The 132,500-nt window shown below is 52.4% G+C and overlaps 1 protein-coding gene across 1 annotated transcript; it reads right to left on the bottom strand.

The window, feature by feature from the left end:
• Positions 1-51,845: 51,845 nt before the first annotated feature.
• On the bottom strand, positions 51,846-129,385 carry ARHGEF39 (Rho guanine nucleotide exchange factor 39). The gene is made up of 12 exons (XM_082261469.1): positions 129,359-129,385; positions 122,921-123,080; positions 111,502-111,596; positions 109,033-109,153; positions 99,224-99,342; positions 98,989-99,059; positions 92,205-92,333; positions 75,609-75,838; positions 74,117-74,205; positions 73,355-73,448; positions 57,563-57,633; positions 51,846-51,947 (listed from the first exon to the last, which is right to left on the bottom strand). The coding sequence occupies exons 1-12, from the start codon at positions 129,376-129,378 to the stop codon at positions 51,878-51,880; spliced, it is 1,269 nt and encodes a 422-aa protein (XP_082117595.1). The 5' UTR covers positions 129,379-129,385; the 3' UTR covers positions 51,846-51,877.
• Positions 129,386-132,500: the final 3,115 nt, after the last annotated feature.

Here is a 132,500-nt window from a genome sequence, read left to right as displayed (position 1 = left end):
TTAATATTATACGCTACCAGGATTATTGTATGCTCTGCCTGACTACCAGTGGAGATATCGTGGATCGTACGGCTACTCCGCTACAGCAGCAATCTGCGATTTTTATTGTGGGAATGCGACATTGAGGTATGAAGAGGTATGACTCAACGCGTTTCGTCAGCAAGTCTGATGTTATCAAGAGTCACATGATCCCCCCGTCTATTCCTTATTTATGGATTCACCACTCCTCCAATCTGGTTCAGTAACTTGAAGAATGTTGGTATATTGGGTGCTATTGGCTACCATAAACTTTCATTACAGCGCCATTTAGAGGCCAAATAGAAAATCGAATACACAGGAGATCGGGAGATTGTATATAGAACATGGAGAGAAGTTTTATACAATTCCACTTCCCACATCCTAAATTTCATACCATACACCGCCAGCAAGCCTCCCCTCCCCCCATGATGAACCCCACTGTGTATACTCTCCCCTCCTCCCATTATAAATCCCACTGTGTATACTCTCCCCTCCCCCCAAGATGAACCCCACTGTGTATACTCTCCCCTCCCCCCCGATGAACCCCACTGTGTATACTCTCCCCTCCCCCCCGATGAACCCCACTGTGTATATTCTCCCCTCCCCCCATGATGAATCCCACTGTATATACTCTCCCCTCCCCCCATGATGAATCCCACTGTGTATATTCTCCCCTCCCCCATGATGAATCCCACTGTGTATACTCTCCCCTCCCCCATGATGAACCCCGCTGTATATACTCTCCCCTCCCCCCCCGATGAACCCCACTGTGTATATTCTCCCCTCCCCCCATGATGAACCCCACTGTGTATACTCTCCCCTCCCCCCCGATGAACCCCACTGTGTATACTCTCCCCTCCTCCCATTATAAATCCCACTGTGTATACTCTCCCCTCCCCCATGAAGAACCCCGCTGTGTATACTCTCCCCTCCCCCCATGATGAACCCCGCTGTGTATACTCTCCCCTCCCCCCATGATGAACCCCACTGTGTATAATCTCCCCTCCCCCCCCCGATGAACCTTACCTCCCCCCCCCCCATCCCAACCCCTCCCTCAGTAGTAGAATAGATGCATGAATTAATAATACAAATTGAAATGCAGCGCACTGGTCTGACCCCTGAGGGGAAATGTGGAGCGCGGGGTTAAAGGTCACAAACCTGAGAATTCTGAGTCCGACCGCCTTCTGTGCTCCCAGGAGGAGAGCGGAGATCTTCCATGGTTCCTCCTGCAGAGAACACAGACAGTCCATAATATTCTCTACACCAATCACCATACACCCCTACCCCACCATACACCCCTCCCCCACCCTGCACCCCTCCTCCACCCCTCCTCCACCCTGCACCCCTCCCCCACCATCCACCCCTCCCCCACCATCCACCCCTCCTCCACCATCCACCCCTCCCCCACCATACACCCCTCCTCCACCATACACCCCTCCTCCACCCATCACCATACACCCCTCCTCCACCCATCACCATACACCCCTCCTCCACCCATCACCATACACCCCTCCTCCACCATACACCCCTCCCCCACCATCCACCCCTCCTCCACCATACACCCCTCCCCCACCATACACCCCTCCTCCACCATACACCCCTCCTCCACCCATCACCATACACCCCTCCTCCACCCTACACCCCTCCTCCACCATACACCCCTCCTCCACCATACACCCCTCCTCCACCATACACCCCTCCTCCACCATACACCCCTCTCCTAATTTATCACCATGCACCCCTCCTCCACCCTGGACCCCAAATTGACTCCCACAGGGTCTGGGGCCCTCAGCTTTCCCAGGAGGCCATGGTGTGGTCCAGGGACCTTTCCATTGTCCAGGTGAAGCGGCCAGAAGTCCGGTATTTTATTAATCTGTACTTTATTATTAGGTGTCATGGGGCGGGGCATGGGGTGGTCCTGCATGGGGCGGGGCATGGGGCGGGGCATGGGGCGTTCCTGCATGGGGCGGGGCATGGGGCGTTCCTGCATGGGGCGGGGCATGGAAATAGCAGAACCCCCAATCATCGCCATCTACAATCAACTTTCCACCGACAACCCCTTTATTGTACAGAGAGATCCCCGACCGACCAATCACCATTACAGGACCCGCCCCCCTCTGACCTCCCCAGCCTGTCACCATTACAGGACCCGCCCCCCTCTGACCTCCCCAGCCTGTCACCATTACAGGACCCGCCCCCCTCTGACCTCCCCAGCCTGTCACCATTACAGGACCCGCCCCCCTCTGACCTCCCCAGCCTGTCACCATTACAGGACCCGCCCCCCTCTGACCTCCCCAGCCTGTCACCATTACAGGACCCGCCCCCCTCTGACCTCCCCAGCCTGTCACCATTACAGGACCCGCCCCCCTCTGACCTCCCCAGCCTGTCACCATTACAGGACCCGCCCCCCTCTGACCTCCCCAGCCTGTCACCATTACAGGACCCGCCCCCCTCTGACCTCCCCAGCCTGTCACCATTACAGGACCCGCCCCCCTCTGACCTCCCCAGCCTGTCACCATTACAGGACCCGCCCCCCTCTGACCTCCCCAGCCTGTCACCATTACAGGACCCGCCCCCCTCTGACCTCCCCAGCCTGTCACCATTACAGGACCCGCCCCCCTCTGACCTCCCCAGCCTGTCACCATTACAGGACCCGCCCCCCTCTGACCTCCCCAGCCTGTCACCATTACAGGACCCGCCCCCCTCTGACCTCCCCAGCCTGTCACCATTACAGGACCCGCCCCCCTCTGACCTCCCCAGCCTGTCACCATTACAGGACCCGCCCCCCTCTGACCTCCCCAGCCTGTCACCATTACAGGACCCGCCCCCCTCTGACCCCCCCAGCCTGTCACCATTACAGAACCCGCCCCCCTCTGACCCCCCCAGCCTGTCACCATTACAGGACCCGCCCCCCTCTGACCTCCCCAGCCTGTCACCATTACAGGACCCGCCCCCCTCTGACCCCCCCAGCCTGTCACCATTACAGAACCCGCCCCCCTCTGACCCCCCCAGCCTGTCACCATTACAGGACCCGCCCCCCTCTGACCCCCCAGCCTGTCAATATTACAGGACCCGCCCCCCTCTGACCTCCCCAGCCTGTCAATATTACAGGACCCCGCCCCCCCCTGACCACCCCAGCCTGTCACTATTACAGGACCCGCCCCCCTCTGACCCCCCCAGCCTGTCACCATTACAGGACCCGCCCCCCTCTGACCCCCCCAGCCTGTCACTATTACAGGACCCGCCCCCCTCTGACCCCCCAGCCTGTCACTATTACAGGACCCGCCCCCCTCTGACCCCCCCCCAGCCTGTCACTTTTACAGGACCCGCCCCCCTCTGACCCCCCCAGCCTGTCACTTTTACAGGACCCGCCCCCCTCTGACCCCCCCAGCCTGTCACTATTACAGGACCCGCCCCCCTCTGACCCCCCCAGCCTGTCACTATTACAGGACCCGCCCCCCTCTGACCCCCCCAGCCTGTCACTATTACAGGACCCGCCCCCCTCTGACCCCCCCAGCCTGTCACTATTACAGGACCCGCCCCCCTCTGACCCCCCCAGCCTGTCACTATTACAGGACCCGCCCCCCTCTGACCCCCCCAGCCTGTCACTATTACAGGACCCGCCCCCCTCTGACCTCCCCAGCCTGTCAATATTACAGGACCCGCCCCCTCTGACCCCCCCAGCCTGTCATTATTACAGGACCCGCCTCCCTCTGACCCCCCCAGCCTGTCACTATTACAGGACCCGCCCCCCTCTGACCCCCCCAGCCTGTCACTATTACAGGACCCGCCCCCCTCTGACCTCCCCAGCCTGTCACTATTACAGGACCCGCCCCCCTCTGACCTCCCCAGCCTGTCACTATTACAGGACCCGCCCCCCTCTGACCCCCCCCCCAGCCTGTCACTATTACAGGACCCGCCCCCCTCTGACCCCCCCCCCAGCCTGTCAATATTACAGGACCCGCCCCCTCTGACCCCCCCAGCCTGTCACTATTACAGGACCCGCCCCCTCTGACCCCCCCAGCCTGTCATTATTACAGGACCCGCCCCCCTCTGACCCCCCCCAGCCTGTCATTATTACAGGACCCGCCTCCCTCTGACCCCCCCAGCCTGTCACTATTACAGGACCCGCCCCCCTCTGACCTCCCCAGCCTGTCAATATTACAGGACCCGCCCCCTCTGACCCCCCCAGCCTGTCACTATTACAGGACCCGCCCCCTCTGACCCCCCCAGCCTGTCACTATTACAGGACCCGCCCCCCTCTGACCCCCCCAGCCTGTTACTATTACAGGACCCGCCCCCTCTGACCCCCCCAGCCTGTCACTATTACAGGACCCGCCCCCCTCTGACCCCCCCAGCCTGTCACTATTACAGGACCCGCCCCCTCTGAACCCCCCAGCCTGTCACTATTACAGGACCCGCCCCCCTCTGACCCCCCCCAGCCTGTCACTATTACAGGACCCGCCCCCCTCTGACCCCCCCCCCAGCCTGTCACTATTACAGGACCCGCCCCCCTCTGACCCCCCCAGCCTGTCACTATTACAGGACCCGCCCCCTCTGACCCCCCCAGCCTGTCACTATTACAGGACCCGCCCCCCTCTGACCCCCCCCCCAGCCTGTCACTATTACAGGACCCGCCCCCCTCTGACCCCCCCCAGCCTGTCACTATTACAGGACCCGCCCCCCTCTGACCCCCCCCCCAGCCTGTCACTATTACAGGACCCGCCCCCCTCTGACCCCCCCAGCCTGTCACTATTACAGGACCCGCCCCCCTCTGACCCCCCCAGCCTGTCACTATTACAGGACCCGCCCCCCTCTGACCCCCCCCCCAGCCTGTCACTATTACAGGACCCGCCCCCCTCTGACCCCCCCAGCCTGTCACTATTACAGGACCCGCCCCCCTCTGACCCCCCCAGCCTGTCACTATTACAGGACCCGCCCCCCTCTGACCCCCCCCAGCCTGTCACTATTACAGGACCCGCCCCCCTCTGACCCCCCCCCCAGCCTGTCACTATTACAGGACCCGCCCCCCTCTGACCCCCCCAGCCTGTCACTATTACAGGACCCGCCCCCCTCTGACCCCCCCAGCCTGTCACTATTACAGGACCCGCCCCCCTCTGACCCCCCCAGCCTGTCACTATTACAGGACCCGCCCCCCTCTGACCCCCCCCCAGCCTGTCACTATTACAGGACCCGCCCCCCTCTGACCCCCCCCCCAGCCTGTCACTATTACAGGACCCGCCCCCCTCTGACCCCCCCCAGCCTGTCACTATTACAGGACCCGCCCCCCTCTGACCCCCCCAGCCTGTCACTATTACAGGACCCGCCCCCCTCTGACCCCCCCCCAGCCTGTCACTATTACAGGACCCGCCCCCCTCTGACCCCCCCAGCCTGTCACTATTACAGGACCCCGCCCCCCTCTGACCCCCCCCCAGCCTGTCACTATTACAGGACCCGCCCCCCTCTGACCCCCCCCAGCCTGTCACTATTACAGGACCCGCCCCCCTCTGACCCCCCCAGCCTGTCACTATTACAGGACCCGCCCCCCTCTGACCCCCCCCCCAGCCTGTCACTATTACAGGACCCGCCCCCCTCTGACCCCCCCCCCAGCCTGTCACTATTACAGGACCCGCCCCCCTCTGACCCCCCCAGCCTGTCACTATTACAGGACCCGCCCCCCTCTGACCCCCCCAGCCTGTCACTATTACAGGACCCGCCCCCCCTCTGACCCCCCCAGCCTGTCACTATTACAGGACCAGCCCCCCTCTGACCCCCCCCCCAGCCTGTCACTATTACAGGACCCGCCCCCCTCTGACCCCCCCAGCCTGTCACTATTACAGGACCCGCCCCCCTCTGACCCCCCCAGCCTGTCACTATTACAGGACCCGCCCCCCTCTGACCCCCCCAGCCTGTCACTATTACAGGATCAGCTGGATTTGTGAATGGAGGAAAAGAATTGCTTTATAATCATCTCATTATGTGTGATCTTCCCTACACAACATACATCACCCCTCCCCCCACAGGTCCTATATTCCCCTCCCCCCTCCTCCCTCCCCCCACAGGTCATATATTCTCCTCCCCCCTCCTCCCTCCCCCCACAGGTCATATATTCCCCTCCCCCCACAGGACCTATATCCCCCTCCCCCCACAGGTCATATATCCCCCCTCCTCCCTCCCCCCACAGGACCTATATCCCCCCTCCTCCCTCCCCCCACAGGTCCTATATCCCCCCTCCTCCCTCCCCCCACAGGTCCTATATCCCCCCTCCTCCCTCCCCCCACAGGTCCTATATCCCCCCTCCTCCCTCCCCCCACAGGTCCTATATCCCCCCTCCTCCCTCCCCCCACAGGTCCTATATCCCCCCTCCTCCCTCCCCCCACAGGTCCTATATCCCCCCTCCTCCCTCCCCCCACAGGTCATATATTCCCCTCCCCCCACAGGTCATATATCCTATCACAGATCCATGATGGCGATTCTCATTACTCACCTGTGCTGATTTCTTCTTCCTCCTCTTTAATCCTCACTCGGATTTCTTCCTCCTCTTCCTCAAATTTCACATTTCTGGGAGTCAAGGAGGTTCCTGCAGAATAAAATTTGGGGTGAGAGAGCAAAAAAAAGAGGCAAAGAGAGGGAGGGAGGGAGGGAGGAGGCAAAAGGGAGGGAGGGAGGAGGCAAAAGGGAGGGAGGGAGGAGGCAGGCAAAAGGGAGGGAGGGAGGAGGCAGGCAAAAGGGAGGGAGGGAGGAGGCAGGCAAAAGGGAGGGAGGGAGGAGGCAGGCAAAAGGGAGGGAGGGAGGAGGCAGGCAAAAGGGAGGGAGGGAGGAGGCAGGCAAAAGGGAGGGAGGGAGGAGGCAGGCAAAAGGGAGGGAGGGAGGAGGCAGGCAAAAGGGAGGGAGGAGGAGGAGGCAGGCAAAAGGGAGGGAGGAGGAGGAGGCAGGCAAAAGGGAGGGAGGAGGCAAAAGGGAGGGAGGAGGCAAAAGGGAGGGAGGGAGGAGGCAAAAGGGAGGGAGGGAGGAGGCAAAAGGGAGGGAGGGAGGAGGCAAAAGGGAGGGAGGGAGGAGACAAAAGGGAGGGAGGGAGGAGGAGGCAGGCAAAAGGGAGGGAGGAGGAGGCAGGCAATAGGGAGGGAGGAGGAGGCAGGCAATAGGGAGGGAGGAGGAGGCAGGCAATAGGGAGGGAGGGAGGAGGCAAAAGGGAGGGAGGGAGGAGGAGGCAAAAGGGAGGGAGGGAGGAGGAGGCAAAAGGGAGGGAGGGAGGAGGCAAAAGGGAGGGAGGGAGGAGGCAAAAGGGAGGGAGGGAGGGAGGAGGAGGCAGGCAAAAGGGAGGGAGGAGGAGGCAAAAGGGAGGGAGGGAGGAGGAGGCAGGCAATAGGGAGGGAGGAGGAGGCAAAAGGGAGGGAGGGAGGAGGCAAAAGGGAGGGAGGGAGGAGGAGGCAGGCAATAGGGAGGGAGGAGGAGGCAAAAGGGAGGGAGGGAGGAGGCAAAAGGGAGGGAGGAGGAGGCAAAAGGGAGGGAGGGAGGAGGCAAAAGGGAGGGAGGGAGGAGGAGGCAGGCAAAAGGGAGGGAGGAGGAGGCAGGCAAAAGGGAGGGAGGAGGAGGCAAAAGGGAGGGAGGGAGGAGGAGGCAAAAGGGAGGGAGGAGGAGGCAGGCAAAAGGGAGGGAGGAGGAGGCAGGCAAAAGGGAGGGAGGGAGGAGGCAGGCAAAAGGGAGGGAGGGAGGAGGCAGGCAAAAGGGAGGGAGGAGGAGGCAGGCAAAAGGGAGGGAGGAGGAGGCAGGCAAAAGGGAGGGAGGGAGGAGGCAAAAGGGAGGGAGGGAGGAGGCAAAAGGGAGGGAGGGAGGAGGAGGCAAAAGGGAGGGAGGAGGAGGCAGGCAAAAGGGAGGGAGGAGGAGGCAGGCAAAAGGGAGGAGGAGGAGGCAGGCAAAAGGGAGGGAGGAGGAGGCAGGCAAAAGGGAGGGAGGGAGGAGGCAAAAGGGAGGGAGGAGGAGGCAAAAGGGAGGGAGGGAGGAGGAGGCAGGCAAAAGGGAGGGAGGAGGAGGCAAAAGGGAGGGAGGGAGGAGGAGGCAGGCAATAGGGAGGGAGGGAGGAGGCAAAAGGGAGGGAGGGAGGAGGCAAAAGGGAGGGAGGGAGGAGGAGGCAGGCAATAGGGAGGGAGGAGGAGGCAAAAGGGAGGGAGGGAGGAGGCAAAAGGGAGGGAGGGAGGAGGAGGCAAAGGAGGGAGGGAGGAGGAGGCAAAAGGGAGGGAGGGAGGAGGAGGCAAAAGGGAGGGAGGGAGGAGGAGGCAAAAGGGAGGGAGGGAGGAGGAGGCAAAAGGGAGGGAGGGAGGAGGAGGCAAAAGGGAGGGAGGGGGAGGAGGAGGCAAAAGGGAGGGAGGAGGAGGCAAGCAAAAGGGAGGGAGGAGGAGGCAGGCAATAGGGAGGGAGGAGGAGGCAGGCAAAAGGGAGGGAGGGAGGAGGAGGCAAAAGGAGGGAGGGAGGAGGAGGCAAAAGGGAGGGAGGGAGGAGGAGGCAAAAGGGAGGGAGGGAGGAGGCAAAAGGGAGGGAGGGAGGAGGCAAAAGGGAGGGAGGGAGGAGGCAAAAGGGAGGGAGGGAGGGAGGAGGAGGCAGGCAAAAGGGAGGGAGGAGGAGGCAAAAGGGAGGGAGGGAGGAGGAGGCAGGCAATAGGGAGGGAGGAGGAGGCAAAAGGGAGGGAGGGAGGAGGCAAAAGGGAGGGAGGGAGGAGGAGGCAGGCAATAGGGAGGGAGGAGGAGGCAAAAGGGAGGGAGGGAGGAGGCAAAAGGGAGGGAGGAGGAGGCAAAAGGGAGGGAGGGAGGAGGCAAAAGGGAGGGAGGGAGGAGGAGGCAGGCAAAAGGGAGGGAGGAGGAGGCAAAAGGGAGGGAGGGAGGAGGAGGCAGGCAATAGGGAGGGAGGAGGAGGCAAAAGGGAGGGAGGGAGGCAGGCAAAAGGGAGGGAGGGAGGAGGCAAAAGGGAGGGAGGGAGGAGGAGGCAAAAGGGAGGGAGGGAGGAGGAGGCAAAAGGGAGGGAGGGAGGAGGAGGCAAAAGGGAGGGAGGGAGGAGGGAGGGCAAAAGGGAGGGAGGGAGGAGGAGGCAAAAGGGGAGGGAGGGAGGAGGCAAAAGGGAGGGAGGGAGGAGGAGGCAGGCAATAGGGAGGGAGGAGGAGGCAAAAGGGAGGGAGGGAGGAGGCAAAAGGGAGGGAGGGAGGAGGAGGCAGGCAAAAGGGAGGGAGGGAGGAGGAGGCAAAAGGGAGGGAGGGAGGAGGAGGCAGGCAAAAGGGAGGGAGGAGGAGGCAAAAGGGAGGGAGGGAGGAGGAGGCAGGCAATAGGGAGGGAGGAGGAGGCAAAAGGGAGGGAGGGAGGAGGCAAAAGGGAGGGAGGGAGGAGGAGGCAGGCAAAAGGGAGGGAGGGAGGGAGGAGGCAAAAGGGAGGGAGGAGGAGGCAAAAGGGAGGGAGGGAGGAGGCAAAAGGGAGGGAGGGAGAGGGCAAAAGGGAGGGAGGAGGAGGCAGGCAAAAGGGAGGGAGGGAGGAGGAGGCAAAAGGGAGGGAGGGAGGAGGAGGCAAAAGGGAGGGAGGGAGGGAGGAGGCAAAAGGGAGGGAGGGAGGAGGAGGCAAAAGGGAGGGAGGGAGGAGGAGGCAAAAGGGAGGGAGGGAGGAGGAGGCAAAAGGGAGGGAGGGAGGAGGCAAAAGGGAGGGAGGGAGGAGGAGGCAGGCAATAGGGAGGGAGGAGGAGGCAAAAGGGAGGGAGGGAGGAGGCAAAAGGGAGGGAGGGAGGAGGAGGCAGGCAAAAGGGAGGGAGGGAGGAGGAGGCAAAAGGGAGGGAGGGAGGAGGAGGCAGGCAAAAGGGAGGGAGGAGGAGGCAGGCAAAAGGGAGGGAGGAGGCAAAAGGGAGGGAGGGAGGAGGCAAAAGGGAGGGAGGGAGGGAGGGAGGGAGGGAGGAGGCAAAAGGGAGGGAGGGAGGAGGCAAAAGGGAGGGAGGGAGGAGGAGGCAAAAGGGAGGGAGGGAGGAGGAGGCAAAAGGGAGGGAGGGAGGAGGCAAAAGGGAGGGAGGGAGGAGGAGGCAAAAGGGAGGGAGGGAGGAGGAGGCAAAAGGGAGGGAGGGAGGAGGCAAAAGGGAGGGAGGGAGGAGGCAAAAGGGAGGGAGGGAGGGAGGAGGAGGCAGGCAAAAGGGAGGGAGGAGGAGGCAAAAGGGAGGGAGGGAGGGAGGAGGAGGCAGGCAATAGGGAGGGAGGAGGAGGCAAAAGGGAGGGAGGGAGGAGGCAAAAGGGAGGGAGGGAGGAGGAGGCAGGCAATAGGGAGGGAGGAGGCAGGCAAAAGGGAGGGAGGGAGGAGGCAAAAGGGAGGGAGGAGGAGGCAAAAGGGAGGGAGGGAGGAGGCAAAAGGGAGGGAGGGAGGAGGAGGCAGGCAAAAGGGAGGGAGGAGGAGGCAAAAGGGAGGGAGGGAGGAGGAGGCAGGCAATAGGGAGGGAGGAGGAGGCAAAAGGGAGGGAGGGAGGCAGGCAAAAGGGAGGGAGGGAGGAGGCAAAAGGGAGGGGAGGGAGGAGGAGGCAAAAGGGAGGGAGGGAGGAGGAGGCAAAAGGGAGGGAGGGAGGAGGAGGCAAAAGGGAGGGAGGGAGGAGGAGGCAAAAGGGAGGGAGGGAGGAGGCAAAAGGGAGGGAGGGAGGAGGAGGCAGGCAATAGGGAGGGAGGGAGGAGGCAAAAGGGAGGGAGGGAGGAGGCAAAAGGGAGGGAGGGAGGAGGAGGCAAAAGGGAGGGAGGGGAGGAGGAGGCAGGCAAAAGGGAGGGAGGAGGAGGCAGGCAAAAGGGAGGGAGGAGGAGGCAAAAGGGAGGGAGGGAGGAGGAGGCAGGCAATAGGGAGGGAGGAGGAGGCAAAAGGGAGGGAGGGAGGAGGCAAAAGGGAGGGAGGGAGGAGGAGGCAGGCAAAAGGGAGGGAGGGAGGAGGCAAAAGGGAGGGAGGAGGAGGCAAAAGGGAGGGAGGAGGAGGCAAAAGGGAGGGAGGAGGAGGCAAAAGGGAGGGAGGGAGGCAGGCAAAAGGGAGGGAGGGAGGCAGGCAAAAGGGAGGGAGGGAGGAGGCAAAAGGGAGGGAGGGAGGAGGAGGCAAAAGGGAGGGAGGGAGGAGGAGGCAAAAGGGAGGGAGGGAGGAGGAGGCAAAAGGGAGGGAGGGAGGAGGAGGCAGGCAATAGGGAGGGAGGAGGAGGCAAAAGGGAGGGAGGGAGGAGGCAAAAGGGAGGGAGGGAGGAGGAGGCAGGCAAAAGGGAGGGAGGAGGAGGCAGGCAAAAGGGAGGGAGGAGGCAAAAGGGAGGGAGGGAGGGAGGAGGCAGGCAAAAGGGAGGGAGGGAGGAGGCAGGCAAAAGGGAGGGAGGGAGGAGGCAGGCAAAAGGGAGGGAGGGAGGAGGCAGGCAAAAGGGAGGGAGGGAGGAGGCAGGCAAAAGGGAGGGAGGGAGGAGGCAGGCAAAAGGGAGGGAGGGAGGAGGCAGGCAAAAGGGAGGGAGGGAGGAGGCAGGCAAAAGGGAGGGAGGGAGGAGGCAGGCAAAAGGGAGGGAGGGAGGAGGCAGGCAAAAGGGAGGGAGGGAGGAGGCAGGCAAAAGGGAGAGGGAGGGAGGAGGCAGGCAAAAGGGAGGGAGGGAGGAGGCAGGCAAAAGGGAGGGAGGGAGGAGGCAGGCAAAAGGGAGGGAGGGAGGAGGCAGGCAAAAGGGAGGGAGGGAGGAGGCAGGCAAAAGGGAGGGAGGGAGGAGGCAGGCAAAAGGGAGGGAGGGAGGAGGCAGGCAAAAGGGAGGGAGGGAGGAGGCAGGCAAAAGGGAGGGAGGGAGGAGGCAGGCAAAAGGGAGGGAGGGAGGCAGAAAGGGAGGGAGGGAGGAGGAGGCAGGCAAAAGGGAGGGAGGAGGCAAAAGGGAGGGAGGGAGGAGGAGGCAAAAGGGAGGGAGGGAGGAGGAGGCAAAAGGGAGGGAGGGAGGGAGGAGGAGGCAAAAGGGAGGGAGGGAGGGAGGAGGAGGCAAAAGGGAGGGAGGGAGGAGGCAAAAGGGAGGGAGGGAGGAGGCAAAAGGGAGGGAGGGAGGAGGAGGCAGGCAAAAGGGAGGGAGGGAGGAGGAGGCAAAAGGGAGGGAGGGAGGAGGAGGCAGGCAAAAGGGAGGGAGGAGGAGGCAGGCAAAAGGGAGGGAGGGAGGAGGAGGCAGGCAAAAGGGAGGGAGGGAGGGAAGAGGAGGCAAAAGGGAGGGAGGGAGGGAAGAGGAGGCAAAAGGGAGGGAGGGAGGGAGGGAGGGAAGAGGAGGCAAAAGGGAGGGAGGGAGAGAAGAGGAGGCAAAAGGGAGGGAGGGAGGGAGGGAAGAGGAGGCAAAAGGGAGGAAGAGGCAGGAGGCAAAAGGGAGAGGGGGAGAGGGAATGGGAGAGAGAGAGAGAGCAAAGGGAGGGAGGGAGGCGGCAAAGGGAGGGAGGCGGCAAAGGGAGGAGGAAGAGGCAGAGACAAAGGGAGGAGGAAGAGGCAGAGACAAAGGGAGGAGGAAGAGGCAAAGGGAGGAAGAGGCAGAGGGAGGGAGGGAGAGAGGAGGCAAAGGGAGGGAGAGAGGGAGGGAGGAGGATGCAAAGGGAGGTAGGGAGGGAGGGAGGAGGCAAAGAGAGGGAGGGAGGGAGGAGGCAAAGGGAGGGAAGGAGGGAGGGAGGAGGCAAAGGGAGGGAGGGAGGGAGGGAGGGAGGAGGCAAAGAGAGGGAGGGAGGGAGGAGGCAAAGGGAGGGAGGGAGGGAGGAGGCAAAGGGAGGCAGGGAGGGAGGAGGAGGCAAAGGGAGGGAGGGAGGGAGGAAGGGAGAGAGGCGGCAAAGGGAGGGAGGGAGGGAGGAGGCAAAGGGAGGTAGGGAGAGAGGAGGCAAAGGGAGGGAGAGAGGAGGAGGCAAAGGGAGGGAGGGAGGGAGGAGGCAAAGTGAGGGAGGGAGGGAGGGAGAGAGGCGGCAAAGGGAGGGAGGGAGGGAGGAGGAGGCAAAGGGAGGGAGGGAGGGAGGGAGGGAGGAGGCAAAGAGAGGGAGGGAGGGAGGAGGCAAAGAGAGGGAGGGAGGGAGGAGGCAAAGAGAGGGAGGGAGGGAGGAGGCAAAGAGAGGGAGGGAGGGAGGAGGCAAAGAGAGGGAGGGAAGGAGGAGGCAAAGAGAGGGAGGGAAGGAGGAGGCAAAGAGAGGGAGGGAAGGAGGAGGCAAAGAGAGGGAGGGAAGGAGGAGGCAAAGAGAGGGAGGGAGGGAGGAGGCAAAGGGAGGCAGGGAGGGAGGAGGCAAAGGGAGGGAGGGAGGCGGCAAAGAGAGGGAGGGAGGGAGGCGGCAAAGAGAGGGAGGGAGGGAGGTGGCAAAGGGAGGGAGGGAGGGAGGTGGCAAAGGGAGGGAGGGAGGGAGGGAGGTGGCAAAGAGAGGGAGGGAGGGAGGGAGGGAGGTGGCAAAGAGAGGGAGGGAGGAGGAGGCAAAGAGAGAGAGGGAGGGAGGAGGAGGAGGCAAAGGGAGGGAGAGAGGGAGGAAAGGGAGGGAGGCAAAGGGAGGGAGGAGGAGGCAAAGGGAGGGAGGAAGGGAGGGAGGGAGGCGGCAAAGGGAGGGAGGGAGGAGGAGGCAAAGGGAGGGAGGGAGGAGGAGGCAAAGGGAGGGAGGGAGGAGGAGGCAAAGGGAGGGAGGGAGGAGGAGGCAAAGGGAGGGAGGGAGGAGGAGGCAAAGGGATGGAGGAAGGGAGGGAGGGAGGCGGCAAAGGGAGGGAGGGAGGAGGAGGCAAAGGGAGGGAGGGAGAGAGAAGAAGAGAAGAAGAGAAGACAGAGAGAGAGAGAGAGGGGGCAAAGGAAGGGGGAGAGGGAGGGAGGAGGCAAAGGGGGGGAGGGGAGTCTTCCTGTGCTCCCCCATTACACAGAGGTCAGAGGTCACTCACCTGTGTTGATCTCTATGGGGATTTCCTCCTCTTTAATGTTCACCTGGAATTCTTCCCCTTCCCCCGATCTCTCATTTCTCTGAGCCATGATTATCTCTTCAGCATCTGAGGACAGAGATACGGGGGGTGAGGAGGAAGGAAGGACATTGGGGGTCTCTGGGGGGGGAGGGGTGTATATAGAGAATAGAGGGGTCCTAGGACAGGACATTGGGGGTCTCTGGGGGGGAGGGGTGTATATAGAGAATAGAGGGGTCCTAGGACAGGACATTGAGGGTCTCTGGGGGGGGAGGGGTGTATATAGAGAATAGAGGGGTCCTAGGACAGGACATTGAGGGTCTCTGGGGGGGGAGGGGTGTATATAGAGAATAGAGGGGTCCTAGGACAGGACATTGGGGGTCTCTGGGGGGGGGGGGAGGGGAGTATATAGAGAATAGAGGGGTCCTAGGACAGGACATTGGGGGTCTCTGGGGGGGGAGGGGTGTATATAGAGAATAGAGGGGTCCTAGGACAGGACATTGGGGGTCTCTGGGGGGGGAGGGGTGTATATAGAGAATAGAGGGGTCCTAGGACAGGACATTGGGGGTCTCTGGGGGGGGGGGGGGAGGGGAGTATATAGAGAATAGAGGGGTCCTAGGACAGGACATTGGGGGTCTCTGGGGGGGGGGGGGAGGGGAGTATATAGAGAATAGAGGGGTCCTAGGACAGGACATTGGGGGTCTCTGGGGGGGAGGGGTGTATATAGAGAATAGAGGGGTCCTAGGACAGGACATTGGGGGTCTCTGGGGGGGGAGGGGTGTATATAGAGAATAGAGGGGTCCTAGGACAGGACATTGGGGGTCTCTGGGGGGGGAGGGGTGTATATAGAGAATAGAGGGGTCCTAGGACAGGACATTGGGGGTCTCTGGGGGGGGAGGGGTGTATATAGAGAATAGAGGGGTCCTAGGACAGGACATTGGGGGTCTCTGGGGGGGGGAGGGGAGTATATAGAGAATAGAGGGGTCCTAGGACAGGACATTGGGGGTCTCTGGGGGGGGAGGGGAGTATATAGAGAATAGAGGGGTCCTAGGACAGGACATTGGGGGTCTCTGGGGGGGGAGGGGTGTATATAGAGAATAGAGGGGTCCTAGGACAGGACATTGGGGGTCTCTGGGGGGGGGGAGGGGTGTATATAGAGAATAGAGGGGTCCTAGGACAGGACATTGGGGGTCTCTGGGGGGGGGAGGGGAGTATATAGAGAATAGAGGGGTCCTAGGACAGGACATTGGGGGTCTCTGGGGGGGGGAGGGGTGTATATAGAGAATAGAGGGGTCCTAGGACAGGACATTGGGGGTCTCTGGGGGGGGGGGGAGGGGAGTATATAGAGAATAGAGGGGTCCTAGGACAGGACATTGGGGGTCTCTGGGGGGGGGGGGAGGGGAGTATATAGAGAATAGAGGGGTCCTAGGACAGGACATTGGGGGTCTCTGGGGGGGAGGGGTGTATATAGAGAATAGAGGGGTCCTAGGACAGGACATTGGGGGTCTCTGGGGGGGGGAGGGGTGTATATAGAGAATAGAGGGGTCCTAGGACAGGACATTGGGGGTCTCTGGGGGGGGGGAGGGGGGAGTATATAGAGAATAGAGGGGTCCTAGGACAGGACATTGGGGGTCTCTGGGGGGGGGGGGAGGGGTGTATATAGAGAATAGAGGGGTCCTAGGACAGGACATTGGGGGTCTCTGGGGGGGGGGGAGGGGTGTATATAGAGAATAAAGGGGTCCTAGGACAGGACATTGGGGGTCTCTGGGGGGGGAGGGGTGTATATAGAGAATAGAGGGGTCCTAGGACAGGACATTGGGGGTCTCTGGGGGGGGGAGGGGTGTATATAGAGAATAGAGGGGTCCTAGGACAGGACATTGGGGGTCTCTGGGGGGGGAGGGGTGTATATAGAGAATAGAGGGGTCCTAGGACAGGACATTGGGGGTCTCTGGGGGGGGAGGGGTGTATATAGAGAATAAAGGGGTCCTAGGACAGGACATTGGGGGTCTCTGGGGGGGGGGAGGGGTGTATATAGAGAATAGAGGGGTCCTAGGACAGGACATTGGGGGTCTCTGGGGGGGGAGGGGAGTATATAGAGAATAGAGGGGTCCTAGGACAGGACATTGGGGGTCTCTGGGGGGGGGAGGGGAGTATATAGAGAATAGAGGGGTCCTAGGACAGGACATTGGGGGTCTCTGGGGGGGGAGGGGTGTATATAGAGAATAGAGGGGTCCTAGGACAGGACATTGGGGGTCTCTGGGGGGGGGGGGAGGGGAGTATATAGAGAATAGAGGGGTCCTAGGACAGGACATTGGGGGTCTCTGGGGGGGGAGGGGTGTATATAGAGAATAGAGGGGTCCTAGGACAGGACATTGGGGGTCTCTGGGGGGGGAGGGGTGTATATAGAGAATAGAGGGGTCCTAGGACAGGACATTGGGGGTCTCTGGGGGGGGAGGGGTGTATATAGAGAATAGAGGGGTCCTAGGACAGGACATTGGGGGTCTCTGGGGGGGGGGGAGGGGAGTATATAGAGAATAGAGGGGTCCTAGGACAGGACATTGGGGGTCTCTGGGGGGGAGGGGTGTATATAGAGAATAGAGGGGTCCTAGGACAGGACATTGGGGGTCTCTGGGGGGGGGAGGGGGGAGTATATAGAGAATAGAGGGGTCCTAGGACAGGACATTGGGGGTCTCTGGGGGGGGAGGGGAGTATATAGAGAATAGAGGGGTCCTAGGACAGGACATTGGGGGTCTCTGGGGGGGGGGGGGGTGTATATAGAGAATAGAGGGGTCCTAGGACAGGACATTGGGGGTCTCTGGGGGGGGGAGGGGTGTATATAGAGAATAGAGGGGTCCTAGGACAGGACATTGGGGGTCTCTGGGGAGGGGGGAGGGGAGTATATAGAGAATAGAGGGGTCCTAGGACAGGACATTGGGGGTCTCTGGGGGGGGGAGGGGGGAGTATATAGAGAATAGAGGGGTCCTAGGACAGGACATTGGGGGTCTCTGGGGGGGGAGGGGAGTATATAGAGAATAGAGGGGTCCTAGGACAGGACATTGGGGGTCTCTGGGGGGGGGGGGGGTGTATATAGAGAATAGAGGGGTCCTAGGACAGGACATTGGGGGTCTCTGGGGGGGAGGGGTGTATATAGAGAATAGAGGGGTCCTAGGACAGGACATTGGGGGTCTCTGGGGGGGGGGAGGGGAGTATATAGAGAATAGAGGGGTCCTAGGACAGGACATTGGGGGTCTCTGGGGGGGGAGGGGTGTATATAGAGAATAGAGGGGTCCTAGGACAGGACATGGGGGGTCTCTGGGGGGGGGGGAGGGGGGAGTATATAGAGAATAGAGGGGTCCTAGGACAGGACATTGGGGGTCTCTGGGGGGGGGGAGGGGTGTATATAGAGAATAGAGGGGTCCTAGGACAGGACATTGGGGGTCTCTGGGGGGGGGGGAGGGGTGTATATAGAGAATAAAGGGGTCCTAGGACAGGACATTGGGGGTCTCTGGGGGGGGGGGGAGGGGAGTATATAGAGAATAGAGGGGTCCTAGGACAGGACATTGGGGGTCTCTGGGGGGGGGGGAGGGGTGTATATAGAGAATAGAGGGGTCCTAGGACAGGACATTGGGGGTCTCTGGGGGGGGAGGGGAGTATATAGAGAATAGAGGGGTCCTAGGACAGGACATTGGGGGTCTCTGGGGGGGGAGGGGAGTATATAGAGAATAGAGGGGTCCTAGGACAGGACATTGGGGGTCTCTGGGGGGGGGGGGAGGGGTGTATATAGAGAATAGAGGGGTCCTAGGACAGGACATTGGGGGTCTCTGGGGGGGGGGGGGTGTATATAGAGAATAGAGGGGTCCTAGGACAGGACATTGGGGGTCTCTGGGGGGGGAGGGGTGTATATAGAGAATAGAGGGGTCCTAGGACAGGACATTGGGGGTCTCTGGGGGGGGGGGGAGGGGAGTATATAGAGAATAGAGGGGTCCTAGGACAGGACATTGGGGGTCTCTGGGGGGGGGGGAGGGGAGTATATAGAGAATAGAGGGGTCCTAGGACAGGACATTGGGGGTCTCTGGGGGGGGAGGGGTGTATATAGAGAATAGAGGGGTCCTAGGACAGGACATTGGGGGTCTCTGGGGGGGGGAGGGGAGTATATAGAGAATAGAGGGGTCCTAGGACAGGACATTGGGGGTCTCTAGGGGGGGAGGGGTGTATATAGAGAATAGAGGGGTCCTAGGACAGGACATTGGGGGTCTCTGGGGGGGGGGAGGGGTGTATATAGAGAATAGAGGGGTCCTAGGACAGGACATTGGGGGTCTCTGGGGGGGGGAGGGGAGTATATAGAGAATAGAGGGGTCCTAGGACAGGACATTGGGGGTCTCTGGGGGGGGGGGAGGGGAGTATATAGAGAATAGAGGGGTCCTAGGACAGGACATTGGGGGTCTCTGGGGGGGGAGGGGTGTATATAGAGAATAAAGGGGTCCTAGGACAGGACATTGGGGGTCTCTGGGGGGGGGGAGGGGAGTATATAGAGAATAGAGGGGTCCTAGGACAGGACATTGGGGGTCTCTGGGGGGGGAGGGGTGTATATAGAGAATAGAGGGGTCCTAGGACAGGACATTGGGGGTCTCTGGGGGGGGGAGGGGAGTATATAGAGAATAGAGGGGTCCTAGGACAGGACATTGGGGGTCTCTGGGGGGGGGAGGGGAGTATATAGAGAATAGAGGGGTCCTAGGACAGGACATTGGGGGTCTCTGGGGAGGGAGGGGTGTATATAGAGAATAGAGGGGTCCTAGGACAGGACATTGGGGGTCTCTGGGGGGGGGAGGGGTGTATATAGAGAATAGAGGGGTCCTAGGACAGGACATTGGGGGTCTCTGGGGGGGGGGGAGGGGAGTATATAGAGAATAGAGGGGTCCTAGGACAGGACATTGGGGGTCTCTGGGGGGGGGGGGGGTGTATATAGAGAATAGAGGGGTCCTAGGACAGGACATTGGGGGTCTCTGGGGGGGAGGGGAGTATATAGAGAATAGAGGGGTCCTAGGACAGGACATTGGGGGTCTCTGGGGGGGAGGGGTGTATATAGAGAATAGAGGGGTCCTAGGACAGGACATTGGGGGTCTCTGGGGGGGGGGGGAGGGGAGTATATAGAGAATAGAGGGGTCCTAGGACAGGACATTGGGGGTCTCTGGGGGGGGAGGGGAGTATATAGAGAATAGAGGGGTCCTAGGACAGGACATTGGGGGTCTCTGGGGGGGAGGGGAGTATATAGAGAATAGAGGGGTCCTAGGACAGGACATTGGGGGTCTCTGGGGGGGGGGAGGGGTGTATATAGAGAATAGAGGGGTCCTAGGACAGAACATTGGGGGTCTCTGGGGGGGGGAGGGGTGTATATAGAGAATAGAGGGGTCCTAGGACAGAACATTGGGGGTCTCTGGGGGGGGAGGGGTGTATATAGAGAATAGAGGGGTCCTAGGACAGGACATTGGGGGTCTCTGGGGGGGGAGGGGAGTATATAGAGAATAGAGGGGTCCTAGGACAGAACATTGGGGGTCTCTGGGGGGGGGGGGGGTGTATATAGAGAATAGAGGGGTCCTAGGACAGAACATTGGGGGTCTCTGGGGGGGGGGAGGGGTGTATATAGAGAATAGAGGGGTCCTAGGACAGGACATTGGGGGTCTCTGGGGGGGGAGGGGAGTATATAGAGAATAGAGGGGTCCTAGGACAGAACATTGGGGGTCTCTGGGGGGGGAGGGGAGTATATAGAGAATAGAGGGGTCCTAGGACAGAACATTGGGGGTCTCTGGGGGGGGAGGGGTGTATATAGAGAATAGAGGGGTCCTAGGACAGGACATTGGGGGTCTCTGGGGGGGGGGAGGGGAGTATATAGAGAATAGAGGGGTCCTAGGACAGGACATTGGGGGTCTCTGGGGGGGGGAGGGGAGTATATAGAGAATAGAGGGGTCCTAGGACAGGACATTGGGGGTCTCTGGGGGGGGGAGGGGTGTATATAGAGAATAGAGGGGTCCTAGGACAGGACATTGGGGGTCTCTGGGGGGGAGGGGTGTATATAGAGAATAGAGGGGTCCTAGGACAGAACATTGGGGGTCTCTGGGGGGGGGGAGGGGTGTATATAGAGAATAGAGGGGTCCTAGGACAGGACATTGGGGGTCTCTGGGGGGGGGAGGGGAGTATATAGAGAATAGAGGGGTCCTAGGACAGGACATTGGGGGTCTCTGGGGGGGGGAGGGGAGTATATAGAGAATAGAGGGGTCCTAGGACAGGACATTGGGGGTCTCTGGGGGGGGGAGGGGTGTATATAGAGAATAGAGGGGTCCTAGGACAGGACATTGGGGGTCTCTGGGGGGGGGAGGGGAGTATATAGAGAATAGAGGGGTCCTAGGACAGGACATTGGGGGTCTCTGGGGGGGGGAGGGGTGTATATAGAGAATAGAGGGGTCCCAGGACAGGACATTGGGGGTCTCTGGGGGGGGAGGGGTCCCCGCACATGAATCTCCTTACCTGAGAATTCTCCACACTCCGAGCCGTTATCTCCTCAGACTACAATAAAATGGCGGCATTCCTCTCCCAGTCTCCTCCCCTCGGTCTACAATAAAATGTCCGTCCAGTGTTATCAGAGACTCCGCCCCCTGACTACAGAAACATGGCTGCCTCTCCTGTTATAAGAAGCGGGCGGGTAGGAAATCTACTTCCGGGGCGTGGCAGCCAAGTTCGTGCAGTCGGACATTTGGAGCTGTCATGTGACTGAACTCCTTGTATATGATTGGCTGAGCGTGTGAGGTGAGGCTTACCTACCCGTGAGGCGTTGTCATGGTTCCCGGTGACCCCGTGGAGAAACCATACCGTCGTCACTTCCGGTCTGAAACAGCTGAGCAGCGCAGCAGTGCGCATGCTCAGACACTCAGTGATCTATAAATAGTACATAGATTCCCCTCCCCCCCAGGGGTGTCTCCTCTCCTCTATATATCAGGATCTGGGGGTGATAATGGGGTAATTCCTCCCCTCCCCCCATGTGATAGATTCCCCTCCCCCCATGTGATAGATTGTGATAAGCCTGTCTGTTTAATTATTAATGACCTCACATATTGCTCTGTCCAGATGGCTAGATAATTAGTTCAGGTTAATTCTATTTCTCTATACAATTTTATCTGCATATGATAATGTAATCAGGAAACCCCTGACCTGTGTGTGATAATGTGATCAGGAGGGGGAGGTCCATGCTGTATATAAATTCTGTGAGTTGTCCAATAAAGGAGAAGATTCCACTACAAGCTAAGTTGTCGGCTATCTTTGTTTGGGGAGGTTGGAAAATCTAATATCTATGTTCATGACTGGGAGGAAGCCGTATACTGAGGGGAGGAGGAAGCCGTATACTGAGGGGAGGAGGAAGCCGTATACTGAGGGGAGGAAGCCGTATACTGAGGGGAGGAAGCCGTATACTGAGAGGAGGAGGAAGCCGTATACTGAGGGGAGGAGGAAGCCGTATACTGAGGGGAGGAGGAAGCCGTATACTGAGGGGAGGAAGCCGTATACTGAGGGGAGGAAGCCGTATACTGAGAGGAGGAGGAAGCCGTATACTGAGGGGAGGAAGCCGTATACTGAGGGGAGGAAGCCGTATACTGAGGGGAGGAAGCCGTATACTGAGAGGAGGAAGCCGTATACTGAGGGGAGGAAGCCGTATACTGAGAGGAGGAAGCCGTATACTGAGAGGAGGAAGCCGTATACTGAGAGGAGGAAGCCGTATACTGAGAGGAGGAAGCCGTATACTGAGGGGAGGAGGAAGCCGTATACTGAGAGGAGGAAGCAGTATACTGAGAGGAGGAAGCCGTATACTGAGAGGAGGAAGCCGTATACTGAGGGGAGGAGGAAGCCGTATACTGAGGGGAGGAAGCCGTATACTGAGAGGAGGAGGAAGCCGTATACTGAGAGGAGGAAGCCGTATACTGAGAGGAGGAGGAAGCCGTATACTGAGAGGAGGAGGAAGCCGTATACTGAGAGGAGGAAGCCGTATACTGAGAGGAGGAAGCCGTATACTGAGAGGAGGAAGCCGTATACTGAGGGGAGGAGGAAGCCGTATACTGAGGGGAGGAGGAAGCCGTATACTGAGAGGAGGAAGCAGTATACTGAGAGGAGGAAGCCGTATACTGAGAGGAGGAAGCCGTATACTGAGAGGAGGAGGAAGCCGTATACTGAGAGGAGGAGGAAGCCGTATACTGAGAGGAGGAAGCCGTATACTGAGGGGAGGAAGCCGTATACTGAGAGGAGGAAGCCGTATACTGAGGGGAGGAGGAAGCCGTATACTGAGGGGAGGAGGAAGCCGTATACTGAGAGGAGGAAGCAGTATACTGAGAGGAGGAAGCCGTATACTGAGAGGAGGAAGCCGTATACTGAGGGGAGGAGGAAGCCGTATACTGAGGGGAGGAAGCCGTATACTGAGGGGAGGAAGCCGTATACCGAGGGGAGGAGGAAGCCGTATACTGAGGGGAGGAAGCCGTATACTGAGGGGAGGAGGAAGCCGTATACTGAGAGGAGGAAGCCGTATACTGAGAGGAGGAGGAAGCCGTATACTGAGAGGAGGAAGCCGTATACTGAGGGGAGGAGGAAGCCGTATACTGAGGGGAGGAGGAAGCCGTATACTGAGGGGAGGAAGCCGTATACTGAGAGGAGGAAGCCGTATACTGAGGGGAGGAGGAAGCCGTATACTGAGGGGAGGAAGCCGTATACTGAGGGGAGGAAGCCGTATACTGAGGGGAGGAGGAAGCCGTATACTGAGAGGAGGAGGAAGCCGTATACTGAGGGGAGGAGGAAGCCGTATACTGAGGGGAGGAGGAAGCCGTATACTGAGGGGAGGAGGAAGCCGTATACTGAGGGGAGGAGGAAGCCGTATACTGAGGGGAGGAGGAAGCCGTATACTGAGGGGAGGAAGCCGTATACTGAGAGGAGGAGGAAGCCGTATACTGAGGGGAGGAGGAAGCCGTATACTGAGGGGAGGAAGCCGTATACTGAGAGGAGGAGGAAGCCGTATACTGAGGGGAGGAAGCCGTATACTGAGGGGAGGAAGCCGTATACTGAGGGGAGGAGGAAGCCGTATACTGAGGGGAGGAAGCCGTATACTGAGGGGAGGAGGAAGCCGTACACTGAGGGAAGGAGGAAGCCGTATACTGAGAGGAGGAGGAAGCCGTATACTGAGAGGAGGAGGAAGCCGTATACTGAGGGGAGGAAGCCGTATACTGAGGGGAGGAGGAAGCCGTATACTGAGAGGAGGAGGAAGCCGTATACTGAGGGGAGGAAGCCGTATACTGAGAGGAGGAAGCCGTATACTGAGAGGAGGAAGCCGTATACTGAGGGGAGGAGGAAGCCGTATACTGAGGGGAGGAGGAAGCCGTATACTGAGAGGAGGAGGAAGCCGTATACTGAGGGGAGGAAGCCGTATACTGAGGGGAGGAGGAAGCCGTATACTGAGAGGAGGAGGAAGCCGTATACTGAGGGGAGGAAGCCGTATACTGAGGGGAGGAAGCCGTATACTGAGGGGAGGAGGAAGCCGTATACTGAGGGGAGGAAGCCGTATACTGAGAGGAGGAAGCCGTATACTGAGAGGAGGAAGCCGTATACTGAGGGGAGGAGGAAGCCGTATACTGAGGGGAGGAGGAAGCCGTATACTGAGGGGAGGAGGAAGCCGTATACTGAGGGGAGGAAGCCGTATACTGAGAGGAGGAAGCCGTATACTGAGGGGAGGAGGAAGCCGTATACTGAGGGGAGGAAGCCGTATACTGAGGTGAGGAAGCCGTATACTGAGGGGAGGAGGAAGCCGTATACTGAGAGGAGGAGGAAGCCGTATACTGAGGGGAGGAGGAAGCCGTATACTGAGGGGAGGAGGAAGCCGTATACTGAGGGGAGGAGGAAGCCGTATACTGAGGGGAGGAGGAAGCCGTATACTGAGGGGAGGAGGAAGCCGTATACTGAGGGGAGGAAGCCGTATACTGAGAGGAGGAGGAAGCCGTATACTGAGGGGAGGAGGAAGCCGTATACTGAGGGGAGGAAGCCGTATACTGAGAGGAGGAGGAAGCCGTATACTGAGGGGAGGAAGCCGTATACTGAGGGGAGGAAGCCGTATACTGAGGGGAGGAGGAAGCCGTATACTGAGGGGAGGAAGCCGTATACTGAGGGGAGGAGGAAGCCGTACACTGAGGGAAGGAGGAAGCCGTATACTGAGAGGAGGAGGAAGCCGTATACTGAGAGGAGGAGGAAGCCGTATACTGAGGGGAGGAAGCCGTATACTGAGGGGAGGAGGAAGCCGTATACTGAGAGGAGGAGGAAGCCGTATACTGAGGGGAGGAAGCCGTATACTGAGAGGAGGAAGCCGTATACTGAGAGGAGGAGGAAGCCGTATACTGAGGGGAGGAGGAAGCCGTATACTGAGAGGAGGAGGAAGCCGTATACTGAGGGGAGGAAGCCGTATACTGAGGGGAGGAGGAAGCCGTATACTGAGGGGAGGAGGAAGCCGTATACTGAGAGGAGGAGGAAGCCGTATACTGAGGGGAGGAAGCCGTATACTGAGGGGAGGAAGCCGTATACTGAGGGGAGGAGGAAGCCGTATACTGAGGGGAGGAAGCCGTATACTGAGAGGAGGAAGCCGTATACTGAGAGGAGGAAGCCGTATACTGAGGGGAGGAGGAAGCCGTATACTGAGAGGAGGAGGAAGCCGTATACTGAGGGGAGGAAGCCGTATACTGAGGGGAGGAGGAAGCCGTATACTGAGGGGAGGAAGCCGTATACTGAGGGGAGGAGGAAGCCGTATACTGAGGGGAGGAGGAAGCCGTATACTGAGGGGAGGAGGAAGCCGTATACTGAGAGGAGGAAGCCGTATACTGAGAGGAGGAAGCCGTATACTGAGGGGAGGAAGCCGTATACTGAGGGGAGGAGGAAGCCGTATACTGAGGGGAGGAGGAAGCCGTATACTGAGGGGAGGAGGAAGCCGTATACTGAGGGGAGGAAGCCGTATACTGAGGGGAGGAGGAAGCCGTATACTGAGGGGAGGAGGAAGCCGTATACTGAGAGGAGGAAGCCGTATACTGAGGGGAGGAGGAAGCCGTACACTGAGAGGAGGAAGCCGTATACTGAGAGGAGGAAGCCGTATACTGAGAGGAGGAAGCCGTACACTGAGGGAGAGGAAGCCGTATACTGAGGGGAGGAAGCCGTATACTGAGGGGAGGAGGAAGCCGTATACTGAGGGGAGGAGGAAGCCGTATACTGAGAGGAGGAAGCCGTATACTGAGGGGAGGAGGAAGCCGTACACTGAGGGGAGGAAGCCGTATACTGAGGGGAGGAGGAAGCCGTATACTGAGGGGAGGAAGCCGTATACTGAGGGGAGGAGGAAGCCGTATACTGAGAGGAGGAAGCCGTATACTGAGGGGAGGAGGAAGCCGTATACTGAGGGGAGGAAGCCGTATACTGAGAGGAGGAAGCCGTATACTGAGAGGAGGAAGCCGTATACTGAGGGGAGGAGGAAGCCGTATACTGAGAGGAGGAGGAAGCCGTATACTGAGAGGAGGAAGCCGTATACTGAGGGGAGGAGGAAGCCGTACACTGAGAGGAGGAAGCCGTATACTGAGGGGAGGAGGAAGCCGTATACTGAGGGGAGGAGGAAGCCGTATACTGAGGGGAGGAGGAAGCCGTATACTGAGAGGAGGAAGCCGTATACTGAGGGGAGGAGGAAGCCGTATACTGAGAGGAGGAAGCCGTATACTGAGAGGAGGAAGCCGTATACTGAGGGGAGGAAGCCGTATACTGAGGGGAGGAAGCCGTATACTGAGGGGAGGAGGAAGCCGTATACTGAGAGGAGGAAGCCGTATACTGAGGGGAGGAGGAAGCCGTATACTGAGGGGAGGAAGCCGTATACTGAGAGGAGGAAGCCGTATACTGAGAGGAGGAAGCCGTATACTGAGGGGAGGAGGAAGCCGTATACTGAGGGGAGGAGGAAGCTGTATACTGAGAGGAGGAAGCCGTATACTGAGAGGAGGAAGCCGTACACTGAGAGGAGGAAGCCGTACACTGAGGGGAGGAAGCCGTATACTGAGGGGAGGAGGAAGCCGTATACTGAGGGGAGGAAGCCGTATACTGAGAGGAGGAAGCCGTATACTGAGGGGAGGAGGAAGCCGTATACTGAGGGGAGGAGGAAGCCGTATACTGAGAGGAGGAAGCCGTATACTGAGAGGAGGAAGCCGTACACTGAGAGGAGGAAGCCGTACACTGAGGGGAGGAAGCCGTATACTGAGGGGAGGAGGAAGCCGTATACTGAGAGGAGGAAGCCGTATACTGAGAGGAGGAAGCCGTACACTGAGAGGAGGAAGCCGTACACTGAGGGGAGGAAGCCGTATACTGAGGGGAGGAGGAAGCCGTATACTGAGAGGAGGAAGCCGTATACTGAGAGGAGGAGGAAGCCGTATACTGAGGGGAGGAGGAAGCCGTATACTGAGGGGAGGAGGAAGCCGTATACTGAGAGGAGGAAGCCGTATACTGAGGGGAGGAAGCCGTATACTGAGGGGAGGAAGCCGTATACTGAGGGGAGGAGGAAGCCGTATACTGAGGGGAGGAGGAAGCCGTATACTGAGGGGAGGAAGCCGTATACTGAGAGGAGGAAGCCGTATACTGAGAGGAGGAAGCCGTATACTGAGGGGAGGAGGAAGCCGTATACTGAGGGGAGGAGGAAGCTGTATACTGAGAGGAGGAAGCCGTATACTGAGAGGAGGAAGCCGTACACTGAGAGGAGGAAGCCGTACACTGAGGGGAGGAAGCCGTATACTGAGGGGAGGAGGAAGCCGTATACTGAGGGGAGGAAGCCGTATACTGAGAGGAGGAAGCCGTATACTGAGGGGAGGAGGAAGCCGTATACTGAGGGGAGGAGGAAGCCGTATACTGAGAGGAGGAAGCCGTATACTGAGAGGAGGAAGCCGTACACTGAGAGGAGGAAGCCGTACACTGAGGGGAGGAAGCCGTATACTGAGGGGAGGAGGAAGCCGTATACTGAGAGGAGGAAGCCGTATACTGAGAGGAGGAAGCCGTACACTGAGAGGAGGAAGCCGTACACTGAGGGGAGGAAGCCGTATACTGAGGGGAGGAGGAAGCCGTATACTGAGAGGAGGAAGCCGTATACTGAGAGGAGGAGGAAGCCGTATACTGAGGGGAGGAGGAAGCCGTATACTGAGGGGAGGAGGAAGCCGTATACTGAGAGGAGGAAGCCGTATACTGAGAGGAGGAAGCCGTACACTGAGAGGAGGAAGCCGTATACTGAGAGGAGGAAGCCGTACACTGAGGGGAGGAAGCCGTATACTGAGGGGAGGAGGAAGCCGTATACTGAGGGGAGGAAGCCGTATACTGAGAGGAGGAAGCCGTATACTGAGGGGAGGAGGAAGCCGTATACTGAGGGGAGGAGGAAGCCGTATACTGAGAGGAGGAAGCCGTATACTGAGAGGAGGAAGCCGTACACTGAGAGGAGGAAGCCGTACACTGAGGGGAGGAAGCCGTATACTGAGGGGAGGAGGAAGCCGTATACTGAGGGAGGAGGAAGCCGTATACTGAGAGGAGGAGGAAGCCGTATACTGAGGGGAGGAGGAAGCCGTATACTGAGGGGAGGAGGAAGCCGTATACTGAGAGGAGGAAGCCGTATACTGAGGGGAGGAGGAAGCCGTATACTGAGAGGAGGAAGCCGTATACTGAGAGGAGGAAGCCGTATACTGAGGGGAGGAAGCCGTATACTGAGGGGAGGAAGCCGTATACTGAGAGGAGGAAGCCGTATACTGAGGGGAGGAGGAAGCCGTACACTGAGAGGAGGAAGCCGTACACTGAGGGGAGGAAGCCGTATACTGAGGGGAGGAGGAAGCCGTATACTGAGGGGAGGAGGAAGCCGTATACTGAGAGGAGGAAGCCGTATACTGAGAGGAGGAAGCCGTATACTGAGGGGAGGAAGCCGTATACTGAGGGGAGGAAGCCGTATACTGAGGGGAGGAGGAAGCCGTATACTGAGAGGAGGAAGCCGTATACTGAGAGGAGGAAGCCGTATACTGAGAGGAGGAAGCCGTATACTGAGGGGAGGAGGAAGCCGTATACTGAGGGGAGGAGGAAGCCGTATACTGAGAGGAGGAAGCCGTATACTGAGGGAAGGAGGAAGCCGTATACTGAGGGGAGGAAGCCGTATACTGAGAGGAGGAAGCCGTATACTGAGGGGAGGAGGAAGCCGTATACTGAGGGGAGGAGGAAGCCGAATACTGAGAGGAGGAAGCCGTATACTGAGAGGAGGAAGCCGTACACTGAGAGGAGGAAGCCGTACACTGAGGGGAGGAAGCCGTATACTGAGGGGAGGAGGAAGCCGTATACTGAGGGGAGGAGGAAGCCGTATACTGAGAGGAGGAGGAAGCCGTATACTGAGGGGAGGAGGAAGCTGTATACTGAGAGGAGGAAGCCGTATACTGAGGGGAGGAGGAAGCCGTATACTGAGAGGAGGAAGCCGTATACTAAGGGGAGGAAGCCGTATACTGAGGGGAGGAAGCCGTATACTGAGAGGAGGAAGCCGTATACTGAGGGGAGGAGGAAGCCGTACACTGAGAGGAGGAAGCCGTACACTGAGGGGAGGAAGCCGTATACTGAGGGGAGGAGGAAGCCGTATACTGAGGGGAGGAGGAAGCCGTATACTGAGAGGAGGAGGAAGCCGTATACTGAGGGGAGGAGGAAGCCGTATACTGAGGGGAGGAGGAAGCCGTATACTGAGAGGAGGAAGCCGTATACTGAGGGGAGGAGGAAGCCGTATACTGAGGGGAGGAGGAAGCCGTATACTGAGAGGAGGAAGCCGTATACTGATAGGAGGAAGCCGTATACTGAGAGGAGGAAGCCGTATACTGAGAGGAGGAAGCCGTATACTGAGGGGAGGAGGAAGCCGTATACTGAGGGGAGGAAGCCGTATACTGAGGGGAGGAGGAAGCCGTATACTGAGAGGAGGAAGCCGTATACTGAGGGGAGGAGGAAGCCGTATACTGAGGGGAGGAAGCCGTATACTGAGAGGAGGAAGCCGTATACTGAGAGGAGGAAGCCGTATACTGAGGGGAGGAGGAAGCCGTATACTGAGGGGAGGAGGAAGCCGTATACTGAGAGTAGGAGGAAGCCGTATACTGAGAGGAGGAAGCCGTATACTGAGGGGAGGAGGAAGCCGTACACTGAGAGGAGGAAGCCGTACACTGAGGGGAGGAAGCCGTATACTGAGAGGAGGAGGAAGCCGTACACTGAGGGGAGGAGGAAGCCGTATACTGAGAGGAGGAAGCCGTATACTGAGAGGAGGAAGCCGTATACTGAGGGGAGGAAGCCGTATACTGAGGGGAGGAAGCCGTATACTGAGGGGAGGAAGCCGTATACTGAGGGGAGGAGGAAGCCGTATACTGAGAGGAGGAAGCCGTATACTGAGAGGAGGAAGCCGTATACTGAGGGGAGGAGGAAGCCGTATACTGAGGGGAGGAGGAAGCCGTATACTGAGAGGAGGAGGAAGCCGTATACTGAGGGGAGGAGGAAGCCGTATACTGAGGGGAGGAGGAAGCCGTATACTGAGGGGAGGAGGAAGCCGTATACTGAGAGGAGGAAGCCGTATACTGAGGGGAGGAGGAAGCCGTATACTGAGGGGAGGAGGAAGCCGTATACTGAGGGGAGGAGGAAGCCGTATACTGAGAGGAGGAAGCCGTATACTGAGGGGAGGAAGCCGTATACTGAGAGGAGAAAGCCGTATACTGAGTGGAGGAGGAAGCCGTATACTGAGGAGGAGGAAGCCGTATACTGAGGGAGAAGGAAGCCGTATACTGAGGGGAGGAAGCCGTATACTGAGAGGAGGAAGCCGTATACTGAGAGGAGGAAGCCGTATACTGAGGGGAGGAGGAAGCCGTATACTGAGAGGAGGAGGAAGCCGTATACTGAGAGGAGGAAGCCGTATACTGAGGGGAGGAGGAAGCCGTACACTGAGGGGAGGAAGCCGTATACTGAGAGGAGGAGGAAGCCGTACACTGAGGGGAGGAGGAAGCCGTATACTGAGAGGAGGAAGCCGTATACTGAGAGGAGGAAGCCGTATACTGAGGGGAGGAAGCCGTATACTGAGAGGAGGAGGAAGCCGTATACTGAGGGGAGGAGGAAGCCGTATACTGAGGGGAGGAAGCCGTATACTGAGGGGAGGAGGAAGCCGTATACTGAGAGGAGGAAGCCGTATACTGAGGGGAGGAGGAAGCCGTATACTGAGGGGAGGAAGCCGTATACTGAGGGGAGGAGGAAGCCGTACACTGAGGGGAGGAAGCCGTACACTGAGAGGAGGAAGCCGTATACTGAGAGGAGGAAGCCGTATACTGAGGGGAGGAGGAAGCCGTATACTGAGGGGAGGAGGAAGCCGTATACTGAGAGGAGGAAGCCGTATACTGAGGGAAGGAGGAAGCCGTATACTGAGGGGAGGAAGCCGTATACTGAGAGGAGGAAGCCGTATACTGAGGGGAGGAGGAAGCCGTATACTGAGGGGAGGAGGAAGCCGAATACTGAGAGGAGGAAGCCGTATACTGAGAGGAGGAAGCCGTACACTGAGAGGAGGAAGCCGTACACTGAGGGGAGGAAGCCGTATACTGAGGGGAGGAGGAAGCCGTATACTGAGGGGAGGAGGAAGCCGTATACTGAGAGGAGGAGGAAGCCGTATACTGAGGGGAGGAGGAAGCCGTATACTGAGAGGAGGAAGCCGTATACTGAGGGGAGGAGGAAGCCGTATACTGAGAGGAGGAAGCCGTATACTAAGGGGAGGAAGCCGTATACTGAGGGGAGGAAGCCGTATACTGAGAGGAGGAAGCCGTATACTGAGGGGAGGAGGAAGCCGTACACTGAGAGGAGGAAGCCGTACACTGAGGGGAGGAAGCCGTATACTGAGGGGAGGAGGAAGCCGTATACTGAGGGGAGGAGGAAGCCGTATACTGAGAGGAGGAGGAAGCCGTATACTGAGGGGAGGAGGAAGCCGTATACTGAGGGGAGGAGGAAGCCGTATACTGAGAGGAGGAAGCCGTATACTGAGGGGAGGAGGAAGCCGTATACTGAGGGGAGGAGGAAGCCGTATACTGAGAGGAGGAAGCCGTATACTGATAGGAGGAAGCCGTATACTGAGAGGAGGAAGCCGTATACTGAGAGGAGGAAGCCGTATACTGAGGGGAGGAGGAAGCCGTATACTGAGGGGAGGAAGCCGTATACTGAGGGGAGGAGGAAGCCGTATACTGAGAGGAGGAAGCCGTATACTGAGGGGAGGAGGAAGCCGTATACTGAGGGGAGGAAGCCGTATACTGAGAGGAGGAAGCCGTATACTGAGAGGAGGAAGCCGTATACTGAGGGGAGGAGGAAGCCGTATACTGAGGGGAGGAGGAAGCCGTATACTGAGAGTAGGAGGAAGCCGTATACTGAGAGGAGGAAGCCGTATACTGAGGGGAGGAGGAAGCCGTACACTGAGAGGAGGAAGCCGTACACTGAGGGGAGGAAGCCGTATACTGAGAGGAGGAGGAAGCCGTACACTGAGGGGAGGAGGAAGCCGTATACTGAGAGGAGGAAGCCGTATACTGAGAGGAGGAAGCCGTATACTGAGGGGAGGAAGCCGTATACTGAGGGGAGGAAGCCGTATACTGAGGGGAGGAAGCCGTATACTGAGGGGAGGAGGAAGCCGTATACTGAGAGGAGGAAGCCGTATACTGAGAGGAGGAAGCCGTATACTGAGGGGAGGAGGAAGCCGTATACTGAGGGGAGGAGGAAGCCGTATACTGAGAGGAGGAGGAAGCCGTATACTGAGGGGAGGAGGAAGCCGTATACTGAGGGGAGGAGGAAGCCGTATACTGAGGGTAGGAGGAAGCCGTATACTGAGAGGAGGAAGCCGTATACTGAGGGGAGGAGGAAGCCGTATACTGAGGGGAGGAGGAAGCCGTATACTGAGGGGAGGAGGAAGCCGTATACTGAGAGGAGGAAGCCGTATACTGAGGGGAGGAAGCCGTATACTGAGAGGAGAAAGCCGTATACTGAGTGGAGGAGGAAGCCGTATACTGAGAGGAGGAAGCCGTATACTGAGGGGAGGAGGAAGCCGTATACTGAGGGGAGGAAGCCGTATACTGAGAGGAGGAAGCCGTATACTGAGAGGAGGAAGCCGTATACTGAGGGGAGGAGGAAGCCGTATACTGAGAGGAGGAGGAAGCCGTATACTGAGAGGAGGAAGCCGTATACTGAGGGGAGGAGGAAGCCGTACACTGAGGGGAGGAAGCCGTATACTGAGAGGAGGAGGAAGCCGTACACTGAGGGGAGGAGGAAGCCGTATACTGAGAGGAGGAAGCCGTATACTGAGAGGAGGAAGCCGTATACTGAGGGGAGGAAGCCGTATACTGAGAGGAGGAGGAAGCCGTATACTGAGGGGAGGAGGAAGCCGTATACTGAGGGGAGGAAGCCGTATACTGAGGGGAGGAGGAAGCCGTATACTGAGAGGAGGAAGCCGTATACTGAGGGGAGGAGGAAGCCGTATACTGAGGGGAGGAAGCCGTATACTGAGGGGAGGAGGAAGCCGTATACTGAGGGGAGGAGGAAGCCGTACACTGAGGGGAGGAAGCCGTACACTGAGAGGAGGAAGCCGTATACTGAGAGGAGGAAGCCGTATACTGAGGGGAGGAGGAAGCCGTATACTGAGGGGAGGAAGCCGTATACTGAGGGGAGGAGGAAGCCGTATACTGAGGGGAGGAAGCCGTATACTGAGGGGAGGAGGAAGCCGTATACTAAGGGGAGGAGGAAGCCGTATACTGAGAGGAGGAAGCCGTATACTGAGAGGAGTAAGCCGTATACTGAGAGGAGGAAGCCAATACTGAGGGGAGGAGGAAGCCGTATACTGAGGGGAGGAGGAAGACGTATACTGAGGGGAGGAGGAAGCCGTATACTGAGAGGAGGAAGCCGTATACTGAGGGGAGGAAGCCGTATACTGAGAGGAGGAAGCCGTATACTGAGTGGAGGAGGAAGCCGTATACTGAGAGGAGGAAGCCGTATACTGAGAGGAGGAAGCCGTATACTGAGGGGAGGAAGCCGTATACTGAGGGGAGGAAGCCGTATACTGAGGGGAGGAGGAAGCCGTATACTGAGAGGAGGAAGCCGTATACTGAGGGGAGGAGGAAGCCGTATACTGAGAGGAGGAAGCCGTATACTGAGGGGAGGAGGAAGCCGTATACTGAGGGGAGGAGGAAGCCGTATACTGAGGGGAGGAGGAAGCCGTATACTGAGGGGAGGAGGAAGCCGTATACTGAGAGGAGGAAGCCGTATACTGAGGGGAGGAGGAAGCCGTATACTGAGGGGAGGAGGAAGCCGTATACTGAGAGGAGGAAGCCGTATACTGAGGGGAGGAAGCCGTATACTGAGGGGAGGAAGCCGTATACTGAGGGGAGGAAGCCGTATACTGAGGGGAGGAGGAAGCCGTATACTGAGGGGAGGAAGCCGTATACTGAGGGGAGGAAGCCGTATACTGAGGGGAGGAGGAAGCCGTATACTGAGAGGAGGAAGCCGTATACTGAGAGGAGGAAGCCGTATACTGAGAGGAGGAGGAAGCCGTATACTGAGAGGAGGAAGCCGTATACTGAGGGGAGGAGGAAGCCGTATACTGAGGGGAGGAGGAAGCCGTATACTAAGGGGAGGAGGAAGCCGTATACTGAGGGGAGGAAGCCGTATACTGAGGGGAGGAGGAAGCCGTATACTGAGGGGAGGAGGAAGCCGTATACTGAGAGGAGGAAGCCGTATACTGAGAGGAGTAAGCCGTATACTGAGAGGAGGAAGCCGTATACTGAGGGGAGGAGGAAGCCGTATACTGAGGGGAGGAGGAAGCCGTATACTGAGGGGAGGAGGAAGCCGTATACTGAGAGGAGGAAGCCGTATACTGAGGGGAGGAAGCCGTATACTGAGGGGAGGAGGAAGCCGTACACTGAGAGGAGGAAGCCGTATACTGAGAGGAGGAAGCCGTATACTGAGGGGAGGAGGAAGCCGTATACTAAGGGGAGGAGGAAGCCGTATACTGAGGGGAGGAAGCCGTATACTGAGGGGAGGAAGCCGTATACTGAGGGGAGGAAGCCGTATACTGAGAGGAGGAAGCCGTATACTGAGAGGAGGAAGCCGTATACTGAGGGGAGGAGGAAGCCGTACACTGAGAGGAGGAAGCCGTATACTGAGGGGAGGAAGCCGTATACTGGGGGGAGGAAGCCGTATACTGGGGGGAGGAAGCCGTATACTGAGGGGAGGAAGCCGTATACTGAGGGGAGGAGGAAGCCGTACACTGAGGGGAGGAAGCCGTATACTGAGGGGAGGAAGCCGTATACTGAGGGGAGGAGGAAGCCGTATACTGAGAGGAGGAAGCCGTATACTGAGGGGAGGAGGAAGCCGTATACTGAGAGGAGGAAGCCATATACTGAGAGGAGGAAGCCGTATACTGAGGGAAGGAAGCCGTATACTGAGGGGAGGAAGCCATATACTGAGGGGAGGAGGAAGCCGTACACTGAGGGGAGGAAGCCGTATACTGAGGGGAGGAGGAAGCCGTATACTGAGGGGAGGAAGCCATATACTGTGGGGAGGAGGAAGCCGTATACTGAGGGGAGGAGGAAGCCGTACACTGAGGGGAGGAAGCCGTATACTGAGGGGAGGAGGAAGCCGTACACTGAGAGGAGGAAGCCGTATACTGAGGGGAGGAAGCCGTATACTGAGGGGAGGAAGCCGTACACTGAGGGGAGGAAGCCGTATACTGAGGGGAGGAGGAAGCCGTATACTGAGAGGAGGAAGCCGTACACTGAGGGGAGGAAGCCGTATACTGAGGGGAGGAAGCCGTATACTGAGGGGAGGAGGACGCCGTATACTGAGAGGAGGAAGCCGTATACTGAGGGGAGGAGGAAGCCGTATACTGAGAGGAGGAAGCCGTATACTGAGAGGAGGAAGCCGTATACTGAGGGAAGGAAGCCGTATACTGAGGGGAGGAGGAAGCCGTATACTGAGGGGAGGAGGCCGTATACTGAGGGGAGGAGGAAGCCGTATACTGAGAGGAGGAAGCCGTATACTGAGGGAAGGAAGCCGTATACTGAGGGGAGGAGGAAGCCGTATACTGAGAGAAGGAAGCCGTATACTGAGGGGAGGAGGAAGCCGTATACTAAGGGGAGGAGGAAGCCGTATACTGAGGGGAGGAGGAAGCCATATACTGAGGGGAGGAAGCCGTATACTGAGGGGAGGAAGCCGTATACTGAGGGGAGGAGGAAGCCGTATACTGAGAGGAGGAAGCCGTATACTGAGGGGAGGAAGCCGTATACTGAGGGGAGGAGGAAGCAGTATGCTGAGGGGAGGAAGCCGTATACTGAGGGGAGGAAGCCGTATGCTGAGGGGAGGAAGCCGTATACTGAGGGGAGGAGGAAGCCGTATACTGAGGGGAGGAAGCCGTATACTGAGGGGAGGAAGCCGTATACTGAGGGGAGGAGGAAGCAGTATGCTGAGGGGAGGAGGAAGCCGTATACTGAGGGGAGGAAGCCGTATGCTGAGGGGAGGAAGCCGTATACTGAGGGGAGGAGGAAGCCGTATACTGAGGGGAGGAGGAAGCCGTATACTGAGGGGAGGAAGCCGTATACTGAGGGGAGGAAGCCGTATACTGAGGGGAGGAAGCCGTATACTGAGGGGAGGAGGAAGCCGTATAATACTGAGGGGAGGAGGAAGCCGTATACTAAGGGGAGGAGGAAGCCGTATACTGAGGGGAGGAAGCCGTATACTGAGGGGAGGAGGAAGCCGTATACTGAGGGGAGGAAGCCGTATACTGAGGGGAGGAGGAAGCCGTATACTGAGGGGAGGAGGAAGCCGTATACTGAGAGGAGGAAGCCGTATACTGAGAGGAGTAAGCCGTATACTGAGGGGAGGAAGCCGTATACTGGGGGGAGGAAGCCGTATACTGAGGGGAGGAAGCCGTATACTGAGGGGAGGAGGAAGCCGTATACTGAGGGGAGGAAGCCATATACTGAGGGGAAGAAGCCGTATACTGAGAGGAGGAAGCCGTATACTGAGGGGAGGAAGCCGTATACTGGGGGGAGGAAGCCGACTGAGGGGAGGAGGAAGCCGTATACTGAGGGGAGGAAGCCGTATACTGAGGGGAGGAAGCCGTATACTGAGGGGAGGAGGAAGCCGTATACTGAGGGGAGGAAGCCGTACACTGAGGGGAGGAAGCCGTATACTGAGAGGAGGAAGCCGTATACTGAGGGGAGGAAGCCGTATACTGAGGGGAGGAAGCCGTATACTGAGGGGAGGAGGAAGCCGTATACTGAGAGGAGGAAGCCGTATACTGAGAGGAGGAAGCCGTATACTGAGGGAAGGAAGCCGTATACTGAGGGGAGGAGGAAGCCGTACACTGAGGGGAGGAAGCCGTATACTGAGGGGAGGAAGCCGTATATTGAGGGGAGGAGGACGCCGTATACTGAGAGGAGGAAGCCGTATACTGAGGGGAGGAGGAAGCCGTATACTGAGAGGAGGAAGCCGTATACTGAGAGGAGGAAGCCGTATACTGAGGGAAGGAAGCCGTACACTGAGGGGAGGAAGCCGTATACTGAGAGGAGGAAGCCGTATACTGAGGGGAGGAAGCCGTATACTGAGAGGAGGAAGCCGTACACTGAGGGGAGGAGGAAGCCGTACACTGAGGGGAGGAAGCCGTATACTGACAGGAGGAAGCCGTATACTGAGGGGAGGAAGCCGTATACTGAGGGGAGGAGGAAGCCGTATACTGAGGGGAGGAAGCCGTATACTGAGGGGAGGAGGAAGCCATATACTGAGAGGAGGAAGCCGTACACTGAGGGGAGGAAGCCGTATACTGAGAGGAGGAAGCCGTATACTGAGGGGAGGAAGCCGTATACTGAGAGGAGGAAGCCGTACACTGAGAGGAGGAAGCCGTATACTGAGAGGAGGAAGCCGTATACTGAGGGGAGGAGGAAGCCGTATACTGAGGGGAGGAAGCCGTATACTGAGGGGAGGAAGCCGTATACTGAGGGGAGGAAGCCGTATACTGAGAGGAGGAAGCCGTATACTGAGGGGAGGAAGCCGTATACTGAGGGGAGGAAGCCGTACACTGAGAGGAGGAAGCCGTATACTGAGAGGAGGAAGCCGTATACTGAGGGGAGGAGGAAGCCGTATACTGAGAGGAGGAAGCCGTATACTGAGGGGAGGAAGCCGTATACTGAGGGGAGGAGGAAGCCGTATACTGAGGGGAGGAAGCCGTATACTGAGGGGAGGAGGAAGCCGTATACTGAGAGGAGGAAGCCGTATACTGAGAGGAGGAAGCCGTATACTGAGAGGAGGAAGCCGTATACTGAGGGGAGGAGGAAGCCGTATACTGAGGGGAGGAAGCCATATACTGAGGGGAGGAAGCCGTATACTGAGGGGAGGAGGAAGCCGTACACTGAGGGGAGGAAGCCGTATACTGACAGGAGGAAGCCGTATACTGAGGGGAGGAAGCCGTATACTGAGGGGAGGAGGAAGCCGTATACTGAGGGGAGGAAGCCGTATACTGAGGGGAGGAGGAAGCCGTATACTGAGAGGAGGAAGCCGTATACTGAGAGGAGGAAGCCGTATACTGAGGGAAGGAAGCCGTATACTGAGGGGAGGAGGAAGCCGTATACTGAGGGGAGGAAGCCGTATACTGAGGGGAGGAAGCCGTATACTGAGGGGAGGAAGCCGTATACTGAGAGGAGGAAGCCATATACTGAGGGGAGGAAGCCGTATACTGAGAGGAGGAAGCCATATACTGAGAGGAGGAAGCCGTATACTGAGGGGAGGAAACCGTATACTGAGGGGAGGAGGAAGCCGTATACTGAGGGGAGGAGGAAGCCGTATACTGAGGGGAGGAGGAAGCCGTATACTGAGAGGAGGAAGCTGTATACTGAGGGGAGGAGGAAGCCGTATACTGAGGGGAGGAGGAAGCCGTATACTGAGGGGAGGAGGAAGCCGTATACTGAGGGGAGGAGGAAGCCGTATTTTGAGGGGAGGAAGCCGTATACTGAGAGGAGGAAGCCGTATACTGAGGGGAGGAAACCGTATACTGAGGGGAGGAGGAAGCCGTATACTGAGGGGAGGAGGAAGCCGTATACTGAGGGGAGGAGGAAGCCGTATACTGAGGGGAGGAAGCCGTATACTGAGGGGAGGAGGAAGCCGTATACTGAGAGGAGGAAGCCGTATACTGAGAGGAGGAAGCCATATACTGAGAGGAGGAAGCCGTATACTGAGGGAAGGAAGCCGTATACTGAGGGGAGGAGGAAGCCGTATACTGAGGGGAGGAAGCCGTATACTGAGGGGAGGAGAAAGCCGTATACTGAGAGGAGGAAACCGTATACTGAGGGGAGGAGGAAGCCGTATACTGAGGGGAGGAGGAAGCCGTATACTGAGGGGAGGAGGCAGTACACTGAGGGGAGGAAGCCGTATACTGAGAGGAGGAGGAAGCCGTATACTGAGAGGAGGAGGAAGCCGTATACTGAGAGGAGGAGGAAGCCGTATACTGAGGGGAGGAGGAAGCCGTATACTGAGGGGAGGAAGCCGTACACTGAGGGGAGGAAGCCGTATACTGAGAGGAGGAAGCCGTATACTGAGGGGAGGAGGAAGCCGTATACTGAGGGGAGGAGGAAGCCGTATACTGAGGGGAGGAGGAAGCCGTATACTGAGGGGAGGAGGAAGCCGTACACTGAGGGGAGGAAGCCGTATACTGAGAGGAGGAAGCCGTATACTGAGGGGAGGAGGAAGCCGTACACTGAGGGGAGGAAGCCGTATACTGAGAGGAGGAAGCCGTATACTGAGGGGAGGAGGAAGCCGTACACTGAGAGGAGGAAGCCGTATACTGAGAGGAGGAAGCCGTATACTGAGGGGAGGAGGAAGCCGTACACTGAGGGGAGGAAGCCGTATACTGAAAGGAGGAAGCCGTATACTGAGAGGAGGAAGCCGTATACTGAGGGGAGGAGGAAGCCGTATACTGAGAGGAGGAAGCCGTATACTGAGAGGAGGAAGCCGTATACTGAGAGGAGGAAGCCATATACTGAGGGGAGAAGGAAGCCGTATACTGAGAGGAGGAGGAAGCCGTATACTGAGGGGAGGAGGAAGCCGTATACTGAGGGGAGGAGGAAGCCGTATACTGAGGGGAGGAACCCGTATACTGAGGGGAGGAGGAAGCCGTATACTGAGAGGAGGAAGCCGTATACTGAGGGGAGGAAGCTGTACACTGAGAGGAGGAAGCCGTACACTGAGAGGAGGAAGCCGTACACTGAGAGGAGGAAGCCGTATACTGAGGGGAGGAGGAAGCCGTATACTGAGGGGAGGAAGCCGTATACTGAGGGGAGGTGGAAGCCGTATACTGAGGGGAGGAGGAAGCTGTATACTGAGGGGAGGAGGAAGCCGTATACTGAGGGGAGGAGGAAGCCGTACACTGAGGGGAGGAGGAAGCCGTATACTGAGGGGAGGAGGAAGCCGTATACTGAGGGGAGGAGGAAGCCGTATACTGAGGGGAGGAGAAAGCCGTATACTGAGGGGAGGAAGCCGTATACTGAGAGGAGGAGGAAGCCGTATACTGAGGGGAGGAAGCCGTATACTGAGAGGAGGAGGAAGCCGTATACTGAGGGGAGGAGGAAGACGTATACTGAGGGGAGGAGGAAGACGTATACTGAGGGGAGGAGGAAGCTGTATACTGAGGGGAGGAGGAAGCCGTATACTGAGGGGAGGAGGAAGCCGTTTACTGAGGGGAGGAGGAAGCCGTATACTGAGGGGAGGAGGAAGCCGTATACTGAGAGGAGGAAGCCGTATACTGAGGGGAGGAGGAAGCCGTATACTGAGGGGAGGAGGAAGCCGTATACTGAGAGGAGGAAGCCGTATACTGAGGGGAGGAGGAAGCCGTATACTGAGGGGAGGAGGAAGCTGTATACTGAGGGGAGGAGGAAGCCGTATACTGAGGGGAGGAGGAAGCCGTATACTGAGGGGAGGAGGAAGCCGTACACTGAGGGGAGGAGGAAGCCGTATACTGAGGGGAGGAGGAAGCCGTATACTGAGGGGAGGAGAAAGCCGTATACTGAGGGGAGGAGAAAGCCGTATACTGAGGGGAGGAAGCCGTATACTGAGAGGAGGAGGAAGCCGTATACTGAGAGGAGGAGGAAGCCGTATACTGAGGGGAGGAAGCCGTATACTGAGAGGAGGAGGAAGCCGTATACTGAGGGGAGGAGGAAGCCGTATACTGAGGGGAGGAGGAAGACGTATACTGAGGGGAGGAGGAAGCTGTATACTGAGGGGAGGAGGAAGCCGTATACTGAGGGGAGGAGGAAGCCGTATACTGAGGGGAGGAGGAAGCCGTATACTGAGGGGAGGAAGTCGTATACTGAGGGGAGGAGGAAGCCGTATACTGAGGGGAGGAGGAAGCCGTATACTGAGAGGAGGAAGCCGTATACTGAGGGGAGGAGGAAGCCGTATACTGAGGGGAGGAGGAAGCCGTATACTGAGGGGAGGAGGAAGTCGTATACTGAGGGGAGGAAGCCGTATACTGAGGGGAGGAGGAATCCGTATACTGAGGGGAGGAGGAAGTTGTATACTGAGGGGAGGAAGCCGTATACTGAGGGGAGGAGGAAGCCGTATACTGAGGGGAGGAAGCCGTATACTGAGGGGAGGAGGAAGCTGTATACTGAGGGGAGGAGGAAGCCGTATACTGAGGGGAGGAGGAAGCCGTATACTGAGGGGAGGAGGAAGCCGTATACTGAGGGGAGGAGGAAGCCGTATACTGAGAGGAGGAAGCCGTATACTGAGGGGAGGAAGCCGTATACTGAGGGGAGGAGGAAGCCGTATACTGAGGGGAGGAGGAAGCTGTATACTGAGGGGAGGAGGAAGCCGTATACTGAGGGGAGGAGGAAGCCGTATACTGAGGGGAGGAGGAAGCCGTACACTGAGGGGAGGAGGAAGCCGTATACTGAGGGGAGGAGGAAGCCGTATACTGAGGGGAGGAGGAAGCCGTATACTGAGGGGAGGAGAAAGCCGTATACTGAGGGGAGGAAGCCGTATACTGAGAGGAGGAGGAAGCCGTATACTGAGGGGAGGAAGCCGTATACTGAGAGGAGGAGGAAGCCGTATACTGAGGGGAGGAGGAAGCCGTATACTGAGGGGAGGAGGACGACGTATACTGAGGGGAGGAGGAAGCCGTATACTGAGAGGAGGAGGAAGCCGTATACTGAGGGGAGGAGGAAGCCGTATACTGAGGGGAGGAGGAAGCCGTATACTGAGGGGAGGAACCCGTATACTGAGGGGAGGAGGAAGCCGTATACTGAGAGGAGGAAGCCGTATACTGAGGGGAGGAAGCTGTACACTGAGAGGAGGAAGCCGTACACTGAGAGGAGGAAGCCGTACACTGAGAGGAGGAAGCCGTATACTGAGGGGAGGAGGAAGCCGAATACTGAGGGGAGGAAGCCGTATACTGAGGGGAGGAGGAAGCCGTATACTGAGGGGAGGAGGAAGCTGTATACTGAGGGGAGGAGGAAGCCGTATACTGAGGGGAGGAGGAAGCCGTACACTGAGGGGAGGAGGAAGCCGTATACTGAGGGGAGGAGGAAGCCGTATACTGAGGGGAGGAGGAAGCCGTATACTGAGGGGAGGAGAAAGCCGTATACTGAGGGGAGGAAGCCGTATACTGAGAGGAGGAGGAAGCCGTATACTGAGGGGAGGAAGCCGTATACTGAGAGGAGGAGGAAGCCGTATACTGAGGGGAGGAGGAAGACGTATACTGAGGGGAGGAGGAAGACGTATACTGAGGGGAGGAGGAAGCTGTATACTGAGGGGAGGAGGAAGCCGTATACTGAGGGGAGGAGGAAGCCGTTTACTGAGGGGAGGAGGAAGCCGTATACTGAGGGGAGGAGGAAGCCGTATACTGAGAGGAGGAAGCCGTATACTGAGGGGAGGAGGAAGCCGTATACTGAGGGGAGGAGGAAGCCGTATACTGAGAGGAGGAAGCCGTATACTGAGAGGAGGAAGCCGTATACTGAGGGGAGGAGGAAGCCGTATACTGAGGGGAGGAGGAAGCTGTATACTGAGGGGAGGAGGAAGCCGTATACTGAGAGGAGGAGGAAGCCGTATACTGAGGGGAGGAAGCCGTATACTGAGAGGAGGAGGAAGCCGTATACTGAGGGGAGGAGGAAGCCGTATACTGAGGGGAGGAGGAAGACGTATACTGAGGGGAGGAGGAAGCTGTATACTGAGGGGAGGAGGAAGCCGTATACTGAGAGGAGGAGGAAGCCGTATACTGAGGGGAGGAAGCCGTATACTGAGAGGAGGAGGAAGCCGTATACTGAGGGGAGGAGGAAGACGTATACTGAGGGGAGGAGGAAGACGTATACTGAGGGGAGGAGGAAGCTGTATACTGAGGGGAGGAGGAAGCCGTATACTGAGGGGAGGAGGAAGCCGTTTACTGAGGGGAGGAGGAAGCCGTATACTGAGGGGAGGAGGAAGCCGTATACTGAGAGGAGGAAGCCGTATACTGAGGGGAGGAGGAAGCCGTATACTGAGGGGAGGAGGAAGCCGTATACTGAGAGGAGGAAGCCGTATACTGAGAGGAGGAAGCCGTATACTGAGGGGAGGAGGAAGCCGTATACTGAGGGGAGGAGGAAGCTGTATACTGAGGGGAGGAGGAAGCCGTATACTGAGAGGAGGAGGAAGCCGTATACTGAGGGGAGGAAGCCGTATACTGAGAGGAGGAGGAAGCCGTATACTGAGGGGAGGAGGAAGCCGTATACTGAGGGGAGGAGGAAGACGTATACTGAGGGGAGGAGGAAGCTGTATACTGAGGGGAGGAGGAAGCCGTATACTGAGGGGAGGAGGAAGCCGTATACTGAGGGGAGGAGGAAGCCGTATACTGAGGGGAGGAGGAAGCCGTATACTGAGGGGAGGAGGAAGCCGTATACTGAGGGGAGGAAGTCGTATACTGAGAGGAGGAAGCCGTATACTGAGAGGAGGAAGCCGTATACTGAGGGGAGGAGGAAGCCGTATACTGAGCGGAGGAGGAAGTCGTATACTGAGGGGAGGAAGCCGTATACTGAGGGGAGGAGGAATCCGTATACTGAGGGGAGGAGGAAGTTGTATACTGAGGGGAGGAAGCCGTATACTGAGGGGAGGAGGAAGCCGTATACTGAGGGGAGGAAGTCGTATACTGAGGGGAGGAGGAAGCCGTATACTGAGGGGAGGAGGAAGCCGTATACTGAGAGGAGGAAGCCGTATACTGAGGGGAGGAGGAAGCCGTATACTGAGGGGAGGAGGAAGCCGTATACTGAGGGGAGGAGGAAGTCGTATACTGAGGGGAGGAAGCCGTATACTGAGGGGAGGAGGAATCCGTATACTGAGGGGAGGAGGAAGTTGTATACTGAGGGGAGGAAGCCGTATACTGAGGGGAGGAGGAAGCCGTATACTGAGGGGAGGAAGCCGTATACTGAGGGGAGGAGGAAGCTGTATACTGAGGGGAGGAGGAAGCCGTATACTGAGGGGAGGAGGAAGCCGTATACTGAGGGGAGGAGGAAGCCGTATACTGAGAGGAGGAAGCCGTATACTGAGGGGAGGAGGAAGCCGTATACTGAGGGGAGGAGGAAGCCGTATACTGAGGGGAGGAGGAAGCCGTATACTGAGAGGAGGAAGCCGTATACTGAGGGGAGGAAGCCGTATACTGAGGGGAGGAGGAAGCCGTATACTGAGGGGAGGAGGAAGCTGTATACTGAGGGGAGGAGGAAGCCGTATACTGAGGGGAGGAGGAAGCCGTATACTGAGGGGAGGAGGAAGCCGTACACTGAGGGGAGGAGGAAGCCGTATACTGAGGGGAGGAGGAAGCCGTATACTGTGGGGAGGAGGAAGCCGTATACTGAGGGGAGGAGAAAGCCGTATACTGAGGGGAGGAAGCCGTATACTGAGAGGAGGAGGAAGCCGTATACTGAGGGGAGGAAGCCGTATACTGAGAGGAGGAGGAAGCCGTATACTGAGGGGAGGAGGAAGCCGTATACTGAGGGGAGGAGGACGACGTATACTGAGGGGAGGAGGAAGCTGTATACTGAGGGGAGGAGGAAGCCGTATACTGAGGGGAGGAGGAAGCCGTATACTGAGGGGAGGAGGAAGCCGTATACTGAGGGGAGGAGGAAGCCGTATACTGAGGGGAGGAGGAAGCCGTATACTGAGGGGAGGAGGAAGCCGTATACTGAGGGGAGGAGGAAGCCGTATACTGAGAGGAGGAAGCCGTATACTGAGAGGAGGAAGCCGTATACTGAGGGGAGGAGGAAGCCGTATACTGAGAGGAGGAAGCCGTATACTGAGGGGAGGAGGAAGCCGTATACTGAGAGGAGGAAGCCGTATACTGAGGGGAGGAGGAAGCCGTATACTGAGGGGAGGAGGAAGTCGTATACTGAGGGGAGGAAGCCGTATACTGAGGGGAGGAGGAATCCGTATACTGAGGGGAGGAGGAAGTTGTATACTGAGGGGAGGAAGCCGTATACTGAGGGGAGGAGGAAGCCGTATACTGAGGGGAGGAAGTCGTATACTGAGGGGAGGAGGAAGCCGTATACTGAGGGGAGGAGGAAGCCGTATACTGAGAGGAGGAAGCCGTATACTGAGGGGAGGAGGAATCCGTATACTGAGGGGAGGAGGAAGTTGTATACTGAGGGGAGGAAGCCGTATACTGAGGGGAGGAGGAAGCTGTATACTGAGGGGAGGAGGAAGCCGTATACTGAGAGGAGGAAGCCGTACACTGAGGGGAGGAAGCCGTAAACTGAGGGGAGGAGGAAGCCGTATACTGAGGAGAGGAGGAAGCCGTATACTGAGGAGAGGAGGAAGCCGTATACTGAGGGGAGGAGGAAGCTGTATACTGAGGGGAGGAGGAAGCCATATACTGAGGGGAGGAAGCCGTATACTGAGGGGAGGAGGAAGCCGTACACTGAGGGGAGGAAGCCGTATACTGAGGGGAGGAAGCCGTACACTGAGGGGAGGAGGAAGCCGTATACTGAGGGGGGGAGGAAACCGTATACTGGGGGGAGGAGGAAGCCGTATACTGAGGGGAGGAGGAAGCCGTATACTGGGGGGAGGAGGAAGCCGTATACTGAGGGGAGGAAGCCGTATACTGAGGGGAGGAAGCCGTATACTGAGGGGAGGAAGCCGTATACTGAGGGGAGGAGGAAGCCGTATACTGAGGGGAGGAGGAAGCCGTATACTGAGGGGAGGAAGCCGTATACTGAGGGAAGGAGTAGGCAGTACACTGAGGGGAGGAAGCCGTATACTGAGGGGAGGAGGAAGCCGTATACTGAGGGGAGGAGGAAGCCGTATACTGAGGGAAGGAAGCTGTATACTGAGGGGAGGAAGCCGTATACCGAGGGGAGGAGGAAGCCGTATATTGAGGGGAGGAAGCCGTATGCTGAGGGGAGGAAGCCGTATACTGAGGGGAGGAAGCCGTACACTGAGGGGAGGAAGCCGTATACTGAGGGCAGGAAGCCGTACACTGAGGGGAGGAGCCCGTATACTGAGGGGAGGAGGAAGCCGTATACTGAGGGGAGGAAGAAGCCGTATACTGAGGGGAGGAAGCCGTATACTGAGGGGAAGAAGCCGTATACTGAGGGGAGGAAGCCGTATACTGAGGGAAGGAGGAAGCCGTACACTGAGGGGAGGAAGCCGTATACTGAGGGGAAGAAGCCGTATACTGAGGGGAGGAAGCCGTACACTGAGGGGAGGAAGCCGTATACTGAGGGCAGGAAGCCGTACACTGAGGGGAGGAGCCCGTATACTGAGGGGAGGAGGAAGCCGTATACTGAGGGGAGGAAGAAGCCGTATACTGAGGGGAGGAAGCCGTATACTGAGGGAAGGAGGAAGCCGTACACTGAGGGGAGGAAGCCGTATACTGAGGGGAGGAGGAAGCCGTATACTGAGGGGAGGAGGAAGCCGTATACTGAGGGGAGGAAGCCGTATACTGAGGGGAGGAGGAAGCCGTACACTGAGGGGAGGAAGCCGTATACTGAGGGGAGGAAGCCGTATACTGAGGGGAGGAAGACGTATACTGAGGGGAGGAGGAAGACGTACACTAAGGGGAGGAAGCCGTACACTGAGGGGAGGAAGCCGTATACTGAAGGGAGGAAGCCGTACACTGAGGGGAGGAGGAAGACGTATACTGAGGGGAGGAGGAAGACGTATACTGAGGGGAGGAAGCCGTACACTGAGGGGAGGAAGCCGTATACTGAAGGGAGGAAGCCGTACACTGAGGGGAGGAAGCCGTACACTGAGGGGAGGAAGCCGTACACTGAGGGGAGGAAGCCGTATACTGAGGGGAGGAAGCCGTATACTGAGGGGAGGAAGCTGTACACTGAGGGGAGGAAGCCGTATACTGAGGGGAGGAAGCCGTATACTGAGGGGAGGAAGCCGTATACTGAGGGGAGGAAGCCGTATACTGATGGAAGCCCACAAGCACAGAGTGGGTTGCGGTTCCGTTACACTCCGTGTCCTTTAAGTATCTGCATAAAAACAAGAAAAGAAGGCCGTGGGACTGTAAAGAGAAGTACACCAGTTGTAAGATTACATTTCTTTATTCTTATAAAAACATTAGTAGAAAAAAATACATAATATCTCAAAAGACAAAGATGATCATCGACAATAAAGTATTCCCATTACATACATGCATATACTTGTTTGTCTGTTCGAACAACAACTCTATCAATAGACACTGAGGGGAGGAAGCCGTATACTGAGGGGAGGAAGCCGTACACTGAGGGGAGGAGCCCGTATACTGAGGGGAGGAGGAAGCCGTACACTGAGGGGAAGAAGCCGTATACTGAGGGGAGGAGGAAGCCGTATACTGAGGGGAGGAGGAAGCCGTATACTGAGGGGAGGAGGAAGCCGTATACTGAGGGGAGGAAGCCGTATACTGAGGGGAGGAGGAAGCCGTATACTGAGGGGAGGAGGAAGCCGTATACTGAGGGGAGGAGGAAGCCGTATACTGAGGGGAGGAAGCCGTATACTGAGGGGAGGAAGCCGTATACTGAGGGGAGGAAACAGCAATCTGAGGGGAGGAGGAAGCCGTATACTGAGGGGAAGAAGCCGTTTATTGAGGGGAGGAGGAAGCCGTATACTGAGAGGAGGAAGCCGTATACTGAGGGGAGGAAGCCGTATACTGAGGGGAGGAAGCCGTACACTGAGGGGAGGAAGCCGTATACTGAGGGGAGGAAGCTGTATACTGAGGGGAGGAAGCCGTACAGTGAGGGGAGGAAGCCGTATACTGAGGGGAGGAAGCCGTATACTGAGGGGAGGAAGCTATATACTGAGGGAAGGAAGCCGTACAGTGAGGGGAGGAGGAAGCCATATACTGAGGGGAGGAAGCCTTACACTGAGGGGAGGAAGCCGTATACTGAGGGGAGGAAGCCGTATACTGAGAGGAGGAGGAAGCCGTATACTGAGGGGAGGAAGCCGTACACTGAGGGGAGGAAGCCGTATACTGAGGGGAGGAAGCCGTATACTGATGGAAGCCCACAAGCACAGAGTGGGTTGCGGTTCCGTTACACTCCGTGTCCTTTAAGTATCTGCATAAAAACAAGAAAAGAAGGCCGTGGGACTGTAAAGAGAAGTACACCAGTTGTAAGATTACATTTCTTTATTCTTATAAAAACATGAGACTTGTCAGCAGTTACAAGGAGTGCCTGTGTCTGATTGGTGATGGGACCAGAGGATAAAGGTGTACCGTTAATAAAACTAACAGAGACAGGTTTGGGTTTTGGAACAGTAGGTATTTTATTTAAGGAGACAAAACAAGTATCAATGTAGTTTCCACAAGATCCTGTGTCGATCATAGCCTTGGTGGTGATCCTAGTTTGGTCCCACTGCAATGTCAATTGAACAAAAAGATAAGGATTAGAAAAGGAAGTTGTTAGTCCCCCTAGCAAGACATTTGAACACTCACCCTCTTTTTTGCGGACAAGGGGACAGCCGCTTATCAAATGATCCGAGGATCTCAGCCTTTCTTTTCTTTCTCGCAGTCGTCTGTCAATATTGATACTGTTCTGTATCAGGGCAGCCAAGGTGTCAGGTAAATCCGCTCGGGCGAGCTCGTCTTTAACGGCCTCTGATAGGCCGAGTCTGAACTGCGTTCGCAAAGATGTGTCGTTCCACCCTGAATCAGGGGACCATCTTTTGAAATTTGCCACGAAATCTTCAACAGGTCTCCTTCCTTGTTTTAAAGCCCTCAATTGGGTATCAGCAGTACTCTGCCTATTGAGGTCTTCATATAAACTAGCGAGTTGCGCTAGGAATAAAGGATAGGAGTTAAGGAGTGGGTCATCTTTTTCAAAGAGAGAGTCTGCCCAGGCCCGGGGGTCACCCGTCAGATAGGAGATAATGGTACAGACTTTAATTTGGTCAGTGGTGTAGGTCAGAGGTTTTAACAAGAAAAGCAATCGACATGCGTTTCTAAATTCACGAAATTTACTCCGATCACCAGTAAACACTAGAGGAGGGTTTATCTTAGGCTCACGGGGCTGAGCAACAGAAAGACGGCCAACCTGCTGTCTTAAAGCCTGATTTTAGTTTTTTACCTCTGTAAGAGCAAGGATCAATGCATCTACTTGCTGTTTTAATTGTAGTACCTGAGTGGGTAATTCTGCTGAATCCATAATTTTTTTTTAAGGCTCGTTCAATCTGTAACGCTCATGCGTTTTTGTTAGTGGATGGATTTGCAGCTGCAGAATTGTCACACTCAGTAGTCGTGTAGAGATTCTGTTGAACAAACATATCCAACTCTCAGGACTTCATCACTGTGCACAGCCTGTTTATGCAATATACATACACTCAATCTGATGTTAATGGAGAGATAGTATATATGAGAGTATATAGGTGAGAGACAGGCTATAGTATGGTGAGCACCTAGGAGTAGTATTAGGAGAGTGTTTAGGTGATGGTAGTAAGCAGATAGGTTCTAATGTCAAGTATAGTGCAGATGGTAGGGGACAGCAGATGGAGTATACAAGACAGAGTAACCTAGTGCAAGGATAGTTGATGGTAGTCCCAAGAGCTAACAGTCTATGCAGATGATAGGAAATAGCTTAGATAGAGATAGTCCTGGTATATGCAGTAGATGACAGTAGAAGTGCAGGTTAGTAAGGAATCCCCTGTGGGGTACTTATCACTAGATAGGTAGTAGTAACAAAGTTGAGTAGTGAGAGGTGATCCAGTAGCGAGATACGGATCGGCAGCGAGGTTCCGGTTCAGTTCAGGCAAAGGGAATAGCCAGCAGCTCCAGCTTCACAAGAGAAGGTGCGGTGAACATGCGGTTTGAACGAGCAATGAGTGAGAGAAAGCCGGCGATTGAAATAGCCGCTCATAGCGGCGCTCGGCGATGATGTCATTGCCCTTAAAGGTGTATGCGTCCCATTTGGATAGCAAGATGGGACGCAATATTAAGAGAGAAATGTGGAAATAAGGGTACCAGAGGTACCAGAACATTACACCATGCTGGGGGGGAGGCCTGTGCTCTGTCCTTGTCTTCATCCCACACTCAGTAGGTCATTGGTGGGGACTTTTTACTTCTCTTCACCAGGAATCCTTTAGGCATGTCTGTGGCAGAAGCTGTACAGCCTTTTTACGGAGCATCAGAGTGGCCCAGGGGCCAATTGCCCCCTTGCTCCCTGGTCCAGTCCTCCCCTGCCTCCTACAGATCCTGCACCTCTCTGTACAGCCGCAACACCACCCTGTATCTGCCCCCCCTCGTCTCAGCATTCAGCAGAGTCTGGAAGCTGACTCCAACCCTCCTCTGTTCCTCCTCCAGACCTTGTACTTTAATTCTTCCCAGATCCACCTGCATCTTCTTCCCGGTAGCAGCACAAGGTAAGGGGGTGTAAAGAAGGGTGGTTGACTTCTGATGGTGGGGGGGAGGGGCTCTTGATATCTCATGTAAGGGGGCGTGGGGTGCTTTGGACATCTAATCTTACAGATAAAACTGGCCCTTTGAGGGCAACCGTAATACTGATGTGGCCCGCGATGAAATTGAGTTCAACACCCCAGGCTTAAAGTCATAAGGGATGAGAAGATGCAAATCTATGAGATATGCAAATAAAGGTGATGACAAAAAAATCACAAACAAAAAACAAAATTAGTGAACAGGGTAACGAGTATATATGAAAGGAACCTCACAAAAATAATAATAAAGGGGCTGATGCATGGCTTAATAATGTGATGTCAAACCCCCCGTCAGAACTATTGGGACGGGATCATATAAGGCCATACATATTATTTTATACATATTGTTATATTGGGGATCCTGGCAGCCATTTTGTCATGAGGTGAATGGAAGTTCATTGTCATTGGGTGAAGAGTCTTACAGAAAATTATAGCAAAGACTTTCTCAGGCCAATAAATTAAAGGGGCCCAGACAACACGCCAAGATAAGGACCAGCCAGGGTGCCAGGCTGGGATATAAAGAGAGAAGTATAATTCTTGTCTGGATTTCAACAATGAACAAGAGATCAGAATGTTTAATTTTTTTTAACCACTTAAGCCCCGGAAGGCTGAGAGAGGTCACATGTCAAATCTGTCAAATTTTGTTTCCATATTTTGTGAGCTCATGAGAAGCTATGAATCCCATTCCAGAAGTTATTGGTTTTGGTTACTTTGATATTCTATAATAATATCCTCACATTACCTGTGTGATTCATATTATTATTCAATTATGTTTCACATTTTGTGTTTATTAACAGTTATATTTTTGACATTATTCTGCACTCATTTTATTTAATAAATATATATATTTTTGCACAAAATTGTATTCCTCTTATCTTCAGGTTAGCGCCAATAAACAATCTCGAGTTTTTGTTGATTTATGGAAATAAGTTGAGAATCTCCTTAATTATTGATCTTGGCTTATTTGCATAGACACTGCTTATCAGAGCAGTATAAGACAAAGTGACAGAGAAGACAAAGAAGACAAGGTGACAGAGAAGACAAGGTGACAGAGAAGACAACGTGACAGAGAAGACAACGTGACAGAGAAGACAAAGTGACAGAGAAGACAAAGTGACAGAGAAGACAACGTGACAGAGAAGACAACGTGACAGAGAAGACAAAGTGACAGAGAAGACAAAGTGACAGAGAAGACAAAGTGACAGAGAAGACAACGTGACAGAGAAGACAAAGTGACAGAGAAGACAACGTGACAGAGAAGACAACGTGACACACTGAAATGTCTGGCAGAATTTTATTACAATATTTTGTATACAATGTTTTACAGATAAATGGCATTTCCACCGATCTGTCCAGTCACCACATCTGAGAAGATCATACGGAGTCCACCACAAGGTGACTATAGACATGCAGGGCCCCAATCACAGGAAGAGTACTATATACACCCTGCATCCAAGTCATATACACCCGTCTCCTGAGTGCTATATACACCCTGCATCCAAGTCATATACACCCGTCTACTGAGTGCTATATACACCCTGCATCCAAGTCATATACACCCATCTCCTGAGTGCTATATACACCCTGCATCCAAGTCATATACACCCATCTCCTGAGTGCTATATACACCCTGCATCCAAGTCATATACACCCATCTCCTGAGAGGGCATCCCGAGTGTTCTCTACACTGAGGGAAAGTGCTATATATACTCTCCGCCCAGTGCCCAATCAGAGAAGAGTATTATATACACCCGCCACCCACCCACTGCCGGAGTGCTATATACACCCTGCTCCCAAGTCATTTATATACACCCAGCGTCCAGTCCAGAGAAGAGTATTATATACAAAGTAACAGACCCCTGGGGGAAGGGCAGACAGGGTAACACAGCTCCAGATTTGAGCAGATATCTTCCTCCTGACCAGAGAAGAATACGGCATACCACCCCCTCCCCACCCAACGTTGATACGAAGACAGGTTATAGAATGACACATCTCCACCCGGCTCCGTTATCGGTCTGCGATGGTGCCTCCGACTTTTCTTCAACGCTAAAAAATAAAATAAAAGTCAATGAGAACTCACGAAAGAGACGATACCGGGAGCCCCAACCAAGGTGAACTATGGAGAAATCAAATAAAGGTCAGATCTCCGCCTGTGAGCCACCCCAACCATCAGCCAATATAAACCCTGACCACCCCCCAATAATCCCTGACCATCATCCAATATCAACCCTGACCATTGTCCAATATCAACCCTGACCACCCCCCAATAATCCCTGACCATTGTCCAATATCAACCCTGACCACCCCCCAATAATCCCTGACCATCATCCAATATCAACCCTGACCATTGTCCAATATCAACCCTGACCACCCCCCAATAATCCCTGACCATTGTCCAATATCAACCCTGACCACCCCCCAATAATCCCTGACCATCATCCAATATCAACCCTGACCATTGTCCAATATCAACCCTGACCACCCCCCAATAATCCCTGACCATTGTCCAATATCAACCCTGACCACCCCCCAATAATCCCTGACCATTGTCCAATATCAACCCTGACCACCCCCCAATAATCCCTGACCATCATCCAATATCAACCCTGACCATCATCCAATATCAACCCTGACCATTGTCCAATATCAACCCTGACCACCCCCCAATAATCCCTGACCATTGTCCAATATCAACCCTGACCACCCCCCAATAATCCCTGACCATCATCCAATATCAACCCTGACCATTGTCCAATATCAACCCTGACCACCCCCCAATAATCCCTGACCATTGTCCAATATCAACCCTGACCACCCCCCAATAATCCCTGACCATTGTCCAATATCAACCCTGACCACCCCCCAATAATCCCTGACCATCATCCAATATCAACCCTGACCATTGTCCAATATCAACCCTGCCCACCCCCCATAATCCCTGACCATCGCCCAATATCAACCCTGACCATTGTCCAATATCAACCCTGACCATCCCCCAATAATCCCTGACCATTGTCCAATATCAACCCTGACCATCCCCCAATAATCCCTGACCATCATCCAATATCAACCCTGACCATTGTCCAATATCAACCCTGACCATCCCCCAATAATCCCTGACCATCGTCCAATATCAACCCTGCCCACCCCCCATAATCCCTGAATATCCCCCAATAATACATACATAATCTAGATTTCAGGGATGTGGGCACAATTTACCAGAATTTAGCAGCTATTTCATATCACTTCTAGGTGTGACTTCCCATTGTGTGCCTCCTAGGTGTGACTTCCCATTGTGTGCCTCCTAGGTGTGACTTCCCATTGTGTGCCTCCTAGGTGTGACTTCCCATTGTGTGCCTCCTAGGTGTGACTTCTCATTGTGTGCCTCCTAGGTGTGAATTCCCATTGTGTGCCTCCTAGGTGTGACTTCCCATTGTGTGCCTCCTAGGTGTGACTTCCCCTTGTGTGCCTCCTAGGTGTGACTTCCCATTGTGTGCCTCCTAGGTGTGACTTCCCATTGTGTGCCTCCTAGGTGTGACTTCCCATTGTGTGCCTCCTAGGTGTGACTTCCCATTGTGTGCCTCCTAGGTGTGAATTCCCATTGTGTGCCTCCTAGGTGTGAATTCCCATTGTGTGCCTCCTAGGTGTGACTTCCCATTGTGTGCGTCCTAGGTGTGACTTCCCATTGTGTGCCTCCTAGGTGTGATTTCTCATTGTGTGCCTCCTAGGTGTGACTTCCCATTGTGTGCCTCCTAGGTGTGAATTCCCATTGTGTGCCTCCTAGGTGTGAATTCCCATTGTGTGCCTCCTAGGTGTGACTTCCCATTGTGTGCCTCCTAGGTGTGACTTCCCATTGTGTGCCTCCTAGGTGTGATTTCTCATTGTGTGCCTCCTAGGTGTGACTTCCCATTGTGTGCCTCCTAGGTGTGACTTCCCATTGTGTGCGTCCTAGGTGTGACTTCCCATTGTGTGCCTCCTAGGTGTGACTTCCCATTGTGTGCCTCCTAGGTGTGAATTCCCATTGTGTGCCTCCTAGGTGTGACTTCCCATTGTGTGCCTCCTAGGTGTGAATTCCCATTGTGTGCCTCCTAGTTGTGACTTCCCATTGTGTGCGTCCTAGGTGTGACTTCCCATTGTGTGCCTCCTAGGTGTGACTTCCCATTGTGTGCCTCCTAGGTGTGACTTCCCATTGTGTGCGTCCTAGGTGTGACTTCCCATTGTGTGCCTCCTAGGTGTGACTTCCCATTGTGTGCCTCCTAGGTGTGAATTCCCATTGTGTGCCTCCTAGGTGTGACTTCCCATTGTGTGCCTCCTAGGTGTGACTTCCCATTGTGTGCCTCCTAGGTGTGACTTCCCATTGTGTGCCTCCTAGGTGTGACTTCCCATCGTGTGCCTCCTAGGTGTGACTTCCCATTGTGTGCCTCCTAGGTGTGACTTCCCATTGTGTGCCTCCTAGGTGTGACTTCCCATTGTGTGCCTCCTAGGTGTGACTTCCCATTGTGTGCCTCCTAGGTGTGACTTCCCATTGTGTGCCTCCTAGGTGTGAATTCCCATTGTGTGCCTCCTAGGTGTGAATTCCCATTGTGTGCCTCCTAGGTGTGACTTCCCATTGTGTGCCTCCTAGGTGTGAATTCCCATTGTGTGCCTCCTAGGTGTGAATTCCCATTGTGTGCCTCCTAGGTGTGAATTCCCATTGTGTGCGTCCTAGGTGTGACTTCCCATTGTGTGCCTCCTAGTTGTGACTTCCCATTGTGTGCCTCCTAGGTGTGACTTCCCATTGTGTGCCTCCTAGGTGTGACTTCCCATTGTGTGCGTCCTAGGTGTGACTTCCCATTGTGTGCCTCCTAGGTGTGACTTCCCATTGTGTGCCTCCTAGGTGTGAATTCCCATTGTGTGCCTCCTAGGTGTGACTTCCCATTGTGTGCCTCCTAGGTGTGAATTCCCATTGTGTGCCTCCTAGTTGTGACTTCCCATTGTGTGCGTCCTAGGTGTGACTTCCCATTGTGTGCCTCCTAGGTGTGACTTCCCATTGTGTGCGTCCTAGGTGTGACTTCCCCTTGTGTGCCTCCTAGGTGTGACTTCCCATTGTGTGCCTCCTAGGTGTGACTTCCCATTGTGTGCGTCCTAGGTGTGACTTCCCATTGTGTGCCTCCTAGGTGTGAATTCCCATTGTGTGCCTCCTAGGTGTGACTTCCCATTGTGTGCCTCCTAGGTGTGACTTCCCATTGTGTGCGTCCTAGGTGTGACTTCCCATTGTGTGCCTCCTAGGTGTGACTTCCCATTGTGTGCGTCCTAGGTGTGACTTCCCATTGTGTGCCTCCTAGGTGTGACTTCCCATTGTGTGCCTCCTAGGTGTGAATTCCCATTGTGTGCCTCCTAGGTGTGAATTCCCATTGTGTGCCTCCTAGGTGTGACTTCCCATTGTGTGCGTCTTAGGTGTGACTTCCCCTTGTGTGCCTCCTAGGTGTGAATTCCCATTGTGTGCCTCCTAGGTGTGACTTCCCATTGTGTGCCTCCTAGGTGTGACTTCCCATTGTGTGCCTCCTAGGTGTGACTTCCCATTGTGTGCCTCCTAGGTGTGACTTCCCATTGTGTGCCTCCTAGGTGTGACTTCCCATTGTGTGCCTCCTAGGTGTGACTTCCCCATTGTGTGCCTCCTAGGTGTGACTCCCCATTGTGTGCCTCCTAGGTGTGACTTCCCATCGTGTGCCTCCTAGGTGTGACTTCCCATTGTGTGCCTCCTAGGTGTGACTTCCCATTGTGTGCCTCCTAGGTGTGAATTCCCATTGTGTGCCTCCTAGGTGTGACTTCCCATTGTGTGCCTCCTAGGTGTGACTTCCTATTGTGTGCGTCCTAGGTGTGACTTCCCCTTGTGTGCCTCCTAGGTGTGAATTCCCATTGTGTGCCTCCTAGGTGTGAATTCCCATTGTGTGCCTCCTAGGTGTGACTTCCCATTGTGTGCCTCCTAGGTGTGACTTCCCCATTGTGTGCCTCCTAGGTGTGACTTCCCCATTGTGTGCCTCCTAGGTGTGATTTCTCATTGTGTGCCTCCTAGGTGTGACTTCCCCATTGTGTGCCTCCTAGGTGTGATTTCTCATTGTGTGCCTCCTAGGTGTGACTTCCCCATTGTGTGCCTCCTGAGTGTGTCTTTCCATGGTTAATTGAGTCACCTATTGTTTCTGTCTGTCTGTCAATCCTGATAGGATTATTCTTGTGATGTTTACCCCAATGTGTAAGATTTGGTTTTATTGTTCATGTGGTGACTGACCTATTTTTGAAGTGTATAGAAACTTATATTTGGAATAAAGTCAATGTGGAGTGGTGTTTGGAGGAAATCATGAATTACAGAGAACCGATGCTGAATGTCTCAGAAGTGCTCTGGGCGCTGGAAGATTTGGAGTTTCTAGGCGTTCAGGAATGGGAGCTGGAGATCGCCTACAGTCGGTTGCTAGATTGGGCTCAGCAGCAGGTCTGGGCTTCCTTTGCCTGGGACTATTAGGAAGTACCAGCTGACAGCTCTGAAATCCTGGCTGAAGTGTCAGCAATGGGGGAGAGTGCGTGCTTTTGCCTCCACCAGGTATGGAAGCGGAGCTCTTATGGCGGATGCAGCAAGTGCGGATTCATCTTGACGAGCTTGGATGGGGGAATGTCTGTACAGCAGATGGGCGAGGGTACAGGAGATGGAGTAGTCGGCTCATCTCCCCAGTGGCAGTATGATGACCCAAGAGCAGAGGAAAGGGTTCCCCACCCCAGACTTGCACCTGGGAGACAGTACCAGAGGAATGTCATCCCAGCAACTGGATAAAGGTACGGGGGATGGAGCAGCCGGCTCATCTCCCCAGTGGCAGTTCTACAGTCCAGGAGAGAAGGCGGTCGTCCTCCCTTCCCAACAGTTAGCCAGGGCGGAGGATGTGGGGTCTCCCCCCCAATCTAGGTGACCTTGTGGGGGAGGGGGCAATGATACATTTATCTGACGTGGATGAGGGGTCCTGATAAATCTAGCTGACCTTGTGAGGAAGGAAGCAATGATAAATCTAGCTGACCTTGTGGAGGAGGCGGGGCTATGATAAATCTAGCTGACCTTGTGGAGGAGGCGGGGCTATGATAAATCTAGCTGACCTTGTGAGGAAGGGAGCAATGATAAATTTAGCTGACCTTGTGGAGGAGGCGGGGCTATGATAAATCTAGCTGACCTTGTGGAGGAGGCGGGGCTATGATAAATCTAGCTGACCTTGTGGAGGAGGCGGGGCTATGATAAATCTAGCTGACCTTGTGGAGGAGGCGGGGCTATGATAAATCTAGCTGACCTTGTGGAGGAGGCGGGGCTATGATAAATCTAGCTGACCTTGTGGAGGAGGCGGGGCTATGATAAATTTAGCTGACCTTGTGGAGGAGGTGGGGCTATGATAAATTTAGCTGACCTTGTGGAGGAGGCGGGGCTATGATAAATTTAGCTGATTTTGTGGGGGAGGGTCCTGATAAGTTTAGCTGACCTTTTGGAGGAGGGGCATTGATAATTATAGCTGACCTTTTGGAGGAGGGGCGTTGATAAATATAGTTGACCTTGTGGGGAGGGCCCTGATAAATGTAGCTGACCTTTGCGTGTTTTTAGACATTTTAGGAATTTGATGTCCCGGATTTGAAGGACTCGATGTACATACGGCTCAGTGACTCGCATTCGCTTCCATGATGCTTCTTCTGAATTTCCAGAATCTTCTCTCAGCACGTTAACCTGTAGAGGGAACACACAAATCATTACACCAATAAAGTATTTAAATATACAAAACTTTATCAGTCTAAACTATTTTTTTAGTAAATTTCCAGCAAAATCTTGAGTGATAATGTAAGTCTATGGCCATGTTCAATGACCCGCGTGCCAAGATAAGCCTAACGGTGCTGGAAGCTCGCACCTGATAACATACCATGCCTGGGCAGCTATATAAAGGCTCCAGCAAATTGGGGATACCATTACATCTCCATCCCATGTTCCATGGGTATGAAGCAGACCCTAACCCTAACCCATTCCTCAATGATCCCAATAAACATAATGGGGTGGGCTGTGCATTGTGTAGGACATGGCGCCATCTTCTGTGTAAGACATGACGCCATCCTCTGTGTAGGACATGACGCCATCCTCTGTGTAGGACATGACGCCATCCTCTGTGTAGGACATGGCGCCATCTTCTGTGTAGGACATGGCGCCATCTTCTGTGTAGGACACGGCAAAATCCTCTGTGTGGGACATGTCACTGTCTTCCGTGAATGACATGACGCCATCCTCTGTGTAGGACATGACGCCATCCTCTGTGTAGGACATGGAGCCATCTTCTGTGTAGAACATGGCGCCATCTTCTGTGAATGACATGACGCCATCCTCTATGTAGGACATGGCGCCATCTTCTGTGTAGGACATGGCGCCATCTTCTGTGTAGGACATGGCGCCATATTTTGTGTAGGACATGGTGCCTTCTTCTGTGTATGACATGGCGCCATCTTCTGTGTAGGACATGGCGCCATATTTTGTTTAGGACATGGCTCCATCTTCTGTGTAGGACATGGCGCCATATTTTGTGTAGGACATGGTGCCTTCTTCTGTGTAGGACATGGTGCCTTATTCTGTGTAGAACATGGTGCCTTCTTCTGTGTAGAACATGGTGCCTCCTTCTGTGTAAGACATGGCGCCATCTTCTGTGTAGGACATGGCGCCATCTTCTGTGTAGGACATGGCGCCTTTTTCTGTGTAGGACGTGGTGCCTCCTTCTGTATAGGACATGGCGCCATCTTCTCTGTAGGACATGGCGCCATCTTCTCTGTAGGACATGGCGCCATCTTCTCTGTAGGACATGGCACCATATTTTGTGTAGGACATGGTGCCTTCTTCTGTGTAGAACATGGTGCTGTCTTCTGTGTAAGACATGGTGCCATCTTCTGTGTAGGACATGGCACAATCTTCTGTGCGGACATGGCGCCATCATCTGTGTGGGACATGGTGCCATCTTCTGTGTAAGACATGGCGCAATCTTTTGTATAAGACATGGTGCAATCTTCTGTGCAGGACATGGCGCCATCCTCTGTGTGGGACATGGTGCCATCTTCTGTGTAAGACATGGTGCCATCCTCTGTGTGGGACATGGTGCCATCTTCTGTGTAAGACATGGTGCAATCTTCTGTGTAAGACATGGTGCAATCTTCTGTGTAGGACATGGTGCAATCTTCTGTGCAGGACATGGTGCAATCTTCTGTGCAGGACATGGTGCAATCTTCTGTGCAGGACATGGTGCAATCTTCTGTGTAAGACATGGTGCAATCTTCTGTGTGGGACATGGTGCAATCTTCTGTGTAAGACACGATGCAATCTTCTGTGTAGGACATGGCACCATCTTCTGTGTGGGACACGGTGCCATCTTCTGTGTAAGACATGGCGCCATCCTCTGTGTGGGACACGGTGCCATCTTCTGTGTAGGACACGGTGCCATCTTCTGTGTAGGACATGGTGCCATCTTCTGTGTAGGACATGGTGCCATCTTCTGTGTAGGAGATGGCGCAATCTTCTGTATAAGACATGGTGCAATCTTCTGTGCAGGACATGGCACCATCTTCTGTGTAAGACATGGTGCCATCCTCTGTGTGGGACATGGTGCCATCTTCTGTGTAAGACATGGTGCAATCTTCTGTGTAAGACATGGTGCAATCTTCTGTGTGGGACATGGTGCAATCTTCTGTGTAAGACACGACGCAATCTTCTGTGTAGGACATGGCACCATCTTCTGTGTGGGACACGGTGCCATCTTCTGTGTAAGACATGGCGCCATCCTCTGTGTGGGACACGGTGCCATCTTCTGTGTAGGACACGGTGCCATCTTCTGTGTAGGACATGGTGCCATCTTCTGTGTAGGACATGGTGCCATCTTCTGTGTAGGACATGGTGCCATCTTCTGTGTAGGACATGGCGCCATCTTCTGTGTAGGACATGGCACCATCTTCTGTGTGGGACATGGTGCCATCTTCTGTGTAGGACATGGTGCCTTCTTCTGTGTAGGACATGGTGCCTCCTTCTCTGTAGGACATGGTGCCTTCTTCTGTGTAAGACATGGCACCATCCTCTGTGTGGGACACGGTGCCATCTTCTGTGTAGGACATGGTGCCATCTTCTGTGTAAGACATGGCACAATCTTCTGTGTAGGACATGGTGCCTCTTCTGTGTAGGACATGGTGCCATCTTCTGTGTAAGACACGGTGCCATCTTCTGTGTAAGACATGGTGCCATCTTCTGTGTAAGACATGGCGTCATCCTCTGTGTGGGACATGGTGCCATCTTCTGTGTAAGACATGGCGCCATCCTCTGTGTGGGACATGGTGCCATCTTCTGTGTAGGACATGGTGCCTTCTTCTGTGTAGGACATGGTGCCTCCTTCTCTGTAGGACATGGTGCCATCTTCTGTGTAAGACATGGCACCATCCTCTGTGTGGGACATGGTGCCATCTTCTGTGTAGGACATGGTGCCATCTTCTGTGTAAGACATGGTGCCATCTTCTGTGCAGGACATGGCACCATCTTCTGTGTAAGACATGGCGTCGTCCTCTGTGTGGGACATGGTGCCATCTTCTGTGCAGGACATGGTGCCTTCTTCTGTGCAGGACATGGTGCCATCTTCTGTGTAGGACATGGTGCCATCTTCTGTGTAGGACATGGTGCCTTCTTCTGTGCAGGACATGGTGCCATCTTCTGTGTAGGACATGGTGCCATCTTCTGTGTAAGACATGGTGCCATCTTCTGTGTAAGACATGGTGCCATCTTCTGTGCAGGACATGGTGCCTTCTTCTGTGCAGGACATGGTGCCATCTTCTGTGTAGGACATGGTGCCATCTTCTGTGTAAGACATGGTGCCATCTTCTGTGTAAGACATGGTGCCATCTTCTGTGCAGGACATGGTGCCTTCTTCTGTGCAGGACATGGTGCCATCCTCTGTGTAGGACATGGTGCCATCTTCTGTGTAAGACATGGTGCCATCTTCTGTGTAAGACATGGCGTCGTCCTCTGTGTGGGACATGGTGCCATCTTCTGTGTAAGACATGGCGCCATCCTCTGTAAGGGACATGGTGCCATTTTCTGTGTAGAGAAACACTTTGAATAAAAGGTTTTAATGAGTATGAAGCCAGAGGCATTTGGAATAGGATGGATAAGGTCAGAACCGGCCCTTTTTAGGTGCTGAGAGGCAGATTCTGGTCAGGATCTGTTTGAAAGAAGGCCAGAATGCAGAATACACGGTAATTGTGACGGTACTCACCGTTACTGGAAATAAAAGACAGACACTATCTGTGGGGCCCTTGGAGTAATGTTACTTTGTATTCAAGTCCATGTCACCCCAGAGACAGTCAGACTCATAGCGGAGGCTCAACCACCTGTCTTCCACACATTGTGGATTATGTTGATTCCATGTACTCCACCTAGGCTGGTTTAGGTGATAAGTTAATTAGCATGTTAATGATATCCTTGTCAGCTAAAGTAGTTGCTAGAGGGGGATTAGCCATGAGTCAGCTGTACCTCGTTATCTAACCATTGTGTGATGTTTTGGGTAAATATTCGGGTCATTCTTCATGTAGTGACTGTCATACTTTTCAAGTGTATAAAAAGTTTGTATTCTTGTTCAATAAAGGAGTTTTTCCAGATTTTGCAGCTGAAACGAGTGCTGCCTCATTCTTGGTTGCAATAGGCTGCTATAATATCTGATATCTAGGAAGCGATATAGTGACGGAAGCCCACAAATACAGTGTGGGTCGCGGTTTCGTTACAGAAATGACTGGCATGGAAATGACTGCACTCACACCAGCTGAAGTAAGCTTTTCAGGTACGATAATAAATCTACCTGGACGTTGCTTTTCTTGTCTTCAGCAAGGTAGGAATCACAGACTCAGAAGACCTCTCTATCCTTCAAGACCTCGGGTTCAACAGCCATGCCATTAAAGCCAGAGACTGTGAGGCAGAGTTGAATAGAGGGCCCTGAAAGAGCAGATCCGATCGTTGGGAAGATGCCAGGGGTCTTCTGTGAAAAGTCTATGTCTGTGGGCCAGTTTGGCACCAAAAGAATCACAGACTTCCTCTCTATCGCTCTCCTCGCTCTATCTTGTGAAACAGGCAAGGTAGAATGCTGGGTGGAGGAAAGATATAGATCAGCTTGAACTGAGACCAGGCTAGAGGATCCCTAGCTTTAGATACAGAGGTAGCTTGTTGTGTCTGGAGGGCAGGGTCGGCACTTCTGGAGTCCCCTATTTTTTGAATATCAGACTGAACACATCAGGATGAAGAAACCATTCCATACAGACATTTCCCAGCACACTTAGCAGCTGCAAAAGTCCAAACTGACCATCTAACAATTCAACGCTAACACCAGAGGGTTTCCTCACGCGTTTGCCAATCTACGATGGAACCGCAGTGCTTACACCAAGGCTCCTCTGTGTACTGCGCTCCTAGCTCTAGATTTTTGTGTCTCAGCATATATAGCAGTGGATAAATTGAGGGCAGGATTGTCTGGAGGGAGCCCATTCTTCCTTAAAAGGAGGCAAATCAGACTGAACAGATTGGATGAAGAAACCATTCACCTTAATCCAGGCAGCGGTGGCTGGGATAATCCATCTGCCAATTATACACTCCTGAGATGTGGATTGCAGAAGATGCTGGACAGTTAGTTTCTGTCTAGGAGAGAATCTGGTATGCTTCCTTCTAGGCAGCCAAGCTCCTTGTGCCTCCCTAAAGGTTTATATATGTCACTGTGGTGGTGCTGTCTGACTGCACCCAGATTGAGTGTCTTTTTTTCCTGAGCTCCAAGATGTTGAGGAGGAGTTAGGCCGTCTCCCTGGACCATTTTCCTTGAACCATCAAGGATTGAAAGACTCATCCCTAGCCTCACAAACTAACGTCTGTTGTAAGAACCTTCCAATTGTAGGGGAGGAAGGAGTCTCCCATTCTCCATGTTGGTGGTGATCCATTGTTTACGGGGATAGAAGCAATGGGTAGACGCAGGGAAAGAGCCGGCCTTTTCCATGCTGATAGAATGTTTACTAGCAAAGTTCTTGAATGGAACTGGGAGAAGGGTGCAACCATTAGGCCTATAACTCTCATGGCGAATCTCCCTGTGGGATTTCATTTGAATCTCAGCTGTGGAGCAAAAGAACTTAGAGAAAATTTCTGTTCTCCTAGAAAGACCTTTGTGTGAGAAGTATCCGGATTTAGGTGAAGATATTCTAGGCCAGGGGTCTCCAAACGTTCTCAAACAAAGGACCAGTAAACTGCCCTTCATACTGAGGCCAGTAAGAGTAGAAAAAGACCCGGTGTCAGTGGGAGTAAACTATGGCCCATCGTCGGTGTCAGTGGGAGTAAACTATGGCCCATCGTCGGTGTCAGTGGGAGTAAACTATGACCCATCGTCGGTGTCAGTGGGAGTAAACTATGACCCATCGTCGGTGTCAGTGAGAGTAAACTATGACCCATCGTCAGTGTCAGTGAGAGTAAACTATGACCCATCGTCGGTGTCAGTGGGAGTAAACTATGGCCCATCGTCGCTGTCAGTGAGAGTAAACTATGACCCATCGTCAGTGTCAGTGAGAGTAAACTATGACCCATCGTCAGTGTCAGTGAGAGTAAACTATGACCCATCGTCGGTGTCAGTGGGAGTAAACTATGGCCCATCGTCGGTGTCAGTGGGAGTAAACTATGGCCCATCGTCGGTGTCAGTGGGAGTAAACTATGGCCCATCGTCGGTGTCAGTGGGAGTAAACTATGGCCCATCGTCGGTGTCAGTGGGAGTAAACTATGGCCCATCGTTAGTGTCAGTGGGAGTAAACTATGACCCATCGTCAGTGTCAGTGAGAGTAAACTATGGCCCATCGTCGGTGTCAGTGGGAGTAAACTATGGCCCATCGTCGGTGTCAGTGGGAGTAAACTATGACCCATCGTCGGTGTCAGTGGGAGTAAACTATGACCCATCGTCGGTGTCAGTGGGAGTAAACTATGACCCATCGTCAGTGTCAGTGGGAGTAAACTATGGCCCATCGTCGGTGTCAGTGGGAGTAAACTATGGCCCATCGTTAGTGTCAGTGAGAGTAAACTATGACCCATCGTCGGTGTCAGTGGGAGTAAACTATGACCCATCGTCGGTGTCAGTGGGAGTAAACTATGGCCCATCGTCGCTGTCAGTGAGAGTAAACTATGACCCATCGTCAGTGTCAGTGGGAGTAAACTATGGCCCATCGTCGGTGTCAGTGGGAGTAAACTATGGCCCATCGTTAGTGTCAGTGGGAGTAAACTATGGCCCATCGTCGGTGTCAGTGGGAGTAAACTATGACCCATCGTCGGTGTCAGTGGGAGTAAACTATGGCCCATCGTCGGTGTCAGTGGGAGTAAACTATGACCCATCGTCGGTGTCAGTGGGAGTAAACTATGACCCATCGTCGGTGTCAGTGGGAGTAAACTATGGCCCATCGTCGGTGTCAGTGAGAGTAAACTATGACCCATCGTCGGTGTCAGTGGGAGTAAACTATGGCCCATTGTCGGTGTCAGTGAGAGTAAACTATGACCCATCGTCTGTGTCAGTGGGAGTAAACTATGACCCATCGTCGGTGTCAGTGAGAGTAAACTATGGCCCATCGTCGGTGTCAGTGGGAGTAAACTATGGCCCATCGTCGGTGTCAGTGGGAGTAAACTATGGCCCATCGTCGGTGTCAGTGAGAGTAAACTATGACCCATCGTCTGTGTCAGTGGGAGTAAACTATGACCCATCGTCGGTGTCAGTGGGAGTAAACTATGGCCCATCGTCTGTGTCAGTGGGAGTAAACTATGACCCATCGTCTGTGTCAGTGGGAGTAAACTATGGCCCATCGTCGGTGTCAGTGGGAGTAAACTATGGCCCATCGTCAGTGTCAGTGGGAGTAAACTATGGCCCATCGTCGGTGTCAGTGGGAGTAAACTATGGCCCATCGTCGGTGTCAGTGGGAGTAAACTATGGCCCATCGTCGGTGTCAGTGGGAGTAAACTATGGCCCATCGTCGGTGTCAGTGGGAGTAAACTATGGCCCATCGTCGGTGTCAGTGAGAGTAAACTATGGCCCATCGTTAGTGTCAGTGGGAGTAAACTATGACCCATCGTCGGTGTCAGTGGGAGTAAACTATGGCCCATCGTCGGTGTCAGTAGGAGTAAACTATGGCCCATCGTTAGTGTCAGTAGGAGTAAACTATGGCCCATCGTCGGTGTCAGTGGGAGTAAACTATGACCCATCGTCGGTGTCAGTGGGAGTAAACTATGACCCATCGTCGGTGTCAGTGGGAGTAAACTATGGCCCATCGTCTGTGTCAGTGGGAGTAAACTATGGCCCATCGTCGGTGTCAGTGGGAGTAAACTATGGCCCATCGTCAGTGTCAGTGGGAGTAAACTATGGCCCATCGTCGGTGTCAGTGGGAGTAAACTATGGCCCATCGTCGGTGTCAGTGGGAGTAAACTATGGCCCATCGTCGGTGTCAGTGGGAGTAAACTATGGCCCATCGTCGGTGTCAGTGGGAGTAAACTATGGCCCATCGTCGGTGTCAGTGAGAGTAAACTATGGCCCATCGTTAGTGTCAGTGGGAGTAAACTATGGCCCATCGTCGGTGTCAGTGGGAGTAAACTATGGCCCATCGTTAGTGTCAGTGGGAGTAAACTATGGCCCATCGTCGGTGTCAGTGGGAGTAAACTATGACCCATCGTCGGTGTCAGTGGGAGTAAACTATGACCCATCGTCGGTGTCAGTGGGAGTAAACTATGACCCATCGTCGGTGTCAGTGGGAGTAAACTATGGCCCATCGTCGGTGTCAGTGAGAGTAAACTATGACCCATCGTCGGTGTCAGTGAGAGTAAACTATGGCCCATCGTCGGTGTCAGTGGGAGTAAACTATGGCCCATCGTCGGTGTCAGTGGGAGTAAACTATGGCCCATCGTCGGTGTCAGTGAGAGTAAACTATGACCCATCGTCGGTGTCAGTGAGAGTAAACTATGGCCCATCGTCGGTGTCAGTGAGAGTAAACTATGGCCCATCGTCGGTGTCAGTGGGAGTAAACTATGGCCCATCGTCGGTGTCAGTGGGAGTAAACTATGGCCCATCGTCGGTGTCAGTGAGAGTAAACTATGACCCATCGTCGGTGTCAGTGAGAGTAAACTATGGCCCATCGTCGGTGTCAGTGGGAGTAAACTATGGCCCATCGTCTGTGTCAGTGGGAGTAAACTATGGCCCATCGTCGGTGTCAGTGGGAGTAAACTATGGCCCATCGTCGGTGTCAGTGGGAGTAAACTATGGCCCATCGTCGGTGTCAGTGGGAGTAAACTATGGCCCATCGTCGGTGTCAGTGGGAGTAAACTATGGCCCATCGTCGGTGTCAGTGGGAGTAAACTATGGCCCATTGTCGGTGTCAGTGGGAGTAAACTATGGCCCATCGTCGGTGTCAGTGAGAGTAAACTATGACCCATCGTCGGTGTCAGTGGGAGTAAACTATGGCCCATCGTCGGTGTCAGTGGGAGTAAACTATGGCCCATCGTCGGTGTCAGTGGGAGTAAACTATGGCCCATCGTCGGTGTCAGTGGGAGTAAACTATGACCCATCGTCGGTGTCAGTGGGAGTAAACTATGGCCCATCGTCGGTGTCAGTGGGAGTAAACTATGGCCCATCGTCGGTGTCAGTGGGAGTAAACTATGGCCCATCGTCGGTGTCAGTGGGAGTAAACTATGGCCCATCGTCGGTGTCAGTGGGAGTAAACTATGACCCATCGTCGGTGTCAGTGGGAGTAAACTATGGCCCATCGTCGGTGTCAGTGGGAGTAAACTATGGCCCATCGTCGGTGTCAGTGAGAGTAAACTATGACCCATCGTCGGTGTCAGTGAGAGTAAACTATGGCCCATCGTCGGTGTCAGTGAGAGTAAACTATGACCCATCGTCGGTGTCAGTGGGAGTAAACTATGGCCCATCGTCGGTGTCAGTGAGAGTAAACTATGACCCATCGTCGGTGTCAGTGGGAGTAAACTATGACCCATCGTCGGTGTCAGTGGGAGTAAACTATGGCCCATCGTCGGTGTCAGTGGGAGTAAACTATGGCCCATCGTCGGTGTCAGTGAGAGTAAACTATGACCCATCGTCGGTGTCAGTGGGAGTAAACTATGGCCCATTGTCGGTGTCAGTGAGAGTAAACTATGACCCATCGTCTGTGTCAGTGGGAGTAAACTATGACCCATCGTCGGTGTCAGTGAGAGTAAACTATGGCCCATCGTCGGTGTCAGTGGGAGTAAACTATGGCCCATCGTCGGTGTCAGTGGGAGTAAACTATGGCCCATCGTCGGTGTCAGTGAGAGTAAACTATGACCCATCGTCTGTGTCAGTGGGAGTAAACTATGACCCATCGTCGGTGTCAGTGGGAGTAAACTATGGCCCATCGTCGGTGTCAGTGGGAGTAAACTATGGCCCATCGTCGGTGTCAGTGGGAGTAAACTATGGCCCATCGTCGGTGTCAGTGGGAGTAAACTATGGCCCATCGTCGGTGTCAGTGGGAGTAAACTATGGCCCATCGTCGGTGTCAGTGGGAGTAAACTATGGCCCATCGTTAGTGTCAGTAGGAGTAAACTATGGCCCATCGTCGGTGTCAGTGGGAGTAAACTATGACCCATCGTCGGTGTCAGTGGGAGTAAACTATGACCCATCGTCGGTGTCAGTGGGAGTAAACTATGGCCCATCGTCTGTGTCAGTGGGAGTAAACTATGGCCCATCGTCGGTGTCAGTGGGAGTAAACTATGGCCCATCGTCAGTGTCAGTGGGAGTAAACTATGGCCCATCGTCGGTGTCAGTGGGAGTAAACTATGGCCCATCGTCGGTGTCAGTGGGAGTAAACTATGGCCCATCGTCGGTGTCAGTGGGAGTAAACTATGGCCCATCGTCGGTGTCAGTGGGAGTAAACTATGGCCCATCGTCGGTGTCAGTGAGAGTAAACTATGGCCCATCGTTAGTGTCAGTGGGAGTAAACTATGGCCCATCGTCGGTGTCAGTGGGAGTAAACTATGGCCCATCGTTAGTGTCAGTGGGAGTAAACTATGGCCCATCGTCGGTGTCAGTGGGAGTAAACTATGACCCATCGTCGGTGTCAGTGGGAGTAAACTATGACCCATCGTCGGTGTCAGTGGGAGTAAACTATGACCCATCGTCGGTGTCAGTGGGAGTAAACTATGGCCCATCGTCGGTGTCAGTGAGAGTAAACTATGACCCATCGTCGGTGTCAGTGAGAGTAAACTATGGCCCATCGTCGGTGTCAGTGGGAGTAAACTATGGCCCATCGTCGGTGTCAGTGGGAGTAAACTATGGCCCATCGTCGGTGTCAGTGAGAGTAAACTATGACCCATCGTCGGTGTCAGTGAGAGTAAACTATGGCCCATCGTCGGTGTCAGTGAGAGTAAACTATGGCCCATCGTCGGTGTCAGTGGGAGTAAACTATGGCCCATCGTCGGTGTCAGTGGGAGTAAACTATGGCCCATCGTCGGTGTCAGTGAGAGTAAACTATGACCCATCGTCGGTGTCAGTGAGAGTAAACTATGGCCCATCGTCGGTGTCAGTGGGAGTAAACTATGGCCCATCGTCGGTGTCAGTGGGAGTAAACTATGGCCCATCGTCGGTGTCAGTGGGAGTAAACTATGACCCATCGTCGGTGTCAGTGGGAGTAAACTATGGCCCATCGTCGGTGTCAGTGGGAGTAAACTATGGCCCATCGTCTGTGTCAGTGAGAGTAAACTATGACCCATCGTCGGTGTCAGTGGGAGTAAACTATGGCCCATCGTCGGTGTCAGTGGGAGTAAACTATGGCCCATCGTCGGTGTCAGTGGGAGTAAACTATGACCCATCGTCGGTGTCAGTGGGAGTAAACTATGGCCCATCGTCGGTGTCAGTGGGAGTAAACTATGGCCCATCGTCGGTGTCAGTGGGAGTAAACTATGGCCCATCGTCGGTGTCAGTGGGAGTAAACTATGGCCCATCGTCGGTGTCAGTGGGAGTAAACTATGACCCATCGTCGGTGTCAGTGGGAGTAAACTATGGCCCATCGTCGGTGTCAGTGGGAGTAAACTATGGCCCATCGTCGGTGTCAGTGAGAGTAAACTATGACCCATCGTCGGTGTCAGTGGGAGTAAACTATGGCCCATCGTCGGTGTCAGTGGGAGTAAACTATGGCCCATCGTCGGTGTCAGTGAGAGTAAACTATGACCCATCGTCGGTGTCAGTGGGAGTAAACTATGGCCCATCGTCGGTGTCAGTGAGAGTAAACTATGACCCATCGTCTGTGTCAGTGGGAGTAAACTATGGCCCATCGTCGGTGTCAGTGAGAGTAAACTATGGCCCATCGTTAGTGTCAGTGGGAGTAAACTATGGCCCATCGTCGGTGTCAGTGGGAGTAAACTATGGCCCATCGTTAGTGTCAGTAGGAGTAAACTATGGCCCATCGTCGGTGTCAGTGGGAGTAAACTATGACCCATCGTCGGTGTCAGTGGGAGTAAACTATGACCCATCGTCGGTGTCAGTGGGAGTAAACTATGGCCCATCGTCGGTGTCAGTGGGAGTAAACTATGGCCCATCGTCGGTGTCAGTGGGAGTAAACTATGGCCCATCGTCAGTGTCAGTGGGAGTAAACTATGGCCCATCGTCGGTGTCAGTGGGAGTAAACTATGGCCCATCGTCGGTGTCAGTGGGAGTAAACTATGGCCCATCGTCGGTGTCAGTGGGAGTAAACTATGGCCCATCGTCGGTGTCAGTGGGAGTAAACTATGGCCCATCGTCGGTGTCAGTGAGAGTAAACTATGGCCCATCGTTAGTGTCAGTGGGAGTAAACTATGGCCCATCGTCGGTGTCAGTGGGAGTAAACTATGGCCCATCGTTAGTGTCAGTGGGAGTAAACTATGGCCCATCGTCGGTGTCAGTGGGAGTAAACTATGACCCATCGTCGGTGTCAGTGGGAGTAAACTATGACCCATCGTCGGTGTCAGTGGGAGTAAACTATGACCCATCGTCGGTGTCAGTGGGAGTAAACTATGGCCCATCGTCGGTGTCAGTGAGAGTAAACTATGACCCATCGTCGGTGTCAGTGAGAGTAAACTATGGCCCATCGTCGGTGTCAGTGGGAGTAAACTATGGCCCATCGTCGGTGTCAGTGGGAGTAAACTATGGCCCATCGTCGGTGTCAGTGAGAGTAAACTATGACCCATCGTCGGTGTCAGTGAGAGTAAACTATGGCCCATCGTCGGTGTCAGTGAGAGTAAACTATGGCCCATCGTCGGTGTCAGTGGGAGTAAACTATGGCCCATCGTCGGTGTCAGTGGGAGTAAACTATGGCCCATCGTCGGTGTCAGTGGGAGTAAACTATGGCCCATCGTCTGTGTCAGTGGGAGTAAACTATGGCCCATCGTCGGTGTCAGTGGGAGTAAACTATGGCCCATCGTCGGTGTCAGTGGGAGTAAACTATGGCCCATCGTCGGTGTCAGTGGGAGTAAACTATGGCCCATCGTCGGTGTCAGTGGGAGTAAACTATGGCCCATCGTCGGTGTCAGTGGGAGTAAACTATGGCCCATTGTCGGTGTCAGTGGGAGTAAACTATGGCCCATCGTCGGTGTCAGTGAGAGTAAACTATGACCCATCGTCGGTGTCAGTGGGAGTAAACTATGGCCCATCGTCGGTGTCAGTGGGAGTAAACTATGGCCCATCGTCGGTGTCAGTGGGAGTAAACTATGGCCCATCGTCGGTGTCAGTGGGAGTAAACTATGACCCATCGTCGGTGTCAGTGGGAGTAAACTATGGCCCATCGTCGGTGTCAGTGGGAGTAAACTATGGCCCATCGTCTGTGTCAGTGAGAGTAAACTATGACCCATCGTCGGTGTCAGTGGGAGTAAACTATGGCCCATCGTCGGTGTCAGTGGGAGTAAACTATGGCCCATCGTCGGTGTCAGTGGGAGTAAACTATGGCCCATCGTCGGTGTCAGTGGGAGTAAACTATGGCCCATCGTCGGTGTCAGTGGGAGTAAACTATGGCCCATCGTCAGTGTCAGTGGGAGTAAACTATGGCCCATCGTCGGTGTCAGTGGGAGTAAACTATGGCCCATCGTCGGTGTCAGTGGGAGTAAACTATGGCCCATCGTCGGTGTCAGTGGGAGTAAACTATGGCCCATCGTCGGTGTCAGTGGGAGTAAACTATGGCCCATCGTCGGTGTCAGTGAGAGTAAACTATGGCCCATCGTTAGTGTCAGTGGGAGTAAACTATGGCCCATCGTCGGTGTCAGTGGGAGTAAACTATGGCCCATCGTTAGTGTCAGTGGGAGTAAACTATGGCCCATCGTCGGTGTCAGTGGGAGTAAACTATGACCCATCGTCGGTGTCAGTGGGAGTAAACTATGACCCATCGTCGGTGTCAGTGGGAGTAAACTATGACCCATCGTCGGTGTCAGTGGGAGTAAACTATGGCCCATCGTCGGTGTCAGTGAGAGTAAACTATGACCCATCGTCGGTGTCAGTGAGAGTAAACTATGGCCCATCGTCGGTGTCAGTGGGAGTAAACTATGGCCCATCGTCGGTGTCAGTGGGAGTAAACTATGGCCCATCGTCGGTGTCAGTGAGAGTAAACTATGACCCATCGTCGGTGTCAGTGAGAGTAAACTATGGCCCATCGTCGGTGTCAGTGAGAGTAAACTATGGCCCATCGTCGGTGTCAGTGGGAGTAAACTATGGCCCATCGTCGGTGTCAGTGGGAGTAAACTATGGCCCATCGTCGGTGTCAGTGGGAGTAAACTATGGCCCATCGTCTGTGTCAGTGGGAGTAAACTATGGCCCATCGTCGGTGTCAGTGGGAGTAAACTATGGCCCATCGTCGGTGTCAGTGGGAGTAAACTATGGCCCATCGTCGGTGTCAGTGGGAGTAAACTATGGCCCATCGTCGGTGTCAGTGGGAGTAAACTATGGCCCATCGTCGGTGTCAGTGGGAGTAAACTATGGCCCATTGTCGGTGTCAGTGGGAGTAAACTATGGCCCATCGTCGGTGTCAGTGAGAGTAAACTATGACCCATCGTCGGTGTCAGTGGGAGTAAACTATGGCCCATCGTCGGTGTCAGTGGGAGTAAACTATGGCCCATCGTCGGTGTCAGTGGGAGTAAACTATGGCCCATCGTCGGTGTCAGTGGGAGTAAACTATGACCCATCGTCGGTGTCAGTGGGAGTAAACTATGGCCCATCGTCGGTGTCAGTGGGAGTAAACTATGGCCCATCGTCTGTGTCAGTGAGAGTAAACTATGACCCATCGTCGGTGTCAGTGGGAGTAAACTATGGCCCATCGTCGGTGTCAGTGGGAGTAAACTATGGCCCATCGTCAGTGTCAGTGGGAGTAAACTATGACCCATCGTCGGTGTCAGTGGGAGTAAACTATGGCCCATCGTCGGTGTCAGTGGGAGTAAACTATGGCCCATCGTCGGTGTCAGTGGGAGTAAACTATGGCCCATCGTCGGTGTCAGTGGGAGTAAACTATGGCCCATCGTCGGTGTCAGTGGGAGTAAACTATGACCCATCGTCGGTGTCAGTGGGAGTAAACTATGGCCCATCGTCGGTGTCAGTGGGAGTAAACTATGGCCCATCGTCGGTGTCAGTGAGAGTAAACTATGACCCATCGTCGGTGTCAGTGAGAGTAAACTATGGCCCATCGTCGGTGTCAGTGAGAGTAAACTATGACCCATCGTCGGTGTCAGTGGGAGTAAACTATGGCCCATCGTCGGTGTCAGTGGGAGTAAACTATGACCCATCGTCGGTGTCAGTGGGAGTAAACTATGACCCATCGTCGGTGTCAGTGGGAGTAAACTATGGCCCATCGTCGGTGTCAGTGGTAGGAATTAGGAATAGACCGACATGGTTTTTTCAGGGCCGATACCGATATTATGGTCACAAAGTATCGGTATGGGCCGATATGTTGTACATTTAAAGTTTTTGCCACAAATCTTTAGAGCCAGTTCACCTGGTCGCCTGACAAGTCGCCGTGGGTCGCCTGCCATAGATTAGCACAGGACACGTTCTAAGTGGGATGCACTCTCAAGGAAAGGTGCAGATATCCACGGCCAACTCTTAGCTGTACCACGAGTCTTCCAATTCCATGGCCACCCAACGCTAATGATGATAATGATGAATGGATGGATGGAATAATTATGATACATTAATAGGTGGAATGAGGAGGATGATGGTGATGGATGGAATGATGATGATTGGATGGATGGAATGAGGAGGATGATGAAGATGGAATGATGATGGTGATCTAGTATGTGTATGGTCTGTAGTATTCTATGGGGCCGGGTTTGGCATTATCAGTATGGAGGACTCCAGACTCTGATGGGGGTTGGGGGACAGATGAGTAGAAGAATCGATCGATTTTCTTACATGACGTCTCTTGGGAACTCTTCGTGGCTCCTCAGGAATCCCTGGATGACTCTGTGATCCTCCGGCACCGGCGCTTCCCTCTGAGTGGAGTTTTCTAGGAGACAAAATTTTCCATTAACCATCGTCCTCCTCCAATCTGACACTAATGCCTCTATATGCCCCTCCTCCAATCTGACACTAATGCCTCTATATGCCCCTCCTCCAATCTGACACTAATGCCTCTATATGCCCCTCCTCCAATCTGACACTAATGCCTCTATATGCCCCTCCTCCAATCTGACACTAATGCCTCTATCTACCCCTCCTCCAATCTGACACTAATGCCTCTATCTACCCCTCCTCCAATCTGACACTAATGCCTCTATCTACCCCTCCTCCAATCTGACACTAATGCCTCTATATGCCCCCTTCAATGGAACTCCCACCATCTGTGAGGGACCTATGAGTATCACCCTCCATGTGTCCATCCCTCCCGACTGTCCGACTATCGGAACTCCTCCTTCCAGGTAAATCACACAGAAAGATCGTAGATTTCTGTACATCTCATAGTGTCCGATGACATCATTCTACATCCCCTATGACATCACCGGGGTTATAATTCTCCTCTGCATATAATAATACAATATACTAAGACATATAAGTTCAGGCTGAGGCTCTAACCCCCCACCCCCCGCTGTCAGCAGACATCACCATGGTAACGATACTCCTCTATAATGTACAGATTATTATTCATATAAAGTCCAGGCCGAGGCTCTAACCCACCTGACGGCGGTCAGCAGACATTCGTACCACTTGTTCATGTCCTGTTGGTCCGATGACATCAGAAGAAGTTTCTCCCTCTTGAAGGACAGCTGTGAACAGAAAGATTGTGAGGAGACGGAGCGTTCTCAGGAGACCAGAGAATGGGGGGCAAGATATAAGGAATGAGGGGTAGCAATAAGAGGGGGAGGGGTAAAAAAACAGAGATAGACAGGCAGAGATAAGACGGAGGGGTAAGAAAGCTGAGAAAAAGGGGGAGGGGGTAAAGAGATAAGGTGGTGGTAACAAGGCAGAGATTAGGGGGAGGGGTAAAGAGATTAGGGGGAGGGGTAAAGAGATTAGGGGGAGGGGTAAAGAGATTAGGTGGTGGTAACAAGGCAGAGATTTAGGGGAGGGGTAAAGAGATTAGGGGGAGGGGTAAAGAGATTAGGTGGTGGTAACAAGGCAGAGATTTAGGGGAGGGGTAAAGAGATTAGGGGGAGGGGTAAAGAGATTAGGTGGTGGTAACAAGGCAGAGATTAGGGGGAGGGGTAAAGAGATTAGGGGGAGGGGTAAAGAGATTAGGTGGTGGTAACAAGGCAGAGATTTAGGGGAGGGGTAAAGAGATTAGGGGGAGGGGTAAAGAGATTAGGGGGGGGGGTAAAGAGATTAGGTGGTGGTAACAAGGCAGAGATTAGGGGGAGGGGTAAAGAGATTAGGGGGAGGGGTAAAGAGATTAGGTGGTGGTAACAAGGCAGAGATTAGGGGGAGGGGTAAAGAGATTAGGGGGAGGGGTAAAGAGATTAGGGGGAGGGGTAAAGAGATTAGGTGGTGGTAACAAGGCAGAGATTAGGGGGAGGGGTAAAGAGATTAGGGGGAGGGGTAAAGAGATTAGGTGGTGGTAACAAGGCAGAGATTTAGGGGAGGGGTAAAGAGATTAGGGGGAGGGGTAAAGAGATAAGGTGGTGGTAACAAGGCAGAGATTTAGGGGGGGGGGTAAAGAGATTAGGGGGAGGGGTAAAGAGATAAGGTGGTGGTAACAAGGCAGAGATTAGGGGGAGGGGTAAAGAGATTAGGGGGAGGGGTAAAGAGATTAGGGGGAGGGGTAAAGAGATTAGGTGGTGGTAACAAGGCAGAGATTTAGGGGAGGGGTAAAGAGATTAGGGGGAGGGGAAAAGAGATAAGGTGGTGGTAACAAGGCAGAGATTAGGGGGAGGGGTAAAGAGATTAGGGGGAGGGGTAAAGAGATTAGGGGGAGGGGTAAAGAGATTAGGTGGTGGTAACAAGGCAGAGATTAGGGGGAGGGGTAAAGAGATTAGGGGGAGGGGTAAAGAGATAATTTGGTGGTAAGAAGGCAGAGATTAGGGGGAGGGGTAAAGAGATAATTTGGTGGTAAGAAGGCAGAGATTAGGGGGAGGGGTAAAGAGATTAGGGGGAGGGGTAAAGAGATAAGGTGGTGGTAAGAAGGAAGAGTTGGGTGTTGTAGGAAGGTCTATGGAGAGGAGAGAACACTCACACTGATCAGCCCTCCTTGGCTCTGGGTGTGGCCCAGGACTCTCTCCACCCGGCATTCTCTCAGTGGGTAGATCGCCCGGCAGCAGAATTTATGGGCGTTGACGGGATGTAAAGGGTGACAAGGTGAGGTGACAGCCAGGACATCAGAGAAGAGGAAGAGCATGCGATGTTTGACCTCCTCTCCGCTGGGCGGTACCAGAGACAGCCATCCCTCTCTGATATATCGTCTTCCTGGAAGAGAGATCACCAAATCACCGGACACAGAAGCCTCCGATGGAAGCATCACTTTGTATTACTGCCATCCTACTGGAAAGAACTGAAATCCCTATCTCAGCCTGACTGACCACAGGGATCCCTGTCAGATCTTCCAGGACTCCGGAGACCTCCAGGACTCATAGTACTTAAAGGATCCAAGTCTGGTCCTCCAGGATTTCCAGAATTCCTAGGATTTCCAGTTACAGGATCTCCGCCGGGCCTTTCACTACTTCCAGGACTCCTGTGACTTCCATTACTCATAGGATCCCTGCTACGTCTTCCTGGATTTCCAGAATTCCTAGGATCCCCAGCACCCACAGGATCCCTGCTACGTCTTCCTGGATTTCCAGAATTCCTAGGATCCCCAGTACTCACAGGATCTATGCCAGATCTTTCAGCATCTCCATTGCCTCAACCCGCCTGGATTGGACTACTCCTCTCCTATGTCAGTAGCCCTGCAAAGAGTCTCTGCACCACAATTTCTCCAAATCAGCCACCTCCTTGGTGGTGGGACAATCCTGAAGGGACCACTCAGGTCATCTACCCAGACAGAATAATACATACAACATGTCATCTACCCAGACAGTATTGTACATGCATGTCATTTACCCAGACAGTACCAGACATACATGTCATCTACCCAGACAGTACCGGACATACATGTCATCTACCCAGACAGTACCAGACATACATGTCATCTACCCAGACAGTACCGGACATACAACATGTCATCTACCCAGACAGTACCGGACATACATGTCATCTACCCAGACAGTACCGGACATACAACATGTCATCTACCCAGACAGTATCATACATACAACATGTCATCTACCCAGACAGTACCGGACATACATGTCATCTACCCAGACAGTACCGGACATACAACATGTCATCTACCCAGACAGTACCAGACATACAACATGTCATCTACCCAGACAGTACCGGACATACAACATGTCATCTACCCAGACAGTACCAGACATACAACATGTCATCTACCCAGACAGTACCGGACATACATGTCATCTACCCAGACAGTACCGGACATACAACATGTCATCTACCCAGACAGTACCGGACATACATGTCATCTACCCAGACAGTACCGGACATACAACATGTCATCTACCCAGACAGTACCAGACATACAACATGTCATCTACCCAGACAGTACCGGACATACATGTCATCTACCCAGACAGTACCGGACATACAACATGTCATCTACCCAGACAGTACCGGACATACATGTCATCTACCCAGACAGTACCGGACATACAACATGTCATCTACCCAGACAGTATCATACATACAACATGTCATCTACCCAGACAGTACCGGACATACATGTCATCTACCCAGACAGTACCGGACATACAACATGTCATCTACCCAGACAGTACCAGACATACAACATGTCATCTACCCAGACAGTACCGGACATACAACATGTCATCTACCCAGACAGTACCAGACATACAACATGTCATCTACCCAGACAGTACCGGACATACATGTCATCTACCCAGACAGTACCGGACATACAACATGTCATCTACCCAGACAGTACCGGACATACATGTCATCTACCCAGACAGTACCGGACATACAACATGTCATCTACCCAGACAGTATCATACATACAACATGTCATCTACCCAGACAGTACCGGACATACAACATGTCATCTACCCAGACAGTACCGGACATACAACATGTCATCTACCCAGACAGTACCAGACATACAACATGTCATCTACCCAGACAGTACCGGACATACATGTCATCTACCCAGACAGTACCGGACATACAACATGTCATCTACCCAGACAGTACCGGACATACAACATGTCATCTACCCAGACAGTACCGGACATACAACATGTCATCTACCCAGACAGTATCATACATACAACATGTCATCTACCCAGACAGTACCGGACATACATGTCATCTACCCAGACAGTACCGGACATACATGTCATCTACCCAGACAGTACCAGACATACATGTCATCTACCCAGACAGTACCGGACATACATGTCATCTACCCAGACAGTACCGGACATACATGTCATCTACCCAGACAGTACCGGACATACATGTCATCTACCCAGACAGTTCCAGACATACAACATGTCATCTACCCAGACAGTACCGGACATACATGTCATCTACCCAGACAGTACCGGACATACAACATGTCATCTACCCAGACAGAATAATACATACAACATGTCATCTACCCAGACAGTACCGGACATACATGTCATCTACCCAGACAGTACCGGACATACAACATGTCATCTACCCAGACAGTATTGTACATGCATGTCATCTACCCAGACAGTACCGGACATACAACATGTTATGTACCCAGACAGTACCGGACATACATGTCATCTACCCAGACAGTACCGGACATACAACATGTCATCTACCCAGACAGAATAATACATACAACATGTCATCTACCCAGACAGTATTGTACATGCATGTCATTTACCCAGACAGTACCAGACATACATGTCATCTACCCAGACAGTACCGGACATACAACATGTCATCTACCCAGACAGTACCGGACATACATGTCATCTACCCAGACAGTACCGGACATACAACATGTCATCTACCCAGACAGTATCATACATACAACATGTCATCTACCCAGACAGTACCGGACATACATGTCATCTACCCAGACAGTACCGGACATACAACATGTCATCTACCCAGACAGTACCAGACATACAACATGTCATCTACCCAGACAGTACCGGACATACAACATGTCATCTACCCAGACAGTACCAGACATACAACATGTCATCTACCCAGACAGTACCGGACATACATGTCATCTACCCAGACAGTACCGGACATACAACATGTCATCTACCCAGACAGTACCGGACATACATGTCATCTACCCAGACAGTACCGGACATACAACATGTCATCTACCCAGACAGTACCAGACATACAACATGTCATCTACCCAGACAGTACCGGACATACATGTCATCTACCCAGACAGTACCGGACATACAACATGTCATCTACCCAGACAGTACCGGACATACATGTCATCTACCCAGACAGTACCGGACATACAACATGTCATCTACCCAGACAGTATCATACATACAACATGTCATCTACCCAGACAGTACCGGACATACATGTCATCTACCCAGACAGTACCGGACATACAACATGTCATCTACCCAGACAGTACCAGACATACAACATGTCATCTACCCAGACAGTACCGGACATACAACATGTCATCTACCCAGACAGTACCAGACATACAACATGTCATCTACCCAGACAGTACCGGACATACATGTCATCTACCCAGACAGTACCGGACATACAACATGTCATCTACCCAGACAGTACCGGACATACATGTCATCTACCCAGACAGTACCGGACATACAACATGTCATCTACCCAGACAGTATCATACATACAACATGTCATCTACCCAGACAGTACCGGACATACAACATGTCATCTACCCAGACAGTACCGGACATACAACATGTCATCTACCCAGACAGTACCAGACATACAACATGTCATCTACCCAGACAGTACCGGACATACATGTCATCTACCCAGACAGTACCGGACATACAACATGTCATCTACCCAGACAGTACCGGACATACAACATGTCATCTACCCAGACAGTACCGGACATACAACATGTCATCTACCCAGACAGTATCATACATACAACATGTCATCTACCCAGACAGTACCGGACATACATGTCATCTACCCAGACAGTACCGGACATACATGTCATCTACCCAGACAGTACCAGACATACATGTCATCTACCCAGACAGTACCGGACATACATGTCATCTACCCAGACAGTACCGGACATACATGTCATCTACCCAGACAGTACCGGACATACATGTCATCTACCCAGACAGTTCCAGACATACAACATGTCATCTACCCAGACAGTACCGGACATACATGTCATCTACCCAGACAGTACCGGACATACAACATGTCATCTACCCAGACAGAATAATACATACAACATGTCATCTACCCAGACAGTACCGGACATACATGTCATCTACCCAGACAGTACCGGACATACAACATGTCATCTACCCAGACAGTATTGTACATGCATGTCATCTACCCAGACAGTACCGGACATACAACATGTTATGTACCCAGACAGTACCGGACATACATGTCATCTACCCAGACAGTACCGGACATACAACATGTCATCTACCCAGACAGAATAATACATACAACATGTCATCTACCCAGACAGAATAATACATACAACATGTCATCTACCCAGACAGTATTGTACATGCATGTCATTTACCCAGACAGTACCGGACATACAACATGTTATGTATCCAGACAGTACCGGACATACATGTCATCTACCCAGACAGTACCGGACATACAACATGTTATGTACCCAGACAGTACCGGACATACATGTCATCTACCCAGACAGTACCGGACATACAACATGTCATCTACCCAGACAGTACCGGACATACATGTCATCTACCCAGACAGTACCGGACATACATGTCATCTACCCAGACAGTACCAGACATACAACATGTCATCTACCCAGACAGTACCGGACATACAACATGTCATCTACCCAGACAGTACCGGACATACAACATGTCATCTACCCAGACAGTACCGGACATACAACATGTCATCTACCCAGACAGTACCGGACATACAACATGTTATGTACCCAGACAGTACCGGACATACATGTCATCTACCCAGACAGTACCAGACATACAACTTGTCATCTACCCAGACAGTACCAGACATACAACATGTCATCTACCCAGACAGTACCGGACATACAACATGTTATGTACCCAGACAGTACCGGACATACATGTCATCTACTCAGACAGTACCGGACATACATGTCATCTACCCAGACAGTTCCAGACATACAACATGTCATCTACCCAGACAGTACCGGACATACATGTCATCTACCCAGACAGTACCGGACATACAACATGTCATCTACCCAGACAGTATCATACATACAACATGTCATTACTCAGACAGTATCATACATACAACATGTCATTACCCAGACAGAATAATACATACAACATGTCATCTACCCAGACAGAATAATACATACAACATGTTATGTACCCAGACAGTACCGGACATACAACATGTCATCTACCCAGACAGTACCGGACATACAACATGTTATGTACCCAGACAGTACCGGACATACAACATGTTATGTACCCAGACAGTACCGGACATACATGTCATCTACCCAGACAGTACCGGACATACAACATGTTATGTACCCAGACAGTACCGGACATACATGTCATCTACCCAGACAGTACCAGACATACAACTTGTCATCTACCCAGACAGTACCAGACATACAACATGTCATCTACCCAGACAGTACCGGACATACAACATGTTATGTACCCAGACAGTACCGGACATACATGTCATCTACTCAGACAGTACCGGACATACATGTCATCTACCCAGACAGTTCCAGACATACAACATGTCATCTACCCAGACAGTACCGGACATACATGTCATCTACCCAGACAGTACCGGACATACAACATGTCATCTACCCAGACAGTATCATACATACAACATGTCATTACTCAGACAGTATCATACATACAACATGTCATTACCCAGACAGAATAATACATACAACATGTCATCTACCCAGACAGTACCGGACATACAACATGTCATCTACCCAGACAGTACCGGACATACATGTCATCTACCCAGACAGTACCGGACATACATGTCATCTACCCAGACAGTACCAGACATACAACATGTCATCTACCCAGACAGTACCGGACATACAACATGTCATCTACCCAGACAGTACCGGACATACAACATGTCATCTACCCAGACAGTACCGGACATACAACATGTCATCTACCCAGACAGTATCATACATACAACATGTCATCTACCCAGACAGCACCGGACATACATGTCATCTACCCAGACAGTACCGGACATACAACATGTCATCTACCCAGACAGTACCGGACATACATGTCATCTACCCAGACAGTACCGGACATACATGTCATCTACCCAGACAGTACCGGACATACATGTCATCTACCCAGACAGTACCGGACATACATGTCATCTACCCAGACAGTACCGGACATACAACATGTTATGTACCCAGACAGTACCGGACATACATGTCATCTACCCAGACAGTACCAGACATACAACTTGTCATCTACCCAGACAGTACCGGACATACATGTCATCTACCCAGACAGTACCGGACATACATGTCATCTACCCAGACAGTACCGGACATACATGTCATCTACCCAGACAGTACCGGACATACATGTCATCTACCCAGACAGTACCGGACATACATGTCATCTACCCAGACAGTACCGGACATACAACATGTTATGTACCCAGACAGTACCGGACATACATGTCATCTACCCAGACAGTACCAGACATACAACTTGTCATCTACCCAGACAGTACCAGACATACAACATGTCATCTACCCAGACAGTACCGGACATACAACATGTTATGTACCCAGACAGTTCCAGACATACAACATGTCATCTACCCAGACAGTACCGGACATACATGTCATCTACCCAGACAGTACCGGACATACAACATGTCATCTACCCAGACAGTATCATACATACAACATGTCATTACTCAGACAGTATCATACATACAACATGTCATTACCCAGACAGAATAATACATACAACATGTCATCTACCCAGACAGTACCGGACATACAACATGTTATGTACCCAGACAGTACCGGACATACATGTCATCTACCCAGACAGTACCAGACATACATGTCATCTACCCAGACAGTACCGGACATACATGTCATCTACCCAGACAGTACCAGACATACATGTCATCTACCCAGACAGTACCGGACATACATGTCATCTACCCAGACAGTACCGGACATACATGTCATCTACCCAGACAGTACCGGACATACAACATGTTATGTACCCAGACAGTACCGGACATACATGTCATCTACCCAGACAGTACCAGACATACAACTTGTCATCTACCCAGACAGTACCGGACATACATGTCATCTACCCAGACAGTACCGGACATACATGTCATCTACCCAGACAGTACCGGACATACATGTCATCTACCCAGACAGTACCGGACATACATGTCATCTACCCAGACAGTACCGGACATACATGTCATCTACCCAGACAGTACCGGACATACAACATGTTATGTACCCAGACAGTACCGGACATACATGTCATCTACCCAGACAGTACCAGACATACAACTTGTCATCTACCCAGACAGTACCAGACATACAACATGTCATCTACCCAGACAGTACCGGACATACAACATGTTATGTACCCAGACAGTTCCAGACATACAACATGTCATCTACCCAGACAGTACCGGACATACATGTCATCTACCCAGACAGTACCGGACATACAACATGTCATCTACCCAGACAGTATCATACATACAACATGTCATTACTCAGACAGTATCATACATACAACATGTCATTACCCAGACAGAATAATACATACAACATGTCATCTACCCAGACAGTACCGGACATACAACATGTTATGTACCCAGACAGTACCGGACATACATGTCATCTACCCAGACAGTACCAGACATACATGTCATCTACCCAGACAGTACCGGACATACATGTCATCTACCCAGACAGTACCAGACATACATGTCATCTACCCAGACAGTACCGGACATACATGTCATCTACCCAGACAGTACCGGACATACATGTCATCTACCCAGACAGTACCGGACATACAACATGTTATGTACCCAGACAGTACCGGACATACATGTCATCTACCCAGACAGTACCAGACATACAACTTGTCATCTACCCAGACAGTACCGGACATACATGTCATCTACCCAGACAGTACCGGACATACATGTCATCTACCCAGACAGTACCGGACATACATGTCATCTACCCAGACAGTACCGGACATACATGTCATCTACCCAGACAGTACCGGACATACATGTCATCTACCCAGACAGTACCGGACATACAACATGTTATGTACCCAGACAGTACCGGACATACATGTCATCTACCCAGACAGTACCAGACATACAACTTGTCATCTACCCAGACAGTACCAGACATACAACATGTCATCTACCCAGACAGTACCGGACATACAACATGTTATGTACCCAGACAGTTCCAGACATACAACATGTCATCTACCCAGACAGTACCGGACATACATGTCATCTACCCAGACAGTACCGGACATACAACATGTCATCTACCCAGACAGTATCATACATACAACATGTCATTACTCAGACAGTATCATACATACAACATGTCATTACCCAGACAGAATAATACATACAACATGTCATCTACCCAGACAGTACCGGACATACAACATGTTATGTACCCAGACAGTACCGGACATACAACATGTTATGTACCCAGACAGTACCTGACATACAACTTGTAATGGGAAACCTGCATAAGCGTGACCCACCATCTACAGAATTTGCCTAGAAATAATGGATGCCAAAGCTGTATGACCATCTATGACGATGAAGAAAGAATCGGTCTTCCAAACAGAAGCGGTAGAATTTATCTAATGGGCCGAACCACATCTAAATAATGAAGAGCTATTTCCTTAGGAATAGAAGAAGGACTGGGACACAGAGAAGACAAGAGGAATGAAAGGCCAACGCCACCTTTGGCAGAAAGGACAACCAAGGCCAAACTACCACCTTATGCTTATGATGCACCAAAAAGAGTTGCTGCCAATTCAGAGACCCTACGAGTGTCAGGACAGGTATTTCTCAGATATTGTTGAAGGCAGGCTTTTGCAAGGTAGATAAAATCAGATTCAGGCCCCACGGCGGCAGAGGAGGTCTTGTTGATGGAAAAAAACATGCATGGCCCCCTGGATGAAGGTACAACCCAGGGAAGGAGGCCAAAGAACATTAAAAGAATATGGTCAAGGTGAAAACCTGGCCCTTCACAGTACCCAGGGTCATCTGACGGTCCATGCCATTTATGGAGTACACCTTTCAGATAAGATAATAGATTAGGCGGTAGGTGGACTTCTGGGCTCGAAGCCTCATGGAGAGACAGACCCTTATCCTTCTTCACCTGGCTTTCCACAGCCACATCGTTAAAGCAAGCGGCTGTGAAGCAGGGTGATAGATCAAACCTACAGAGAGAAGGTTTGGACCGAACAGAAGACGCCAGGGTACATCGGTGACTAGTTGAACAAGATCTGCGAACCAGGACTGGCACAGCCAATCTGAAGCTACTAGAACTATTGATATGCCCTCCCTCTGGATCCTCCGCAGCAACCGGGGGAAAAGTTTCAACAGAGGAAAGGCATACATCAGGAAGTCCTTGTCCCACGGAGTCACCAGTGCATTTGATGCATTGGCCCAGGGATCCTTCATCCTGGCCAATCACCTGTTAAATTTCCATTCGAGTTAGGTTGCAAAGAGATCCATGTCTGGCGTGCGCTAGCATTGCTGAATCTGGTCAAAAACCTCCATGTGTAGAGACCATTCCCCTTGAACAAAGACTCTGAAGACTGAGATAGTTCGCCTGTCAATTGTCCATTACCAGAATGTGGACGTGGAGGTCAGCCCAATCGAGGATCCTAGACGCTTCCAGAGCATTTACCGAGCTCTCGGTGCTGCCTCCTTGATTATGTAATCCACAGCTGTCGCATTGTCAGATTGGACCCTGATGGAGCAGCACTCGAGAAGAGCTTTGCTAACAGAGAGGAAGAGATGGGTCGCCCTAAGCTCCAGAATGTTGATTGGAAGCCTGGTTTCCTCTGGAGTCCATTAACCTTGAACCAACAAGTGAACAATCTGTAGACTGTAGAGGCTGGCATCCATAGTAACAATCTACAGCAGTGGAGAACAAATTCACCAAGAAAGGGATGCCCTTTCCAGATGAGACAAACAAATGGCCTGGTTCAGCAACCTCGGGACCTTGATCCACTTGGCCAGAATCTTTCACTGTAAGGGCTTGGTGTGGGGTTGCGCATAAGAAACCGCTTTAAAGGAAAGGACCGTGAGCCTCAGGACCTTCATGCAAAAGCAGAGGGAGACCGCAGAGTGGCTAGATGAAGGACATGAAGGCAAAACTTCTAAAGTTTCTCCAGTGGGAGAAAAACCCTGACCACCCCCATATCCAGAACAAGACCCATGTACTCCAAGCTAGGAGAAGGAAGAAGGACTGACTTGGGAAGATTCCGTGTCCACCCAAAGTCCTCCGATGACCTGATTGTGATTGAAAGATCGCGTTCCAGATCTGACACAGACTCTACCCACAGGAGCAAGTTGTCCAGATAGCCCACAATCGAGATCCCACGGAGCCTCAGGAAAGAACTGGAGCCCATACCTTGGTGAAGATCCGTGACGCCAACGCCAAAATAAAGGGAAGGGCTACTAACTGAAAATGAAGGCCCCCCCATCGCGCACCAGAGGAGTTGATGGTTTTGGTAGATAGGAACGTGGAGGTAGGATTCCTTGATATCAGTTGAGGACAGGAGATCTTGATGTAGGAAAGCTACGGACATTTGAAACTTTCACAAAGCTGTTCAGGGCCTTTAGATCCAGAACTAGATGAGCACTGTTCTTCATCAGAACTGTGAATAGATTTGATAGAGCCCCTGAATCTTTTGGAGGATGATTCCAGGGCTATCACCCCCTGACCTAGAAGCCCTTGAACCACCGAGTGCAAGTCAGCCAAACACTGAGGAGGAACAATAATTGATCTGTAGCTGCTGGAGGTAGACCACCTGCAGGACCCATTTGTCAGTAATGAGAGACAGTTAGTAGTTCGTAAACAACAGAAGATGAACCCCAACCTTGAGATGTGGAGGTGGGGACACACCTTCATGCAGAGACTTGTTTATCTGTGGACTTGGAGGCTTTGAGCTGAAAGAAAATGCTTGAAACCAGAATAGGCAGTGGGCTTAGTGGACTTTTCATTTGTGGAGGAACCTTGGCTACGAAAAATATGTTTGTGCACAAAGGAGAGGCCAGCGTTACGACATGGCTCCTTACCCTTCCGAGCCTGAGGCAGAAAAGTATTTTTACAACCAGTGATGTTCTTTATGATTTTGTCTAGAGAAGCGCCAAAAAAAAGACGATCACACGCAAAGGGCATCCTGGTAAGCACATTCCTGGGTGTCTGATCTGCCGACTAGCACCTACGCCAAATCAACTCCACAAACCAACAGCAGAAGCCTACAGATGAGGAACCAGTTGTCCTGAACTAACTGCCATAGTGGCAGCAAAGGAATTAAAGCTTAAAGGGGCCCCCACAAGGACCCCAACGCCACTTGACTCATTTCTGAGAAAGAGGCAAGGCCTCCAGGACCAGGAGAGTTTGACAGGTCAGACAGTGTCTGCTAGGAAAAAAAGTCCCCATCTCCCCACAGGAGCCACATGTAGAAGTGGGGCCCTTGTCATTGGGGAGCCCAGCCGCCTTGGTTATCTGTACAGATAGGAAGCAGCTCCCTCACCCAGCAGGGTCACTGGCTGACCCCATTGGACTGGCACCTGCATGGAAGAAACAGCAGGAAGGCTCTGTACTGCTGTGACCACACTTTACTGGCCCAGTGTCAGCGATCTGTGCCTGCTCAGCAATCCATGCAGTGTGCCGCCCTATAGCGGTGAGAAAGAGAAGGGACTGCCATCTATGGGACTGCAGGATTGTCCAATCAGATGTTCCCCTCCATTCATTGAAGGACAAAGCCAAGTCTCTAGATCCTAACAGATGGGTTTGATTGTGCCTCCAGGCCACTCTGCATGTCACCGTAGCCAATCCCAACATAGCAGGGAACTGCATGCGATTGGTGCAGTGCTGGGGGACTACCTGGATCTATATATATCCGAAAGCAGAAACATTCTATTTCCTGATTCCTAAGCCCACGGAAAAATACTGAGCTGTGCATAACAGGGAGGGGGTTTGTCCACCAGCAAGGGCCGCTCCTAGGGGGCATTTTCTTTTTTGTTGCACCTATCATCCTGCTCCTGCAGGTGGCACAATCCAACCCATCTGTTAGGATAGGAAGACGTGTCCTTCAATGAATGGAGGGGAACATCTGATTAGACAATGCTGTAGTCCCACAGATACATAGGAATGATCTGATTGGACAATCGTGCAGTCCTATAATTACATAGGAATGATCTGATTGGACAATCGTGCAGTCCTATAATTACATAGGAATGATCTGATTGGGCAATCCTGTAGTCCCAGAGATACATAGGAATGATCTGATTGGCCAATCCTGCAGTCACAGAGATACATAGTGTGACGAGAGTCACTTTGGTTGGGGGGCCTGTGGAACCCAGCTTACCTTAGAGAGGTTGGGAAATACCTGTCTCATCTCCCTAGGCCCCTCCTATGTGTAAGTCTCCCTGTGTCTATTAGCGGCACAGGGTGACCAAGGAAATGATGGACTTAATGGACACTGAGAATATGGTTTGGATTACTCAAATGGGACAGTAATAATTATCAACAATATATCTCAAGAACTTTTGATTCAATACCACTTTACATTGTGAGACCTATAGCCTGTTGCCATGAAGTCTGTGACTCCTAAATAATCAAAGCATTGCTTAGATGTGTATTCCATGTACCTCAATGTAGGAGACGGACAGACTGATACTGGGGTCTCTTCCTATTTTCTGTATAATAAGGTGTTCTGTTTTTATACTTAGGATAACGTGTAATTTTGTATTTTGTTTTAGCCTTTGTCCCGGGCAGTCATGTCATCCCAGCTGGTTTAAGTGCGCTGAGTTAATTAGCATGTGAATGATAACCTTGTCTAGATGGGATTAGCCATGAGTCAGCTGTACCTCGTTATCTAACCATTGTGTGATGTTTTGGGTAAATATTTGGGTCATTGTTCATGTAGTGACTGACATACTTGTCAAGTGTATAAAAGTCTGTTTCTTGTTCAATAAAGAAGTTGATGTTTTCAGACACATACAAGCTAAGTTGTCATTTAGTTTTGTATGGGGGCGGCTGGAATATATACTGTATCTATGTTTATGACTGGGAGGAAGCCATATACTGATGGAAGACCACAAGTACAGTGTGGATCGGAGGTTCCGTTACATTGGTTGGATAGCAGAAGAGGAGAGTTAGAGATATCAGCTGCCATTGAAGAGGAATTCAGAAGGAAGTTGCGAGAGATGCGGATACAGCACAGGGGAACAGTGTCAGAGAAGGTCCTGCTAGGATGGTATTATTTTATCCGCTTGGAACTCTGGAAGGAAATGCTAGGCTGTGAGCAGAGACACCAGGGAAAAATCCTCCCCTCCATCCAGGAAAGGTACTGGTCGCAGTATAGATTGTGGGTGCTGGTTTTGGGAGATAAACCACACAAGGAATGGAAAGCTGAGTTAAGCAGGCTTACCCAGGAGGAGATGCGATTGGAGGAGAGCTACTGAGCTCTCCGCTGGTATGTAACCCAAGTGTGCCCATGGACAGCGGACGACAGCCCAACAGAAGGCTTTGGCTATGGCGGCCTGGGACTGTCATTAGAGAAGTGGTCAGAGGACCCTAACTTTGGGAGCGATCTGGGGGGGGGGGCGGTTAGAGGAAATTATGGGTTCCAGAGAAAAAATCCTGAACATCTCGGAAGTGCTCTGGGCACTGGAAGGTATGGAGTTTCCGGTAGTGTTACCGGGAGAGGAGATTGTAGGTCCCTCGTCCCAGCAGCAGCCAACAGCACTGGGGGTAGAGATGGTCGGTCCCACTATCCAGCCCCAGCCATGGATTACAGATTTTAATTGACTTTTCATGGGAGGATATGGATGATAAATCACCTACTAAAGTGTTGGCACTGGGCCCAAGTGCCACCAGCCTGTGCCCTGGACTTTCAGGAATTCCAGAGACTGGGGACTTAATAGATTTTTCTGCTGAGGAAGAACAACCCAGTGAGCCTACAGCAGAAGAGCGGGCATCCAGGCATAGCGCTGCTAACCTCTGCCTGATGTGTGCAAGGCCACTGACTTTTCAGTTTACTTCCCTACTGAACAGCGGGCATTAGGGCCTAACATCACTGAGCTCTGCCCAACACCAACAAGCAGCTTCAGAATCCCTGAGAGAAGAGGCAGCCGGCCTTTCTCCTACACCACTGACAGGGACATGGGATTTGCTGCCAGCAGTATCTGTGGAGTTACAAGAAACTTCTACAGCAGAAGCGCTGACAACTGGACAGAGGGTCCAAGACCTCTGCCCTGCACCTGCGGTAGTTCCGGAGGCCCAGAGTAAGAAGGGGGAAGAGGTTGTCATCCTCCCTCCCCAACAGTCAGTCAGAGTGGAGTCTTCCCTCCCCAGCCAGGATCTGTGCATCTGGGAGACAGTACCAGAGAAATGTTATCCCAACAGCCAGATGAGGGTAAGGAAGATGGAGCAGCTGACTCCCCATCCCAGCAGCAGACAGCGCCCCAGAATGATGACACCAACCCAGCAGAAGAGCTGCCAACAATGCTGCTGGCCTCTGCCCTCAACTAACAAAGGATTGGTTTCCTGAGAAAGTGGATGGGACTACAGTCTTCACTTGTATCACTTGTCGGCCCAGATCCCCAACAGCCTGACGAAGTGAGCCCCGCCACCCTGTCTTCTCTCCAGCGGCTGAAAGAACTCCAGGGAGAAGGGCCAGTCCTTGCTTCTCCCCAGCGGCTGAAAGAACTCCAGGGAGAAGGGCCAGTCCTTGCTTCTCCCCAGCGTCTGAAAGGACTCCTGGGAGAAGGGCCAGTCCTTGCTTCTCCCCAGCAGCTGAAAGAACTCCAGGGAGAAGGGCCAGTCCTTGCTTCTCCCCAGCGGCTGAAAGGACTCCAGGGAGAAGGGCCAGTCCACGCTTCTCCCCAGGGGCTGAAAGAACTCCAGGGAGAAGGGCCAGTCCACGCTTCTCCCCAGTGGCGGGTATGTTCTATGAGAGAGGCAGAGGCTGGGTGAGTAATGCTGTGTTCCGGACAATTTGTTTGGGCTACTGTGTGGGTGCAGACATTGGGGGGGGGGGACTATGGACTAACTTCGAAGAGAGATGTGAACCCAGCTTACCTTAGAGAGGTTGGGAAATCCCTGTCTCAGGTCCCTATGCCCCTCTTATGTGTAAGTCACCCTGTGTCTATTAGGGGCACAGGGTGGCCAAGGAAATTATGGACTTAATGGACACCGAGAATATGGTTTGGATCACTCAAATGGGACAGTAATAATTATCAACAATATATCTCAAGAACTATGAAGATTTAATCCCACTTTACACTGTGAGACCTATAGCCTGTTGCCATGAAGTCTGTGACTCCTAAATAATCAAAGCATTGCTTTGATGTGTATTGCATGTACTTCAATGTAGGAGACGGACAGAGTGATACTGGGGTCTCTTCCTATTGTCTGTATAATAAGAAGTTCTGTTTTTATACTTATGATAATGTGTAATTTTGTATTGTGTTTTAGTCTTGTTGCCGGCAGTCTGGTCTTCCAGGCTGGTTTAAGTGCTCTGAGTTAATTAGCATGTGAATGATAACCTTGTATAGATGGGATTAGCCATGAGTCAGCTGTACCTCGTTATCTAACCATTGTTTCATGTTTTGGGTAAATATTTGGGTCATTGTTCATGTAGTGACTGACATACTTCTCAAGTGTATACAAGTCTGTTTCTTGTTCAATAAAGGAGTTAGTTGCTCTCAGACACATACAAGCGAAGTTGTCGGCTAGTTTTGTTTGGGTGCGGCTGGAATCTCTATCTATGTTCAAGACTGTAGGAAGCCGTATACTGACGGAAGCCCACAAACACAGTGTGGGTCGGCGGTTCCGTTACACATAGGAATGATCTGATTGGACAATCCCCATAGTTACATAGGAATGATCTGATTGGACAATCCCGCAGTCCCATAGTTACATAGGAATGATCTGATTGGACAATCCCATAGTCACATAGGAATGATCTGATTGGACAATCCCCATAGTTACATAGGAATGATCTGATTGGACAATCCGCAGTCCTATAGTTACATAGGAATGATCTGATTGGACAATCCCATAGTTGCATAGGAATGATCTGATTGAACAATCCTGCGGTCCCATCGTTACATAGGAATGATCTGATTGGACAATCCTGCAATCCCATAGTTACATAGGAATGATCTGATTGGACAATTCTGCAGACATAACATGTGATCTCACCTGGGGTGGCGATTCGGACTCTTCTCCCTTTCAGCAGTTTCTGAACTCTGTGAAGCTGGATCTCATTCTCCTGAAGTTGCTGAGCGTTCTCTATGTACTCACACACTGCAGAAATCGCCTGAAGAGCACCTGTGAGAGAAGGAATATTACTCCAGCTGTGCTCTGGATGGGGTGGGGGAGGCATTCCATTATCACCTTAAAAGGGGAGTGTGGCCAATACAGAGCTAAGCATGACCAAAACACTACAAAGACACACAGTGAGGATGTCCTACAAAGACACAATGAGGATGTCCTACCAAGACACAGCGAGGATGTCCTACCAAGACACAGCGAGGATGTCCTACCAAGACACAGCGAGGATGTCCTACCAAGACACAGCGAGGAACTCCTACCAAGACACAGCGAGGATGTCCTACAAAGACACAGGGAGGATGTCCTACCAAGACACAGAGAGGATGTCCTACAAAGACACAGCGAGGATGTCCTACAAAGACACAGCGAGGATGTCCTACAAAGAGACAGCGAGGATGTCCTACAAAGACACAGCGAGGATGTCCTACAAAGACACAGCGAGGATGTCCTACAAAGACACAGGGAGGATGTCCTACCAAGACACAGCGAGGATGTCCTACAAAGAGACAGCGAGGATGTCCTACAAAGACACAGCGAGGATGTCCTACAAAGACACAGCGAGGATGTCCTACAAAGACACAGGGAGGATGTCCTACAAAGACACAGCGAGGATGTCCTTCAAAGAGACAGCGAGGATGTCCTACCAAGACACAGCGAGGAACTCCTACCAAGACACAGCGAGGATGTCCTACAAAGACACAGGGAGGATGTCCTACCAAGACACAGCGAGGATGTCCTACAAAGACACAGCGAGGATGTCCTACAAAGACACAGCGAGGATGTCCTACAAAGAGACAGCGAGGATGTCCTACAAAGACACAGCGAGGATGTCCTACAAAGACACAGCGAGGATGTCCTACAAAGACACAGGGAGGATGTCCTACCAAGACACAGCGAGGATGTCCTACAAAGAGACAGCGAGGATGTCCTACAAAGACACAGCGAGGATGTCCTACAAAGACACAGGGAGGATGTCCTACAAAGACACAGCGAGGATCTCCTACAAAGACACAGCGAGGATGTCCTACAAAGACACAGGGAGGATGTCCTACAAAGACACAGCGAGGATCTCCTACGGAGACACAGCGAGGATGTCCTACAAAGACACAGGGAGGATGTCCTACAAAGACACAGCGAGGATGTCCTACAAAGACACAGGGAGGATGTCCTACAAAGACACAGCGAGGATGTCCTACAAAGACACAGGGAGGATGTCCTACAAAGACACAGGGAGGATGTCCTACAAAGACACAGGGAGGATCTCCTACAAAGACACAGCGAGGATGTCCTACAAAGACACAGGGAGGATGTCCTACAAAGACACAGGGAGGATGTCCTACAAAGACACAGCGAGGATGTCCTACAAAGACACAGCGAGGATGTCCTACAAAGACACAGCGAGGATGTCCTACAGAGACACAGCGAGGATCTCCTACAAAGACACAGCGAGGATGTTCTACAAAGACACAGCGAGGATGTCCTACAAAGACACAGCGAGGATGTCCTACAAAGACACAGCGAGGATGTTCTACAAAGACACAGCGAGGATCTCCTACAAAGACACAGCGAGGATGTCCTACAAAGAGACAGCGAGGATCTCCTACAAAGACACAGGGAGGATGTCCTACAAAGATACAGCGAGGATGTCCTACAAAGACACAGCGAGGATGTCCTTCAAAGAGACAGCGAGGATGTCCTACAAAGACACAGCGAGGATCTCCTACAAAGACACAGCGAGGATGTCCTACAAAGACACAGCGAGGATGTCCTACAAAGACACAGCGAGGATGTCCTACAAAGAGACAGCGAGGATCTCCTACAAAGACACAGCGAGGATGTCCTACAAAGACACAGGGAGGATGTCCTACAAAGACACAGGGAGGATGTCCTACAAAGACACAGGGAGGATGTCCTACAAAGAGACAGCGAGGATCTCCTACAAAGACACAGCGAGGATGTCCTACAAAGACACAGCGAGGATGTCCTACAAAGAGACAGCGAGGATCTCCTACAAAGACACAGCGAGGATGTCCTACAAAGACACAGCGAGGATCTCCTCCAAAGACACAGCGAGGATCTCCTACAAAGACACAGTGAGGATGTCCTACAAAGACACAGGGAGGATGTCCTACAAAGACACAGCGAGGATGTCCTACAAAGACACAGCGAGGATGTCCTACAAAGACACAGCGAGGATCTCCTACAAAGACACAGCGAGGATCTCCTACAAAGACACAGTGAGGATCTCCTACAAAGACACAGTGAGGATCTCCTACAAAGACACAGGGAGGATGTCCTACATAGACACAGCGAGGATGTCCTACATAGACACAGCGAGGATGTCCTACATAGACACAGCGAGGATGTCCTACATAGACACAGCTAGGATGTCCTACAAAGACACAGCGAGGATGTCCTACAAAGACACAGGGAGGATGTCCTACAAAGACACAGGGAGGATGTCCTACAAAGATACAGCAGAGATGTCCAATAAAGACACAGCGAGGACGTCCTACAAAGACACAGCGAGGATGTCCTACAAAGACACAGCGAGGATGTCCTACAAAAACACAGCGAGGATGTCCTACAGAGACACAGCGAGGATGTCCTACAAAGATACAGCAGAGATGTCCAATAAAGACACAGCGAGGACGTCCTACAAAGACACAGCGAGGATGTCCTACAAAGACACAGCGAGGATGTCCTACATAGACACAGCGAGGATGTCCTACATAGACACAGCGAGGATGTCCTACATAGACACAGCTAGGATGTCCTACAAAGACACAGCGAGGATGTCCTACAAAGATACAGCGAGGATGTCCTACAAAGACACAGCGAGGATGTCCTACAAAGACACAGCGAGGATGTCCTACAAAGACACAGCGAGGATGTCCTACAAAGACACAGCGAGGACGTCCTACAAAGACACAGCGAGGATGTCCTACAAAGACACAGCGAGGATGTCCTACATAGACACAGCGAGGATGTCCTACATAGACACAGCGAGGATGTCCTACATAGACACAGCGAGGATGTCCTACATAGACACAGCTAGGATGTCCTACAAAGACACAGCGAGGATGTCCTACAAAGATACAGCGAGGATGTCCTACAAAGACACAGCGAGGATGTCCTACAAAGACACAGCGAGGATGTCCTACAAAGACACAGGGAGGATGTCCTACAAAGACACAGCGAGGATGTCCTACAAAGATACAGCGAGGATCTCCTACAAAGACACAGCGAGGATCTCCTACAAAGACACAGCGAGGATGTCCTACAAAGACACAGCGAGGATGTCCTACAAAGACACAGCGAGGATGTCCTACAAAGACACAGCGAGGATGTCCTACAAAGACACAGCGAGGATGTCCTACAAAGACATAGCGAGGATGTCCTACAAAGACACAGCGAGGATGTCCTACAAAGACACAGCGAGGATCTCCTACAAAGACACAGCGAGGATCTCCTACAAAGACACAGCGAGGATGTCCTACAAAGACACAGCGAGGATGTCCTACAAAGACACAGCGAGGATGTCCTACAAAGACACAGCGAGGATGTCCTACAAAGACACAGCGAGGATGTCCTACAAAGACACAGCGAGGATCTCCTACAAAGACACAAAGAGGATGTCCTACAAAGACACAGCGAGAATGTTCTACAAAGACACAGCGAGGATGTTCTACAAAGACACAGCGAGGATGTCCTACAAAGACACAGCGAGGATGTCCTACAAAGACACAGCGAGGATGTCCTACAAAGACACAGCGAGGATGTTCTACAAAGAGACAGCGAGGATCTCCTACAAAGACACAGGGAGGATGTCCTACAAAGACACAGCGAGGATGTTCTACAAAGAGACAGCGAGGATGTCCTTCAAAGACACAGCGAGGATCTCCTACAAAGACACAGCGAGGATGTTCTACAAAGACACAGCGAGGATCTCCTACAAAGACACAGCGAGGATGTTCTACAAAGACACAGCGAGGATGTCCTACAAAGACACAGCGAGGATCTCCTACAAAGACACAGCGAGGATCTCCTACAAAGACACAGCGAGGATGTTCTACAAAGACACAGCGAGGATCTCCTACAAAGACACAGCGAGGATGTTCTACAAAGACACAGCGAGGATGTCCTACAAAGACACAGCGAGGATCTCCTACAAAGACACAGCGAGCATGTCCTACAAAGACACAGCGAGGATGTCCTACAAAGACACAACGAGGATGTCCTACAAAGACACAGCGAGGATGTCCTACAAAGACACAACGAGGAACTCCTACAAAGACACAGCGAGGATCTCCTACAAAGACACAGCGAGGATCTCCTACAAAGACACAGCGAGGATGTCCTACAAAGACACAACGAGGAACTCCTACCAAGACACAGCGAGGATGTCCTACAAAGAGACAGCGAGGATGTCCTACAAAGACACAGCGAGGATGTCCTACAAAGACACAGCGAGGATGTCCTACAAAGACACAGCGAGGATGTCCTACAAAGACACAAAGAGGATGTCCTACAAAGACACAGCGAGAATGTTCTACAAAGACACAGGGAGGATGTCCTACAAAGACACAGCGAGGATGTCCTACAAAGACACAGCGAGGATGTCCTACAAAGACACAGCGAGGATGTTCTACAAAGAGACAGCGAGGATCTCCTACAAAGACACAGCAAGGATGTCCTACAAAGACACAGCGAGGATGTCCTACAAAGACACAGCGAGGATGTCCTACAAAGACACAGCGAGGATGTCCTACAAAGACACAGCGAGGATGTCCTACAAAGACACAACGAGGAACTCCTACCAAGACACAGCGAGGATGTCCTACAAAGACACAGCGAGGATGTCCTACAAAGACACAGCGAGGATCTCCTACAAAGACACAGCGAGGATGTCCTACAAAGACACAAAGAGGATGTCCTACAAAGACACAGCGAGAATGTTCTACAAAGACACAGGGAGGATGTCCTACAAAGACACAGCGAGGATGTCCTACAAAGACACAGCGAGGATGTCCTACAAAGACACAACGAGGAACTCCTACAAAGACACAGCGAGGATCTCCTACAAAGACACAGCGAGGATCTCCTACAAAGACACAGCGAGGATGTCCTACAAAGACACAACGAGGAACTCCTACCAAGACACAGCGAGGATGTCCTACAAAGAGACAGCGAGGATGTCCTACAAAGACACAGCGAGGATGTCCTACAAAGACACAGCGAGGATGTCCTACAAAGACACAGCGAGGATGTCCTACAAAGACACAAAGAGGATGTCCTACAAAGACACAGCGAGAATGTTCTACAAAGACACAGGGAGGATGTCCTACAAAGACACAGCGAGGATGTCCTACAAAGACACAGCGAGGATGTCCTACAGAGACACAGCGAGGATGTCCTACAGAGACACAGCGAGGATGTCCTACAAAGACACAGCAAGGATGTCCTACAAAGACACAGCGAGGATGTCCTACAAAGACACAGCGAGGATGTCCTACAAAGACACAGCGAGGATGTCCTACAAAGACACAGCGAGGATGTCCTACAAAGACACAACGAGGAACTCCTACCAAGACACAGCGAGGATGTCCTACAAAGACACAGCGAGGATGTCCTACAAAGACACAGCGAGGATCTCCTACAAAGACACAGCGAGGATGTCCTACAAAGACACAAAGAGGATGTCCTACAAAGACACAGCGAGAATGTTCTACAAAGACACAGGGAGGATGTCCTACAAAGACACAGCGAGGATGTCCTACAAAGACACAGCGAGGATCTCCTACAAAGACACAGCGAGGATGTCCTACAGAGACACAGCGAGGATGTCCTACAGAGACACAGCGAGGATGTTCTACAAAGACACAGCGAGGATGTTCTACAAAGAGACAGCGAGGATGTCCTACAAAGACACAGCGAGGATGTTCTACAAAGACACAGCGAGGATCTCCTACAAAGACACAGCGAGGATGTTCTACAAAGACACAGCGAGGATGTCCTACAAAGACACAGCGAGGATCTCCTACAAAGACACAGCGAGGATGTTCTACAAAGAGACAGCGAGGATGTCCTACAAAGACACAGCGAGGATGTCCTACAAAGACACAGCGAGGATGTCCTACAAAGACACAGCGAGGATGTCCTACAAAGACACAGCGAGGATGTCCTACAAAGACACAGCGAGGATGTCCTACAAAGACACAGCGAGGATGTCCTACAAAGACACAGCGAGGATGTCCTACAGAGACACAGCGAGGATCTCCTACAAAGACACAGCGAGGATGTTCTACAAAGACACAGCGAGGATGTCCTACAAAGACACAGCGAGGATGTCCTACAAAGACACAGCGAGGATGTCCTACAAAGACACAGGGAGGATGTCCTACAAAGACACAGCGAGGATGTCCTACAAAGACACAGCGAGGATGTCCTACAAAGACACAGCGAGGATGTCCTACAGAGACACAGCGAGGATCTCCTACAAAGACACAGCGAGGATGTTCTACAAAGACACAGCGAGGATGTCCTACAAAGATACAGCAGAGATGTCCAATAAAGACACAGCGAGGATGTCCTACAAAGACACAGCGAGGATGTTCTACGAAGGCGGATAGTATGACTGGGGTGTACTCACCATTCAGCTGTACAGAGTCCGTACTTCCCGGAAAATTATTCCCAACCAGATCCGTCAGATAATGCCGATATCTGCAAATAAGACAGCAGAGAAGAACACAATGTGTGCGTGAGAAAAACAGGAAGGTGGGGGGGGGGGTGGAGGACAATGGGGGGGGGGGGAAGACAGGATGATCGATGGGAAGGGAGAGGAGAGAGGGGTCCAGAAGGGGTGACTTCTGCACAAGACAACTTACTTGGCCAATCGATGAAGAGGAAGGTCCAGAAGTTCTTCCAGGGTTTTGCCTTGAAATTCTGGACGCGATTCTTGCAATTTCTTAAAACGTGCAAAAGATTTATTCTTCTTTGTCTGGGTCTAAAATGAAAACATTAATCCAGAGAGATGGCATTTCCATACAGAGAGAGAGAGAGACACACACGAGTCCAGCAATTCCATACAGAGAGAGAGGAGAGAGAGAGAAGGGTCCGGCATTTCCATGCAGAGAGAGAGAGAGAGAGATGGGTCCGGCATTTCCATACAGAGAGAGAGAGAGAGACACACACGAGTCCAGCAATTCCATACAGAGAGAGAGGAGAGAGAGAGAAGGGTCCGGCATTTCCATGCAGAGAGAGAGAGAGAGACACACACGAGTCCAGCAATTCCATACAGAGAGAGAGGAGAGAGAGAGAAGGGTCCGGCATTTCCATGCAGAGAGAGAGAGAGAGAGATGGGTCCGGCATGTCTATACAGAGAGAGAGAGACAGGTCTGGCATTTCCATACAGAGAGAGAGAGAGAGAGACGGGTCCGGCATTTCCAGAAAGAGAGAGAGATGGGTCTGACATTTCCACACAACACTCCTCACCTGTACAGCCTGAGATCCCACCTCTCACCTGTAAAGCCTGAGATCCTACCTCTCACCTGTACAGCCTGAGATCCTACCTCTCACCTGTAAAGCCTGAGATCCTACCTCTCACATGTACAGCCTGAGATCCCACCCCTCACCTGTACAGCCAGAGATACCACCCTTCACCTATACAGCCAGAGATCCCACCCCTCACCTGTACAGCCCGAGATCCCACCCCTCACCTATACAATCAGAGATCCCACCCCCTCAACTTTACAGCCTGAGATCCCACGTCTCACCTGTACAGCCTGAGATCCCACCCCCTCATCTGTACAGCCAGATATACCACCCCTCACCTATACAGCCTGAGATCCCACCCCCTCACCTGTACATTCCGACATCCCACCCCCTCACCTGTACACCAGAAATAACACTTCTCTCCTGTTCAGCCCAAGATCCCACCCCCTCCCCTGTACAGCCAGAAATCCCACCCCCTCTCCTGCATAGCCAGAGATCGCACCCCCCTCACCTGTACAGCCAGAGATCCCACCCCCCTCACCTGTACAGCCAGAGATCCCACCCCCTCTCCTGCACAGCCAGAGATCCCACCTCCTCTCCTGCACAGCCAGAGATCCCACCTCACCTGTACACCAGAAATATCACTCCTCGCCTCTACAGCCCAAGATCTCACCCCTCACCTGTACAGCCAGAGATCCCACCCCCTCACCTGTAAAGCCAGAGATCCCACCCCCTCTCCTGCACAGCCAGAGATCGCACCCCCTCGCCTGTACGCCAGAAATAACTGGATTTTTGTAAGAACTTACCATAAAATACTTTTCTCTGAAGTCCATTGACAGATGCAGCTCTCATACTTCTTATCCATTCGGTTATGCTGCCCCCTGCAGGAGTAGTTCTAGGTAGGAAAAAAAGCAATTCACTGCTCCCGGGGCTGTCCCCATAGGCATAACCCACACATTCTGCTCCAGCAAACCAGTTTTGTTGCAAGCAGTGAAAAAAAATTACAAAAACCATCCGCATATCAGAAGGGTGGGTGCTGCGTCTGTCAATGGACTTCAGAGAAAAGGATTTTAGGGTAAGTTCTTTCAAAAATCCAGTTTTCTCTATCATCCATTGACAGACGCAGCTCTCATACTTCTTATCCATTGGGACGTCCCAAAGCAGTGTAGGCATGAGGGGTGGGGAGAACGCAACCAGATAGTAACGTAAACTCCAAAGGCTAAACTTAGCCAACTGGGTAACATAAAGCTCAATTAAACAGGAGCTCCCCCATGAAAGAAAAACCCCTAAAGAGAAAAAAAAATTTCTCTTATGAAAACGGCAGCCTACAAAATCTTGCGGCCAAAGGAAGCAACTGAAGATGCCAAAAAATCTAACTTGTAGAATTTTGTAAAAGTCTGCACAGACGACCAAGTTGTTGCTTTCCAAACCTGCACTACTGAGGCCTGATGGCGAAAAGCCCAAAAGGGAACTCAGCATTCTAATGCGCCTTCACAGGGAAAGAAGGAACCTGATTCTTGAATGAATAAGCCCGAACAACGGTCTGCCTGATCCATCTGGATATGGTCGCAGCAGACGCAGCCAAACCTTTTCGAGGTCCTTCAGTAAGCACAAAGAGAGAGTCCGATTTCCTAAAAGACTCAGATAACGTCAGATAAACCCTTATCGCCTGAAACACATCCAGAGAGTGCAAGGCAACTTACTTGGGATGCTTGGGCTTAGGACATAGGGAAGGCAACACAATGTCTTCATTGAGATAAAAATCCGACACCACCTTAGGGAGAATAGAAGGACTAGGACGGAGTACCACTTTATCTCTGTGGACCACACAATAAGGCGAACGACAGGACAGCGCCGCCAACTCAGACACTCTGCGAGCAGAAGTAATAGCCACCAGAAAGGCAACAGAGAAATCTCCCAAATATTCTCAAAAGGAGGCTTTTGAAGAACAGACAAAACTAGATTGAGATCCCACGGAGGCAACGGGATCTCCTCTGAGGAGCCAGATGACGCACCCCCTGAATAAAAGTGCGAATCAAGCTATTAGTAACCAAGGGACGTTGGAAGTAAATAGCCAAGGTCGACACCTGACCCTTGATATTGCCCAAAGCCAACCACTGCTCAACCCCTTTCTGTAAAAAGGCCAAAACTCTAGCTATATAAACAAGCGAGGGTGCAGGTGCAGCGATTCATACCATGAAATGTACGATTTCCACGTACGATGATAGATCTTCCTGGAAGGTTGATTTCCTGGCCCTTCAAAAGTGTAGTAATGACCAAGTCAGAAAGACCTCTATGCCTCAACACCTTGCTTTCAACAGCCACGCCATTAAAGCCAGCGACCGTAAAGCAGGATGGAAGATCGGTCCCTGGGACTGCAGATCCTCCCGCAGAGGAAGTCTCCATGGAGGATCCACAACCATATTTACTAGGACTGTGTACCAAGACCGCCGAGGCTAGTCTGGGGCCACCAGAATGACCGGAATTCCTTCCACCGCCACCCTGCGAAGAAACCTCGGCAGAATGAGCGGAGGGTAGGCATAATCAGCGGATACTGGCTCCAAGGAGCCACCAAAGCGTCTGTTGCGTTTGCCAGAGGATCCCGAGACCTGGCCACAAACCTCTGGACGCTGTAAGATTCTGGTACCCTTGGTACCCTTATTTCCCATTTCTACCTTAATATTGCGTCCCACCTTGCTAACTAGGTGGAATGCATACACCTTTAAGAACAATGACATCATTGCCGAGCGCCGCTATAAGCGGCTATTTCAATCGCCGGTTTTCTCTCACTCATTGCTCGTTCAAACCGCATGCTTGACCAGTCTTGTCCAATGCTGCCGGAGCTTCTAGCTATTCCTTTGACTGAAAAAAAACGGAACCTCGCTACCGATCCCGTATCTCGCTACCGGATCACTCTCTTGCTACTGGACCTTGCTACTACTAACCCAACTAGTGATAAGTACCCCACAGGGGATTTCTTCCTAACTAACTTACACTATCTACCTCTGCATACTAAAGGACTGTTACTATGTAAGCACTATTTCTATCATCTGCATAACTTCATAGATTGCTAGCTCTTGAGCCTACCATCATCTACATCATTGCACTAGGTTACTCTCTCTTGTATACTTCATCTGCTGTCCCCTACCACCTGTTACTATACATGATTGCTAAACCTATCTGCATACTACCTATCATCACCTACCACTCTCCTGAATATTACTACTGAGTGCTCACCATTTCTAACGCCTGTCTCTCACCTCTATTCTATCATATACATCCTATCACTCCAGGAACATCATATTGAGTGTATGTATATTTGCATAAAGCAGGCTGTGCACGGTGATGAGTCCTGAGAGTTGGATATGTTTGTTCAACACATCTCTACATGACTACTGAGTGTAATAATTCTGCAGCTACAAATCCATTAACTAACAAAAAACGCAAGAGCGTTACAGACGCAAACAGATCCACCTCTGGAATCCCCCACCGGGCACACAGGAGATGAAACACCTCCAGATGAAGAGACCATTCCCCTTGATCCAGCACCTGACGACTCAGGTAATCCTCCTACCAATTCTCCACACCCGGAATATGGACTGCGGAAAGAGACGGAAACATTGTCTTCTGCCCATACCAGAATCTCGGCCACCTCCTTGGCCGTCAGGACTCTCTTGGTGCCCCCTTAATGATTGATGTAAGCCACAGCCGTGGCAATGTCCGATTGTATCCGAACCGGAGAACCGTGTAGCCGACTCGTCCAGGGGAACAGGCACAGCTTGATCGCTCTGAGTGCCAAAATATAGATTGGCAAGGAATACTCTTCTGTCGGCCAAGTCAACTGGGCACAGAGCTTCCCCAGCACTTCACTCCAGCCTGACAGGCTGGTGTCCATGGTGACCACCGTCCAGAACAGCGGCAGGAAGGACTTGCCCTGACACAAAGCTGGCGACTGGATCCACCAGGATAGAGCTTACCTCGTGAGATGGCTCAAACAAATCTTCTGGCCCAACGAGCGAGGGTCCCTGTTCCATTTTGAAAGAATCTCTTTCTGCAGAGGCATTGAGTGAGACTGAGCAAACGAGACCACCTCAAAGGTCGATACCATCAGACTCAGGGCCCTCATGCAAGTCCGTAGGGAAGACCAATCGGTTTCCATCAGCAACCTGATCGCCCCTTCCAACTTCTGAAGCTTTTTCAAGGGAAGAAATACCTTCGTCAGGGCGGAGTTGAGAGTCAGTCCCAGATAAGTGACCTGTACGGATGGCGTCAGAGCAGATTTTTTTAAATTGATCGTCCACACGGATTCCTGAAAGGTCTGAACTTTGATTGAGATGTTGCCCAACAGATCCGAATTAAAGTCTGCTCGTAACAGGAAATCGTCCAGATATCCCAAGCTTGCAATCCCTCTCTGATGTAACAAGGCCAGCACCGCTGCCAGGACCTTGGTAAAAACTCTGGGAGTTGAGGCGAGACCAAAGGGTAACGCCACAAATTGAAAATGCTCCTCTGCCACCGCAAAGCGGAGGAATCGTTGGTGTCCCTTGAAGATGGGGATGTGCAAGTACGCATCCTTGATATGGAAGGAGGCCAGAAAATCCCCCTGATTCAAAGATGCCACCACCGACTGAATGGACTCCATTCGAAACTTCTGCACCCGCTCAAAGCGGTTCAAAGCCTTGAGGTCCAGGATTGTACGCACCTTGCCCTCCTTTCTGGGCACCGTGAACAGGTTTGAATAGAAACCTTGAAAGCGTTCCGGCGGAGGAACCGGCACAATCACTCCTCGAACAAGGAGATCCTGCACAACCTCCCGGAGACCCTTCAAACGATCCACAGACAGGTGAAGACTTGACTGAAAGAACCTGTTCGCCGGCCGGGACTGAAATTCGATCTTGTACCTGGAATTAATCAGTTTGTGAACCCAATTGTCTTGAACGAAAGAAAGTCCAGGGTTCCTGAAAGAAGCGCAGACGTCCCCCCACCCCATAAACGGGTGAGGCGCCCCTTCATGCTAAAGAGGACTTGTTTGCAGAACCGGACTAAGTGGTCTTGGGCTTACCCCAGGGCTTCTTAGGCCCTCCGGAAGCTCTGAACGGCTTACCTTTTTCTTGTGCCCCGAAGGCACGAAAAAAAAAAGTATATGAGCGGTGAAGGAAGGCTTGAGGAAGAAGAGTACTCTTCCCACCAGTCAGACCCTTGATCAACTCATCCAGCGAGTGGCCAAATAATCGCTCTCCCAGAAAAGTAAGATCTGTCAGGGCTTTCTTGGAAGCCTGGTCAGCCGACAAGCTCTTCACTGAAACCATGCGTCTTAATGCATTCCCCACAGCTGACACTCTGGCCACCAGGGGAGCCGCATCCAAGGACGCATCACACAGGAACACCAGGTCCTGGGCCATCTGGTCCATAAGTTCCATCAGCTCCGGGGGAACTATGTCAGGATCCAAATACCCCTTCAGAACCTTCACCCATTCCGTAACCATCTGTGATACCAAAACAGACACAAAAAACGGTTTCAGAATAGAACCCGCCAAGACATGAAGATGGCGGGAAAGGGATTCAACCCGCCTGTCCACCGGATCCGTAAAAACCTGGGAATCTTCCACAGGCACTATATTAGATTTGTTCAACCTGGAGACCGGATGATCCACCTTGGGCGGTACCGTCCAATGGTTGGAAACCGCCTCAGCAAAGAGATAGTGGCGTTTGAAGCGTGCTTGATGCGCCGCCATTGGTCATTAACAATATCATGAAAATTCTCGGGACAAGGAAAAACCTTGCCCAATTTTTGGGTCTTGCGTGAGCCAAAAGACACCCGCGTCCCCGCCGGTGTGGGCTCATCTGCCATTTTCAAAGTTTCCCTTACTGAAATAATCAGGGCTTTCACCAAAGCGTGTTCCTGCGCCGCAGCTGAAGAGGACAGGTCCTCTTCCCCATCCGATTGTGAGGACAGTGACCCCTCAGGTAGGGGGGCGTCCGTGGCGACCATATAAGTCTCTGAATCAGAGGACCCCACCGATGATGGAGAAGGTAGTGGCTGTTTTCAGCTAGTAACCTTTTTTATTACAAAATCAAACCTGGTCGCCAGGCTTTCCAGTGCTGCTGAAATCGCGGCCAGCGACTGCGAGCCGGAAGGTCCCGTAGTCGCACTAAGGGGGTCTGAGGGTGAATTCACTGCTTGGGACTCCATATTCATTGAAACAGAAAAAAGGAGTACTGTCACTTTAAAGACGCTAGCCGCGGTATGCGGAGTCCCCTTTAAATATATACCGACAACAGAGTGTGCAGGGATATGCCCACAAAGACCCCAGTACTGTAACCCCACCAAAAAAAACCTCCTGAATCGGAGTGTGCGGCAGGAAGTCAGAGTCACAGGATATGACATTAGCCTGGAATGTGAAAGGTCAGCTCCATAGGGCCACACAAAAATGGCTGCCAATGCAAATCAATGGGAAGCACAGGGAGAATGGCTGCCCCATACAAGTCAATGGGAAAAATATATTACATTGCCCACACTAAAGATGGCGGCACCCACGGCATGCCATGTGGTCAGGGACCCCCAATATGAGGGCCCAAGGGATCTACAACCAGACCCATTGGGAAAAAGGTACCATTTGCATCCCCCCCCCCCTTGGACGCCCCAGCTATAGCGCCCCTCAGGGGACGGGAGAGGGGGACAGGGCTGGGTATCCTGACAGGCTAGGGGGATCTTTTGGGAAGTCCAGGTCCCATTATCCCCAGGAGAGGGCCCACCTCCGGGCAGACCACCTCCCACCCAGAGTGGGGGTGCTGCTAGCCGAGAGGTACGCTGCGACTCAGGGTGTTCCAGTTCGTCGCATCCCGGCGAGACATCCACTCGCAAGCTCATCCCCATCCAAAAAGGGGCTCTGTCGCGGCGAGGCCTAGTGCGGGACTATAACCTGCTCACGCTCATAGGCCAGGCTGGGAGACCTTAAGGATCTATATTATCCAGTGTGAAACCTCAGCCGGCATTGCTTGCAGATCACCGGGAGGATCCCCCTGAACACTAACTAGTTAAGTGAGTAATGAGAAATAAAACAAAAATATTCTTAAAAGAATAAAAAAAACTGAGACCGAAGTCCCAGCAGGAAACCTAGATCCTACTCCTTCTCTAGGCAGAAACAAACTGATGTGCTGGAGCAGAGGGTGTGGGTTATGTCTATGGGGACAGGCCCGTGGGCGTGGTGAATTGCTTTTTATCCTGCCGAGAAGTACTCCTACAGGGGGCAGCATAACCCAATGGATAAGAAGTATGAGAGCTGCGTCTGTCAATGGACGATAGAGAAATCACTCCTCGCCTCTACAGCTCGATATCCCGCCCCTCACCTGTACAGCCCGAGATCCCACCCCCAACTGTACAGCCAGAGATCCCACCACCTCACCTGTACGCCAGAAATATCACTCCTCACCTGTTCAGCCCAAGAACCCACCCCTTCACCTGTACAGCCAGAGATCCCACCCCCTCACCTGTACAACCAGAGATCCCACCCCCTCTCCTGAACAGCCCGAGATCCCACCCCCTCACCTGTACAGCTAGAGATCCCACCCCCTCACCTGAACAGCCCGAGATCCCACCCCCTCACCTGTACAACCAGAGATCCTACCCCTCACCTGAACAGCCCGAGATCCCACCCCCTCACCTGTAGCGCCAGAGATCCCACCCCCTCACCTGTACAACCAGAGATCCCACCCCCTCACCTGTACAACCAGAGATCCCACCCCTCACCTGAACAGCCCGAGATCCCACCCCCTCACCTGTACAGCTAGAGATCCCACCCCCTCACCTGAACAGCCCGAGATCCCACCCCCTCACCTGTACAACCAGAGATCCTACCCCTCACCTGAACAGCCCGAGATCCCACCCCCTCACCTGTAGCGCCAGAGATCCCACCCCCTCACCTGTACAACCAGAGATCCCACCCCTTCACCTATACAACCAGAGATCCCACCGCCTCACCTGTATGCCAGAAATATCACTCCTCACCTGTTCAGCCCAAGAACCCACCCCTCACCTGTACAGCCGGAGATCCCACCCCCTCACCTGAACAGCCCGAGATCCCACCCCCTCACCTGTACAGCTCGAGAGCCCACCCCCTCACCTGAACAGCCCGAGATCCCACCCCCTCACCTGCACAACCAGAGATCCCACCCCCTCACCTGAACAGCCCGAGATCCCACCCCCCTCACCTGTAGAGCCAGAGATCCCACCCCCTCACCCGAACAGCCCAAGATCCCACCCCCTCACCTGTACAACCATAGATCCCACCCCTTCACCTATACAACCAGAGATCCCACCGCCTCACCTGTACGTCAGAAATATCACTCCTCACCTGTTCAGCCCAAGAACCCACCCCTCACCTGTACAGCCGGAGATCCCACCCCCTCACCTGTACAACTGGAGATCCCACCCCCTCACCTGTTCAGTCCAAGAACCCACCCCTCACCTGTACAACCAGAGATCTTACCCCCTCACCTGTACAACCAGAGATCCCACCGCCTCACCTGTATGCCAGAAATATCACTCCTCACCTGTTCAGCCCAAGAACCCACCCCTCACCTGTACAGCCAGAGATCCCACCCCCTCACCTGAACAGCCCGAGATCCCACCCACTCACCTGTACAGCCAGAGATCCCACCCCCTCACCTATACAACCAGAGATTCCCACCCCTTCACCTATACAACCAGAGATCCCACCGCCTCACCTGTATGCCAGAAATATCACTCCTCACCTGTTCAGCCCAAGAACCCACCCCTCACCTGTACAGCCAGAGATCCCACCCCCTCACCTGTACAACCAGAGATCCCACCCCCTCACCTGTACAGCCCGAGATCCCACCCCTCACCTGTACAGCCCGAGATCCCACCCCCTTACCTTAACAGCCCGAGATCCCACCGCCTCACCTGTACGCCAGAAATATCACTCCTCACCTGTTCAGCCAGAGATCCCACCCCCTCACCTGTACAACCAGAGATCCCACCGCCTCACCTGCACAGCCAGAGATCCCACCCCCTCACCTGCACAGCCAGAAATATAATTCCTTACCTGTACGGCCTAAGACTACACCCCTCATGTGTATAGGTAGATCCCCCAACCCTCACCTGTAAAGAAGCCTTTCTGCCCCCCCCCCCCACTAGGAAGGGATTGAGTAATGTAATGTAAAGATATATGGGGAATACCTGCACTGCACAACGTGTGGCGTCTATGCAATCCGCGTGCTTCTTATACAGGTGCAAATACTGCGAGAACTTCTCAAACCCAGAGCCAGACGAGTTCCGTTCCAGAGACGTCAGAAGAGACCTACAACATAACACAGAGTCACTGCTCCGCCCCCACACAGTCACTGCTCCGCCCCCTCACAGTCACTGCTCCGCCCCCACACAGTCACTGCTCGACCCCCACACAGTCACTGCTCCACCCCCTCCCACCAGAGACATTAGAAGAGACCTACAACATAACACAGTCACTGCTCCGCCCCCACAGAGTCACTGCTCCGCCCCCACACAGTCACTGCTCCACCCCCTCCCACCAGAGACATCAGAATAGACCGACAACATAACACAGAGTCACTGCTCCGCCCCCACACAGTCACTGCTCCACCCCCACACAGTCACTGCTCCACCCCCACACAGTCACTGCTCTTCCCCCACACAGTCACTGCTCCGCCCTTCTCTCCAACAGAGTCACTGCTCCACCCTCACACAGTCACTGCTCCGCCCCCTCCCACCAGAGACATCAGAAGAGACCTACAACATAACACAGATTTACTGCTCTGGCCCCACACAGCCACTGATCCACCCCCACACAGTCACTGCTCCGCCCCCACACAGTCACTGCTCCGCCCTTTTCCCCACCAGAGTAACTGCTCAACCCTCCTCCTACCAGAGACATCGGAAGAGACCTACAAAATAACACACAGTCACTGCTCCGCCCCCACACAGTCACTGCACCGCCCCCACACAGTCACTGCTCCGCCCCCACACAGTCACTGCACCGCCCCCACACAGTCACTGCACCGCCCCCACACAGTCACTGCTCCACCCCCACACAGTCACTGCTCTTCCCCCACACAGTCACTGCTCCGCCCTTCTCTCCACCAGAGTCACTGCTCCGCCCCCACAGAGTCACTCCTCTGCCCTCCTCCCACCAGAGACATCAGAATAGACCTACAACATAACACAGAGTTGTTGCTACGCCTCCACACAGTCACTGCTCCGCCCCCCCCCCCCACACAGTCATTACTCCACCCTTCTCTCCACCAGAGTCAATTCTCTGCCCCCACAGAGTCACTCCTCTGCCCTCCTCCCACCAGAGACATCAGAATAGACCTACAACATAACACAGATTTACTGCTCTGCCCCCACACAGTCACTGATCCACCCCCACACAGTCACTGCTCCGCCCCCACACAGTCACTGCTCAACCCCCGAGTCACTGCTCCCCCCCACACAGTCACTGCTCAGCCCCACAGAGTCACTGCTCCGCCCCCACACAGTCACTGCTCAACCCCCGAGTCACTGCTTCCCCCCACACAGTCACTGCTCAGCCCCACAGAGTCACTGCTCCGCCCCCACACAGTCACTGCTCAACCCACGAGTCACTGCTCCCCCCCACACAGTCACTGCTCAGCCCCACAGAGTCACTGCTCCGCCCCCACACAGTCACTGCTCAGCCCCACAGAGTCACTGCTCCGCCCCCACACAGTCACTGCTCAGCCCCACAGAGTCACTGCTCCGCCCCCACACAGTCACTGCTCCGCCCCCACAGAGTCACTGCTCCACTTTCTTCCCACCAGATACATCAGAAGAGAACTACAACATAACACAGAGTCACTGCTCCGCCCCCACACAGTCACTGCTCAACCCCCGAGTCACTGCTCCCCCCCACACAGTCACTGCTCAGCCCCACAGAGTCACTGCTCCGCCCCCACACAGTCACTGCTCAGCCCCACAGAGTCACTGCTCTGCCCCCACACAGTCACTGCTCCGCCCCCACAGAGTCACTGCTCCACTTTCTTCCCACCAGATACATCAGAAGAGAACTACAACATAACACAGAGTCACTGCTCCGCCCCCAAACAAACACTGTTCTGCCCCCACAGAGTCACTGCTCCGCTCCCAGAGTCACTGCTCCCTGCTCCTCCCCACCACTGCCTCGCCCTTCTGACCAGAGACCTACAACATAATACAGTTACTGCTCCGCCCCCACACAGTCACTGCTCCACCCCCACAGAGTCACTGCTCCACCTTCCTCCCACCAGAGACATCAGAAGAGATCTACAAGATAACAGAGTCACTGCTCCGCCCCCTTCCCAACCATCCATTACAACTCTTCCCCACCCAATCTCCTCCTCCTCCTGTGACCTATCCCACCACCTACTATACCTGTCCCCACCCAATCCCCTCCTCCTCCTGTGACCTCTCCAACCACCTACTATACCTGTCCCCCACCCAATTTTCTCCTCCTCCTGTGACCACCTCCAACCACCTACTATACCTGTACCCCACCCAATCTCCTCCTCCTCCTGTGACCTATCCAACCACCTACTATACCTGTCCCCCACCCAATCTCCTCCTCCTCCCCCTACGACCTGTCCAACCCCCTACTATACCTGTCCCCCACCCAGTCTCCTCCCCCTCGGCCCTCACCTGTGGACTCGGAGGATGCTGGGAATTGTGCCGCATATACCCTGCTGGGCAATTTTCAGGTTTCCGCAGCGCGCTCTGAAGACTTCATCGTAATACTGGAAGGAGAAGACAGATCTGACTTCATTCACAAAGCTTTATATCAGGAGAACAACCTTCATATTCAGCCATGTGGCTGGAATCTTCGGATTTCATCGTCTGAAAATAACTGTCACTTTTGTGTAATGGAAGGCTCCTTGCGGTGGTGCCAGCCTGGTGAGTGACGTCTATGAAATACATCTGACATTTACACCGATGACATCTGTTTATTAGTGGAACTAAACCCTCCTCTCCTTTATAACCAAGGGAGCTGCCATCTTGTTTGATCTGCGGTTGCCATGGGACTGCACATGTGATCAGTTATGACACCAGCCATCTGATGGCTTAAAAGTTCAGTTGGGAGCACAAGCAACTGTGACATTTATAAGGCTGGGGGCCATGCCCCGATGGATTGCTGGGGGCCGCGCCCCGATGGATTGCTGGGGGCCACGCCCCGATGGCTTGCTGGGGGCCACACCCCAATGGATGGTTGGAGACCACAGTCCAAAAGCTGGAGAGTGCTTTAATCCAGAACAGATAATCTGCATTGCTGCGTCTCTACCTGAGAGGGGCGTCTCTACCTGAGAGGGGGCATCTCTACCTGAGAGGGGGCGTCTTACCTGAGAGGGGGCGTGTTACCTGAGAGGGGGCGTCTTACCTGAGAGGGGGCGTCTTACCTGAGAGGGGGCGTCTTACCTGAGAGGGGGCGTCTTACCTGAGAGGGGGCGTCTCTACCTGAGAGGGGGCATCTTACCTGAGAGGGGCGTCTCTACCTGAGAGGGGCGTTTTTAACCTGAGAGGGGCGTCTCTACCTGAGAGGGGGCGTCTCTACCTGAGAGGGGCGTCTCTACCTGAGAGGGGGCGTCTCTACCTAAGAGGGGCGTCTTACCTGAGAGGGGTGTCTTACCTGAGAGGGAACGTCGCTACCTGAGAGGTGCGTCGCTGCCTGAGATGGGCTTCTCTGCCTGAGAGGGGCGTCTCTACCTGAGAGGGGGCGTCTCTACCTGAGAGGGGAGCGTCTCTACCTGAGAGGGGCGTCTCTACCTGAGAGGGGGCGTCTCTACCTGAGAGGGGCGTCTCTACCTGAGAGGGGGCGTCTCTACCTAAGAGGGGCGTCTTACCTGAGAGGGGTGTCTTACCTGAGAGGGAACGTCGCTACCTGAGAGGTGCGTCGCTGCCTGAGATGGGCTTCTCTGCCTGAGAGGGGCGTCTCTACCTGAGGAGGGTGTCTCTACCTGAGAGGGGGGCGTCTCTACCTGAGAGGGGGGCGTCTCTACCTGAGAGGGGGGCGTCTCTACCTGAGAGGGGGGCGTCTCTACCTGAGAGGGGGCGTCTTACCTGAGAGGGGCGTCTCTACCTGAGCGGGGGCGTCTTACCTGAGAGGGGCGTCTCTACCTGAGAGGTGCGTCTCTACCTGAGAGGGGGCATTTTACCTGAGAGGGGGCGTCTCTACCTGAGAGGTGCGTCTCTACCTGAGAGGGGCGTCGCTACCTGAGAGGTGCGTCTCTACCTGAGAGGGGCGTCTCTACCTGAGAGGGGCGTCTCTACCTGAGAGGGGTGTTGCTACCTGAGAGGGGCGTCTCTACCTGAGAGGGGCGTCGCTACCTGAGAGGGGGCGTCGCTACCTGAGAGGGGGCGTCTTTACCTGAGAGGGGGGCGTCTCTACCTGAGAGGGGGCGTCTCTACTTTAGAGGGGGCGTCTTTACCTGAGAGGGGGGTGTCTCTACCTGAGAGGGGGCGTCCTTTACCTGAGTGGGGGCGTCTCTACCTGAGAGGGGGCGTCTCTACCTGAGAGGGGGCGTCTCTACCTGAGAGGGGCGTCTCTACCTGAGAGGGGCCGTCTCTACCTAAGAGGGGCGTCTTACCTGAGAGGGGAGTCTCTACCTGAGAGGTGCGTCGCTACCTGAGAGGTGCGTCGCTACCTGAGAGGTGCGTCTCTACCTGAGAGGGGCGTTGCTACCTGAGAGGGGCGTCTCTACCTGAGAGGGGCGTCTTTACCTGAGAGGGGGCGTCTCTACCTGAGAGGGGGCGTCTTTACCTGAGAGGGGGCGTCTTTACCTGAGAGGGGGCGTCCTTTACCTGAGTGGGGGCGTCCTTTACCTGAGTGGGGGCGTCGCTACCTGAGATGGGCTTCTCTGCCTGAGAGGGGCGTCTCTACATGAGGAGGGCGTCTCTACCTGAGAGGGGGGCGTCTCTACCTGAGAGGGGGGCGTCTCTACCTGAGAGGGGGGCGTCTCTACCTGAGAGGGGGGCGTCTCTACCTGAGAGGGGGGCGTCTCTACCTGAGAGGGGGGCGTCTCTACCTGAGAGGGGGGGCGTCTCTACCTGAGAGGGGGGCGTCTCTACCTGAGAGGGGGGGCGTCTCTACCTGAGAGGGGGGCATCTTACCTGAGAGGGGGGCGTCTTACCTGAGAGGGGCGTCTCTACCTGAGAGGGGGCGTCTTACCTGAGAGGGGGCGTGTGACAGTATTCACCGCCACTGGAATTTAAAGACGGATAAGTCATGGGGCTAATGGAGTCTTGCCTCTAGCCTAGAAGCTAAACCTTTATTCCTGTAAACTGTAAGGTACAGGAAGTCCACTCCTTATATGGGCATCCAGGAACTGGTAGAGACAGCATGGCTGCTAATCATTGAAGTGCTTTTGTCTAAAATAGGGTCTGAGACACCTTTTCCATTCACCTATTGTTAACTGTGCTAATGAGCTCACCTGTCTGTCTGTCTGCTTTCAGAGAAACTTATAGGAATGTTGATTAGATGCTAAGGGGGAGGGGGGATTGTCTCACATTGTATATTTTGTAGACTGTATGAGAGTGTAAAACTCTGTTCCTATTGGATGGTGAATATTATGTTCAGTCTTCAACAAGGTCCATCTGGGTGGTAACTTTGTGGGTGAAAACTGTATATAAGTCTTGTTCAATAAAGTTGTTGAGAGTTCCTTCACCTCAATCTAGGGTCCTGTCTCTTATTGGGGGAATCTGCGGCAAGGGATTGCTATGTCCTCCATACTCCCTTAGAGAATCACTGAGCTCTTGTAAGAGCTTGTGTGGAGCTTGTTCTGCTGCACTCTCTGGGGAAAGAGAGGTTCACCCACAGGAACCTGGAGCCTTGTCGTAGGTCCAGGGTGGGTAGGAGATGCCAAGACCCTAGCCAAGCTGCGGCGGTTTGTGGGGTCTGAAGTGGTTACGGTGTCTGGTGGAGTGCTTGGAGCCCTCGGAAAGCACTAGGAGCATCTGTCAACGGAGGTACCTGCTCAGGGGTGTCCTGTTCCGTTACAGGGCGTCTTACCTGAGAGGTGCGTCTCTACCTGAGAGGTGCGTCGCTACCTGAGAGGGGCGTCTCTACCTGAGAGGGGCGTATTACCTGAGAGGTGCGTCTCTACCTGAGAGGGGCGTCGCTACCTGAGAGGGGCGTCGCTACCTGAGAGGGGGCGTCTTTACCTGAGAGGGGGGCGTCTCTACCTGAGAGGGGGCATCTCTACCTGAGAGGGGGTGTCTCTACCTTAGAGGGGGCGTCTTTACCTGAGAGGGGGGCGTCTCTACCTGAGAGGGGTGTCGCTACCTGAGAGAGGTGTCTCTGCTTGAGAGGGGCTTCTTACCTGAGAGAGGCGTCTCTACCTGAGAGGGGCGTCTCAACCTGAGAGGGGCGTCTCTACCTGAGAGGCGCGTCTCTACCTGAGAGGGGCGTCTCTACCTGAGAGGGGCGTCTCAACCTGAGAGGGGCGTCTCTACCTGAGAGGTGCGTCTCTACCTGAGAGGGGCGTCTCTACCTGAGAGGGGCGTCTCAACCTGAGAGGGGCGTCTCTACCTGAGACGTGTGTCTCTACCTGAGAGGGGCGTCTCTACCTGAGAGGGGCGTCTCAACCTGAGAGGGGCGTCTCAACCTGAGAGGGGCGTCTCTACCTGAGAGGGGCGTCTCTTCCTGAGAGGGGCGTCTCTACCTGAGAGGGGCGTCTCTACCTGAGAGGGGCGTCTCTACCTGAGAGGGGTGTCGCTACCTGAGAGGGGCGTCTCTACCTGAGAGGGGCGTCGCTACCTGAGAGGGGCGTCGCTACCTGAGAGGGGGCGTTGCTACTTGAGAGGGGGCGTCTCTACCTGAGAGGGGGCGTCTCTACCTGAGAGGGGGCGTCTCTGCCTGAGAGGGGGCGTCTCTGCCTGAGAGGGGCGTCTCTGCCTGAGAGGAGCTCAGCATGGAATTCTGAAGGGTGTGAAAGAGTAACAGTGAAGGACCTGAGGTCTCATGGACCTGCCCAGTCCATTATAAGTAGGCAGTTGATGAAGGGACGGCGGGTTTAGCGACGGGGGGGGGAGGGTCTATCATCTGACAGTTAATTGGAACCCCGGAGAATTACCTCCTCCTGCCAATGGGTCTTTACTTCAAGAGGAGCTCCAGTCTCCCTAAAAAAATCCTGTAGCTGCTGACTTTTATTAGAAGGACTCTTCCCTGTCCAGGGATCCAGCGATGTCCTCACCTCAGCCAATTCTTCAATGCGCTTCGGGTGCAGGCGCCGGGATCTTAGGTAAGGGAAGCCGGCAGTGAAGTCTTCCGGCTTTATAGCCGGGTTTCCTACTCCGCATTCACAAGCCGCGCTTCGCTTTGTGAATGGTCCTGCAGTCTTCTGGGACCTGTGATGTGTCCCAGAGGGCTGCAGGGGGAAGGGGAGGGGCCAAACTTCAGCACAGATGGCCACAGCAAAACCAGGTTTAATGTGTAAGAAATCCCAAACTAGATGGGATAACATAGCGCTTGCTGGTAAGAACAGGGACAGGTGGGGATAAAATTACAATTAAAAAGGCTAAGATCATAAATATCTAAATTCTATACCCTTAAAATATATATATATATATATACAGTGAATAATTGGATAAATATATAGCAATATAAATAATGTGCCAAGTGAAATCCAAAATAGTTCATAGGTGACTCAGTGATAAATAATCCAAAAGAGTGCCAATAAAAGTGCTTGGTGCTGGATCCTCCAATGGTCCAGGAAATCCAATTATACAGGTGACTTCAAAAAGGATTAGGTGTAAACTCACCAGATATGGTGGCTCTCAACTGCCTTACGACAAAGAGACCAATAATGCTTTTATGACCTTCCAGGTCAGGGAGATGGTAACTGCTGGGCTCTGATCCCTCTCGACCGGAATCCCCCATGCTAGGCCAATAGGGTCCTCAAGGTCCTCCAGGTTAGATTAGGGGAACAAAATAAACAAGCTCCGGATGGTGCAGTACCATTTAGGTTATGTTCCTATATTTACTCCTTCACTGGTAAAGCTGTAAGCGTATAGAACTCCCAAAGGATCCCGACATGTTTCGCAGAGAACCGCTTCTTCAGGGAAATGGGACAACAAAACAGCAAAAGACAATAATTACCGCTTTAGGCCGTCCAAGATCAGTGGTAGCGGCCGGGAAGCTTCCGTGTTCCACGGCCTCCTTCCCCAGAGAGTGCAGCAGAACAAGCTCTTACAAGAGCTCAGTGATTCTCTAAGGGAGTATGGAGGACATAGCAATCCCTTGCAGCAGATTCCCCCAATAAGAGACAGAACTCTAGATTGAGGGTGAAGGAACTCAGCACAACTTTATTGAACAAGAAACAGACTTATATACAGTTTTCACCCACAAGGTTACCGCCCAGATGGACCTTGTTGAAGACTGAACATAATATTCACCATCCAATAGGAACAGAGTTTTACACTCTCATACAGTCTACAAAATATACAATGTGAGACAATCCCCCCTCCCCCTTAGCATCCAATCCACATTCCTATAAGTTTCTCTTAAGGCAGACAGACAGAACAATGGGAGGTCATTAACACTTAACAATGAGACAGGGCAATCCACATTCCCTCCCAATACACAACAAAAGGAAAACCTGTCTGACATTGAAAGATATGTAATATACACAGCATTTAGGAAGAACAGATTTCATGGCAAATGGGAATAAATCTTTATATTTCTATATGGAGATATTGCTGGCAAATATGAAGAAATCCAAACCATTACTTATCTGTCTTTAAATTCCAGTGACGGTGAATACTGTCACAGTGTCTATGATGAGGAAATCCAAACCTCCATCTATGAGGAGGAGATCCCAACCTTCCTCTATGACGAGGAGATCCCAACCTCCGTCTATGATGAGGAGATCCCAACCTCCGTCTATGATGAGGGAATCCCAACCTCCGTCTATGACGAGGAGATCCCAACCTCCGTCTATGATGAGGGAATCCCAACCTCCATCTATGAGGAGGAGATCCCAACCTTCCTCTATGACGAGGAGATCCCAACCTCCGTCTATGACGAGGAGATCCCAACCTCCGTCTATGACGAGGGGATCCCAACCTCCGTCTATGACGAGGAGATCCCAACCTCCATCTATGATGAGGAGATCCCAACCTCTGTCTATGAGGAGAGGATCCCAACCTCCATCTATGAGGAGAGGATCCCAACCTCCGTCTATGACGAGGGGACCCCAACCTCCGTCTATGACAAGGAGATCCCAACCTTCGTCTATGACGAGGAGATCCCAACCTCTGTCTATGACGAGGAGATCCCAACCTCCGTCTATGACGAGGAGATCCCAACCTCCATCTATGACAAGGGGATCCCAACCTCCGTCTATGACGAGGAGATCCCAACCTCCGTCTATGACGAGGAGATCCCAACCTCCGTCTATGACGAGGAGATCCCAACCTCCATCTATGACGAGGAGATCCCAACCTCCGTCTATGACGAGGAGATCCCAACCTCCATCTATGACAAGGGGATCCCAACCTCCATCTATGACAAGGGGATCCCAACCTCCGTCTATGACAAGGGGATCCCAACCTCTGTCTATGACAAGGGGATCCTGTGACAGAACCCACTGTCACTGTGTGTTTTGGAGGGGACTGTGCGCAAGCCTCCTACCGACAGACTATGGGCCGGTTCTGTCACAGATCCCAACCTCTGTCTATGACGAGAGGATCCCAACCTCCATCTATAACAAGGGGATCCCAACCTCCATCTATGACGAGAGGATCCCAACCTCCATCTATGACGAGGAGATCCCAACCTCTGTCTATAACAAGAGGATCCCAACCTCCATCTATGAGGAGGGGATCCCAACCTCCGTCTATGACGAGGGGATCCAAACCTCTGTCTATGATGTGGGGATCCAAACCTCCGTCTATGACGAGGAGATCCCAACCTCCATCTATGACAAGGGAATCCCAACCTCTGTCTATGACGAGGGGATCCAAACCTCCGTCTATGACGAGGAGATCCCAACCTCCATCTATGAGGAGGGGATCCCAACCTCCATCTATGATAAGGGGATCCCAACCTCCGTCTATGAGGAGGGGATCCCAACCTCCATCTATGATAAGGGGATCCCAACCTCCATCTATGACAAGGGGATCCCAACCTCCGTCTATGATAAGAGGATCCCAACCTCCGTCTATGATAAAAGGATCCCAACCTCTGTCTATGATAAGAGGATCCCAACCTCCGTCTATGACAAGGGGATTCCCACCTCCATCTATTATAAGAGGATCCCAACCTCCATCAATGACGAAGAGATCCCAACCTCCGTCTATGACGAGAGGATCCCAACCTCCGTCTATGACGAGGAGATCCCAACCTCCATCTATGACAAGAGGATCCCAACCTCCAACCTTCCTCTATGAGGAGGAGATCCCAACCTCCATCTATTATAAGAGGATCCCAACCTCCATCAATGACGAAGAGATCCCAACCTCCGTCTATGACGAGAGGATCCCAACCTCCGTCTATGACGAGGAGATCCCAACCTCCATCTATGACAAGAGGATCCCAACCTCCAACCTTCCTCTATGATGAGGAGATCCCAGCCTTCGTCTGTAACGGAACAGGACACCCCTGACCGGGTACCTCCGTTGACAGATGCTCCTAGTGCTTCCCGAGGGCTCCAAGCATTCCACCAGACACCGTAGCCATTTCAGACCCCACGAACCGCCGCAGATTGGTTGGGGTCTTGGCATCTCCTACCCACCCTGGACCTACGACAAGGCTCCAGGTTCCTGTGGGTGAACCTCTCCTTCCCCAGAGAGTGCAGCAGAACAAGCTCTTACACAAGCTCTTACAAGAGCTCAGTGATTCTCTAAGGGAGTATGGAGGACCATAGCAATCCCTTGCCGCAGATTCCCCCAATAAGAGACAGAACTCTAGATTGAGGGTGAAGGAACTCAGCACAACTTTATTGAACACGACTTATATACAGTTTTCACCCACAAGGTTACCGCCCAGATGGACCTTGTTGAAGACTGAACATAATATTCACCATCCAATAGGAACAGAGTTTTACACTCTCATACAGTCTACAAAATATACAATGTGAGACAATCCCCCCTCCCCCTTAGCATCCAATCAACATTCCTATAAGTTTCTCTTAAGGCAGACAGACAGAACAATGGGAGGTCATTAACACTTAACAATGAGACAGGGCAATCCACATTCCCTCCCAATACACAACAAAAGGAAAACCTGTCTGACATTGAAAGATATGTAATATACACAGCATTTAGGAAGAACAGATTTCATGGCAAATGGGAATAAATCTTTATATTTCTATATGGAGATATTGCTGGCAAATATGAAGAAATCCAAACCATTACTTATCTGTCTTTAAATTCCAGTGACGGTGAATACTGTCACAGTGTCTATGATGAGGAAATCCAAACCTCCATCTATGAGGAGGAGATCCCAACCTTCCTCTATGAGGAGGAGATCCCAACCTCCGTCTATGACGAGGAGATCCCAACCTCCGTCTATGACGAGGAGATCCCAACCTCCGTCTATGACGAGGGGATCCCAACCTCCGTCTATGACGAGGAGATCCCAACCTCCATCTATGATGAGGAGATCCCAACCTCTGTCTATGAGGAGAGGATCCCAACCTCCATCTATGAGGAGAGGATCCCAACCTCTGTCTAAGACAAGGAGATCCCAACCTCTGTCTATGACGAGAGGATCCCAACCTCCGTCTATGACGAGAGGATCCCAACCTCCGTCTATGACGAGGGGACCCCAACCTCCGTCTATGACAAGGAGATCCCAACCTTCGTCTATGACGAGGAGATCCCAACCTCCGTCTATGACGAGGAGATCCCAACCTCCGTCTATGACGAGGAGATCCCAACCTCCATCTATGACAAGGGGATCCCAACCTCCGTCTATGACGAGGAGATCCCAACCTCCGTCTATGACGAGGAGATCCCAACCTCCATCTATGACGAGGAGATCCCAACCTCTGTCTATGACGAGGAGATCCCAACCTCCATCTATGACAAGGGGATCCCAACCTCCATCTATGACAAGGGGATCCCAACCTCCGTCTATGACAAGGGGATCCCAACCTCTGTCTATGACAAGGGGATCCTGTGACAGAACCCACTGTCACTGTGTGTTTTGGAGGGGACTGTGCGCAAGCCTCCTACCGACAGACTATGGGCCGGTTCTGTCACAGATCCCAACCTCTGTCTATGACGAGAGGATCCCAACCTCCATCTATGAGGAGGGGATCCCAACCTCCGTCTATGACGAGGGGATCCAAACCTCTGTCTATGATGTGGGGATCCAAACCTCCGTCTATGACGAGGAGATCCCAACCTCCATCTATGACAAGGGAATCCCAACCTCTGTCTATGACGAGGGGATCCAAACCTCCGTCTATGACGAGGAGATCCCAACCTCCATCTATGAGGAGGGGATCCCAACCTCCATCTATGATAAGGGGATCCCAACCTCCGTCTATGAGGAGGGGATCCCAACCTCCATCTATGATAAGGGGATCCCAACCTCCATCTATGACAAGGGGATCCCAACCTCCGTCTATGATAAGAGGATCCCAACCTCCGTCTATGATAAAAGGATCCCAACCTCTGTCTATGATAAGAGGATCCCAACCTCCGTCTATGACAAGGGGATTCCCACCTCCATCTATTATAAGAGGATCCCAACCTCCATCAATGACGAAGAGATCCCAACCTCCGTCTATGACGAGAGGATCCCAACCTCCGTCTATGACGAGGAGATCCCAACCTCCATCTATGACAAGAGGATCCCAACCTCCAACCTTCCTCTATGAGGAGGAGATCCCAACCTCCATCTATTATAAGAGGATCCCAACCTCCATCAATGACGAAGAGATCCCAACCTCCGTCTATGACGAGAGGATCCCAACCTCCGTCTATGACGAGGAGATCCCAACCTCCATCTATGACAAGAGGATCCCAACCTCCAACCTTCCTCTATGATGAGGAGATCCCAGCCTTCGTCTGTAACGGAACAGGACACCCCTGACCGGGTACCTCCGTTGACAGATGCTCCTAGTGCTTCCCGAGGGCTCCAAGCACTCCACCAGACACCGTAGCCATTTCAGACCCCACGAACCGCCACAGCTTGGTTGGGGTCTTGGCATCTCCTACCCACCCTGGACCTATGACAAGGCTCCAGGTTCCTGTGGGTGAACCTCTCTTTCCCCAGAGAGTGCAGCAGAACAAGCTCTTACACAAGCTCTTACAAGAGCTCAGTGATTCTCTAAGGGAGTATGGAGGACATAGCAATCCCTTGCCGCAGATTCCCCCAATAAGAGACAGAACTCTAGATTGAGGGTGAAGGAACTCAGCACAACTTTATTGAACAAGACTTATATACAGTTTTCACCCACAAAGTTACCGCCCAGATGGACCTTGTTGAAGACTGGACATAATATTCACCATCCAATAGGAACAGAGTTTTACACTCTCATACAGTGTACAAAATATACAATGTGGGACAATCCCCCCTCCCCCTTAGCATCCAATCAACATTCCTATAAGTTTCTCTTAAGGCAGACAGACAGAACAATGGGAGGTCATTAACACTTAACAATGAGACAGGGCAATCCACATTCCCTCCCAATACACAACAAAAGGAAAACCTGTCTGACATTGAAAGATATGTAATATACACAGCATTTAGGAAGAACAGATTTCATGGCAAATGGGAATAAATCTTTATATTTCTATATGGAGATATTGCTGACAAATATGAAGAAATCCAAACCATTACTTATCTGTCTTTAAATTCCAGTGACGGTGAATACTGTCACAGTGTCTATGATGAGGAAATCCAAACCTCCATCTATGAGGAGGAGATCCCAACCTTCCTCTATGAGGAGGAGATCCCAACCTCCGTCTATGACAAGGAGATCCCAACCTCTGTCTATGATGAGGAGATCCCAACCTCTGTCTATGATGAGGAGATCCCAACCTCCATCTATGACAAGGAGATCCCAACCTTCCTCTATGACAATACATGAAGAATATGGGGGGAGGGGGACCTCACCTTGTTGATGAGTTCCAGCTGTTCCAGGTACTGCCGTTCCGTCATCAGAAGATCTCTGGCTGTGCGACTTCTCTTCCTCTCCCAGCGCTGCCTCTGCTCTTCCACCGTCTTCTCTGTCCGGCCAGCCTCCATCCCACCCAGAGGATCCCCTGATCTCCACCTGGATACAAGGAAGGAGAACCTCTACAGTGATTGGCTCCCGAAACACCAAGCAGAAAAATACCCAACCATTCACCAATAATATGGGAGGGGGAGGGGTTCAGTTCCACACATTTCTAAGTGAAAGCTGCAGCGCCACCCCAAGGCTCCTCTGTGCACTGCGATCCCAACTCTCCGAGAGTCTCCCAGCTGCAGAATACATACACACCCCTCCCCCTATACACCCCCCTCCCTGTATACACCTCCCTCCCCCTCCCTGTATACACTATACACCCCCTCCCCCTCCCTGTATACACTATACACCTCCCTCTCTATATACACTATATTACCAAAAGTATTGGGACGCCTCTCTATATACACTATATTACCAAAAGTATTGGGACCCCTCTCTATATACACTATATTACCAAAAGTATTGGGACCCCTCTCTATATACACTATATTACCAAAAGTATTGGGACGCCTCTCTATATACACTATATTACCAAAAGTATTGGGACGCCTCTCTATATACACTATATTACCAAAAGTATTGGGACGCCTCTCTATATACACTATATTACCAAAAGTATTGGGACGCCTCTCTATATACTCTATATTACCAAAAGTATTGGAACGCCTCTCTATATACTCTATATTACCAAAAGTATTGGGACCCCTCTCTATATACACTATATTACCAAAAGTATTGGGACGCCTCTCTATATACTCTATATTACCAAAAGTATTGGGACGCCTCTCTATATACACTATATTACCAAAAGTATTGGGACGCCTCTCTATATACACTATATTACCAAAAGTATTGGGACCCCTCTCTATATACACTATATTACCAAAAGTATTGGGACGCCGGCCTTTACACACACATGAACTTTAATGGCATCCCAGTCTTAGTCCGTAGGGTTCAATATGGAGTTGGCTCTGCCCTTTACAGCTATAACAGCTTCACCTCTTCTGGGAAGGCCGTCCACAAGGTTTAGGAGTGTCTATGGGAATGTTTCACCATTCCTCCAGAAGAGCATTTGTGAGGTCAGGCACTGATGTTGGAAGAGAAGGCCTGGCTCAGAGTCTCCACTCTAATTCATTCCAAAGGTGTTCTATCGGGTTGAGGTCAGACCAGTCAAGTTCCTCTACTGCAAATTTTAGGGACCTTGCTTTGTGCACTGGTCCAAATCATTTGGTGGAGGGGGGATTATGGTGTGGGGGGAGGGGGGGTTATGACGTGGGGGAGGAGGAATTTTGGTGAGGGGGTGTTTTTCAGGGGTTGGGCTTGGCCCCTTAGTTCCAGTGAAGAGAACGCTTAAGGTGTCAGCATACCAATACATTTTGAACAATTTCATGCTTCCAACTTTGTGGGAGGAGTTTGAGGATGGCCCCTCCCTGTTCCAACATGACTGCGCACCAGTGTACAAAGCAAGGTCCATAAAGACACGGATGAGTGAGTTTGGGGTGGAGGAACTTGACTGGCCTGCACAGAGTCCTGACCTCAACCCGATAGAACACCTTTGGGATGAATTAGAGTGGAGACTATGAGCCAGGCCTTCTCGTCCAACATCAGTGCCTGACCTCACAAATGCACTTCTAGAGACACTCCTAAAACTTGTGGACGGCCTTCCCAGAAGAGGTGAAGCTGTTATAGCTGCAAAGGGCGGAGCCAACTCAATATTGAACCCTACAGACTAAGACTGGGATGCCATTAAAGTTCATGTGTGTGTAAGGCCGGCGTCCCAATACTTTTCACAATAAAGTGTATATAGAGGAGGAGGGGGGTGTATATAGAGGAGGAGGGGGGTGTATATAGAGGAGGAGGGGGGTGTATATAGAGGAGGAGGGGGGTGTATATAGAGGAGGAGGGGGGTGTATATAGAGGAGGAGGGGGGTGTATATAGAGGAGGAGGGGGGTGTATATAGAGGAGGAGGGGGGTGTATATAGAGGAGGAGGGGGGTGTATATAGAGGAGGAGGGGGGTGTATATAGTGGAGGAGGGGGGTGTATATAGAGGAGGAGGGGGGTGTATATAGAGGAGGAGGGGGGTGTATATAGAGGAGGAGGGGGGTGTATATAGAGGAGGAGGGGGGTGTATATAGGAGGAGGAGGGGGGTGTATATATAGGAGGAGGGGGTGTATATAGAGGAGGAGGGGGTGTATATAGAGGAGGAGGGGGGTGTATATAGGAGGAGGAGGGGGGTGTATATAGAGGAGGAGGGGGGTGTATATAGAGGAGGAGGGGTGTATATAGAGGAGGAGGGGGGTGTATATATAGAGGAGGAGGGGGGTGTATATAGAGGAGGAGGGGGGTGTATATAGGAGGAGGAGGGGGGTGTATATAGAGGAGGAGGGGGGTGTATATAGAGGAGGAGGGGGGTGTATATAGGAGGAGGAGGGGGTGTATATAGAGGAGGAGGGGGGTGTATATAGAGGAGGAGGGGGGTGTATATAGAGGAGGTAGGGGGTGTATATATAGGAGGAGGGGGGTGTATATAGAGGAGGAGGGGGGTGTATATAGAGGAGGAGGGGGGTGTATATAGAGGAGGAGGGGGGTGTATATAGAGGAGGAGGGGGGTGTATATAGAGGAGGAGGGGGGTGTATATAGAGGAGGAGGGGGGTGTATATAGAGGAGGAGGGGGGTGTATATAGAGGAGGAGGGGGGTGTATATAGTGGAGGAGGGGGGTGTATATAGAGGAGGAGGGGGGTGTATATAGAGGAGGAGGGGGGTGTATATAGAGGAGGAGGGGGGTGTATATAGGAGGAGGAGGGGGGTGTATATATAGGAGGAGGGGGTGTATATATAGAGGAGGAGGGGGTGTATATAGAGGAGGAGGGGGGTGTATATAGGAGGAGGAGGGGGGTGTATATAGAGGAGGAGGGGGGTGTATATAGAGGAGGAGGGGTGTATATAGAGGAGGAGGGGGGTGTATATATAGAGGAGGAGGGGGGTGTATATAGAGGAGGAGGGGGGTGTATATAGGAGGAGGAGGGGGGTGTATATAGAGGAGGAGGGGGGTGTATATAGAGGAGGAGGGGTGTATATAGAGGAGGAGGGGGGTGTATATATAGAGGAGGAGGGGGGTGTATATAGAGGAGGAGGGGGGTGTATATAGAGGAGGAGGGGGTGAGGGGGGTGTATATAGAGGAGGAGGGGGGTGTATATAGAGGAGGAGGGGGGTGTATATAGAGGAGGAGGGGGGTGTATATAGAGGAGGAGGGGGGTGTATATAGAGGAGGAGGGGGTGTATATAGAGGAGGTAGGGGGTGTATATAGAGGAGGAGGGAGGTGTATATAGAGGAGGAGGGGGGTGTATATAGAGGAGGAGGGGGGTGTATATAGAGGAGGAGGGGGGTGTATATAGGAGGAGGAGGGGGGTGTATATAGGAGGAGGAGGGGGTGTATATAGAGGAGGAGGGGGTGTATATAGAGGAGGAGGGGGTGTATATAGAGGAGGAGGGGGGTGTATATATAGAGGAGGAGGGGGGTGTATATAGAGGAGGAGGGGGGTGTATATAGGAGGAGGAGGGGGGTGTATATAGAGGAGGAGGGGGGTGTATATAGGAGGAGGAGGGGGGTGTATATAGAGGAGGAGGGGGGTGTATATAGAGGAGGAGGGGGGTGTATATAGGAGGAGGAGGGGGTGTATATAGAGGAGGAGGGGGGTGTATATAGAGGAGGAGGGGGGTGTATATAGAGGAGGTAGGGGGTGTATATATAGGAGGAGGGGGGTGTATATAGAGGAGGAGGGGGGTGTATATAGAGGAGGAGGGGGGGGTGATGGGACTCACCGTCACTGGGAGTGAAAGACAAGTACTTAATGGACACTGAGAATGTGGATTGGATTGCTATAAATGGGACAGCGATGTTTATCAGTCATGTATCTCTAGAAATATGAAGATTATTCCGGGCCGGTTTGATTCTGAACATGTTGATTGGTAGAGATAATCACATTGTCCTCTGTTCCATGTTCTTCAATGTCAGAGACGGACAGTCTGTCACTGGTGGTCTCTTCCTATTGTCTGTGTATTGAGGTGTGATGTGGATTCTGGTAAGCCTGTCTGTCCCATTGTTAATTGTTAATGAACTCACATATTGTTCTGTCCAGATGGTTAGATAATTAGTTCAGGTAATTCTATTTCTGTATACAATTTCATCTGCATATGATAATGTATCAGGCAACCCCTGACCTGTGTGTGATAATCTGATCAGGAGGGGGAGGTCCATGCTGTATATAAATTCTGTGTGACTGTTCAATAAAGGAGAAGATTCCAGAACAAGCTAAGTTGTCGGCTAGCTTTGTATGGGGGCGGCTGGAGTATTTGATATCTATGTTCAGACTGACGGAATCACACGCAGTGCGGGTCGCGGTTCGGTTGCAGGGTGTAGAGATATATATAGCAAGGAGCAGGAATGGGGGAGGGAAGGGGAGACGATGATCGCCCTCAGGCACCATTGTGCTCTTCCTGTATGGTGCAGAGACAGCAGAGGGAGGGGCTGTGATGTGATGGGGAGGGGCTGGAACAGGCAGGGTGTGGGAATATGATGTGAAAGGGAGGAGCTGTGATGTGAAAGGGTGGTGCTATGATATGAAGGAGGAGGAGCTATGAAGAGTGTGAAGGGCAGGGTCTCTGACGTGAATGGAAGGAGATTTGATATGAAGGGGAAGGCACTATAATGTGAAGGGGTGGGGCTGTAGTGTGAATGGGAGGGTATGTGATGAGCAAGGGGAGGGGTTGTGATCTGAAGGGGGGTTATGATGTGTAGGGGAAGGGCTGTGGTGTGAATGGGAGGGGCTGTGATGTGAAGAGGAGGGACTGTAAAGTGAAGGGGTGGTGCTATGATATGAAGAGGGATGGGCTGTGAAGAGTTGGGATGTGAAGGGGAGGGGCTGCAACATAAATGGAAGGGGATTTGATACGAAGGGGAAGGCCCTATAATGTGAAGGGGTGGGGCTGTAGTGTGAATGGGAGGGAATTTGATGAGAAGGGGGAGGGGTTGTGATCTGAAGGGGGTTTGTGATGTGTAAGGGAAGGGCTGTAATTTGAATGGGAGGGGCTGTATTGTGAAGGTGTGGTGCTGTAATGTGAAGGGGAGGGGCTGTGATGCGAAGGGGGGCTGTAAAGTGAAGGGGAAGGGCTGTAGTGTGAAGGGGAGGGGTGTAATGTAAAGGGGAGGAGCTGTAGTGTTAAGGGGAGGGGTGTAATGTAAAGGGGAGGAGCTGTAGTGTGAAGGGGAGGGGTGTAATGTAAAGGGGAGGAGCTGTAGTGTGAAGGGGAGGGGCTGTGATGTAAAGGGGAGGAGCTGTAGTGTGAAGGGGAGGGGCTGTGGTGTGAAGGGGAGGAGCTGTAGTGTGAAGGGGAGGGGCTGTGATGTAAAGGGGAGGAGCTGTAGTGTAAAGGGGAGGGGCTGTGATGTAAAGGGGAGGAGCTGTAGTGTGAAGGGGAGGGGCTGTGTTGTGAAGGGGAGGAGCTGTAGTGTGAAGGGGAGGGGCTGTGATGTAAAGGGGAGGAGCTGTAGTGTAAAGGGGAGGGGCTGTGATGTAAAGGGGAGGAGCTGTAGTGTGAAGGGGAGGGGCTGTGGTGTGAAGGGGAGGGGCTGTGATGTGAAGGGGAAGGGCTGTAGTGTGAAGGGGAGGGGCTGTAGTGTGAAGGGGAGGGGCTGTGATGTGAAGGGGAGGAGCTGTAGTGTGAAGGGGAGGGGCTGTGATGTGAAGGGGAGGAGCTGTAGTGTGAAGGGGAGGGGCTGTGATGTGAAGGGGAGGAGCTGTAGTGTGAAGGGGAGGGGTGTAATGTAAAGGGGAGGAGCTGTAGTGTGAAGGGGAGGGGCTGTGATGTGAAGGGGAGGAGCTGTAGTGTAAAGGGGAGGGGCTGTGATGTGAAGGGGAGGAGCTGTAGTGTGAAGGGGAGGGGCTGTGAAGTGAAGTGGTTAAGAAATAATGTAAAGGGGAGGGGCTGTAAGGTGAAGGGGGTGGAGCAGTGATGTAAATGGGAGGGGTTTTGATGTGAAGGGGAGGGGCTGTGATTAAAAGGGGAGGGGCTGTAATGTTAAGGAGAGGGGCTCTAGTGTGAAGGGGAGTGGCTGTGATATAAAAGGGAGGAGCTTTAGTGTGAATCGGAGAGGCTGTAATGTGAAGGGGCGGGGCCGGGATGTCTCCGCCTTCCATAGACTCGCACTGATCTCTCTTCATCATCTTCGCCGATCTCCCCTAGAGGATCACCCCGCCCCCTTCTCCTCCCCTCCCCCCCTCTATCTCCCCTCACCGTCACCCCGAATCTCTCCGCTCACCGATCTTCCCGCCGCTCCATCCAATCACTTCCGGGTCACATGACCGAAATATTCTCTCCACAGCGACACCTACCGACCAATCTATATACTGTATATACTCCTCATCTATATACTGTATATACTCCTCATCTATATACTGTATATACTCCTCATCTATATACTGTATATACCCCTCATCTATATACTGTATATACTCCTCATCTATATACTGTATATACCTCTCATCTATATACTGTATATACTCCTCATCTATATACTGTATATACCTCTCATCTATATACTGTATATACTCCTCATCTATATACTGTATATACCTCTCATCTATATACTGTATATACCCCTCATCTATATACTGTATATACTCCTCATCTATATACTGTATATACCTCTCATCTATATACTGTATATACTCCTCATCTATATACTGTATATACCTCTCATCTATATACTGTATATACTCCTCATCTATATACTGTATATACCCCTCATCTATATACTGTATATACCTCTCATCTATATACTGTATATACTCCTCATCTATATACTGTATATACTCCTCATCTATATACTGTATATACTCCTCATCTATATACTGTATATACCCCTCATCTATATACTGTATATACTCCTCATCTATATACTGTATATACTCCTCATCTATATACTGTATATACCTCTCATCTATATACTGTATATACCTCTCATCTATATACTGTATATACCTCTCATCTATATACTGTATATACTCCTCATCTATATACTGTATATACTCCTCATCTATATACTGTATATACTCCTCATCTATATACTGTATATACTCCTCATCTATATACTGTATATACTCCTCATCTATATACTGTATATACCCCTCATCTATATACTGTATATACCTCTCATCTATATACTGTATATACTCCTCATCTATATACTGTATATACCTCTCATCTATATACTGTATATACCTCTCATCTATATACTGTATATACTCCTCATCTATATACTGTATATACCTCTCATCTATATACTGTATATACTCCTCATCTATATACTGTATATACTCCTCATCTATATACTGTATATACCCCTCATCTATATACTGTATATACTCCTCATCTATATACTGTATATACTCCTCATCTATATACTGTATATACTCCTCATCTATATACTGTATATACCCCTCATCTATATACTGTATATACCCCTCATCTATATACTGTATATACTCCTCATCTATATACTGTATATACCCCTCATCTATATACTGTATATACTCCTCATCTATATACTGTATATACTCCTCATCTATATACTGTATATACCTCTCATCTATATACTGTATATACCTCTCATCTATATACTGTATATACCTCTCATCTATATACTGTATATACCTCTCATCTATATACTGTATATACTCCTCATCTATATACTGTATATACTCCTCATCTATATACTGTATATACTCCTCATCTATATACTGTATATACTCCTCATCTATATACTGTATATACTCCTCATCTATATACTGTATATACTCCTCATCTATATACTGTATATACTCCTCATCTATATACTGTATATACTCCTCATCTATATACTGTATATACCCCTCATCTATATACTGTATATACCTCTCATCTATATACTGTATATACTCCTCATCTATATACTGTATATACCTCTCATCTATATACTGTATATACTCCTCATCTATATACTGTATATACTCCTCATCTATATACTGTATATACCCCTCATCTATATACTGTATATACTCCTCATCTATATACTGTATATACTCCTCATCTATATACTGTATATACTCCTCATCTATATACTGTATATACCCCTCATCTATATACTGTATATACTCCTCATCTATATACTGTATATACTCCTCATCTATATACTGTATATACTCCTCATCTATATACTGTATATACTCCTCATCTATATACTGTATATACCTCCTCATCTATATACTGTATATACTCCTCATCTATATACTGTATATACCTCTCATCTATATACTGTATATACTCCTCATCTATATACTGTATATACTCCTCATCTATATACTGTATATACTCCTCATCTATATACTGTATATACCCCTCATCTATATACTGTATATACCTCTCATCTATATACTGTATATACTCCTCATCTATATACTGTATATACTCCTCATCTATATACTGTATATACTCCTCATCTATATACTGTATATACCTCTCATCTATATACTGTATATACTCCTCATCTATATACTGTATATACTCCTCATCTATATACTGTATATACCTCTCATCTATATACTGTATATACTCCTCATCTATATACTGTATATACTCCTCATCTATATACTGTATATACCTCTCATCTATATACTGTATATACCCCTCATCTATATACTGTATATACTCCTCATCTATATACTGTATATACTCCTCATCTATATACTGTATATACTCCTCATCTATATACTGTATATACCTCTCATCTATATACTGTATATACCTCTCATCTATATACTGTATATACTCCTCATCTATATACTGTATATACTCCTCATCTATATACTGTATATACCTCTCATCTATATACTGAATATAACCCCTCATCTATATACTGTATATACTCCTCATCTATATACTGTATATACTCCTCATCTATATACTGTATATACCTCTCATCTATATACTGTATATACCTCTCATCTATATACTGTATATACTCCTCATCTATATACTGTATATACTCCTCATCTATATACTGTATATACCTCCATCTATATACTGTATATACCCCCTCATCTATATACTGTATATACCTCTCATCTATATACTGTATATACTCCTCATCTATATACTGTATATACCTCTCATCTATATACTGTATATACCTCTCATCTATATACTGTATATACTCCTCATCTATATACTGTATATACTCCTCATCTATATACTGTATATACCTCTCATCTATATACTGTATATACCTCTCATCTATATACTGTATATACTCCTCATCTATATACTGTATATACTCCTCATCTATATACTGTATATACCTCTCATCTATATACTGTATATACCTCTCATCTATATACTGTATATACTCCTCATCTATATACTGT

The sequence above is a fragment of the Pelophylax lessonae genome (assembly GCF_965119305.1).
Source record: "Pelophylax lessonae genome assembly, chromosome: 1".
Classification (NCBI taxonomy): domain Eukaryota; kingdom Metazoa; phylum Chordata; class Amphibia; order Anura; family Ranidae; genus Pelophylax; species Pelophylax lessonae.
This window is presented reverse-complemented; position numbering and strand designations above follow the sequence as displayed.

Bases quoted from the DNA above. Each gene is read 5' to 3' on its own strand.
- ARHGEF39 (XM_082261469.1), bottom strand. From the start codon at position 129,378: ATGGAGCGGCGGGAAGATCG. The intron at 73,449-74,116 runs GTGGGTTAGAGC...TTTGTCTCCTAG, and splicing joins TGTCTGCTGACCGCCGTCAG to AAAACTCCACTCAGAGGGAA. The intron at 51,948-57,562 runs GTATGTACATCG...TTTATTTTTTAG, and splicing joins CGAATGCGAGTCACTGAGCC to CGTTGAAGAAAAGTCGGAGG.